The 144,179-nt window shown below is 28.6% G+C and overlaps 2 protein-coding genes and 1 long non-coding RNA gene across 15 annotated transcripts; all 3 read left to right on the top strand.

Moving 5' to 3' along the window:
• Nucleotides 1-24,402: 24,402 nt before the first annotated feature.
• Nucleotides 24,403-55,228, top strand: LOC147817079 (uncharacterized). The gene is made up of 4 exons (XR_015430226.1): nucleotides 24,403-26,987; nucleotides 41,339-41,393; nucleotides 49,947-50,023; nucleotides 54,911-55,228. It is a non-coding gene; the product is annotated as an uncharacterized LOC147817079 (long non-coding RNA).
• A 23,810-nt stretch (nucleotides 55,229-79,038) lies between these two features.
• Nucleotides 79,039-96,304, top strand: LOC147817078 (uncharacterized). Its single transcript, XM_087154622.1, has 6 exons — nucleotides 79,039-79,068; nucleotides 79,952-79,995; nucleotides 80,911-80,980; nucleotides 87,838-87,878; nucleotides 88,419-88,545; nucleotides 95,268-96,304. The coding sequence occupies exons 1-6, from the start codon at nucleotides 79,039-79,041 to the stop codon at nucleotides 96,036-96,038; spliced, it is 1,083 nt and encodes a 360-aa protein (XP_087010748.1). The 3' UTR covers nucleotides 96,039-96,304.
• Nucleotides 96,305-119,144: 22,840 nt separating this feature from the next.
• LOC147817077 (serine/threonine-protein kinase mig-15-like) lies at nucleotides 119,145-140,765 on the top strand. 13 transcript variants are annotated; one of them, XR_015430199.1, is made up of 9 exons: nucleotides 119,164-119,427; nucleotides 120,234-120,340; nucleotides 121,272-121,476; nucleotides 123,703-123,883; nucleotides 125,177-125,388; nucleotides 135,226-135,304; nucleotides 135,828-135,944; nucleotides 137,892-137,972; nucleotides 140,199-140,255. XR_015430199.1 is itself a non-coding variant. In XM_087154450.1 (8 exons), the coding sequence occupies exons 5-8, from the start codon at nucleotides 125,212-125,214 to the stop codon at nucleotides 140,262-140,264; spliced, it is 399 nt and encodes a 132-aa protein (XP_087010576.1). In that variant the 5' UTR covers nucleotides 119,164-119,361; nucleotides 120,234-120,340; nucleotides 121,272-121,476; nucleotides 123,703-123,883; nucleotides 125,177-125,211; the 3' UTR covers nucleotides 140,265-140,765. The 13 variants fall into 13 exon arrangements, 10 of the variants coding, with proteins under 10 accessions (XP_087010586.1, XP_087010594.1, XP_087010590.1 ...); XM_087154450.1 differs by lacking the exon at nucleotides 135,828-135,944 and having other exon boundaries at nucleotides 119,164-119,361; nucleotides 137,892-137,968; nucleotides 140,199-140,765; XM_087154449.1 differs by lacking the exon at nucleotides 135,828-135,944 and having other exon boundaries at nucleotides 137,892-137,968; nucleotides 140,199-140,765.
• The last annotated feature ends 3,414 nt before the right edge of the window (nucleotides 140,766-144,179 follow it).

Here is a 144,179-nt window from a genome sequence, read left to right as displayed (position 1 = left end):
TTATTATTTACTTATACATATTTTATAATCGTCGTTGAACAGTCGAACTAAATTGGAGTTTACAACTACCAATGTTCAACTCCGTTGTTTTGTAATTTTGAACACAATCCAGAAGGCAAGGGAGCTTCTGGATCAAGTATGCGGAGAAATTTTGCTTTTGTGGAGGACTTTTTGATGGATTTAATCCGCATTTCCGTTACATGGAGAGGAAAACCACGAAAATATTCCTCAGCTTGCCTGGCTGCACGTTGATTTTTAACCATGATCAGTCCACCACTGAGAATGTTTTACGTCAGCACAGTTGTCGGCTCGAGCCGGGTGTGGAAATCGTTTCGACGGGTCATCGTTAGGATTCGAATTCGGGTCGCATCATCGGGAGGTGAGCGGCGCACTATCCGTTGAGCCACCGCGACTCATATATATATAATAATAACAATAATAATAATAATCGAGAACTATATAATAATAATAAAATTACGGAATTTAAGTCCTCGCAATCATTGAGTCGAAAAACACGAACCTACAAAAACCTGTCTCTCATAGTATTATTATATTGTTAAAAGTTATTGATGAATTTTACTTTGGAAATCTTCCGATAATTTCATGCACTTAATGATAGTTAATTGGTTGTTAAAGAGCTTTTTGCAGCGGGGTCGTCCATAAATGAATAACTTTAATTTACACTTTTTCTTTCAAAATTTTTTGACACCCCATACCTTTTATCACAAAGTATCCCATTTCACAATCCCCCCTAACCTTGACGTATGTTATACGATTCTAAACAAACGAATGCTAGCAGTTCGAAAACAAAATACATGTTATAGATCACATCTAAAATTTTACTCTTTAGTTTTAAAGCGTTTTTCTTTTCATATTACATTTGTGATCTGAATATAGATGAGCCTTCATTTTGTTATACGAGATAAAAAAAAAGTATAAATATGCTAAATAATTTCAAATACATTAAATAATTTTAAATATATTAAATAATTTTAAAGCTATTAAATAGTTTTAAATAGTTTTATTTTAACCAAAATGTGTGGTGTTTTATTTGATATTACCTCTTCCTTTCTCTCCAAACATGGCTGTTTTAGAGCCTTTTTGACCCACTGATTGAAAAGTATTAAAAATTATATTTAATTTCAAATGCAGTGAATGATCTTTTAAGCCTTTTTTTATCCAGACTTTTTTTAAATATCTCTCTACCAAGAAAGTACCATCTTTCTTTTAAATTTCTTTGGCTGCATGCCAACTTTTTAAATTTGTGAAAAGGTGAGGGAATAAAGAAGTTTTTTTTTATTTTTTTTATTTTTCCTTCTCTTGTTTAAAATCAACAGATGGGATTTTTTTTTCCCCTTCAGGTTTCCATATTTATGACAGAATCTTTCTTTTTATTAGTTTGGTGAAACCAACGCTTCGAAGTAATATATTTTTTTCGCCTAAAAGCATTCAAAATCAATTTTAATGATTCTAATAGTGTTATTGTTTACAGTTCTAAACTGAAAATAAAAACAATATAAAAATAGGATTTAAAAAGGGCAGGAAAGTATGTAAATAGGGCTTCAAAAATGTTAATAATAACAATAATTGTTTTAGGGAAAGGTGTATTTCAGGATAACAAATGTTTCTTTTTTGTTTTATTTTAAAAATGAAAAATAATTATCAATCAATGTTATACTTCAATTTAAAATAATAATTTAACTCAATATTTATTAACAGCTTCTAAATAGAAGGTATTTGCAAATTACTTTTTTAATATACAGGTTGTTTATAAATTCCCGGACCCATTTTGATGTTTAATAACTCATAAAATAATGAAGATATAAACAAACTTATGGCATTTATTGATGGAATAACTCATATATTTTCCTTTCAGGTTTGAGTATCTTTACTTTTGTAAATATCGTCTGCGCGTGTGGTTAATTTCAGATAATTTCATTTTTCAGTCTAAATATCTGTACTTTTCTAAATATCGTCTGCTTATTAATTGCATTTTTCTTTCTTTTGTTTTTGGCAACTATTGCAATGTTATGTTTACTTTTGATGTGTTTGTTCTATGTAGTACTTTTCTATGTGATGTTTTATTCGAGCGGATATTAAGGAGAATTCATACACCATAAGAGAAAGCACAGATTTAATGGTGGATGCCGACATGCTTGCCGCTTCCAGGCTCGTAATTGACTATCGACTTGATATTCTCCGTGCGACGAAGGGGGCACACGTGGAAGTTCATTGACAAGGGTTATGAAAATTTTTGATTCTATCTAACCATTTAAGTTATTAATTTTAATCTATCTTTATTATTTTATAAATTATTGAACATCAAAATGGGTTCGGAACTTTATTAACACCCTGTATATTTGAAGAAATTTTTCTAAATAGGAAATAAACAAAAGTAATTGCCCATAAGGGATTGCAAATTAATATTGAAGAGAGGGAAAAAAATCTGAGAAATAGTATAAATATTTCTTTAAAAATTACGGTATAAAATTTTACGGCAAAAATTGATTTTACAGTGGGCATGGTTTTACATATAATGCACCCAAACGTTCAGTACTTTTAATCGTAATTTAATTCCAAATTTTTTACGGTGTTATAATGGTAAATTAAATTATATCTATAATTGGACAAAGTGGCATCTTCTTAATTCTTACTTAACTTTACAGAATTATTCTTTTTTTCAAGAAACATTTTTCAAACAACATAAAGGCATCAATATATATACCATATATATCGATACCAACCCTACATTCCAACCCAATTTTGAGTTTACGACTACTAATGTTCAACTCCGTAGTTTTGTAATTTTGAACTTATCCAGAAGACAGGGGAACTCCTGAATCAGTACCCCCAGAGGTTTTGATTTGTTATGGGAACATGGAGGACTTTGCGACTCCACATATTTAACGTGCATCAGTCACCATTTACTACACGGGGAGTCTTCGGCCAGCGGGTAATGATACGAACAGGCATCGATATTATAACAAATGCTCAATATGTGTGTGTGTGTTTTTTTTTGTTAAATGTTTAAGTTGTTAAAAATGTGCACCATATTTTCCCTTAAAAGTAGAACATGACTCAACAACCTGTTCTGAGCTAAAGGAGAGAGTCCATATAGATTAATGATCCTCAATTTCGTGTCCAACAACATGATTGTAGCGATGAAGTCATCAAACTAACTTTACTTTTAAGACTATAGTATTTTTTGCTTGTTTTTATATATATTTTCACATTCAAGCAGAATAAGCTTTCACTTAGTTTAGTTATCTCAGTTGTTACTCATGATAAATGTGTAATTAAATTGGTCACTAAGAAGGCAACTGTTTGAATAAAATATGAATAAATAATTAGTATTACTCCTTTTTTTTTACATTACCATGAAGTCTGGTAAATTTTCAGAATAAAATCTCAACTTGTTTGCATCTAAACTAGCTTAAGGGAAAAAATATTTTCATACGTCTTAATTACTTCTACCTTCTATAAGTAAGTTTATTTTAATACATTTGTTTAGATTTCATAATTAATCAGTCTTCGAAAGGTTTATTTAAACATAACAAAAAAACTTTTTTATTACGCTTAAATAGTTTTTGGTTAAACACTATTTTTTAAAAAAAGATTTTAGCACTTTTGTCCCTGTCACTACTACCTCTTAAAAATATGTTTTCCTTTCCTTAATTAATGTTGTTCTTGTTGTCGTCCCAGTGGCGCAATCTATGGCTAAGAATTCGACTTCTGCCACACCCATACGTCGCACCCGTTTATTTGGCAGACCCATTAATTCGTCAAAATGTAATAATTTTGACTCAAGACAGAGAACGATCCATCTCCAATTCAGTACACCCAGAGGCACCGGTTTGTTATGGGAACATGGAGGACTTTGTGACCCTACATATTTAGCGTGCACCAGTCACCATTTACTACACGGGGAGTCATCGGCCGGCTGTTTCCTTAATTAATACAAAAGTTATATACTTCTTCAAACATTTGTAATGCGGTTTACCAGAGTATGTTTCATTAGGGTGTCAATAGAGTGTGAACTAGATTTCCTATTACAATCATTATCGAAAAAAGTACTTCATTAATCATGTTTACTACTTATGAATTATCACACTTTCTCAAGATTCAGAATTGTATATTCTTGGATTGCTTATTAAAAAAAACGATAAACGTTTACAGATTCGGATTTCAGTGAATAAAGGGAAATCAAACACACTATCGATCACGATCGTGTAGGTGGGTTTGAATAAATCAAAACTTGTTTCCATTACCGGAAGAAAAAAAACATTTTTTTTTTCTTTTCCAATGCCCACCTGTGTTAACATTCGTCAATTCAGGCATATACAAGGCGATTCTGTTGGTCTCTCTTTCAGGGGCACCATATTATGTGGGCCAACGTCGCTCCCTCAGTGAGAACAGATAGTTCAGAGAGAAGGAAAGAACATCCATGCCTTGCTCGGGATTCGAACCCAGAACCTTTCGGATGCAAGGACAGTTCCCTGCCCTCTACACAGGCCGGTCGGCCCGAAAAAACAAGAGGAGAAATTTTTTTTTTATCAAATTAAGTAATTTAGTAATGACATTTCTAGTAAGAGAAAATCTTTATTCTGGTAATAAAAACCAAAATATTAGGCATTTAAACCTTTCAGTTGGTGGTAATTTTTCCGTTCATATGGTAATGATTTACCGGAAATTCTGGTTTTTAAAATTAAAGATTTTGCTACTACACATTTAGAAAAATATGCAGAGCTGAAAAGTAAATTTAACCGAATAAACGGTTTTTATGGCATTCTCTAAGTATCGTGATAAAATGATCTAACTTTACCACAGTTATCTTATTTTAGCATACATTGTAAAACCATATTTTATTGTAAATTGCCAAAATCATTCTTAGCTTCTGTAAAAATTATTGAGCTTTATGGTGTTAACATAGAGTCAGGAACATGGTAAATTTTACTATATTCTGAAAGTTTTGACCATACTTTTTTCTCATTGTCGAATGTAGTTTAAAGGTAATTATTTAAAACACCCGCGAACTTCAAGGAACAATCAAACAGGTTTTTATGTTTCTTCCTCAGTGGAGATTCGTTTTTAAAATATACCGGCACCCTTTCTTTTTACCTTGGTTTGATCCGAGAATTTTTACAGTGAAGGCTTAGACAGGGATAACAGTCCCAAGGTTCGGAACTGCTGAGAGCTATTTGCAACTTTCTTGCAAAAATATAGTGTTTTGTGTTTTAAAATAATTTTTATGACAAAAAAATTGCGGAAAATTCATTTATAAGCTGCATGAACTTAAGTTTTGAAAAAAGGGTCTTTTAAACTTTGTGACTCCGGCTGTTTTTAGCCCTCAAAAAAATTTGTCCCTGAATCCATAAGCAAGTCCCGACTTAGCCTATTTGGGGCCCGGGGTAAAAACTTCTTTGGGGGCCCCCGTCTGTTTCACTTTTTTAGTTATGAAGAACCGAACTTTATGGAGGTATCTAAATTTTTCACCTCATTATAGATAACATAATAAGAAAATTGACTGGAACCTAAAATAGCTATAAAGTCCCCCCTCCCCCCCAGTTCAATGGTCAGACGAAATATCGTTCTGTTCATTTTATTCATTGATTGACAATTCCATGTCCATCATTGCCGAATGCAGTTTTCTGATTGTCATCTAGCTTCGAAAAATTCATATCCTTGCTGACATTAGGACGGATTCAGCTAAATTTTCGTTATTACGATGGCTCAATTAAGTCAATCGAAAGCCCGTATTTTTGCAAACATATCGCATTTTGAGATACGTAACAATACAAGCTTTTAATTGGCCAAATTTATCCATCGTAATTGCGAAAATTTATCTGAATTACGTCCTTGAAAGCCATAGATTTACGAAAGATAGATTTTTTTTATGTTCATATGATAGATTAATGAAGAAGCTAACATAAAACTGACGGATTTTACACAGTACTGATATTTTGTTTTAAAAAAAATGTTTAATTAAGAAAGAAATCTAAAATAAACTCTCAATTCGTTTCGGGGACCCCCTCTGATGTGGCGCCCGGGGCAACTGCCCCGTATGCCCTTGCCTTAGTCTGGCTCTGACTCTCCTTTGTCACAATCCCCCCCCCCATCTCACCATACTGCATAAACGTACACTTGTAATTCAGTTATCACTATTTCCCCGCTTTTAAACGTCTGGAGAATAAATGGAAAGAAATGAGGCAAATTAGAATTTTGCACAATATTACTTTTCCACTTAAAAACAACTACTTTTCTACAATAAAAGTTGCATTTCGTAATGAGCTCACAAACCTGCATATGCATGTGTAACAATAAATTAATATCATTCATTTTAAAAAGAAAGAGGATTTTAATAATTCAATTAAAAATGTCATGTACTGTTTGTTGAAAATTTCGATTCTCTTTCCCGCCATTGACTTGGCGATCTGCCGTCTTTCATCTGTAAGAAATGAACTTAAAGCAACCCTAAAAAGAGTAGAAGAGTTGGGCATATGCAAAGTTTCTTTGAGCCGTTCTGCTATTTGATTGGCTATCAATAAGTAAGAAGGAGAAAATGAATTCATTTCCATCAGGGTAACAATTTATAGAATGGTAAGTGCCCTGTTTAAGCGATGGTGACTTTTCGTGATTGGCAATTGTTTTTGTGATAGAGGTAATAAAGAATTTTAATATACTTTTTATTCAAGATACATTTTGTTTGCTAAATAATTTCCTTTTACTTATATTTATATTAAAACAGTTCCTTCAAACAATTTCACCAAACAGTTCCTTCAGACAGGAGCTCTCTTTACGTTCGAAATATTTTTGAATTGTATTTTTTATTCAATATTTAAATTTAATGTGTTCAGATAATATTTTTTTTACTAATAAATAAAGGCATGACAAATGTGATTTAAAGATATGTGTTCGGTTTAATAACAGAGACTGTATAGATGTTATTTCGGGTATTGTTTTTAGTTAATTAATTAAAATGATCAAGTTGAGAATTTTAAGAATGTAATACATTATTTTTCAGCTTCATTTAACACACTAATAAAAATTTTGTTGGCTTATTATAGAAATAGTAATAAAAATTAATAATTTACTTTTTTTTCTTATAAAAACATTTAAATTATTATTAAGTAATGCCTCTTAATTTAAAATAAGCATACTTTAGTAAATATAAAATTTCAAAATCTATTTTTTTTTTTGTTTTTTTGAAAGCGATATGATAGAAATTTGTTGAGAAAACAAAATTAGCGTTTTTAATTATTTACCTAAATAAAAAAATCAATTGGAATTAACTGGAGGAAATTCTAATTTATTTTAAATGTTACATTAATTCAAAACTTACTATTTCCTACTTATTTAAAGTTCTTACCATGCATGAATACTCCATAAACAAAAAGGAAAAATCGAAAATAAACAAAAATACATGTATTAAAAGATACTTATGTCTTTTCTCAGTTGATTTAATTCATAATTTTCGTGATGAAACCTTTGATTGATCATATGCGAATATTTTATTTTTCTTATCTGAGTCTCAAACATGACATTAAAGGACATACTAAGAGTTTAAAAAATATTATAAAATTTTTTTGAAGTCGTTAGCTGTTAGACCACACAGTTAACTTTTAGTTATTGTCTTTAAAATCAAAAAAAAAAAATTTTTTTTTTTGAAAAAGTAATAATTTTAAGGACTTTCAGTACTTGATAGTATTTAATAATGCAATTTAGGGAAAAAATACGTTTAAAAAATATTTTATTTTGGAGAGAAAAAAAGATTTTTTTAAAGTTGAACTATTATGGTCAAATGTTTCATTGTGCATGTTTAATGTATTACTCTGTATACTCACAAACTGTTATCAAAGTAATGCATCGGAATCATATAAGAAAAAAAAAACTTACGGTTAACACTAGATTGCATAAGGAAGTCATTTTGACTGCTTTTAATTTCAATCAGAAAAACAAGGTTTTATATAATGACACAATTTCTTAGAATTTTGTACAACATATAATTTTTTATTGTTAATATTTACTTATAATAACTTGTTATATAACTGTAAATAATATAAAAAAATATTAAAAATTAATTTTAAGCAAATTTCTTTACACATTATTTATTCTTTTGCAATCCAGTCATTTTGATTGCTTTTGGGCAATATAGGTATGTATACTAAGTTTCAGTCTTTTTAGTGTTAAAAAGTACCGAATGTTAAACCTCTTTTATTTTTGCGTACAAATTTAACGTCCCATTCGTTTGGGATCAGTCCCGTAGTGGACTGATCGTTAAGACACGGTTCCCAGCCGATCACCGAAGTTAAGCATCACTGGCTGCATTCAATATACGGGTGGGTGACCACTTGGATTAGTCTGCATAGGGACCGAGGGTGTGCGGTATTGGTCCTCGTTTAACTGTTCTACGGTAAAGTGCTCGACTTCGGGTCGTCGGGCTACCGAAGCGGGGATGCCATTCCCTCTGCAGATTATCATCCTCAGGGATGTTTCCCAAACAGTCGCCAATAGCCCATTGTGCATCTCAAGTGCGACGTAAATGAACTACAACATCGTTTGGGATCATTGAACCCGAATTTAATAAGATTCGATTAGATTTAGGAACAATTTAAAATTAATTACTAAATTATTGTTTTAAAATTTGAAAAAAAAAAGTAAACTGTGCATGATATGAGTATTTAAAGAAGCTCTTTTATACTGCGCATGCACAGAAATTTAATTATTATAATTTTGTAGTGAATTGTAATTGGTAACTGATGAAAAAAAGTCTGACTTTTACGTTGTTAAAATTTAAAAGTTTTAAGCACTTAACTAAGTAACTTTTGTATTTATTTCGATTAAAAAAAAGACTCAAAACGCTAAAAAGTTTTCCGCAAATTTCATTTTGTATGGATTTGAATTATGATATTTGCAATACTACAAAATTGACATTTGTAGAAAACCGCTGCTAGTTTTGAGTTTTCTTTTAAAAAGTGCACAAACTACTTAGAAAAGTGCTTCAAACTTATAACATTTTTATGATTTTAGAATCGTACTTTTTTATTTATATATTTGACAAAAATGATAAAAGTAAATAGTATGATTTTTTTTAAATATTTCTCTGCTTATGCGCAGCATAAAAGAACTACTTAAAATACGCATAGCATGTGGAGTTTTTAATGATTTTTTTTCTTCCAAATTTTAAATTGCTTCAAAATTTTTCTTTAATTTTATTGAATGCTCTTTTAGATTACAGTAGGAAAAAAAAAGAAAATGTAAAACAAAAAAAAAGTTTTTTTTTTTAATAAACTGTCAATATTTCTATGTTCAAATCTAAAACTGCATTAACATTTCATATGTATAGTATAGCAAACAATTTTGATTTATCCGCAGTTATTACGATGTCATGATCAAAATTACGGTCTGAAGTTGAGTAAAAAAAAATTACGGATTTTGATAATTTCCATACTAATTTGCTAAACATAAGTTTTTTCCTCATAACTACCTAGAATTATGAAATTCTGTTCTCCCGAACTCATTTACTAATCTTTTTTTTTTACTCTTCTAACAAATGTAAAGACAATGAAAATGAAGTGTAAAGGATTTTATAGAAATATAAAATTTAAAAAAAGCCAAGAACTTTTATTTATCCTCTTTTAACGGACTATTTTGAAATTTTATCTTCACTCCTTATCAAAAAAGCAAGAAAACATAAACCAAAATCTGAAATGCTCTGAACAGATATTTTTAGTGCTTCAAATACAAAATTATAAAGAATTCTAGTACTAATTTTTCCCAAAAATTAAAGCATTGATTTCTAGAAGTCAATCTTATTTCATCATTTTACATAAATATCAAATTTCAGTGTTGTTTAATTTTTAATTTAGATATATTTAAATCCTAAATCTATATATAGGTATAGGATTAGGTTAGGATATCTTCTATATCGTTTATCTAAATATTATGTTTTTATTCAATAGTAAATTTATGCATAGTTTTATGAATGTTATATACCAATATAAAATGAAGTAGTATATACTGCTTAAAATTGAGTTAATATGAATTTTGTTAAGGTTAACTGAATATATTTCTGTGTTATTGTACTTCTGATTATTGATCTCTGGGGTTCAGGGGAAAAAGCACTTGCCTCCCAGTAAGGTAACCTGGGTTCGAATCGCAGCGATGGCGGGTCGAAATAAATTTCGCAACGACTAGAGTGCTGGAGTAAAATATCCTCAGTGTTAAACGAATCATGGGATAGAGATTCTTCGCCGTCAGCTTAACTGTGGAAGGTTTTCGGGGGGTTTTCTCCTCATGTAACGCAAATGCGTGTTAGTTCTATCAAAATGTCCACAAAAGCAAATTTCTCTCAATCCAGGAGTTTCCTTGTCTTTTGGTTTGGATTCAAAGTTACAAATCTATGGTGTTGAACGTTAGTTTCATAAACACAGAATTTGGTCTGCTGTTCAACTACGATTATAAAATAAAACAACCGCTATCAGCATTTTTATGCCTCCAAATTTTATACAATTTGATACAAGGATAGAGACTACGAAAATTAGGCGCTATATAGTGAGTAATAATCTCTTTATATTTTCACTGGTCTGTTTATGTCTCGATTAAATTTTTTGTGAACAAAAAAGTACTAAAGTAATTTTAAATAAATATTAAAATACAAAGAATGTGTAATGCTCGCAATTATGATGAAATACAAGTTTCAAAATATCAGGTCGTTACCCAACTGCCACAAAAGGAAATCAAATATACAGGATATATAATATTGATCGCCGTTTCTCAGAACCCTCAAAACTTAAGTGAAAACAGTATGAGCATTAAGGTTTGAAAATTAATAGTGAAACATTGAAAAAAAAATTAATTAAAAGTTTTACAAAAAAAAGTTATTGAAATTTAAGAAATCTAGAGAAAAAGGGACAAAGAATCAAAACCTGTTTAGTTGCCGGAGAAAAAAGGAGTTCAACTGCGATCATTGGAAAGTTATTATCAGGCTATCAAACTGGTTTTGTTATTTTTTATCCTGTCTTTTTCGATAGTGATTCAACTCTCTGCTTTTAATAATTAATTTCAATATAATATTTTTTGGTCACTTTAGCTTGCCAATTTAGAATTTATTGGGCTTATATTGACTGTTTTATGTTTTTTTTTTTTAAAAGTTACGAAGCCAGCTAATTAGACTGCTTAAAAGGAAACTGATTAGCATGTTAGTCGACTTTTATACAAAAACGTATAAAGTTGAGAAAAATGAAAGGGCTACCAGATATACTCGTATATTTAAAATCATATTAACTTGTCAATATTTATTTTTCACATCTCTCGTCATTTATTAGATTTTAATAACTCAAAATGGATAGAAAATATTTTTCTTTACTGAACATAATGAAAAAAGTTGGCTTTTGTACAAACTGATTCACTTTTTAGCTTGTCTTTAAATGCCTCTTTTCATTAGAAAATCCGAAGTATTTAAACTCGCAAAGGTAGAGATTAAATCTAAATTTTACTGTATTTATTGATTGTTTAAAAAACTCTATCTGTGGTAAATGTTTTATACTTTACACAATGGATTTATTATTTCATTAAATGTAATTTTTTTCTCTCCTTACTCTTTGTCAGTCATAGTACGAATGCACAATATTTAACCGTTTCCCTCTAATAGAGTCGAAATCGTTCATAATGAACCCAGATTTAATGAGGAGCCGGATTTAATGAAGAAAGCAAAAATACTTGGTTGGTAGACCCAATTGGAACTTAGTTCGCTTTTAAAGAGCAAACCCCGGTTTCAGCAATCAATATTTTTTGTGATTCATGAGCAGGGGTCTGTTTAGAAGAAATTACGGACCCTTCACAAAATATCTTTTCATAAAAACGAACCCTTCACAAAATAATTTCTTTTAATCGAACCCTTCACAAATTTGTTTATCTTCATTATTGTTTTATATGTTGCATTGCTAAATTAGTAGCTGTAATTGCTGTTTATTTTTTAAAATTTAATTTTTTTAATTATATATTTACAGTGTTGAGCATAATCTTGTGTGTCTTCACAATTTAAAAACTCCTTGAAAAAGTTTTGCAATAACGGACCCTATTTGCACAAATTCACAAAAGCGGACCCAGGTTGAAAGAATATGACTTAACGTTTATTTTATATTCACTTATTACGAGTAATTTTTTTACAATTTTACGAAAACGGACCTTTTACAAAATGTCTGGACAGACCTCTGATGAGAATTACATTTAATTCCAACTTTCCAGCTCAGTTAATCCCTTCTTAGAACAATTCTTTTTTGATATTGATGAATTTTTTTTAGCGTTTTTTTATTATTATTTTTTATTTTTTACTATTTGGGCCATAAAGCTTATCCGAAGAACTGTAACATTATAATAAGAATAGTTCAAATCAATTTAATTACTTTTTTCATATTCTACACAGAAATAAAAAAACAAAAGAAATAGATACTGTATTTCTAATTTAGTAAGTAACATTGAACGTTTTTGATTTTTTCACAACCGCTCGGTTAAACAGCATATATACAGTCCCTTCGTGCCGCTAGCTGATTGCTATCTCCTATAGATTATATGCTTGCTATTTTGATGTGTGAAATATTGATATTAATATTATCCAATTTCTCTTTCAAGGTCATGAAACTAAGGAAATCGGAGCTTAAGCTCGAAGAATTTTGATGAAAAAAAATGATAAGTACCGATTTTATTGCTTGATTTCAATTCTCTTTCTCTCATTTATGTATTATTCTCTCATTATATATATATATATATATATATATATATATATATATATATATATATATATATATATATATATATATATATATATATATATATATATATATATATATATATATATATATATATATATATATATAATATTTATTTTACTTCATTTATAAATATAATTGTATATAAGCACAATAAAAACAAAAAGAGAAAAAAGAGAATGCTTTTATAAATTTGGAAAAACAAAGCCTTTATTTCTCAGTTAAATATTAAATTAGTTTAGAGCATGCAACATTAAAAAAACACTATTCTGCATTTTTCTTCACAGAATTGATTTATTATTTATATACCAAGACATGTGTTTATTAAGTTTTGAAGAATTGGCATTTAAATAAACAAAACGAAATAGGGAAGGTGGATATAGTATCGAAAGGTTTATTAACTATCAAATTATTTTGCACGCAGCTTATAGAATATTAGTAAGTCTTATATTGCTTTAATTCATATTTTTTTAAGTATTTAAATTTTGAATATGGAAACGAATTTACATACAATAACTTTATCATTATTTCTCTTGATCAGAAGGTCAATCTAAATTAATTAATAATACTCTCGATATAAATTATATTATGTCCTGATTATGATTCAGAAATTATGTGTCGTTATCGGCACGGCTGCTATCGTGATAGTAAATATTTTTTTAATAACTATTCTCCTTTGTTTTTCTTTTTTTCTACTAATATTTTTATAAACGATTATGTTCCTGCCAGTTCGATATCTTTTCATTTTCTTTTGAGTCATTATGCCCCAACCAGTTCGAGTGATGAACTGGTTGATGATGGGGTATGTCTTCCAGAAAGTCCGGAATATGATTGAGTAATTCTGTATCGCTAGCGGTAAAAGAATTACTTGATCTATGTGCTTGTATTGCCGGGGCCGTATTAGAGATTTAGAAATTCATCTGCAGAGTGTAGTTGCAATGAATTTCTTAATCTAGGACCTGTCCGCCTTCCGGACACTGGAAGCTTACTTGCTGTCGAGGTAATAATGCTTACTTTTTTCTAACATTTTTCTTTGTTTTTTTTTCTTCTTTTCTATGATTTTTCTAGTTATTATGCCCCAACCAGTTCGAGTGATGAACTGGTTGATGATGGGGTATGTCTTCCATGAAGTCCGGAATATGATTGAGTAATTCTGTATCGCTAGCGGTAAAAGAATTACTTGATCTATGTGCTTGTATTGCCGGGGCCGTAGTAACGATTTAGAAATTCATCTGCAGAGTGTAGTTGCAATGAATTTCTTAATCTAGGACCTGTCCGCCTTCCGGGCACTGGATGCTTACTTGCTGTCGATGTAATAATACTTACTTTTTTCTAACATTTTGCTTTTTTTCTTTTCTATGATTTTTCTAGTTATTATGCCCCAACCAGTGCGAGTGATGCACTGGTTGATGATGGGGTATGTCTTCCAGAAAGTCCGGAATATGATTGAGTAATTCTGTATCGCTAGCGGTAAAAGAATTACTTGATCTATGTGCTTGTATTGCCGGGGCCGTAGTAACGATTTAGAAATTCATCTGCAGAGTGTAGTTGCAATGAATTTCTTAATCTAGGACCTGTCCGCCTTCCGAACACTGGAAGCTTACTTGCTGTCGAGGTAATAATGCTTCTTTTTTTCTAACATTTTTCTTTGTTTTGCTTTTTTTTTCTATGATTTTTCTAGTTATTATGCCCCAACCAGTTCGAGTGAGAGAACTGGTTGATGATGGGGTATGTCTTCCATGAAGTCCGGAATATGATTGAGTAATTCTGTATCGCTAGCGGTAAAAGAATTACTTGATCTATGTGCTTGTATTGCCGGGGCCGTAGTAACGATTTAGAAATTCATCTGCAGAGTGTAGTTGCAATGAATTTCTTAATCTAGGACCTGTCCGCCTTCCGGGCACTGGAAGCTTACTTGCTGTCGAGGTAATAATACTTACTTTTTTCTAACATTTTGCTTTTTTTCTTTTCTATGATTTTTCTAGTTATTATGCCCCAACCAGTGCGAGTGATGCACTGGTTGATGATGGGGTATGTCTTCCAGAAAGTCCGGAATATGATTGAGTAATTCTGTATCGCTAGCGGTAAAAGAATTACTTGATCTATGTGCTTGTATTGCCGGGGCCGTAGTAACGATTTAGAAATTCATCTGCAGAGTGTAGTTGCAATGAATTTCTTAATCTAGGACCTGTCCGCCTTCCGAACACTGGAAGCTTACTTGCTGTCGAGGTAATAATGCTTCTTTTTTTCTAACATTTTTCTTTGTTTTGCTTTTTTTTCTATGATTTTTCTAGTTATTATGCCCCAACCAGTTCGAGTGAGAGAACTGGTTGATGATGGGGTATGTCTTCCATGAAGTCCGGAATATGATTGAGTAATTCTGTATCGCTAGCGGTAAAAGAATTACTTGATCTATGTGCTTGTATTGCCGGGGCCGTAGTAACGATTTAGAAATTCATCTGCAGAGTGTAGTTGCAATGAATTTCTTAATCTAGGACCTGTCCGCCTTCCGGGCACTGGAAGCTTACTTGCTGTCGAGGTAATAATACTTACTTTTTTTCTAACATTTTGCTTTTTTTCTTTTCTATGATTTTTCTAGTTATTATGCCCCAACCAGTGCGAGTGATGCACTGGTTGATGATGGGGTATGTCTTCCAGAAAGTCCGGAATATGATTGAGTAATTCTGTATCGCTAGCGGTAAAAGAATTACTTGATCTATGTGCTTGTATTGCCGGGGCCGTAGTAACGATTTAGAAATTCATCTGCAGAGTGTAGTTGCAATGAATTTCTTAATCTAGGACCTGTCCGCCTTCCGAACACTGGAAGCTTACTTGCTGTCGAGGTAATAATGCTTCTTTTTTTCTAACATTTTTCTTTGTTTTGCTTTTTTTTTCTATGATTTTTCTAGTTATTATGCCCCAACCAGTTCGAGTGAGAGAACTGGTTGATGATGGGGTATGTCTTCCATGAAGTCCGGAATATGATTGAGTAATTCTGTATCGCTAGCGGTAAAAGAATTACTTGATCTATGTGCTTGTATTGCCGGGGCCGTAGTAACGATTTAGAAATTCATCTGCAGAGTGTAGTTGCAATGAATTTCTTAACTCTTTCATTCCGGTAGGGTCTGAGATTTTGAGTTCCCCTGTTACGGCAGTTTTCAGAAGGAAGGTTTTTCACTTGAACTCGACCACGGTTCCCACCCAGTGAGATAAGTAAAAGGGGTGTAAATGATTATCCTTTCTCTTCATTGAAACTCAGTCAAGTGGGGAAAAAATGCATGCAGCAACAAATTGTTGGATAAGTTTAAAACACCCCATTTACCAAAACGTTAGTTCAGCACTTTTTTGGCGACGAATAACTAGAATTGTAAAAGTTTCCTTCCTTCTTTTTTTGTTTTCTTTTTACATCTTTTCTATTGTTTTTTTTTTTTTTACTCGATTTTTTTCACAAAATCATGAAATGTAAAAAGTTTAGATAAAAATTGCTCTTCAATAAATTTTTTATTACATTGCATTATTTCAAATAATTCTTGAATAATTAATTTAGCTTTAAATAATATGTATACCATACCTCACAAATTTTTCTGTATTACCACTTCCGACATCGAATCTCGAGACTTCTTTACTCAAATTTTATTTAACTTAAAAATAGTTTGAATAATCTATTATTTTTTATTAAATGGAGATTTTTATTAAATAGTTTTTTAATAGTATATTGCATTAAATTTTTCAGAATCTTAAAGAATCTCAATTATAGTATTCAATTCAGAATCTTAATTATAAAATCTCAATTAATTATAGTATCTCTCTCTTAATTATAGTATCTCAATTATGATATTCAATTCAGAATCTTAATTATAAAATTTTGCTCACTCTTAAAGATTAAAGATTAATATTTTGCAGAATCTGAACGATTTAGTTACCTTAGTTTTATAAATGACAATACCCATGGCTCGAAATGATCAGTTGAACAGTCCCTAAAAAATACTAGATTTTATTTTTTAACCGTTTGACGAAGATGAGACACCGGTGTTCCTTTTATATATACTTTTTCTTGCACTCAAATTACCATCTATAACTTATTTCAGTATTTTTTAATTGTAAAAAACAGTATGATAGTTTCTAAAAAACTCTGTTAGATTATCAGAATTATATTTATGCTAAAATATGAAATATGAATATAATAATTTGAACAAAAAATTTATTTTCATACATGTAAAAAAGTTATCCGAAATTGATTTTCAAAATTAAAGAAATTGTAAAAATTGAAAATTAAAGAAAATTGTTTCTTTTAGATCAAAATAACTGTGTGTGAAAATAAAGGCAAACTTTAAAAATATATATATATAATGTTTGCAAGTGATCTGTGTTTGGAAGATTTTATCTAACTCAGAAAAAGATACGGGTGTTTCACGCTCTATTTCATAACCATAAATTATTAAAATGCTAAATATAATATTTTTCACTTATTTTCAACCAAATTATCTTAGTGTAAACAAATTTTATACTATTTGAGTAATACTTTTTGATCCCCATAATTAGATTCAGAGAGAGTAATAGAAAGGCATAATAGTTAAAGGTATAAGTTTCAATCTTTCTCTTTACTGATCTATGAAGGCCATATATTCCAAATTATCTTTTCCTTTCTGACAACAATATTTTGAAAAATATTTATTTTCATTCTGAGGAATCACCTGTGTATTGAATTTTTCATAGAAATCAATAGTTATATGAAATAATATGCATATTCTAAGTGGACGTCTTAAGACAAAAATATTATTTCTTTTCATTAAATAGAATCATCACTCAAAATTATTAAATTTTGAGTGATAATATTTAGAGCAGCACATCTTATATTGTTCAATAAATTAGTAATAAAACTGAATGATATCAAGACCTGCGTTTTCATCTTTAAGAACTAAGCCTTTACATAACGTGCTTGCTATCTTGTAGGCAAGAACATTCGGAGAGTGTCATCAGCTTCATTAACTTCAAATTAATTAACAATTATTTAAATTATAACGCATCTGGTGGCCACAAGTTATCACATTTTATTTGTGTGTATTATTATAGATATATGGTTAGTTTATGATTAAAGAATCAGAAAGATGGATTAGTCTGTTTAGTATCTTTTTTTTTTCAGTGAAAAGAAATCTGTGAAAAAATAGAATACTATCATCTTAACTAATTTGTATATAATTATCAGGCATAATTTACTTTTAACGGTATAAGTGTAATATTAAGCAATTTGTTGACATTAATATTTGATAATGGAGAATTTCAAAGTTGTTAGAATTCCTTAAATTCATTTTTTAATAAAAATAAAAGAATTTTCTTTTGTAGTTTGAAAGTATATTATTTAGTCTAAGTTTTAAAATACAAGTCTAGTTACAGATTCTTTTTTTTCTCCCAATAACCACTTTTGACGTCGAATCGGAATTTGTTTGCGTAAACGTTCAACAATAAATTAAAGAATGTGGTTATTTCTTCATGGTTAAATGAAGCCCAACTGTTATTTTTCTAAGAAAATGTTTCTTGCTGGTTGCAATCCTTTTCAGCAAAAATGGCCAAAGTAAAATAGATTTTAGCTTTTACTATCTTATGTCAAGAAGTGTTTTGTATAGTATATTATTATATTCTCATTACGCAGCAGGTATTCGTCTTACACGCCTCAACTCAGTACCCTTTCCAACCGGCTCAATCATTCACAACACACATCGGGAATTCTTTCCCTTTTGTATAGCGATTGACACCACTATATTCTTCGATCAAGGTGTGCTGGCCTCCTTCTCCGAAAAAATAAATAAATAAATAAAACGGAAACTGTATTTGAATCCTTCTTGCTCGTATATTTTTAGAAACATTTCGCCCTAGATAATTTTTAAAAAAAATAATTACTGTCGTAATTTTACAAATGTTATTAATTTATCTATTTAATTATCTTTTTCTTATTTATTTCTTACGTTAGAATGCTTTAATAAGTCACATAGCATTGTTTATTGTTGCAAAAACAAAAGTTTATATAAAACAGAACTAAAGTAATTCAGTTGTTTTTAAATTTTCTCTATAGAAAAAAAGCATAAACGATAAAGAAATTAATACAATTAAGGATACTATCTGATTAATTTTAATATTTTGGAAGGCTTTTTCTAAATTTTAAAAGTATTTTTTATTACACTCAGTTTTTTAAAATATTAAATAAATGAATAAAGTAAACAGCACATTGGAGCAGGAAACGGGAAGGTGATAATATCCATTCCGTTATATTAACATTTTAAATAAAGCCTGTTGATACTTGAGTTTTTTTAAAAGTAAAATGTTTCATTTATGTTCTTTTTTTCAATATTAACGTGAATAATTTTAATAAATAGAAATAGTAGTATGTTGCATGGTTAATAGCATTAAAATAACTTAAATCTTGAAAGAAAATAATAATAATAAATAAACACACTGAATAATTTTTTTTTAAAATTTAATTAATGAGGTAAAAACATTTCTAATGTCTTAAAACAAAATAAGAAGAGATACATGCAATGTCAGAAAAATCAGTGCAAGATTAAATTTGCTACAACCGCAAAGAAACATCAAGTTAAGCCATATTTTCTATTCAACTCTAGCCAAAGTATTGTGCGATTCAAAATTTGATTGACGCAAAATGAATTTCATTTATACGTTGCAAAAAAAAATTACAATTTTTTTTATAGAAATATATCACCTTTTAGTCTTAGACTTACTTTGAATAATTATTGCTAAATTATTTGAAACGTGTACCATTGTTTATTTTCGCAATAAAATGTAAAGCATAATATTTACTTCACTGATAATTTGAATATAAATTATTATATTATACTCGATATGATTGTTTTAATGCAGACATGTTTGTATATAATAATATTTTTTTTTTTTATATTTTGCTATATTGGAGACAATAGTTACAGACAGAAATCATACGTTTTGGGGAGGAAAAAAAATAAGGCACAAATCGTTAGTCTAGAAAACTTCTAGAAGTTTTTATTTTATACTTTGGTTGATTCCAGGCGAAAATCGTTTAATATTTGAACGCGTAGTTAGTGATTCTAATCAATGACATAGCAAGGTTTTTGATTTTCATTCACAGATAGGTAGCGTCTTAGGTACAAATTGTGGATTTTTATTAGATAGCTCAGTTCTTGTAAGTATTGCGGCAAAACTTTTCGTGAACATTGTATACAAATTCAAGAAAATTCAGTTGGGAGCAAAAAATAATACACTGAACTCAGCAACCACCAAAAAATAAAATAATTGGTCGAGCAAACTGGAAGATATTTGGGGAAATGATAAAACGTCTATTGGTGACGAAGGAAAATGCCCAAATGTCATTTTAATTACTCACAAAAGGTAGATAAGTACAGAATAAGATAGATAGAGGAAGCTACGAATAAGAAAGGGATGAAAAGGTTTCTTTCCTAGTTTTTCAGGAATACGAACTTATAGAATGCATGGTGTCATAAAATTATTCCCACTCGTTCTTGCAGGCTAACAGTAAATACTTTTATAAGTCGTCTAGAACAATCAAACTTTCAAAATATTTTTGAAATAGAAACGATTTTTTAGAAATTTTATCCATTTCTCATATAAGAAGAAAAATTATTGCACTTTCTCCTAAATTAGAACACATAGAAAAACGGCAGACCACATTCATTCATAACGAAAATTACTAGACTTAGTCCCCCTCGTGAAACAGTTGATTTTTATTTATTTTTTAATTTAAGCATGCATAGACAAAGAGGTTATTCAAAAGAAAATAAAAGAAAAATTATGACTGACTAGGACTAAAGTCTTTTTCAAATTGTATTCAAATGATTAATTTATTGACAAAATTTGAAATTTATTAAAATTGCTAAAATCGAAACAGAACAAAAAACTTGGGTAACTGTTTCCAATTGCGTTATTAGAAAAAAAAAGAAGATTTAAAAAGGAGAAAAAAAAGCTGAAAAGACAGCAAAACAACTATTGTTTTCTTTTTAAGAATTTTCTTTAAGAAAAAAAAAGAAGATTTGATTACATAAAATATGATAGAGTTTTCTTATGTCTACCAATATTAATCATCAGATTTTGAATAAATTGTTTTGAATTAATTTCAATTGAATGGTACCATTGAAATAAATTTATTTTATGAATATGCTTACATTTATTTAATGGTTGATTTTGTGAAGTGATTTAAAATTTAAATATCACTATACAATGTAATTTCTTATATCATTGAAATCTTTAAAGTTTTAAATTATAATTTCTGCGCAATTAGATTTTTTTGAACAAGTATTTTAAATTCCTTAAAAGTTCTGTTTTCAAAATCTTTATTAAATATTCTAAATATTGTTAAATCTGTTTTAAGATTGGCTGCCAGCAAAAAAAAAAAAAAATGCCCACAATATTTAAAATCTTTTAATTTTTAAGTATTAGTTTTCAGACATTAAATTTCATTATTTCTAATAAAAATCACATTTCTTATTTTGAAAAAAAAAAATTTAAAAAGAGAAAAAAATAACTAAGTAGAGGAAGTTTATTTCTTATAATTTTCTGTTTCTACTTTGCATTAGTAACAATATATGTCTCTTCTTAATTATTTACTTACTTAATTAAATTTTTTTTTATGTGTGGATAAAAAATTTTTCTATTTTTTTTCTTAAATCTATGGGAAACACCATAAACTAGGGTACGTAGTCGATCAGAGAAGGTATATATGAAATTGAAAATGCATGAAAAATTTGCACTTAATAAATTAAAGTATATATTATTTTCCCCTAATTAAAACAATTAAAATTTAATTAACTCATGTTATTGTTTAAAGAGAGAGTGACTAACAGTTGAATTATTAGACATTATTTACTAAAAGAAACTAATTAAATACAATAGAAAAAGTGTAATAGAAAAAAGGCTAGATATCTTTAATTTTATCACCATAGAAAAACCAACAGTACTTAGTTAATATTATATTTATAAATCTGATGAAAATTGCACGCCCTTTTGGTGTGACAATGTTTGAATATGAATTTCTCTAACTTTTTTTCCTCCAATATCAGTTTTATCTATATCTTTTTCTTAAGGTGTTCCGTGTTTTTTCCTTATTTTTTACGATGATCGTTAATCTCTCTCTCCCAGAAAAAAAAAAAAATATAGTATAATTTTTTCTTGAATTTAAAAAGAAAAAACAACAGAAAATGAAGTGTTTGAATTTTGTGTATTTTTCTTTGGTGACGTTTACTGTGTGCAATACCTTACAACGCCTTTCCGCAGCTATTGTAATTCCACAAGTAACAATGAAGAAGGAATAGACAAGTATTGAAAGAATTTCTGCCTCTGGTAACTGTGGGTTAGTAGGATAGTTTAGATGCCCCTGTGGTGAAGAGGAGTCAAAAAGCTTTGTGAAATTTTTCTATGTAAAGCAAATAGTGGACAACCGTATTGTGTAAATCCTTACTCAGAATACTTACAAACATTAGTCTTTCCCTTGCCGCGAAAAAAAGAAATATTCCTAAGGGAGTACTACCACAGTAATATAAATTTGAAATAGAACACTGAATGATTTTTATGAAGAAAAAAAAATTATTACGCATAATTAAGAAAAAAAGAAAATATTTATTATTTAAAGTTAGTAAAATATTAACACTAATCATTAGCATTTTGAATAACATTAAAACGGTTTGATATCAATGAGATTGAGAATCAATGAGAAATTAAAGTAGTATTTTGATCGATAAAAACTTGATTTTTGTATGACAAATGAAAGGCTTTCAAACATTTTCGAAAATTCGTTAGGTCGTCTATTTCTAAACATTTTCTGAGCAAAAATAAACGAAAAAGATATTGAAAGAAGTAGAAATACTGAAAATTCCTTAGAATAAATTCGTATCTTTTCTTACATTGAAATAAATTTGTAGACATTAATGTATTGTATTTTCAATATTTTTATGCACCATAAAATATTAAAAGATAATGTCTAAGTTTCTTTATTCACGATCAATATCGAGTAACATAACGACGCATATCATAATGAAAAATATAAGTTTTAATGTTGTTATACATTTTTAAATTTAAAAAAGTAACTAAAACAAGAAATCCGTCCTTTTTCAATTTCAATCTTTTTTTTTTTCCTTTATCGATTTATGCGGCGTATTATTATTTAACAATAAAGCATTGATCTTTATCATTCGAAGACTATTCGAAAGTTTTATGTAAGTGTTCCTGAGGTTTCCTTGTGTACCTGCTCAAAAGCACATTAATTCGTATATGTACGTATAAAACACTACATTTCCTCTGTGTACTAGATATATTGTTTTGAAAGAAAATTCCGCGAAAAACTATGTAATTAAAATTTGATTCCACTTTTTAATAAGAAAAATTAAGTATAAGGTAATTGCTCAAGCATCATAACCTGCAAAGACTTTAGAATAACAATTGTATTAGGTAATTAAGTTGAAATATCAAACAAATTTCTGTATGCGCTAATTACAAATGCTTTTTTTTTTCTAATACAAAGGTGTTTTTTTTCCTTCTTTCTTTTATTTATTCATTTTTTTTAACCACGGATGTATTTTAACAAGTGTAAAAGAAATGTTAATCAATGTTTGACAGAATTAGTTAAACAACTTTCTTATTCCTATGAATAGCGAATATTTAATGTGGTTAGAGTGAAGTACAGTTTCGTCAGTTTAGGCTATTTTGTCAGTAAACTCGACATGGAAATCCAATATGGCAACAGTTTATTTTACATTTCAGTTAAAAGAAAAAATTTTAAATTCATATATACTTATATTTAGCACGATTTTAACAAGTCAAATTGCCACAAATGAACATAACCGTTGATTAAATGTTTCTTTTTTTTTGCTTCAAAAATAAAATTTCATAATGTGATATGAAAAAAATTATAATTTCGTTTTGAAATTTAAAGTGTTAATGCAAAGAAAAATTATTAAACCGAAGAAATTAATATATGTTCCATAATTATTCGAAGTTTGCTTAACGGTTTCACTATGACAAACTCTTGTGGCTAAGAGAAAAGAATTATTAAAGTATAGCAGCTCTTAGGAATTCCCGCGAAGAATAAAAAAACGCTATGTTTTAGTTTTAATTGTAATTTGACACAATTATAAATTCTTATTGATTAAATAATTGTAAATACTTTAACATCAATTCTGAAAAACATTTATTTATTTATTTATTTTTTATAAAAAAGGGCTGTGAAGCATTTCGTTATAACACAGGATACGTCCATTTGTTGATTTAAAACAGTGTCTTTCCGTGAAGTTTGCATTAGAAGATAAAATTTGGTGTTTGGCGCTTTCTCTAAGAGCTATGCCTGCAATTTTTAAAGTTAAGAATAGCAACCTTAGGAGAAAACTTTTCAACAATGCATAGGGAGGGAACTAATTGATGTTAACTGACAATCCTATTTTCTCCCCTCCCCCAATGCACCCCAACAACCGCGAAGCTACCTTCCCCACCTTATATACCTGGAGAGTCACGAAACAACACCTATCCGGAGTTTGCATGTAGATGTTTTTTCGTGACGCTTCGGAAATAAGGGGTTAATCTAGGACCTGTCCGCCTTCCGGGCACTGGAAGCTTACTTGCTGTCGAGGTAATAATACTTACTTTTTTCTAACATTTTGCTTTTTTTCTTTTCTATGATTTTTCTAGTTATTATGCCCCAACCAGTGCGAGTGATGCACTGGTTGATGATGGGGTATGTCTTCCAGAAAGTCCGGAATATGATTGAGTAATTCTGTATCGCTAGCGGTAAAAGAATTACTTGATCTATGTGCTTGTATTGCCGGGGCCGTAGTAACGATTTAGAAATTCATCTGCAGAGTGTAGTTGCAATGAATTTCTTAATCTAGGACCTGTCCGCCTTCCGGGCACTGGAAGCTTACTTGCTGTCGAGGTAATAATGCTTACTTTTTTCTAACATTTTTCTTTGTTTTGCTTTTTTTCTTTTCTATGATTTTTCTAGTTATTATGCCCCAACCAGTGCGAGTGATGCACTGGTTGATGATGGGGTATGTCTTCCAGAAAGTCCGGAATATGATTGAGTAATTCTGTATCGCTAGCGGTAAAAGAATTACTTGATCTATGTGCTTGTATTGCCGGGGCCGTAGTAACGATTTAGAAATTCATCTGCAGAGTGTAGTTGCAATGAATTTCTTAATCTAGGACCTGTCCGCCTTCCGGGCACTGGAAGTTTACCTGCTGTCGAGGCAATAATATTTGTTTTTCTTTAAACTTTTGTTTTTGTGTCTTATTTCTTGCACAATAAAAAAATTTCCATTTAAATAATGAGGCGGAAATGCTTTTTTAAAAATAAAAAATAAAATCGATTATTTTTTGTGCAATTACATTCCCAAATTTTTTTAATAAGATAAAAGTTTGACTTTTGAGCAGTTAATTTGTGTTTTCTCGATATATTTTTTTTCTTTTTTTTTGTACTCAACACACTATTGATGATATAAGGAAAGTAAATTTATTGAAGAATAAAAATTATTGTAAAATATTACAAGAATTGTCGCACTGGCATTATAAAGAAAAGGACATTCTAATATACTGGAACCTGATTCTGAAACATTCATTTATGATAGTGCAAAAAAATGGTCAAAGAATATTAACATCTACAGAAATCATGGCATCTCGAAATTTGCTAATTACCCCAAATTTGGCGACAGGTTAAAAGTAAAAATGATAATGAAAATATAATCTTTAATGGCCAAAAATAAATATAACGATAATTAAAACATAGGTTAATTTTTGTTAAACTAAAAGAGTTTAAATATTATTCGAGACAGGTTTTGTAAATTATATCACTCCAAATTATTTTTATTTAAGTAATAAGATTTTTTTTGTTATTTCTTTAGTCCTTTGGTTTGTTTTAAACATTATTTATTTAATTGTAAATAGTATGTTGTGATGTTTTGTACAATTTAGTCTTATTTTCTTATTCATATGTATGATTTACTTTGAAAAAAAAAGGAAAATATGAACTCATTAAGAGATTAGTTTACTATTGAAGTTTGTGAAATTTAACCAGCCAAAAGTAAGTTTAAAAGGATTATACTTAATGAAACAGGTGTTAAACGAGTTTGATTTTAGAGAAAAGTGTTACTCTGTTCTTAAACTATGCTATTTTTTTAATTATGTATCTAAATATTTATAAGATTGAGTTTCGATCGAATTATGTGAAGTTAAAAAGAGTTAAATATATTGTTTGGATTTCAAACTGGTGGCATCAAGCTTAAAAAAGCATTTTGATAAAAATAAAAAAAGATCTAGGTTAGCTTCAGTCTTTAGATATTGAATATGTAAATTGTTATATTTCTTTGTATTTATTTTGTGTGAAGTTAAATTATAGTATTCATTTACATTTTAATTTTATTTTGAATATTTTAGTTTGATATCTCAATTGAGTTACAAGTGAATTGTCTACTAATGTTTACTGCGAAAAAGAGTCTAAAAATAATTTAGAAATTTTAAGTTTCAAAGTTAAATATTGTACATCACTTCTAATGTAAAAATTGAATGATGCATTTTATTTGACAATTAGAAAATTTAGTTTTGAAAGGGAATTGTTTTGATTATTACGTAATACATTGGTTTCAACCTAAAGTTTAAAGAACACAAATAAGTTCATAAATGACTTTTCCTTTGCTTTCTATGGAAAAGTTTTTCCAAATGGAAAGGAGTTATAAATATTATAAAATATCTGGATAACAAAAGCATGAATAAAAGAAACAAAACATTTAACGCGATAAATTAAAATTGAAAGCACGAGATTTTAATGGAGCAATAGAGAGCAGTTGATTTTTTAGAGAATAGTTTTTGATTTTGAGGTTTTTATTAAAAAAATTTTTAAAAAAATAATTGTTTCTTTATATAACTTGATACGTTACAAAATACTATTTAGTCTACTATAATTTGTTTTTGAGGATACTATTTCTGCTGCTATTTTTAGTTACTATTTTTTACAGTTAGCCACAGTGCCCTGAATAAATTTTTATTTTAATATATTTGAAATTTTGAATATCCTTTTTTTTTGTATTTTACAGGATTATGTATGATTTTGTATTTTACAGGACAGGATTATTTTACAGGTTTTTTGTATTTTACAGGATATTTTTGTATTTTTTGTATTAACTGCAGCCTCTATGTCTCTATGAAGGAGAAGAATTTGTGTACAACACCACTTTTCTGGTAAGAATTTTATTTTCATGCTTTAACCATCTTAAAATCTCTTTAAATTGAATTAAATGTTTTAATGTTTCCTAGGTTATTTATGAAATTCTAATCACTTTATTAGAAACAAATTTTATTATCCAGTTTAATAATTTTTAAACAGTAAGTGAAAATAAAAGTACAAAAGCAATCATATTGTAAAAAAACGATTAACAATCATCATTTTCATTATTATGTGTGAAACCATTTTTCAGTTACTCTTATTTAACTCTTTTCCCCAAAGCATATGACCATAAAACACTATTATCATAAAACACTATATTCGAAGTTTACTTTCCAGTTTTGATTTAATAAGATCGAAATATTCTTTTAATTGAAACTGAGTTGCACGGACTAGAATGTAGATATGTTAAAACATACTAAATAACCTGTTTATATGTACAGGGTTATTCATAATTCCCTCCGGGGTTTCGAAGCGTTATTTTAAAAAAAAGAAGATGATTATGGCAAAAAAGAACATATGAAATTATTCCGAAAGTATTCAAGTTTTAATTTAAGCAGTTGCTGGTAGATGGCAGTAATATGTACCACTGAAGCCAGTTGTAGTAAAGAAAAATGGCGTTTACAGGCGGTGGGAATTATGAATAACCCTGTATTTTATTCTAAATAACGAATATAATTTAATTGAACATTTGAATTAAGTGGTAGCATTTTTAACGAATATTTATGTTTTTACGAAATTTAAACAAATATTTGTTTTTTGTAAACTATAATTAATTAACTTATCAAGGAATATATTATATTCATAATTTATGGTAATGTTCAGGTACAAAAGAAGAAAAAATAAATAAATACTCATAGTGCTATTAGATTTCACTCGGCTATTGAACGCTGTCATAAATTTAGTTATACGCATGTTTTTGACCATATTATTTTTAAATGTTAAGTAAAATTTCTGATCGTCTTATTACGATCACTGGTAACCTATTCGCCATGGTAACGCTGTTTACTCTTGAACACAGTTGAAAAGTGTGTGGACGCCATCAAACTCAAAACAAGACCCATTTTGCCAATGGGTGAAAATGGATGTGATTTCCTTTCTTATATGATCGGATTTCCAAGTACTAGTGACAATAATTACTAAGGGTGACCTCAAATATACTACGTATTAAGTAAGTTACGAAATGGGACACAAAATCGTACTTTCTCTGAATATATATTTTTTTTTTCATATTTGGATTTAAAATATGGGAGATACCTGTAAATTGTGACCTTAATAGTTCAGACAGGAGAGCGGATGAAAGTTTTGACCCTTTAATGTTAATTTCACTTTTTGAGTTTTTAGTCATATCTTTAAAACTAATTAAGCATTTTTTTTTTGTTTAAAAATGCACCCATTTATGAAACGTAATCTCTTAATTACCTGCCCGTGCGTGTTTTAGCCACTAACTGTTTTACTAACTATTTAATTGTATTTTTACATTTTCAAAATCTTATTCTCTACACTACTGCATATATAATATACCAATAAATTGTTTTAGTAATTTAATTTACGTTTTTCTTTAAATCAGTGGTTCCTGAACTTTTTTGTCTCTTAGACCCCTTGCCATGTTTTTCGGTTTTGGGCGGACCCCCTGCTTACCTGATATTGATCTTTTGTAAATTCATCAACTTCAAATGTATTTTTGACAGCTGGTATAGTGAGTGTTACTCACTGTGAAAGATTTCTAACTGTAGTGAAGTGTACTGTGAAACACCTAGGGAAAAAACACATGTTAATTTTATACATTTATTAATTAAATTCAAGCTAATTTAATTTAATTAATTTGTAAATGGAATAAAATAGTGCTCTATAAAACCCGTACCCCGTTACTAATATTATAATAGCGGAAATAAGTTTGTATACAAAACCATAGTAGTGTATTGTCTGTCTGTATATTACGTTTTTTACGTAAAAGCTAAGCAACAAATCTCCGCGATCTTGTACACAGATAAAATTGGAGATCTAGCTAGCTAAAGAGTTGATACACTTGCTAGGCTACAATTTACAGCAAAAAAATATTTTTTTGTTACAAAATAAAACCTAACACGCAAAGAAAATAAAAACATACGCTGGCGGAGCTGCAGGCATTTGCTAGTTTGTAATAAATCAGTTTGTTGATTGTTGATTATTGCATTCATGAAATGCCAAAATTAAAAGTCTCGACCTGCTTATATGAGACCCCCAATTTTTTTTCACATTACATGGACCCCTTGCAATTTGTTGTCGACCGATAGAGGTAGATGTAGACCATTTTGGGAATCACTGCTTTAAATTAAACTTTGGTTTTTAAATTTTTTTATTTTATAACTGTCATTGAACAACCGACCCGATTTTCAGCTTTACGACTACCAGCGCTCAACTCCGTAGAGTTGAAATTTTGAACCCAATCCAGAAGACCAGGGAACTCCTTTATCAAGTATCTAGCGAAATTTTGTCTTCGTGGAGGGCTTTTTGGTGGAACTAATCAAACCGCATTTACTTAACATGGAGAGGAAAACCATGAATTTTTTAAAAAAATTATTGTCAAGTTTTTAATAAAAGAAGCTTAGAATTATTGCCAGTTAGTTGAAAATTAAACCTTATTAAGAAATTAAAAAAATTCTGCTGCTTTATAATTACTCGATCTAAATAAGCTGACTATATTTTCGAAAAATGAATGTAAACAATTTGATTTCTTTTTTATTTGTTTTTTTGTTATTTGAGTAATAAAAAGTAAATGCATATATGGGTTCTTTGGAAACATGGGTTCTCGTCAAATTTAAGTCTTCAAAATAATCTAAATTTTTTTTGTATGCTTATTTACTTACATTTATTAATATCTTACAGACAGTTTATTGACATTTGCTCAAGAAAAAATAAAATAAAATAGAAATTCACCAAATCTTGAATGCCAGGAAAATGACATATTAGTTTAGAAGTTAAAAAAAGTCATTTTAAGTTAATAGTATGTAACTCAACTTAAGCCTTTATGTTAGATGGACCATAAATTGCTTAAATTAATTCCTTTTATCCAATGTTGAAAGAATCAGAAATGTTTTTGTTGCTGATATGTACAGTCCGCAAAAAAAAAACGAATCACCCTGAATAACTTTCGTTCTAATGATCGGATTTTCACGAACTAAGTGTCAATCTTAATGGTTCCTGGGGGTGACCTCAAATATGCTAATTAATTAGTGCTAACTATTAATTAAGTTACGAAATCAGACACAAAAACGCACTTTCTCTGAATAAACATACATTTTTTTTCACATATTTGGATTCTTAACCTTCAAAATATAGGGGGTAGCCGCAATCTGGGAAAAATGGTCCCCATAGTTTGGTCAGGAGAGCGATCCAAAGTTCGTACCCCTTAATGTTAATTTAGCTTTTTACGTTTTTTGTCATATTTTCAAAACTAATAAAGCAATTTAAATAAAATTGCACCCACTCATAAAACTCATTTACCCAAAGATAATTTCATGAAAAAAATAATTTTTAATGATTATTAATTATTTTTTATTATTTAATTAAAGAGAGGATGAAAAAAATTTGAATTATAAGGTATGAATTTTTTTTAACCACATTAATCTACATATTTTTCAATTGAAAAATCTAAAGTTTCAACTGTTTTTATTTATTAGAAACTGAGAAAAATTAAAATTAATTATTTTTAAAAAAATAATTTGGCGACAATAAAGAAATGATTAAATGGGGCGATTAATATTAAAATGTGATAAACTTGCGAGGAACTTGACTTCGCGCGCGTAGTGTAAAATTTCATTCATATTTTTTTCGCTAATAATCGTTTGCTAATCTTTCAATTTTTATTGATTTCTAACTATAAAATACAATGTTTCCTTTTCGCTTAATAATTTATTTGCAATTTAGTAAAGAAATTTGAATAAAACATTTTGAATAAAAAACACTTTATTCAAGGAATGTCTAGTTTTATAAAAAAGGATATGATATGATCTTCTGATAGAATATGATTATACACCAGATTGTGCTTATTTAATGTGATTATTTCTTATTTTTTGATTTTGTTTTTCAATGACTGATACAATTTCAATAATATACATACGTATGCATAGATTTGGAATAATATGTTTATCAATTTCTTGAATATATATTTTATAAATATTAATAAAAATACGTAGTCAACTTTCTTAAGTAACTCTCACAACATCGCAAATTTCTCAACATCTTATAGAGTAAATTAACGAATGAAAGAACACTTAAGCTTAGCTTGCCTTTAAGAAAAAATCATAAAATGATGGTGTCGACATATTTGTTATTAAATACAAATTATGTAAAACAAAATTAGATAATTTACATAATATTGTTTTAAGCTTTTGGTGGTTTAAATAATAAGTAGTAAGATAACCAATAAGTAGTGAGATAACCAAGTGAAGGAACAGTTCTTACCAGTGAATAAACACTAAATTTTCTAGTGAATGAACACTTAATTTAGAAAATGTTTGATGCTCGTTAGGAATCCATTGGCCACACAAATGTCTAAAAACAAGATTTTTCTCGGAATTACAACATATAACCACAGTTAACGCAGAAAATGTTACTTTTTTTTCCGTCATGGAATGGAAAGTAAAATATGTTTGAAAACATAATTTTAAAAAAAAAATGTTTTTCATTTTTTTTCTCACAGTTTAATAGTCCGTTCTAAATTATAAATGTTTATCATTGCGTAATCCGATGATGCTTTTATTATTATTATAATTAGATCACTTTTTTGTTTACTCTTTTGGTGGGTTTGGTGGTTACATTTTTTAAGCTATTTTTTTTAATCTTTTTAAGTATTTTTTTTCTCTTCGTCATATTTTCTGCTATAACTTTTTTTTCAGCTCTTTCAATCTCTTTAAATTTTCGTTCTTTGTCTGAAGTTAATGCTAAAAAGTAATTTTTTTCTTTTGATTTAACCTTCCTCTTTTTTCCATATTTTTGGCCAATGTAAATGTATCTTCGAAATTTCTTTTGAATTTCCAATACCATTTCTAGAATTCCTCACTGGATAATAAATGAGAAAAAGGAGTTTCGAAGTTTGAGTCAAATCCATCTCTCATTGATCTAGTGGGTCCTCAGCAGTACTTACCATTTACTTATGGAACCAATTTTTTTTTTGCAACTAACAATACCTCAAGAGGACTTATATCAAAATCAGTTTTCAAGATACTTTCATTATCAATGTTAGTTGTATCAGCTTCAGTGCCAAAATTTGATTTTGATTAACCAAATGTTCTTTTTGAAATAAATTCTTCAATATTGAGAAAAGCACAGGCTATTGGATATTTGGGAGATTAAACTTTTCTGTCGTCAATGTTCCTTTAAAAATTTGCAACATAACTTGTGAGATTTCCCTCTCAAGCTTCTGAAGAAATAGTGCATCGTAACTCTCGAAGCGTGTATTTTGTTGATAAGTTGTCTTGCTCATTAACTCTTGGTGTCTGTTTTGCATGCATTTGTTAAAGTCAACGTTTTTTACATCGAATGGAAAAATATCGCATTTCATGAAAGCATTTTAATTTCATCAGTTGATGCCTCAAAATCTTATTTAAAAATGGATGTGAAATTTTCTCGACATATTGCTTTACAATTCTTTTAAGATCTAACGGGAGATTTCCCTGAATTGGGTAGAAAACTAAACTAGAAAATTTGTTTTGATGAACATAACTTGCTCAGTTTCAAATTAATATGAGATTTATACGTATCCAAAACGAGCAAAATAGGGAATTTGATAGCATTTTTAATTAGGCATGGGCAGAAACATTTGCAATATATTTGTAAAATGTTGCTGCGGTCATTGTTTCATTTCATGAATCGCTTTTTCGAATGAAATATATAGCAGGGACTGATTCTGTAATATCTCAAAGAATTCTTCAGTAAGGAAAAACTACCAATCGAGGTACTTTTTCTTTCCTAGGTACTTAAGAATATAAATCCTTATAATTTTTAGAGCCAAGGATTTTTCCCGTTTAAGGGTAGTATTCAACTCTTGTTTCGTTCGCATTGTAAATGCAATCACTTTCTAAAAGGATGCCAGGGCTACTTCATCTATAGTTCTTAAAACCAGTATTTCGAACATTATTCTCTAAGGGAAGTTTTGCCTTCAGAAATTATCTTCGCATTGCACTGAGTTATCGGTGGATATCGCCTTAAAAAAAACTTCACCCATTTTTCACCTGGATGATTGCCTTTAAATGGATTTTTCCTACCAGTTCCTGTCTGGAAAGACCGCAATAAGATAATAACTTAGCTAATTATTAGCACAAAGGCCTGCAAAGAAATTATCTATTCAAGCTTTTATTATTATATTTAGTCAGTGAACATAGCTTATTAAGGTGTCTAAGGTATGATGTAATAACTAATCACAACATTTATAACGATAAATAATTAACAAATTATTATTATAATTCTTTAAATAAATTTAGCAATTAAATTTGCATTTTGAAATGAAATTGTTATAGGAACTATTCATACAGCATTTAACTGAATTTAAGGTGTCCTCTTTATCACAGAACTACTAATTATCCTTGTAAAATCATATTTCGCACATACTGTTCATTCACTAGGAAATCTATTCCTTCACTGACCTGTTCTAATAACTTCTAACCAGTGAAGGAACATGCCTGTTCCTTCACTGGTTAGAAGTTATTTTTTGTACTTTTAACATAATTTTGATGTATAATATGACTAAAAGTACAAGAAAATTAAAACTTTTATTTTATTTTCATTAACTTGAAAAAATCCCAATAAAGGAACACTTGTTTATTCATTGGTTTTTCATCGTTTGGTAATCCAGTTAATAAGCCCCCCCTAAATACAATTGAAATAAATACAATGTAACTTCAATAACCATATTTTGAATTCTATTTTTCACAATGAGAAAAAAAGCATTATTATACGCAATTAATTGTACTTTAAACGGATAACTACCACCACTGACCTTATAATTGTGTCAAAGAAACAAGGCGTTGACCAGATACTAACAAATTCAAAACTTTTTCCAGAGAAGACTCTAAGACCAGGTAACTCAATGCATTGTTAGATGACTTCCTATTGTTAGGTAGTAAGCTACTGTTACCAATCAATCTAAATTAAAACGTTTAAAATCTTATTTCTAAAAAATATCTGTGAAATGTTCCTTCACTGGGGTGTGTTCCATCACTGGTTGGTTTACCCTATATCGTCTTAATCTAAAGAAATTTTCGGAAGTGTTTCACAAGTGTTTCGCAGAACTATTTCACCTATTATTTAAGTAAATTTTGACATTTTTATGAATCTTATTCTTTACCCTTTTACGTTTATTATTTCTTCATTAATATACTAATCAATTTTTTCAGTTCTTTAATTTAGGTTTTCTTTAAAGTAAAGTTCCTTTCTAAATTATAGTCTAGTTTTCTTGAAAAGAATTATTGTCTGCTAGCTAAGAATAAAATCTTGTAAAGAAATTAAAAACATTCCGCTGTTTAAAGTTATTTAATGCAAAACAGCTGATTATTTACTAAGCATACTATTTTTTTTTTGAAAAAAGAGTATAAATTATTGATTGGCTTTCTTTTGTTTCTCGTGACTTCAACATAGATTATCTAAAATAGCGTTGATGTATTTTAAGTCACTACAAAGAGTATAAAGATACCAAACATAAAAAGCTGTCGAATTCGTAGCCAAAATTTTTAAGTGTCTTAAAATATCTCAGTATCTTAAATGTCGTTCTAACATCTTAGTTGTGAAATTAAATTTTTAATTATCTGACCACGAGTGATTCACTTATTATTTCATTATATATTTTACTCTTTCTTTATGATACCAAGTAGATTTTTTTCCTGATAATATACTAAATTATTTTGTTTAATTTTTTACTTTAGCACGATTCCCAATATATTATTGTAGTATAATTTGTTATCAGGAAAATGCCTTATTTTGTTAAGCAGGAAATACTGAAAATTGAAATTTGTAAGAAGATTCCGAAGCCGTGCCAATTTTAGAGTCATCTGATTTTTAAAAAATGCTATAAGAAATACGCAATTTCCGAACTCATTTTAATAAAAATAAATAAAAAAACGTGGCAAGAAGGCGAACATACTTTTTACAGAAACTGTGAAAACTAATTTTTCCCATATTTCGTCAAAAGAGGATAAGAATGATATTGCTCCAAGGGACCTACTCAATAATTTCGCTATTTCCAGAATGAAATCTGTTTGATCGAAACATATTATTCCTTGAAAATTAAAACGAGGAAAAAATTAGCTTTTATTATTTATCTAAGCTTATTCCATTTATTTAATGATAGCGGTATTAAGATTAAGAATATGCGATGGAAGCCCCGTTTACTATTATATTATAAATGCATTAAATCATGTAGCTTGAATAATTTATTTTAAGCAAATTATTTAATAATTTAAGCAAATAAGGGCGTAAAAATAAACTCGATCAAAATACTCCGAAAGTATACCCTAAAATATATGTAGAATAAACTTTGGCATCGATATATATAAAAAATACCTTTTCAAAACTTATTTTAATATCGAGTGAAATAATTTAATATGTTGTGTAACTAAATGGATAATCCCAAGAAACTGAATCGAAAGTATAAAAATTTCATTGATTTAAAAAAAATAATAGATGATAATAAAAGTAGACATGTTTTGAGCGTCCAATAATGAAAGTCACAACTTATTCAAGCCTGACAAGTCTTGAGAATGGGCGATTATGTTTGAACGTTCAAAACATGTCGACTTTTACTTCCCTCTTCATACGTTTCGAAGTCAGTTGAGTTTTTATCGTCAATTATACTGTTTTACATTTGGGTCTTGATCATTATTTTGATAAGGATTTTACACTCGTTAAAGTAAACATATGCATTTTAATATTTAACAGGATTCATGTGGTCTTTAAAAACGTAAGAGCATCAATATTGTAAAAGTTATGTTTAACTTAAAAATTAAAATTTTGAGTTAATAAAAATAAATATTTTATCTTTTAAGTTTTTCAGTGTCTTAAGGATCTTACTAGCTCTGTTTAAAACGAGAGTATGAGATATATATAAGAAAACATAAATAATCATAGTAGCAGTATTTGGTGGTAAATGTAGCTTATCGTAATTGAAGAATATGCTGTGCGACATTGTATGGTGAATTTGCGAACGTAAGTTTCAGAATGCATCGAAACACGAGGATGCAATTTGCTAATCATCTTTATCCAAAGAAAACCATGTAACCTAAATATCTAGCAGAATGAAGCGATTTTATAAACAACGAATCATACAATATGCAACATATTATTTCAATATCTTATTCATAAACATAACATATTTCAATGTCTTTAAATTGCCACTAAACATTCAGCAATTCCTTGAGTTATAGAAAAAAGAAATATCGTAAATTACAGAAAACCTTGTGAATGTGCATTAGAATTACTATATAATCTACATTTTATTTTTCAAGTACTTTTTTTCATCTTCAAACTTTCTTGCCTAGAAGACTCGATTAACCCTTTCGCGCTGACTGTCACAAATACGTGACAGCATAAAACAGTATCTACCAGGGTAAAAAGATAAAACTGGTAAACAAAGTAATTCTTTAGCAGTTTATTTGTGGGCGGGGTTATAATTGTTTGATTTATTTAATTCACCATTACTTAGTTCAAAATAAAATTATGTAGTTATACATTGAACTAGCATTGATTATATATGTGATTAAACTAACAATAATTAAATTCAAGGCAGCGTAAGTCCGTGAAATTAGCAACGCCTGCATTTAAGCTACCGTTTTTTATTTATTTACATCCTGATTCTGATTTTGTACGAATGCTTTCATGAATCACTGTCCCCAAGGTGTTAAAGCTGTAAAAATGATTATCCCTAAAATTTTGTATATAGCTGTAATAAGTTATGTCAATTTGATTTTAGTTTGAAATACTCGAAAAAATTTAGCAAAAACAGCATAATCTAAACAATATCAGATAAAAAGTTCATGTATTTAAATTTTAACAACTTAGAAAATCATAAATAATTTATAAATCGATTCAAATTTTCTTTTCAAAGGACATTAAAATAATTTTTTTTTGCTTTTTAGACAGAAATCAGCTTAAAAATTGTCTATTGCCTAGAAACTTCGAGATATTTTCTATTAACAATGAATTCAACCTCTCTGAGCAATCACAAAACATTATTTCAATTTTTCTACAGTCATAGTATGGTTGCCTAGCAACCTAGTAAAATTAAGCATTCTTCTTTTGAATTAGTCAATGGGTTATCTTAAAATATTCATTTGCGCAGGCGACTTTTTTTGGCGGTTGTCTGGACTATCGCCAAATATATAAACCTTTATTGCTACCCAATTTACCACCCAATTTTTTTGAAATTTCGTCTACCCCCCCTAATTCAAGTGTCTAGATTCCAAATATGTAAAAAAAAATATATGTTTATTCAGAGAAAGTACGTTTTTGTGTCTGAATTCGTAACTTAATTAATAGTTAGCACTAATTAATTAGCATATTTGAGGTCACCCTCAAGAACCATTAAGATTGACACTTAGTTCGTGAAAATCCGATCATTAGAACGAAAGTTATTCAGGGTGATTCGTTTTTTTTTTGCGGACTGTACAGAATAAAATTGTGTATAATAATCAATCATTAAATAAATAAACAACTTTGATTACATTCAAGCATATTAAAATCATACATACACTTGGTATTAGGTTAATATTTGCTTTTTCTCCTTACTGTATACTGTTTAAAAAAAATTTCTGGTAGCACTTCAATGTCATAAGATAGGAAAATGACAGCCAGGATAATGACAATTTGCCATTTTGTAGCATTTAACTTTAATTTAATATTTCGGCCTAAGACATTTACATCCCGCAGAAAACAACAGGATTTCTTGAAGTAACTCAGATAAATCTATGTAGTTTATGTTATTAATGATTTCAAGAAGACAGGAAAATGACAACATAAAAACTAAATAAAAGTAGCCAGGAAAATAACAGATTTTCATGTGACAAAGAAATTGTTGACAGAAAAAATTATTTTAAACGACGTTTTTGTAAATAATACCCTCTGCTTATATTCTAGAAACGGGGGAGATAAAAAAAATTAGATATTGAAAAATTTATGCGAAGTTTTGAAACTAGTTATTATTGGAAATATTGTTTGTGACATACCAGAAGCATGATATTTTGAAATTCAGTTAAATTCGATAAATATACAAAACAGTCAATGCTAGTACAAGGTCATTTTAAAATGCTAACAGCAATGCTATTTATTAAAATTGAAAGAAGTTCTTTTCGTAGTATAGTATTAGATCTTGGAGTAAGAGACTGTAAATTTTCATATTTCGTGAGAATCACCCATATGCACAACGCAAAATGTGTATCCAGAAGGTTGCTTTGTTTTTTAAATGGACAAAAAATTACAGAGCTACAACTTTTTTTTCACGTTCAAACTTATTTTTGCCCGTTAACTTTAAAGAAGGTTGACTTTTTTTAAAAAGATAATGATGGTAATAACTACCCGCGTGTCATCAGCTCATTTTGATACTCAGGAATCTTATTTTATTCATACGAATGCTAATTTCCCTTGTAGTTTCTCACCATTTCTCCACAGCACGTCAAAATGCATTTTGCCCTGATACACCACCACTCTCGGCCACTGCGGTTTTTCTGGTGGTTTTTTTTTTGTTTTGTTTTGTTGACTCTGTCATTCTCGGGTACTGTGATTTTCCCAGTTTTTTTTTTCTTTTACATATTTTGCTGGCAACTTCACGTTTATTGTTTAAAATCACTTTGGTTTTCTTCACTCACGTATGGCAATTCTTAAGAATGGGCTTCTATTTCTGAGTGCTCCAAACATGTCCACTTTTATTACCATTTTCATATTTTTAAAGGCAATGAAGTTTTTACCATTAGTATACAATGTTCGAGTCTCAATCGTTATTTTGAATGGAATCTTAAGCTGACTAAAACAAACATCTGTATATTATTATTTTAGCAGATGCGCTCCTTAAAAAATTAAGAAAACCTTTGCTTCTACATTAAAATTAAGAAGTTATCTTAATTTTAAGTTATTTTTTACGTTATCTCAAGTTATCTTTTGTTTTAAATTAAATTTTCAAAATTTTGTATTCAGATATTTCGAATTATTGAAATTGATAATTGAATGCTGTGGTGAATATTAATGTAATAAAATGCATTTATCGTATTAAATACATTTGCTGCCTCTATAGAGTTTCTTAAAGACCTTACGAACTCAAGTTTAAAGGGAGACTATCTTATCAGATGTAAGAATCATAATGTCAGTAAAAAGAACTAAGCAAAGAAATTATAGTAGCAATATTTGGTCGGCGATAAATACAGCTGATCGTAATTAAAGATCATGTTGAGCAACATTTCATGGAAAATTTAAGAAAATTCGTTTTAGAATGTATAGAAACATTAGGATGCCATTTACAAATTTTCTTGAACGAAAAAAAAAAGACAATTTAGACAAAAAAGACAAAGACGTAGCTCATATATTTGGCAAAATAAAACTATTTTTAAAAAAATGAATCATGCAATGTTCTTAAACATTCGTATTTCAATGCTTTTAAAATGCCATGTATAATTAACTAATTTTTTCAATAATAGAAAAAAGAAATATCGTAAACTATATATATAAAACCTTATTAATGTGCATTATAATCTCTTCCAGATGCTTTATATTTTTACAGAATTTTTTTTGCCTTACAACTCTGTAAATAATCTAAGTAATTAATGCACATTTGGTTCCAGTAAAAAATTTAAGAAAGTTGAAAACAACTTTAAAAAAAACAAATGGTGCTATGTAAAAAAATCAGGTGTTCAAATACTAAAATCTTGAAAAATTATAAAAAATGTATTTATTGACTCAATTTTTTTAAAAAAGGAAAGCAATCTTGTCTTCTGGATTGGGTTCAAAATTACGAGGCTACGGAGTTGAGCATTAGTAATCGTAAACCCATAAAATTGGGTGGGGCTGTTCAACGACGGTTATAAAATACAAAATATCGTGAATATGAGCCATGATGGCTCAGGGGATAGATGTCCAATGAGGTGAATCGGGTTGGAACCCCAGCAATGGCTGGTCCATACGAATTCTGCATCTGGCTTGCACCGACCACAGTGCTGACGTAAAAATATCCTCAGTGGTAGACGGATCATGGGTCCTTGCCGCCAGTCTAATCGTGGGAGGTTTAACGCCCCATGTAACGCAAATGCGTGTTAGTTTCATGAAAAAGTCTTCCTCGAAGGAAAAACTTTCTCTCAATACTTGATCCAGGAGTTTCCTTGTCTTCTGGATTGGGTTCAAAATTACGAGGCTACGGAGTTGAACAATAGTAGTCGTAAAGCCAATAATTGGATCGACTGCTCAACGAGATTTAAAAAATAAAATATCGTGAATATTATACAGAGCGATAATTATTGAATACCATACTATTGTCAATGTTGCTATTTGGGTAACATAAATATTGACACCAATGTAGAAATAGGATTATTATAGAAAATATCGCATTATATATTTGACAATGCATATTGATATTAAAATTTGTTCCCCTTTGACATGAGTGGCTATGTTTATGTTTGTAACTACTCTAAAAAGCAATTGTTAGCATATGATCTGCATAACCGATAAGTGGAAGATGAAAAGTTGGGTACCAAAAGTGCCCGAAACGTACAAAAATTATGTATTTGAGTTTACATATATATGACTTAGATAATTTTGGATCTCGATATTAAGACAAGTTTATAATAGCGAAAATATTTCATCTAAGCTTAAGAAAATTAAATAAAACTTGTTGGCAAGTTTAAGTCCATTTTAATTACCAATTGGATGCTTGCAGTTCGAAAAGACCTCCCATACCCACACTATGACGTCAGCTAATCTTTATCAGCGAAATGGCTTATTAAAGTTGAGCTTCTCTACATAAGTTAGAATGTTAATTAACAATAAATTAATAAAATGCAGAGCCCTATCGAATTATTTGAAATATAATTCTTTTATTTAACTTAGATTTATTAATTGTTTGTGTACTTTATTGTAACCTGCTTGATATATTTTTGTTTTTTTGTCAACTTCGATGCATTATTAGATTATTTATGTTCCACGCGGCTTAGTGCCTGTCTTTGTGTTAAGTCTCTATGTAAATATATAGTGAGAGATTCTTTGTAACAGAATTTAGAACGCGTTCTTTCATTATTGTAGGGTAGTGTGTATATACTTTTTATCTAATTTTTCCTATGTGTGTGTTCTCGTATTACTGAGACAGATTTTATGTTTCATGTTGGATTTTGAAAGTTTTTTTTTTTCTTTTCTCTTTTAGTTCGATTACATGACAGTATTCAAAAAGAAGGTTACCATTACTTAATATTCGATTTGTGAGTATTTATTTCATATCTATTTTGAAACAAACATCACTACTTACTGTGCTAATTATTGTGTCCTTCAGCGATGTTTCGTCTGGTCGAAATGTTTTGGGCACAAGATGGTGTCTATAGTTCATCTAATGTAAGAACTCCCTTAGCCATTCGTTCGAACCCTTGGCGGTAACTATGGTAACGAAATATAACTATTTTAAGTAGGGATTAGCCCTAGAGTGAAGAGAAACTACCCTCCCTGAAATGCGCTATTCTTGTTTCCATAGCTGCAAACGGCCTCAGATTTTGTGGCGGGGGAGTTCTTACCGTAGACAAACTATACTATGTATGACTTGTTGGTGTGATTCTCGTATTTCCTTAATTTCCTCTGTGGACGTCTTATTTTTTTCTCCCTCCCCTGAGAAATTTTTTTCAGCAAGATTGGATTGTTTTTCCGCTTGCCCTTTTTGAGATGGATGGCCTGTTGTGGGTCGAATTGGGTACTGATTCGATGAATTGATTCGGTGATTCGAATCAGCAATGTGAATGATTCGAATCACTTAGCTGATTCGTTTTGCCCAACTCTAGCTGTAGATGGAGCCTCTGAACTATTTCGTTTTCTCTGTAAATATTTGCCTCAACTGAGGTCGAAACCAGGAAAGATATTTCAACCGACCATCGAGGTCTTCTTGTTTCTTTGTGAGCGAGAGATGTTTCAGAACCAGTATGTATTTAGATTTGAAGCATAGTTGCTTCAAATATTTACGTTTTTGGCTTTCAAATCAGATTAACAGTCAGCTACCATCGAGGCCCCAAAAATACTTTCTAGTTAAAAAGATACTTCTTTACTTATTTAAAGTATCAAATTTCCGGGAATCGAGGGAGCATCTAGTTCATAGTGAACTTCATCACGTCACCGAATGAAAAGATGACTAGTTGTCCAGTCTCTTTGTTGGATAAAAACAAGATTTGCTGTTTCTTAAGAACGCAACTTCCGTTACGTCACTATTGTCCTGTCAGATTTGGAATTATTCTGAATCTACAGTATAATTTAAAAATCTAGTGGTGATCGCTGGTGGCCAATCGCAGAAAAGAAACGGAAGTCTCCCGTTGCCAGAGGAATTTTTTCTGTGATTTTAGAAATTTCAATGCACATCAACCAATTTTCATCGTCAGTGACCAAATCCAAGCATTTTTTTTACAATCAGTCCCTGTGGCAGAATTCGAGCTATCTGCAACAAAACTCTCTAGCAGTAATATCTTTCTGCAAGATACTTTTAATAATAACAAATACATATGTGACTAATTTAAAATAACAAAAGTGCTATGTTTACAAAAAAAACTGTATATATACAGTCAAACCCCGCTATAGTGAACACGGTTTATAGTGAACTCCCCGATATAGTGAACGAAATGTTAGGTCCCGTGCCTTGCTATACACGTATAATGTTATTTTTTGTGGATATAGTGAACCAAAAAAGTGAGGAAGTTGGATATAATGAACTTTTTTCTGTCTTCAACTGATTTTTTTTTGTAATAATTTTGAAATTTTTATTTTAAAATAAATACATATATACCGATTTTTAAACCCATCTATAGAGGGCAATTTAGCGATAAGCTTCTTTTATCTCACTTTCCCATCCCTAAACAAACCAAGCAGATATTTCCCTCCCTGGCAGATAATGCACCTGTAAGGTGTCAGTGGGATCAATATGCATTTTCTGTCAGAATTGCTCATCAGCTAAAGATTACAAATTTTTTTATTTAATTTTTTTTTTTTGTAAGCAAGACAAAGAGTAATGAAAAATAACAATTTTTTCGCTACTAAGTAATATTTTACAGTCATTTATTTAAATAATGTGTAATAAAAGGGAGGAGTTTGGGAACCATTAGTTAAATTGCCTGCGTAACGGATATAGTGAACTCCCGGTTACAGTGAACCAAAATTTTGGTCCCTTGAAGGTTCACTATAGCGGGGTTTGACTGTATTTATTTTAAAAACAGCTAAAATGTGACTATTTTCAGAAATATTGGAACAAATTTCAAAAAGGGACAACTATTTATTGAAAAAAAATACTGTTAACAAACAGGCGGGTAGCATGAAAACTAATGAGAATATATGAATTTGAAAAATCATTTGGAAATGATCCCCTCCGTCGAAGAAAAAAAAAAGATAACTGTGGAACCTCGGTGGCTCAGGGGATCTCGTGTTGGCTGGTCGATTCGAGTTCTGCTCCCTCCCGGCTTGCGCTGATAAAATATCCTTAGTGGTAGACGGATCATGGGTTAGAATCTACTTACCGTCAGTCTAACCGTAGGAATATGCAATAATAAAGAATAAATTAATGAAAATATAACATTAATAATAAATTAATAAAATAGTAACTCTTAAAAATTTTTGTATTTTGATTTTATAAATTAATACTTATTTCGTTTTACATCATTTTACGAAATTAATAATCTTGTGCAACACAATTCATCCAGAATTAGACATCGTGGATCAAATACCGATAGACGCATTCTTATAGCTTATTTATGGATGGCTTAAGTATAGACTTCTTATGGAAAACTATAGTTCAGATGTAATGCTTGATGAAACACTCTTTGGACCTGAGTAGACGTCTATGAGACAACTATGATAAAACGGATTGTTTCTTGTAGTCGAAAATTAGACGTAGGATTGAAACGAATGAATAGCTTAATGAATAAACATATTTAATAAATACTATTTACCTTTATTTACAATTTATACATAATGTGTTTTAGTTAAGTTTGGCATTAACAGGGTGGCCACCCACCTGGAAAACCTTGAAAACCTGGAATTATCAGGGAATTTTTTTTATACTGGAAAAAACCTGGAAAAATCAGGGAAATATGGATAAAAACCTGGAAAACCTGGAAATTTCAAAGAAAAGCTGGAAATTTTTTCTTATATATTTTTTTAATTTCACTAATTTAAATTATTTGCTAATTTTCTTAATTTAAATTGTTTCATCCATTGCACCCACATTTTTTAGACAGAAATGTATCTCCAAACAGTTATAATATCATCTACTTACTTTGCTTTCTTCAAAATTTGCTCCATTATAGCCCTGTTAAACTAGAATACAACATAAAATTCTCCCATGCAAATGTAGTATGCAGACTATGGGACTGTGCAATTTAGGAAAACCAAAGATTATGGTGGATTCGGTTTTTAAATTCTGTCCGTGGGTTTGTTCACACAATGATTCAAGTTTATTCGCAATTGAGAGTGGTAATTTTTTTCTATTTTGACAAAATGAGAAAATGTTTTTGTATTTTTAACTTTATTAAATTCTCTAAAAGTTAGTTGGTTATAATTTAATAATAATATTGCACTATTTTTCTGAAAGCTTTTGAACTCCCATTCAAAGAAATCTGTAAATTATTTTTTCTCAGCAAGCCAACCAATCACGCATTTCCCCCCATCACTAACAGCAATGTTTCTCGACAAATTGTTACAATTCTTGCATTAATGCTAATTTTTTCTATTTCATTTTAACCTTTTATAGTATATTTTTATTTTAAAAAAAGATTTTTTTAGAACTAACTGTATATTGATATCAAATTTTACGGTTTTGTTGGTAAATATTAGTTTTTTGATTAAAAATTCGAATTGTATAGTTATCACAATATCGAAAGTTCGTAAATGTTGCTTGCATTCCAGAGATGATATTTTAAAACTATTCCTCTTTTTACCTCAAAAAGCTGACAATGAATAAGGAATATATAGGAAACATATTAAATGATATATATACATAAAATATATTTTTTTTTATTCATATGTGTTTAGTCAGGAGAAGGAAAACGAAACTTAGTGTTTTAGTTCTGCACTGTACAAGATTCCAGTTGTTCAAACAAAAACAATTAATTATGCTAAACTAAAAAACTGTGTGTTTAGATTGGAATTCTTTAAATGTTTTAATTTCAAATAAGAAAAAAAATCAAAAAAGTATAAATTTTAAGGAATTTTATCTATTTTTTTTCTATAGAGTATAGAACTAAAAATTAGACAATTTTACATTTCTGACATTTATCTTTTTATACTGAGTCTTTTAAAATAAAAATGCTATTTCAAAATACCGTTATTTAAAAATTTGACTTGAGATATTGGTTTAAGGAAAATATGATCAGTGAATTTTATAAAAAGCACTGGTAAGATGAAATACAATATAATGCAGTATATAGTACAGCTTTATATTGAAATGTAATTACAGTGATTCACAAAACTGTTGATACACTTTATGACTTTCAATGAAATAAGACTATCCATTAATTAAAATGAATGTTTCAGAATGTATATTTAATGATAAAAAATGTGTTCGAGTCGTAACAAAACTGAAATATTTTAAATGACAGTATGAAATGTTTTAAAAACAAAGGAAAAGTTTATTTTTAAGAATCAATCATCAAAAAGTGACAAAAACTTTATCCCACAAAAGTCATCATACACTTTTAAAGAAAAAACTTAGTCTATTAGTAAATCTAATTTTTCGTTAAATTAACATTTAGTGGAGTTTCCTTTAGCATCTACAATAGCTTTTAAAGGTTGAAAATATGTGTAACTAGTTATTTTTTTTTGTCAGGTGAAATTCGTGCAGAATATTTTTTTAAAATTTTTACAGAAACTTTTACAACACTCAATTGCAAATTTATTAATTTTTCCACAAAATTTATAATTTTAATCTCTGATATGAAGTCCTTCATTTAAGCATTTTATCACATATTGCACAGTTCAATTGAATACAGTAAACTAATTTAACATATTCATCACTGATTTACCTTTTATGAAGACGAATAATCAAATTTGGTCTATTTTATTACGACCACAAGTCATTTTTAAATGATAAAATAAAATATTACGGAGTTAGCAAGCAAAAGTTAAAATATAATTTTGCTATTATAGGTTTGATACTAAATTGCTAATAAAGAAATAAGAAATTAAGTGAAAAATAATTAAATAAAAAAAGCAATTGACGATAATTTTAATTCTGAGATCCAAAACATTTAAATGTACGATGACTTTCGTGGGGTAGAATTTTTGTTACTATTTGATTAAAAAATTAACTTTTGCTTTGTTTTTAAAATATTCTGTGCAGTTTTGCTAAGAATAGATTATACATCTTATTATCAAATACCCATTGTGAAATGTTCATTTTAATTATTGAATTTTTATTTCCTATTTCAATATAAGTTATAAGTGAGTGAGCACTTTTGGGAGTCACTGTAATTATTAAAAATTATTGATATATAATCACCTGAAACGGTTTTCTTTTCCTTAATGAAAATATATTAAACAATACTTGTCCAAGGTTTTATTGGTTATTCTGATTTTGTCATTTTGTAGGTACACTTTGAGCAAATACTACTTAAAGTATCACATTAAATTCAATAAAAGCAATTAAAATTATTCAATAAAAACAATATATTCTGCAAGCTAAGCATATTTTCTCCACGTCTTAATTTTTTAAAAATTAATGTTGTACCAGAGCATTAAAAAATAATAAAAAAATATCTTGTAAAAAAATAGATTTTTTTCAAGATATGTTTAAAAAAATGACATTTTGAATAAGATATTTTATAATACAGACACTTTTCTTGTACACATCCTACACTTTATAAGAAAAAAGTTAAAAAACCAAACCTGGAAATTTTAAGATTTTTACCTGGAAAACCTGGAAAAATCAGGGAAATTTGAAATCTGTTTTGAGTGGCCACCCTGATTAAATATTTATGATTTTAGCTCAGAAGCAAAATAAAAAGAACAAGAAAAGCAATCCCAAAATTAGGAATGAAAGTTGGTGTTAGAACTTACGACAATTTTTTTTTTCTAGGTACACATAAAATACATATGTTTAGTTTTTTTTTTTCTTCATAAGTTCAAATTATTTTGTTTTTGAAATTGTTTTTGGAGTTCTAAAAGCTTCAATGTTGAGAGTAGGTTATTATACTATTGAGTCCAAATATTTTCTGAGTTTAACAAGATAAATGTTGTTAAGCCTTTATTGCCTACTAGTCACTGTTTGTCTATATTCTTAATCTAAGCTCGACTATCGAACACTATCGAACATTATTTTCTAAAGCTTGCAATGATTTTGACAGCTACTTGTGCTTTGATAACTATTTTAAAAAAAATTGATAATGATCCTAATTTGGATACTCCATGATTAGTTTTCGTATCTATTACGAGCCGTAATGAAATTAAGTATTGCTCAGTAGTTGATTAAAAGGTTTCTTCCGTGTAGAGTTGAAATGCGTGTATGAAAAAAACTTAGTCATCATAAAAATTAGATTTGGAAGAGAGGAGCGTTAGATTCAAGTTTATGTAAGAGATCTCTAGTCCTTCAAAAAAATTACATGCGTTGGAGACCTTAGGCGTAACCACAGATAACCATGTTGTTCGCCATGATAATGAGTAAACAAAATCTGTGAAAGTTCATGTCAATAATGTGTATTTTTTATAGTGAAATATTTTATGGTTGTGTAAAGTTTTACTGCTTTGTAGTTTTAAAATCCGGAATTTTTGTAGGCTGGTAATTCGTAATTTAATTTTAAAATAGGTTACTTCTAAAAGTATAATCACATTAAGTTAATTATATTCACTAATTCTATTAAATTTAGTTTAGATAATTAGTGAAAGGTTGAAAATTTTTATCCGATTATGTAATTATTCATTAAGCCAAATTGTCAATAAATAAACAAATAGTCAATATCATCATATAAGCTATTTTTAATGTTTTAACTCAAACCGTAAATAATTCTTTTCGTGCTCATGTTATTAACTAAAATAGAACTTACTTTAAAAAATGTAAATGCTAATTGCATTTAGGATTTAAAAACACATTTTGATCTCAAAAATCAAGTAATTTATACGAGTTTTTTTTCATTAATTGAGTAGTTAGGTGATTGAAGAATTTTATAAATTATCTTAAACATTCGATTTCCTTAAAATTTTATATAATAAAATATAAATATAATTTTATATTGTATAATATTTTTCTGCATGCGCATTTCACCGAAACTGGCGCTTTCGCACTTAAAACCTTACGTACGAGAACGTTTGGAACCTAACTTAAAATTTGCGAAATCTCCCATTGAGTCATATTTCAAAGTAGATCTCTAAACATAGTTTTGGTCTCAAAACATTGAAATAATTTTCTTCAGCTGTTTTTATAAAGAACTGTTCTAAAAGAAAAAAAATTTTCTCGTAAAATCTGTGATATGTCGACATTCATTGGTCCATTTCACTCGAAATAAGCTCATGCGTTTTTTTTTTTTTTTTACTCTTTCAAAATGTGAAAATATTGCCCATAATATTAAAATATGAAATATTTTTATATGTAAATGAAAAAAAAATATCACATTTTCTATTAAATATTAAATAATTTTAAAATAATGATTAGAAATACAATTACGGTTGACATTCAGTTTTTTCCTGTGCGTACAGGCGTTGTTGTAAACACGAAGCTCGTCTGTTAGTTTAAATAGGTAATGTATGTATTTGTTACTATTAAAAATATCTTGAGGTTTGTCGCAGACAAAAATTCTGCCTGGAGGGTCACTATAACGATGAAAAAAGAATATAATTTCTAAGCTTTTTTTCTTAGACTTCGAAGTCGGTGCACAAAAAATCAGTGATTACTCAAATGCAAAATTTCAAACTCGAAAAATGACTTCGAAATTGCTAAGAATTAAAATATAATAACGAGATAAATGGCAAAAGAAGCAAAAAAAAAAAAAAAAAGCATTTGAGGTTTATAAAGAATCCTGTCTTATGCAGAGTGTTCCGAAAAGTCTGCTCTTAATATGTATTTTTTTAAATCCTTTTAAAGAAATGAAAATAAAAAGTATACACATGAGGAGTCCTAAATTAATATTCAAGAGAAAAAATAATGAATAAGAGGAATGTAGTAATCATCAAAACAGATTTAATTGGACGTCGAAACTTTAACATGTTTTCAACAATCTTTCAACTTATATTTGTTTCCACACGCAATCAAACTTGCCTTGTTATTTATTATATACACCCTCCTGTGCTGTGATTTGTCAGTTTTCGATAGTGTTTTCGCCCCCCCCCCCCTGGTTAAGTAATAATTGCGATCCCCAATTTGTTTTCATTTATGATCCTCAATAGAAAAACTAGTAACAATATAAATTATAATATAGTAATAATAATAATAATATAGTAATAATATAAATATTAATGTAGTTATGGTTATTTTTATTTTTCTACCTCCTGTTCAATTAATTTCACTTAAGAATTTGAATTTACGTTTGAACCTCAATAGAAAAAATAATGTGTTAATGTCTGCCTTTATCAAACATTCAGTCTCTACTTTTCTAAAGTTTTTTTTCAACCAGTGTTCTACTTTTATTATCAGAGGATACAATTTATTCAGCTATTTTCGGCTACTATTTTTTTACAGTTAGTCACTTGTGACATATTCAATATGTTGTATATCAGTGTCCTGAATAAATTTTTTATTTTGATGTGTTATTTGAAATTTTGAGTATTTCATCTAAAAATTTCTTTTTTTTCTTTGCATTTTACAGGATTAACTGCAGCCTTTATATCTATGAAGGGGAATTGTAGGTTTTGCGTGTTACATCATTTTTCTTAAATGGTTCTGGTAAGAATTTCATTTAATGTTTTAACCATTTTAAAATCTCTTTAAAGTGAATAAAATGCTTTTTGTTTTTATATTTCCTATGTGTCTGATAGCTTTTTTGGGCAATTAAGTGAAAATTTAATGATTTTGTTTAAAGACTGCTCCACAATCTTGAACATGCCCAATTCAATCTGGAAAACAGTCTTTTTACAGAAGCTATTGTTCTCTGCTGTATTAAACTTGGGCAGATAACTTTATCAGTTTTGGAAATTTGTCCCAATTGGTGCTCTTCCTTTCCTAAGTTTTAAATCCTTTAAATAAGAATGACGATGTCGTGATTTTTAAATCGCGTGAATACGAATCGAAATATGATTTTTAAAACGCGTAAGTACGAATAGTGATATATGATTTTTAAATCATGTGACTATAAATAACTTGATTTGAGACAAAATCGTCACAAATAAACCACGTCATAATTGATTATCTAAATGAGCGATTTGTAATAATATCGCTCTAAAACAGTTGTTTCCAACTGGCGGCCCGCTAAGCCATTTTTTGTGGCTCGCGAACTAAAATATATTAGTTGTCGTTCTTAGCGGACAATTTTTGTAAAAAATCTACATGGGTTTAAAATACTTTTCTTCCGTTGAAAAAAACCTAATTTCTGCGTTTCTGTGAAATTTAACGTACCAACGGTGCAAAAAAAATTATTTCTTAGGTTTTGCATCCAAGAAAATATTTATTTAAACACAAAAATAATCGTGTATGTTGCTCTTTTTTTATTTCGTTTGTTTTCCTTGTATTTTGTGAAGATAATTTAGCATGTGCGTACCAGAAATTTTCTCGAAGAAATTCTCCCATTTAGCTTTTTGAAACCATTTATTTTGGATGAAATTACTTACATTTGTAAATTTTAAAACGCATGAAACAGGGAATGAATATCAAATTTTATTTAACTTCCCTGAATTGAATATCGCATGAACGGAAAAGGAAAAAAAATTTATTTCATATGATCGAGAATTTTTTGTTGTTGCCATAATTCCTAATAAGTCGAAAATTTTTTAATTTATCACAGAATTAAATTTAAAAGAAAAAAAAATCTTGTCACTAAGTTTCTGATTAAGAGAAGATTCAAAATGATGCGTAACAAGTATTCGTAATGCTAGTATACGTAACAAGTATTTGCAATGCTTGTTATTTTGCTTTTTAATATTAAAAAAACTTTGATAAAAATCTGACTGTAATATTCAATGTTCCTTCAACCATAAAAGAGTCCTGTATAAAATTTTGATTAAGTTGTGGCCCGATGTTTGACTGGTGATTTTGATTGCGGCTCCCGGCCACATGTAAGTTGGAAACCTCTGCTCTAAAAATATCAAAATTTTAAATATCTCGTGGAAATGCGTAGCAATAGTCATTTAAATTTGCGATAAAGTTTGGGGAAATAAAATTCGTCAAAAACGAATTTATCTAAATGCCCCATTCCAAACTTTCAAGACGTAAAATATCTTTAAAAAAAATCGTGATTTCAGAAACTACGTGAAAATGGGTAGCATTGAATTTATGATAAATTCGGCACACATGGCGAATGACGAAAGTGATAACTAGAATTCAAAATTCGTTCGTGTATTGTAATAATGTCGTGTTAAAAATATATGATATTTTCAAGACTATGCGTAAATTCTCAGTGTTAACCATCGAAAAAACAATCGAAAACCTACATTGGGTGTGTCAAAAACTTGAACGAGCAATCTCAGACTTTTTTTTTTATTTTTCAAAAAAAAAAAAATTAAGATTCATTTTATTTTTTTAAAATTACTTACGGTTGCTGCTCAGGGCGCATGTGCCGCTAGGTGTGTACCCCTATATTTATGAAACTTAATCTCATAATTGCGTGTTTTCGTAGTTAAATATTCTGCAAATTATCAAATTATATGTTTCGCATTTTTCAAAATCTTCTTCTCAACGCAATCAAGTAGATTATATTTTCAATAATATCCTAATCAATTGTTTTAGTAATTAAATTGAAGTTTTTCTTTTAAAAAAAACGTTCGTTTTTTAATTATTATATTTTATAACCGTCGCTTAACAGCCGACCCAATATTTGGGTTTACGACTACTAATGTTCAACCCCGTTTGAAATTTTGTACCAAATCCAGAAGACAGGGGAACTCCTGGATCGAGTATTGGGAGAAACATGCCTTCGTGGAGGACTTTTTGATGGAGCTAACCTGCATTTGTGTTACATGGAGAGGAAAACCATGAAAACTCCCCCGCCCCCATTGTTTAGCCTGACGGCACAGGGACTCGTCAGTACTGTGGCCATTGTATGCAAATTTCGAGATGTTACTCTCGCTTTTGGACTCTTACACTTCCCTACAGCACTGAGCTTCTTATAGGAAAAGTTAAAACAATTATTGTTTTTTTATTATTACTATTACTTTTTATTCTAACTATTATAACTAAAACACGTTTTTCAGATAAAATGTATTAATTTTACAATATATTTCTCACTTGAACCCAATCCAGAAGACAAGGGAACTCCTGGATCAAGTATCGGGCTAGATTTCGCTTTAGTGGAGGGTTTTCTGGGGGAACTAAGCTGCATTTGCGTTACATGGAGAGGAAAACCATGAAAAATTATCTCGATTCGCTCGACGGCACAGGGACTCGACGAATTATAAGTTATTATTTTTTCAAATTAAGAGTCAAAACCATTATCTTACGTAAAACTTACGTGTAAACTTATTTCAATTCAATATACTTTGTTACTAAATGAATAATACCAAGACTCTAAAGTGAACAAATGAAGAATGACATTTAACTTCAAAAAATATGAAGATGTCAATAAAAGTCGAAATGTTTTGGGACCTCGAAAATTCACGTCACTAGTCATTTACGTTAAGCAAGTTCTGAGATTGCCAGTGCTTAAAGCAAATGTTTAACGTTCTCAAATATATGCACCCATTTTCAAGACTCGCCAGATGTGAATGAGGAGAACAGGAGTGATTTGAAACAAAAAATGTTTGGTTGCGAATGGAGGGCTTTTTGGTTGAACTAACCTGCATTTGCGTTACATGGAGAGGAAAGCCACTAATTTTTTAGTTTTTATTAAAAGAAAGCTTAGAATTATTTCCAGTTAGTTGAAAATTAAACCTTATTAAGGAATTAAATACATTCTGCTGCTTTACGATTGATGCAAAACAGCTGACTATTTAGTAAGCATTACTATTTATTCGAAGAAATGATTATAAATTATTAATTATCTTTTTTATTGTTTCCTATTAGAATAATGAAAAATAAATGCATATATGCGCAATGCAAAAAAAAAAAAATACAACATGTTACTTTTCTTTTTAAATGGAGAAAAAATTAATGTGTTAAAATTTTATTTTGACGTTCAAACTTATTCTCGCCCGCTATCTTTAAGAAAGTTGCCTTTTTTTAAAAAAAATGATGAATTTTTTTTTTTAAAGAATCTTGTAATATTATTTTTAAACTTTAGCACAACTCACAAAGTATTGTTATAGCAGGAAAATGGTCGGTAGGTCTTATTTTGTTTAACAGCAAGCACTAAAAATGGAAAATTGTAAAAAAAATTCCAAAATTTTGCTAATTTTAGAATCGTCATATCAAAAATTCTTTCTTTTTCTAACCTCAGGTTTTTCTTAATACTCAAATAAAGTATAGAATACATTTTTGAATTTTAAATTATTTTGTAGCTGTAATTATCATGTTCAGAAAATAGTTTCAATATACGTTTTTCTTTTCCATAAGTTTTAAATAGAAATTGTTCTTATTTCGCAGTAAAGAGTTAATTCATTAATGTTCATCGTGTTTTCTTAATGCTCATCGTGTTATCATTTATGTTTAATTAATTTTTTAACCCCAGAATTGAAATAATTTTGGAGGAATTAATTTACTGCTAGAAACAATTTAACTTATTAAAATTATTGGAAATCAAATTTATTTCTTTACTTTATTAAGACGGCAGGAAAGATAAGGAAAAGCAGTGATGAGAATTGCATATAATCATATAACTTGCGTAATTTTAAGTGAGAAATATTTAAAAAAATTAATGGGAGTATAATATAAACTCTATCATAATATGTCCTTAAGTATATCTTAAAACATATCTAAATTAGATTTTGGATCGAAGAATAAAAAATATATTTTCAAAATTTTCGAATAGGGCGAAGATGTTAAGTTGTTCGAAATAATTGACCTTTTAACTATTTAACTTTGAATCAAGGGAAGATTTATTTCATTGTTTCATTCGACTTTTCAGATATCAATTGTTGACGGAATTGTTTAACTTGCCAGCTGTTAAATAAAAACAGTAAAAAATAAATAAGTAAATTACACTATTTTGACTTTTTAGAAAGTTGTGACGAATTACAAGTTATTAATTTTTCAAATTAGAACCCAAAACCATTATCTTACGTAAAACTTATTTTAATTCAATATACTTTGTTACGAAGTGTATAATGCCAAGACCCTGAAGTAAATTTTTTGATTTGTATTGTATTAAGTTTTGTATTATTGCAATTAATTTTAGTAAAATATTAGTTTAATTTTTTTTATTCATTTTTTAATTTAGTTATAATGTTTTTCTAATTTATTTTATTTCATTTAAATATTTTATTTGTTTATTTATTTCTGTTTATAGATTTATTAATTTTGCTTAAATGATAGAATTTGATTTTCTTTCTTTTTTTATATTACTATTTATTTTTTATTTTTGTGACTTTTGGAAATTTATAAAATTTTTCTTAGTTTATTATTAAATTGTTGCTATTATTTAATAGCTCTATCACACGAAACCAAGAAGCGAAGGCCTTTGTTATCATTCTATTATTGTAAAAAATGTGTTATAAAGAGGTAATAATAATGTACTTTTTATTACAGTGTCTACAACAAGGGATGGGGTTGCCCCCAGACTTGTCAGCCGAATTAAACAACGCTCTTCAACCTCATTTCCGAGGATTTCAAAATGGACAAAATGGACTAAATATGTTCAAAAAGAACAAACTTTTCCGTATCAGTTTAAGAATCGACTATCTGTTAAAATGATGTATTTCAAGAGAATTGATTATTCCCTGTACCGAATATCTTGGTTCTAATTCTGCAGTTTTAAAAAAAAGCAGCGTGATGTTCTTTATAGTAATTAATATTACTGCAGGTTATTCATATACTGGTGGATGTAAGTAAAATAATATTTGGTGTTGGTGTCTTTATTTACTTTCGAAACATAAATTTTAAAATCGAATCCTCGTAGATACACTTTAAATGTAAGGAAAGTTATTACGTGTTTTCTTAGCATTTCTACACATGTCAAAAAAGTTATTTTCAATTTACCCATATAGTTTTATAAAGAATATGTTCATATTATAGACTTTTAATTTGCTTGATATGAGCTATCACGTGATATTATCGATCAGGGTAGGTAATTACAAAAATATTTAATTACAATAATATTAATAAGGAAACTTTATTTTAAACTTTTTTGGGAAAGAGGGTTCAAAAATAATATTGATTGCATATGATATGGTTGCAAAACAAGCGACTCACCGGTTTGCGAATTGACAAAACATACCGTAGATTATAAACTAGGCGATTTCAAGTGGAATTGGCGACGCGTAAATGTGGTGTTAGAACGAAATTACATTAACCTAAACAGTGAAATTCGATATTTTTTTTCTCCTCTTCGACTAGCCATGATGAATAAAAATAGCTCATTAATTCATTTTAGTAGAGAATTAAAAAAGAAAATAACCTTTTTATTCTTAGGATCACGTTACAAATAAACTGTATTTATATTTTATTAAGCGCAATAATTTGTATTTTATAAAACGATCTAGTTTTTTGATATAACAGATTTAATTTTTTTTTTACAAGAATTGTGTTTGTGAAGAAATAAAAATAATTTATTAATGAACCAATCACAAAAAATAACGTAACATTTTAATACCATGTTTTATTGGAATGCTATTTTGAAGAATTAATTCTATTTAACTTTTATTGTAAGAAAACATAACCTGTTTTATTTTAGTGATTTTCTCTGTTAAATCAATCCTGATAAAAGAATAATGTAAACTTTTTTATGAACATTTTTTTTTTAGAAATTAACAAAGACATATTATTTATAAGAAAAAAAATTGGAGTATTCATGAATGTTATCTATCACGCTTTAAAGTAAAAATTTCTTGCAAATGAAAAAATCGATATTTTTAAAGTAATCGGAAATTCGCTAGTGAAAAAAGAAATATGTGAATACAAGAAGGGAAAAATGTACAAATGAAGGGATTTTTCTTCAATGACCTATATCGCGTTTGTTTTATTACTAGAAGCATTTATTGTAAAAAAATATTTATTAAATAACTTTTTTTTCAATGGGATGAGATCTTAAACTTCGTGAAAAATTGATTCAATTCCTTAATATATATAAAAGTCCGTAAATACTTCATTTATTATGGAGGTCATAGATACCTTGATACTCTTTCAGTATAAGAATAATAAATGCAATTAATAGAAAATGCACAATTTTAAAAATACATTTTATTTACATATATTGGGTGCAGGTTATTCTGCAACGATCATACGTAGCATAAATTTATAGATTCCTAAATACTGTTATATGAATTAGGTAATTAAAAACATAATTAAAAAAATAACAGAATTAAAAAAATTTTCAGCCATTAATTAAAAACTTCCTGTTGTCAAGTATTAATAATAATTATAATTTTTAACAACTTTTTTAAACAAACATTTTTAATTCTCAAACTTAATACTATCCTACATATGAAATATCCGAAAGTTTGTAAAAGAAAAACTATATTTTAAAATTGAGCCATTGGCGACAACAGAGGTCAGATGTTTATACTGCGTTTAAATAAATTATATATTATAGAACTCACATTTAGGACTTAGATCAATTTATTATCAGTTCATAAGAGTGTTCATTAATAAATAAATGTAGTGATTGTTTGATTTATAATTGTAAGTCCTGAGTGTTTAATGTTAAGTTATGTTTCCTTTGAAATAATTTTTGAACTATGCAAAGCAGGGCGACATTCATTTCAACTTAAAATATATCAACTTAACTTTCAATAACTATAGATAAATAAGAAACAAAAATTAGATAAAAACTTTAAATGAAATACTTTTAGAAAAATACCTTCGAAATAAGATTTAAATAAAATGCAATCACTTCGCCTGAGTGATTTTGTAAAGAATTCTAAACTTTTTAATTTTACAAGTTAGGTGAAAAGTAAACCCTTATGAAAAAATCGAGGTATAAATGAGGTATAAACGAGGTATATTTTAAAGGTATAAAGGAGGTTGTTGTTTAAATACGTCGTAAAGGTTGAAAAGGGTGCAAATGAATACCTCAAAATCAACCTCAAATATACCTTAAATATACCTCCAGAGGTATATATGTTTCAGCCTGAAGTATATTTTTTTACACTTGTGGAAGTATTTATTCAACAACCTAAGGTGTGTCATTTTACACTTCAGGTTATTATAAATCAACCTCAGGTGTATTTTGTTCGACTTCAGGTAATTATTTTTCAACCTCAGGTATCTAATTTTATGCTTGTAGAGGTAGATATTTTTCAACCTATGGTGTGTCATTTTACACTTCAGCTTATTATAAATCTACCTCAGGTGTATTTTGTTCGACATCAGGTAATTGTTTTTCAACCTCAGGTACATAATTTTATGCTTGTAGAGGTATATATTTATCAACCTGTGGTGTGTCGTTTTACACTTCTGGTTGTTATAAATCAAAATCAAATGTATTTTGTTCTACCTCAGGTAATTATTCTTCAACCTCAGGTATATAATTTTATGCTTGTAGAGGTATATATTTTTCAACCTAAGGTGGGCCATTTTACACTTCTGGTTGTTATAAATCAACCTGAAGTGTATTTTCAACAATTGGAAAGGTAATTTTTAATTAGCGCCATGTGTTCCATGTTCTACCTTAAGTTATTATTTCGTAACCTCAAGTATATATTTTTGTATTTTTAAAAGTATTAATTTATCAACCAAAGATGTTTTTTTTAGCACTTACGAAGGTGAGGTGTTATACGGACCACCTAGTTTATTAATTTTTAGACTCACTATATAAAAAATATAATATATATATAAAGATATTATATATATTATATGAAGAATAATGTACATTACATTTTTTTCACTAGTAGAGATCATTTATCAACCTGAAATTTTTAATATTAAACCTTCGGCAGTAATTGCTTATTCTTTTGTTAAGCTATAAAAGAAAGTTTCAAATGCATAATTCTTCTATAATTTTAATAGATTGATTTAAATCATCTTAAAATAACACTTATCCAAATTCTACAGTTAGTAAAAATTATTTATGGGAACTCATACTCGTATTTTTAGAAGATAGTTGTCTAAGGTGCTTGAATTTTTAAATCTATAAAACTAAAAATTTAAATAATTAGTCAGCTGAAATTCAAAGTACTTTTATTTGAAACTAAAATTTCACTTTCTTTGCAAGCCAATAAAATTATTTTAAATACTGTTTCCGTCTACATGTTGGAACTTGTAATTATTGGAACCTAAAAGGAAAAAAGGTATAAATTAGTAAGAAAGTCATATTTACAATAATGGTGGCAGGTCTTAAAATATTAGAAAGTATTTTTTTTTATCATTTAAATTAACTGGATGAAATTAATTTTCCTTTTCAGATAAATATCTTCTGCCATTTCTATTCAATCCTCGTAGCTAAAAAGCATGACATGTATCACAGCCACAAAATAAAATACACTGAAGACAGTATTACCATTAACAACATTTACAGAAATTCAAATATACAGGGTGTTTATAAAGTCTCGGACCTATTTTGATGTTTAATAACTCATAAAATAACAAAGATAGATTAAAATTAATAACATAAATGGTTAGATAGACTCAAAAACTTTCATGAACCTTGTCAATGAACTTCCACGTGTGCCCCCTTCGTCGCACGGAGAATATCAAGTCGATAGTCAATTTCACGCCAGGTAGCGTCACGCATGTCGGCATCCACAGAGGCTATTGCGGTTGTAATTCTGGCTTTTAGGCCATCAATGTTCGACACGATCCTCCTGTAATCATTGTCCTTTATAAATCCCCAAAGAAAAAGTCCAGCGGCGTTATATCAGGTGATCTGGGTGGCCAAGTAATTGGACCTCCTCGCCCAATCCATCTTCCTGTAAAATGGTCATTCAAAGAACTACGAACGATGATACCCCAATGAGGTGGTGCACCATCTTGTTGCAAAAAGACATGTGGCTGAAGCTCTTCTAGTTGTGGAAATACGAAGTTTTCCAACATGTCTAAGTATACGACTGATGAGATTGTCTTTTCTGTAAAAAAGAAAGCTACCTCTCGTAAAATTGACTATCGACTTGATATTCTCAGTGCGACGAAGGGGGCACACGTGGAAGTTCATTGACAAGGATCATGAAACTTTTTGAGTTTATCTAACCATTAATGTTATTAATTTTAATCTATCTTTATTATTTTATGAGTTATTAAACATAAAAATGGGTCCGGGACTTTATAAACACCCTGTATAATTCCAATCTTATTATGTAATTTTAACACTTTTTATTTTTCTATACATCTGTAACATTCTGGTACTTCTAAGTTTAATAATTAAATTTCCTTCCCTTTCTTTTTTAAAAATCTTTAAACTCAATAAACCTAGTCTATATTTTTCAACTTTTTGTCAGACTTCATGAAACTAGCAGCTTTTTTTTAAATTTTTGACGCTGATTCTGAAAAGGACTTATGTTATTGTCAATCACATCAGAGTTTCTTAAAAAATAGTTATTTTAATAATTTTTAATCAATGTAATCAAGAATCTACAATCGTTTAATAAATTAAAATTTTAAAGTTATGTACCAATTTTTATTCTTTTTTTACACTCAATCGAATAGAACAAATTACAAGCTGATAAGGAGCATTTATTTTAAAGTTGTGAGTAATTTTATGTGAGGAAAATGTCTAGGAGAGAATGATTTGAAATAATACTTTTAAAATAAGTTGAGTATAATATCTCCCATATAACTTATAATACCGAACAGAATAAAACTAATAGTTAGTTGTTACAAACACTTGTTTAAATATAAATACACATCCCATAGGATGAAACTCAAAATAATGCATGTTACTTTCAACAATAAATGTTTTTATTTTCAATTGATTTTATTCAATTCAGGATTAAAAGTGCATACTATACTAACTTATTTCTAAAATATTTAAGATTTCCGAAATTCGCACATTTTTGAAGTAGTGAACCATAAACAGCTGCATGAAAAAGCTCATAACCTTGAAACAAATTGTCATATAAACTTGAAATCGGATTTAATTTCATTCTGCCCAATATTCTAATAAGCAATAACAATCTGCTTAGTAAATAATTAACGTGGGTAAAATGCGAGAAAATAACATGTAGTGAAAATAGCAGTTTTGTGATCAAACATGAAGAAGTGAGCTAGTACAGTTACTAGTTTTCAATTATCAAATATCTAGCAAACTATTGTTATCAACAATTACATAAATTCTGTAGTTTATTAGGAGAGATTACTTTTTCTTTTAGGTATAAATTCAGAACTATATCCTAGGAGAAGGCTGAGCCGTAGCTTGCTTGTCTCTTCTTCTGCGCCGCCGCGCATGTGCTATTTACAGCCTAGGCCATCTCAGTAATATCAGGGAACTGTGGATAAGCTCTGCAAATATATATATATATATATATATATATATATATATATGTATATAAACAATAATATAAACTTTGCAACAAATATCCAAACGATAAGCATACAGCTATAGTAGAATTTCAAAGCAAAATTGCTATTTTGAAAATCTTTCAATTTTCAATGATTTATTTATAAGAGAAATTGTGAACATTTTTCTCAATTAATCAGCGTGCATACTGCTACGTTAAAACATATACATTTAAGCAAAATAAAAAGAATAGTTCTATTTGACTGAACTGCAAACAATAAAATATACTGTGCATAACCTGCTGTAACGATTCACCAGTAATGTTACCCATAACAGTGACGAGAAATATTTCGGTTATTCTCTCTTATTGCTAAGCCTACATCGATAGCCTCTAAGAATATCCTCCAACTTAAATTATTTAAGATCAGGACGCGTCGTTAAAACAAAAATAATAAAATTTAAGTTTCAAAATTGAAGCATATTTGATTAAAAGTGATGAAACTAAATTAATAAATGTCAAGCACACTTACCGAATTTCGAATAGACTTTCGATTGTCAACACACACGCCATTTGCCGGCTCGCTTGGAACTCTGGGAAGTGAGTTAGTTAATATGAAGTGTACTTTAAGCAACCTTAAAACAAGCTTAGGTATAAATAAAATGACTTCAACACCTCAATAAATACCTCACTCTCTTTAGTTGAAATAAGGTATATTTTTTTATACCTCGTAATTACCTCACTCTCGTTAGTTGAAATAAGGTTGATTTTTTTATACCTCATAAATACCTCTTTTGTTGCAAGTGTAAGAGAAACAACCTCGTATACTTTAAAAATCATCTTATCAGTCTGGATGATTTGAAGTGAATTTAAAACAACCTCAAAATAAGCTTAGGTATAAATAAAATGACTTCATATACCTCAATAAATACCTTTTTATCGTTAGTTGAAATAAGGTAAAAATTTTTATACCTCAAAAATACCTCTTTTGTTACAAGTGTAAGAAAATAAACCTGGTATACCTTAAAAATCTCCTTATCAGTCTGGTTGATTTGAAGTGAATTTTAAACAACCTCAAAACAAGCTGAAGTATATATAAATCAACCTCGTACACCTTAATTACAACCTTTACGAGGTATAATTTTTATTGCTGTTTTCTCTGCAACCTTAAATATACCTCAAATATACCTCAAAACAACCTTAATACCTCAAAAATACCTCAAATCAACCTTAAATATACCTTAAATTTTCATAAGGGAATATCTTACAATAGTGGTAGGGAATTAAGGAAATTCTAAATTAAATGAACATTAAAACATTGAGTGTAAAAAATTTTCAATTCACTTGAAAGTTCCCAAGATATGGTGAAATGCGCAAAAAGTAAAGTTAACACTAAGGGGTCCTAACATTGCATTGCTTTCCTGACCAAACTATTGGGATAATATTTACAGATTGCGGCAACCCCTATATACTGGGGATCAAAAATCCGAATACGCAGGAAAAAAATTTCTCAAAGTAGGCTCGTTTTAGTGTCTGATTTCTGAACTTAAAATATATTGTCTGCTATAATTAAGCGGCATATTTGAATTCACCCTCTCGATCCATTAAGATTGATTCCTAAAACGTAAACATCTGATCATTAGATCAAAAGTTAGTTTTAGATTTTTTGTTTACTGCTAAACGTGATTTTACACTAAAATGTGATTTTTTTTCTTTTGAAATTTCGATTTTAATGCCATTACTTCAATCTCCTTCAGGTTGTGTTTACTTTATAAATTTAATCTCAACTATATTTTTCTCTTCGCTTTTAAACTGTAAAGACTTTTTCTCCATTTGTAAATTTTGAAAAAAATTATTAATCTGATTGCGTAAACAGTTGATTGATTAAAATTGGACATTCTTAATTAATTCCTTTCAATAGTCATTTATATTATTAATAATAATTATTTACACAAAATTATAATGAAGGAAAGTTTGATTAGAAATTTAAAAGTTTTTGCTGCTATAATTAGGGAATTTCTATCGATAAAATTCAAGTAATTTTTTTTTCCGGAGCAAAATTAATTTTTATTTAAAAGGGAACAGTTCTGACTTAATATTTATACGATAAAAGACTCTCTAATCGCTAACACCGATGACAGTAGAAATTTTTTCCACAAAAAGTTTTAAACTTAAATTGTTGTTCTTTCATTATAAAGCAATCGTATAATATTCTCGTATCATGTAAAACTTTATAACGAAGTTACTTATCTACCGTTTTGCAGTTATAAAATGAAATAATTATTAAATTATACTGGCATTTTAAAATGTAATACTCAATTGTTCAATGAATTTTACGATTATTATTATAAAACTGCGTATAATGAACATTTCAATTAAAATAATTAGTACAAAATAGCTGCTAAAAATTCTCTTAAACATTTATAAATTTCAGCTTTTCGCATTATTGCTAAATAATCTCTACGACGAAAAATATTTGAAGAATTTCATAATAACAGAAAATTAAATAAAATTTAAAAAAAATTGTAAATGGTTATTGAGCAGAACTATTAAGTTTAATTAATGAATATAGAATTGGAAACTAAGTCTCTGCTAAACAATAAAAAAAAAAAAAATTTAAAAATTAAGCAAACTTTATTATAATAATTATTTCGAAGCGAGTACTTTTGATGTGCTATCGTGTCAATTTTATTGTAAATCCAAGTTAATATTTTTATTTTTTTTAATCCTATTTTGTATTCTGTACTCAAATGTGCGACTTTATTTTTGCTAACATTACAGCAAATCTAAAAGGTTTATTCTTTTAACAGATATTGTTATTCTTTTCCCCGGGGCTTCGAAAAACGTGATATTTTTAATCCGTATAATAACGATTCGCAATTTTCTAACCAGGCAATCTAATCATCACTTTTGACATTTGGTTTATTTTTTGCCGATTTAATCATCAATCCATGTTTTTTCTTATTTATTTAATAGCCCTTTTGATTACTGTACTCATTCGCTTGAACGAGAAAAAATTAAAAGGACACAGTATTTCACTTACATGCATAGCAATATAAATTGTGCGTAATAAGTGCAAGCACAAAATTTTAATTCTTAACTTTTAGTTTGATCGTCTCGGGATTGGTTTTGAATACAGATAGTATATATATATATATACAAGAAATCCATAACTTCCAGTGAAGGAACGTAAATGTTTTTCTTTTTTTTACATATTTACTAGACTAACATTTAAATAATTGAATGAATTTCAATATTGAGTCTTCGGGTATCAACCGTTCTAGATGGCACAATCAAAATTTTAATGAAAATTTTCCGTTAACAAATATTTTTTTTAATTTGGTATTTAACATCAGTAGAATCTGATTATTAAAATACTATCAACTATAGAGCGAAAAAAATCAATATTAAGGACAAGCAATTGTATTAAATAGAGTAAAAAATAATTGTTTTTAAAGAGGAGAAAAACGTTTCGCTAATTCACTTTTTCAAAGTGAAAATTTAAAACATTTCACTGTGCAGACTTCATAATATGTAAAAGAAGCTATCAAATTATCTTTAAAAATAGCTAATCTTATTAGTAAACATACAATAAATTCGAAATAGCTTGTACATGTTATATGCATAAAATTGTTTTTTTTTTAATTGAAGGGTTGTTAGCTATGTTTTTTCAAGCCAGAATAATAGCAAATATTAAAACAATTGTAAAAGCTTCCTTATCAATTTACGATTAATTTAGAAACAACCTATTCTATCAATTATGGTGGCGCTATCTGTCAATCTTTGTAGCAGAACTCCCAAACGGCTTTATAATTTTTTTTAGCATGAACTTTATATAAGGATTTCTTTATTATCCTTATTGATTTCCTTATTATAGGAATGAAATTTAGGCTAAAAATATCTAGAGAATGCAAATTTTAGAATGTTGTTGGAAAAATAATTAATTTAAAGTAGTCATTCTTTTACTTATACTACTCATTTACATTTACTAATGATAATTGAAGTATAATCATTGAAATAAAATCAAATACTCGAGTATTTATGAAATGTTGCTGTGCAGTCACATAACAGTTATTCATCTAAAATAATAATTCATTTAAAATTGTCCCTTTAAAATTCACTATCTGATTGTAATTAATATAATTTTCTTTTGTTTCAATTATTTTATACTTTAAATCACAGATAGTTACGCCGTTAAGAGGCCAGATAAATCCCATTTTGCTTTAAGAAACTATGTTAACATAATTTAAGTAAATATGGTGTCTTGTTAATACATTTTAGTATGGGAACGTACTTCTTGCAGGCCTCTTTTACTACTTGCCTCCATATCAGTGTCTTGCATAGACGCGCCCTTGAATGATTTGTAAAACCAGACACAATTTTTCTTTAAAATAATAATATGAGAAAAATGACATTCTGGTACTTAAAATCATTCATTGTATTTTAGTTTATTTAAAATTATTTTAATATCAATTTAATTAATAATTGCGACGGAAAGGTGGAATTTAGAAACAGTGCGACTTACTCTTACCACTTTGAAATAAAATTTTTCTTATAGATATGAGAAAAGAGAACTTTTTTTTTTTGACTGATGGCAATTATGGTTATTTTAAATTTAACAACCATGTTTCAGATACATTACTTTTTATCAGTCAACTAAAGTAACATGTTTGCTGCTTAAACTTAAAATTCTTTAAAAAAAATGTATTTCAAAGCCGAAGAATACCAAAATCTTACTTTGAAAAGGTGAGGTAAGTATTAAATCAAAAAATAGATTTGAAAAAATATAAATATTGGGGAAACGTGATGACTTTTTTTAATCACATTACGTAATACAAAAGTGCATATTTAAATTAATTAATTAAAATGCTCTTGAATTGAAGTAAAAAATAGATGATTGTTTTATTGGGCAACATAAATGCCAATCAAATATTTTATTTCAAGAAATTAAATTGCTCGTGGGGGGCGCGTTTTGTTTTTAAAGGAGTTTCTTTCATTTAATAACAAAAATTTTATCACATGTATAAGAAAAAAAAAAGGTATTTGTCTAGCGAAAATAAAGTTTCAAAGTGGGAGAAAAAAAAATTTTTTTTTTGGAATTACCAATTTAACTTTATTTTTATGAATGTCTTTATTTCAGAAGTAACGAAGCCTATTATTCGCCCGCTTACTTTAATTTCAGAAGAAAGTCAAGTTATATCACTTCTAAGTGGAAAATTCTTTTCTTCTCTAGTAAGTTTGTTAATTAAACCTGACACATTATTTGTTTTAATGTCTAAATTTCAAAAAGAGCAAAATACTTCGTTCGCCCTTAAACTAAATTTCAGAAGAAAGATTTCTTGTCGAAAAATAGCTTCTAAATTGAAGTAAAAAAGTTCTTTTTAAAAAAAAAATAACCAATTTAATTTTGCTTTATTTTCACAAATGTGCAAAGTTCAGAAGGAGCTAATCCAATTATTCGCCCTCTCATTCAAAGTTCCGAGTGAAATAAAGTTTAAAATTTTAAAAATAACTTCAAAGTTGAATTTTTTTTTTGAAATTATCTATTTAACTTAACATTATTTTAATGAATATCTAAATTTCAGAAGCGGCGAAGCACGTTATTCACTTCCTTACTTAAATTTCAGAGGAAAATGAAGTTTTTTACATAAAAGGTCGCTTTGAAGTTGGAAAAAAAAGGCTTTTTTTTCTCTATTTCTAATTTCAGAAGGGGCCAGACTTATTATTGACCCTTTAATTAAGTTTCAAAAGAAAATAAGGATATTCTTTTGAAAATAACTTCAAAATAGAAAAAAAAAGTTTTTTTTTTCGCAGCTAATGTTCAAATTTCAGGAGGGGCGATATATGTTCTTCATCCCCTCACTTAATTTTCAGACTGTTCCCTCTGCCCCACCCCCCATGTTGTCACGCCAGGAACTAGGAGCGATGAGTATTAAAAAGGAAATAAATTAAAATAATGATAAAAAGTTAGCGAATGTAGAAATAGAAAATTTAGACGAAACCAATCGTTCAGATGATGAATTATGTAAAACAAATTAAAATTAAGCGAAGATCTGTCAGCCAGATTCTCTCAGAACAAAGAATTTTCTTGAATGCCGATCTCTGACGAAAATTCATGATTCAACTGAAAGCACAAAGAATTCATTGTTAAGTTAATAGAGTTTTCAAATTTTAATTATCAACGCATTCAATTAAAATAAATATATGCATATCTTCTTAAAAAAATTAATATATAGAAAATAGAGCTAAGGAAGATGGCAGTTGATATTTAGAGGGAGGGAGGCGATAGGCCAAAAAAATGTAGGCGTTATTTGGAAACTATATTTTGGGCTAAGATATCTGCCATAGTGAAAAAATGGAAATGCTCTGTGTCGACATTTTGAACGTTGTGTAATTTCACAAACCTTTATCAGAAAGTAGGTTTTTATAAAATGTTAATTATTTTTATTATTTAAAAATTTGAGCAAAATGGGTCAAATAATTTACAAAATATCAAATTTTAGAAAAATTCGTATTTTTAAAATTTGAAGAATTATTCGATACATTTCGTTCAAAAAGATTCCAAACTTTAGACTTCCCTCCTGACCAATATATTCGGACCATAATTCCTGGATTGAAGCTACTCCGTATATTTGAACGACATTAATCCGAATGCGAAGAAGTGGAATGTTTATTCTGAGAAAACACGTTTTCTTGTCTAATTTCGTAACTTAAGAAAATTGCTGAGAGTCCATTAATATTATAAGAAAAAGCTTTTCATGCGGCTTTTCATCACGGAAACCGCCGTATTTTAAAGAGTATATGGAGCCCAATAAAAATTCCAAGCATAAATTTAAAAATATATATATGTTACTATGAATGACAGAAATCTGGAGAATATTGACTTTCACCGGTGAATGTCAACAATCACATAGTCGCTTTGGTGAATGTCCGAAATATTTGTTATATCCAATTTTATATTAATTTATGCGTTGATATTATAATATTTATTTAATATAATTACATTTATTCGATATTTTAATACATACTGACGATAGTTTAGAAAAAACATAAGTGTTTGGAGTATCGGGCAATGGAACTTGACCTTAAAGAGTATCAGTGTAGGGTATACCGGGAAGTGGCACTTAACAAGACCTAGTATATATATTTCGGACATTTACCAAAAGTCTAGTATTACTAGATCTAGTTAAGTGGCACTCCCCGGTATATCCTACACTGATGTTTTTTTTTAAGGTTCAGTGCCACTGGCCGATATACCCTACATGATACTTTTTTAACGTCAAGTACCATTGCCCGGTATACATATGCCCGAAACTCCAAACACTGATGTTTCTTCTAATCTATCGTCAGTAAGTATTAAACTATCGAATAAATGTAATTATATCAAATAATATCAGCGAATAAATTATTATAAAATTGGATATAACAAATATTTTAGACATTCATCAAAGTGACTATGTGATTGTTGACATTCACCGGTGAAAGTAGACAACCACCGATTTCGGTCATTCACAGTAACCAGGGGTCTGTCCAGGCCGAATTTACTACCGTTTAGCGGTACCTTCACAAATTCAACTTTAGGAAAAACGGTAGTTTCACAAATTCAATTTTGGAAAAACGATAGCTTCACAAAATACTTTTTCTTAAAATTTCATTTTTGTATCCCTTAAGAAACGATAAATCCATATTTTTGTGTTGATTTCTTAATATAATTTTTAATTTTTCACAAATTACGTCTAAATTTTCACAAAATAGGTACCTGTCAGAAAAACCTAGACAGACCCCTGGTAACATACAGAATGAACAAAAATTTTTTTGATCTAAAGATTGTCACACGGTGCCATCTTTTAATAGTTTAAGTGAATTATAAATATTTTATTAAACGCTGCATAAGAAAACATATTCTCCATTACGAGCTGCGTTTTCCAATTTTTTCCGGAACTCTAAGTGATTGATGTGGGGGAACACCGATTTAATAAACAAAAATATAATTTTTAATTAATATTTGTTATCGTTCAAACAATTTTAAAATTAGGTGTTGAGTCAGATGGTTGAATTCTTCTGGTCTATTATATTTAGTTTATGCATAAACTGAATTTGAAACAAAAGAGGATTCGATATAATATTAGGTTTCTAAAATTGTTACTACTTTAATTGAATTTTATTTTATAACCGTCGTTGAATAGCCGACCCATTTGTACCTCACTTCTAATGTTCCGTAGCCTTGTCATTTTGAACCCAATCCAGAAGACAAGTGAACTCCTGGATCAAGTATTGGAAGAAATTTGCCTTCATGGAGGACTTTTCTATGGAACTAACCCGCGTTTGCGTTACATGGAGAAGAAAATCTCCCACAGTTAGCCTAACCGCAAGGGGAGTCTAACCCATGATCCGTTTACCATTGTGGATATTCTACGTCAGCAAGCAGCATGTGAAATTCGTATCGACCAGCCATCGAGGGGATTCGAACCCGGTTCACCTCATTGAAAGGCTCTATCCCCTGACCTATTACGGCTCAATTTAATTGAATTGTCTTAACTCTCGGCCTTCCACGGAACACGTTTTGGGAATCGGTGAGATCGTCATTAACGACGAATTTTTGACTTAAATTATAAGGAATAACCCCAATTTTGTTCATTTGAGTGCTTGAGCCGCTAATTGTTAATTTTATTCTTTCCATCCCTTTTTCATTGCATTGAATCAGAATATATTTTCAAAGAAAGTAGTTTTAGTTATTTACTAAATTTAACATTAATTTAAACATTTTTGTCTTGTAGGATAAAATAAAATTATATTTCAATTTTCACGTATCGTTTTATATTGGAAGATGATTCTTTCTCTGTTCCTGTTTTTAAATAATTTCAGAAAAATATTTTACTATTTATCAATTACTTTTGAAATTTTAAGCAAGTTCGAATTGGATTTTTTTTCATCACCTTGTGTGGAAAATGTTATTTTTTCCGCATCTACATTGCTTAAAACTACCGATAGCTCAATATTAATAGTTTCTCAGTTTTTTTTTTAATTTTACGCGATGTACAATATTTTAAATGCATCGTTCAATTAAAATTTTAGTGGTGGGAGTGATGGTCAAGTATAAAGTTTCCGCAACAGCCCGTAGTGGGCCATGGGTGATAAGACTGCACAATTTCGTGACTGACGGCATAATTGCGGCAATGTGATAAGCACAGGCCCCCCTTACTTTACGCACCAACTGATGCCCATCGATCTAATTGAGTGGGCTTCAAACCGCCTCTGGGAATCGAGCCTTAGCTCTTCTGAATGACAGTTTATTGCCTTAGCCACTGAGCCATTACGACTCAAAACAGTGTTAAGAGAATTCCGATACTTTACACCTATTTTTGATCTGTTATGAACCAATTCACTCCAAATTTAAAGCTCAAACGTTAGAAGACACTCCTACCGGACCTAACTGTCAACTTCAAAATTACCCCCCACCAGGACCGATTGGGAAGCTTTCCATAGTAATAGTAGATACATATTATACAAGGCCGGGATAGCTGGGCATGTAGGGCGCTGGACTCACGTTTTTGAAAACGGGAGTTCGAATCCAGCCGGCCGGTGAAGTAAAATGGTGACGTTAAATCTGTTGGATCACGAAGTACTCCATGTTCTCATAAAAAAATCAATACGTCTGGGGGTATTCAATTGTAGATTGACCGTTCTCCGGTTCTGTTCAAAATTATGATCTGTAGGTGAATGAATGGGTCCGCCCTATAAGCAGGTGTGGCAGAAGTCAAATTCTTGGCCATAGATGGCGCCACTGGAATTTAGGAACAATCTTACCCCCTCTGCCTATATGGCCGAGTACAACAACTATACATATTACATAAAATATTTATCTATCAATTCTAATAGATAAATATTTTTATAATAGTTGCATTGAGATAAAGTTGACGACCTTTCCCAGATCGAACTCCATTCTTTTTCTATAGAAGTATTTTAAATGAAACTCTCTAGCGGAAAAGATTAGGTAGCTTTTGTCATGTGGAAATCCATGCAGAAGAAACAAGTTGCTGTGCACTTGCTTGTTACGTTTTTCAGTTTTACACGTTTTCACTGTTATTTTTGAACATCTTGTGATAGATTATATTAAAACTAAAGTAATGAACAGTGCGCAAAAAAATAAATAAGCAAAACACCTTGAATAACTTTTAATTTAATGACAGCATTTTTAACTTCTTGTACTTAACAGTTCAAGGGGTGGAGTGATCTTAAATCTGTTAATTAGTTAGTGCAGATGATACTTTAAGTTACGAAATCAGATACAAAAGCGTATTTTTCTACCAATTATGATTCTTGACTCCCAAAATAAAGGGGATTGCTGCAATCTGGAAAATAGGGTCCCAAAGTTTAATCCTTTTATTCTTAATTTTACTTTTTGCGTATTTCGTCCTAAAACGTTTTAAGAAAATAACATAAAATTTAATTAATAGTATGAAAAAAAAGATAAGTGCACATCGAATGTTCTTCAACCAACTGTAAATGGCGACAAATGATTTCAGTCGGCACTGATGGATGTTTATCTGGCACACGTGATGAAAACAATCGATTTTATAGCAAAAAGCATTTTCATTTATCGTCGTTCCTGTTGTCGTAGGCAATTAAGGCAAAGGGTGCGATTGTTCTTGTTTTTCAGTAGTGCCGTCTATGGACAAGAATTCGACTTCTGCCACACCCATACGTCCCAATTGCTTACAGGGTGGACCCATTCATTCTTCCACAGATCGTAATTTTCACCTGAGCCAGAGAACGATCCATCTCCAATTCAGTACCCCCAGAGGTATAATTTGTTATGGGAACAAGGAGGACTTTGGGACTCGATAGATTTAACGTGCACACGTCACCATTTACTACACAGGGAGTCTTCGGATGGCTAAATTCGAACTCCCGTTCTCATGAACGTGGATCCAGCGTCCTGCCAACCAGGTTCATTCATCGTTACAACACCGTTACTGTAAAAAAAATGCATGGAAATTTTCTGCACAAATTACAGCAATTTTTTACGATGCGTTAGTTGCAAACTCGAAAAAACTTTTTGAAACACTTAATACATTAAATAATTCATTGAATTCCATAAATAAGAAACACACTTTCATCAAGTTTTAATATTCTTACTATTTTTACGAAAGAACCTATAAAGTTGTTAAAATCCGTGTTTCCTAACTTAAAAAGAAGCTCATTTGAGAATATATTTGGAATTTATTCACGCTTATAATTAAACTGAATGTAATAAGTAAGTATAAATTGAAAATATGTTTTTTTTTTACTCTTAAGTTTCATAAATTCAATTTTCAACCAGTCATTTCCTAAATCGTTGGTTTAACTGAGAAAGTTTTCTTCTCTTTGTCACAAGGTGGTTTTATTGAAATAGTTTCTCATTAATAAGAAATTGCAACATCAGAAAGGTTCCTAATTTTACACTAAAATCGAAATAACGAATTTATCATTAAAATCTTCTTTTTAGTTTCCTATTCAACGTTGGTATTACAAAAAAAAAATTAATTCTACTTTTTAATATTTAGAATATCGTTTTAAATGACAATTTATTTTATTTCATGTTAAATTTATTTCATGTTAGATTTAAAAAGTCTTTAACTCCAGATTTTTAGCTTATCCGGTGATTCTTTTAAAAGTTTCATTTTAGTGCCTTATTTTTTTTTAAAAAAAGATAAAATTGATGAAACCCAAAAATGTTCCTTATTTTTATTTCTTTACTTTTTGCGTTAGCAGAATATTTTTTTAGGAGAAATAAAACTTTATTCACAAATTTCAATCTTTATTGTATTTAAAATTTATTTTCAGCAGTAAATTATTCTAGATTTATAGTTTCTTCCTAACCAAGGAGTAGAATTATATCTAATGTTCGACTACAAAATTCTTTATCATTCCAAATGTTGTAGGATTATGAAATCGGGCGAACCATAGAGGGTTTCTTTGGTTTTCTTCATTGTTGTGCTGATTACTGCCATCGCAAGTCTTGCCATGCAGGTTGTGACAGTAACTTTTCTTTTCTTATTTGCGATCAAAATTAGAAAGTGTTAAACATTGGTTTTATCATCGCCGATGATAAAATAAACGAGACATAGCATTTTTACATACAGTTCAGTTAAATTCTAACAATAATATGCATTGCAATGTTCCATATTTTAATTTAAAAAAACTTTATTATTATTTTTTTCCATTAAAAGTGTAAGTTTAATTGAAACCAGGGGGGGGGGAAATAAACAGAATTCTATCACCGTTGTTACGTGTAAATTTACATCAAAATCTATGCATTGTTTTTTTTAATATTAAGTAAGAGTGAAACTTGCTCTGGCGCTAATTTTTCTGAAATTGGCGTAATTTTTTAAGTTTTTGGTAACCCTTTAAGATGACGTTGAATCTCGTTCAAAACAAACTAATTCAAGTTTGAATACGAAGTAAGTGTCTTTAGAATTCAAATTAATTTTTATATTTTATCCTATATATTTAATAGGTTCCTATTTTACTTAGTTTAAAAAATTTCACATAGAATCAACGAAAAGGATAATATTCGTCTAAAATATTCAATTACTAAGCATTATATATTAATATTCTGACATTACGTAATATTCAAACTTCATATCCTCATTTTTGAGAATGTAGATTTCTCAAATCTCACAATCCGCGAATAAATCTTGCATAAAATTATATTCTTTAATAGGTGTTTACATTTAATTTTATTTTATGAAGCTTACATTATTTCCTCTAAAATTTTAGTTTGTTTGTAGAAATTGGGATTTTTTTTATCAAATATACAATAATCTGATGAAAGCAGATACATTTAGAAAAATCTTTTTTATAGTCCTGAATATTTTTAATGTAAAGATAAAAGTATTTGAATTATGAAATTGTTCATGGAGTATGAATATACTGAAGTGTAGTAAAATTATGAGTGCAAAGGAAAAATAATTGTTCTAACAGCTTAGAATAGTTCTAATAGAAACATAATTTACATCCTTGCATTTGGGAATTTTATTTTATTTTAGAATTTGATGAAAGATACTTATAAATGCATACATATATTTTTATTTACTTTAATCATTATATTATGATTGATTTTTTTAAAATTTTTATTTATATAATCAATAGATTTTTACATAACTTATTTCCTATAAACTTCCGAAGTATTAAATAAATTATTAATTATTAATTGAATATAAATATAGCTGGATAAAAATTGTTAACATTATCTCTCAGAACCTTATAGGACATTTTTTAAGTACTGCTGACCTAAAAAATACTTCGCCCAAATGAAGTAACTTAGCAAAATGTGGGTCAGAAGTTATGTTTTTGATACACACTTTTATTAAACATATTTTTCATACTTTTTTTTATTAATTATGTGTTAATATAGGTCAAAATAAGTGACAAATATATTTACCGGTGTCTTTTTCCGTGTTAATGTTAAAATCTTCCAAACACAGCTCACTTCCATTTTTTTTTTTTAAATTTGCAGTTATTTAGAGATCTAAGAGAAACAGTTATTCATCTTAGAAATTTCTCTAATTTACAAAATCAGTTATTGATTACTTTTTGAATATGAATGGAAAAAAATTGGATTTGGATTTTATACTTTAATGCAATTTTGGATTTCATCACACGAAAAAAATTGTCGTGTCATTTTGGATTTTATACTTTAATCCAAATATAATTTGATATTTTAACATATTTTTAGGACATATTAAACTATTTTTTTATAAGTAAAAAATATCAAACTATATGCACCTGAAAAAAATCTATATAAGGGAGATCCCATGTTTGCCAAAAGGTTCATGACAATGAAATTTATTAACATTCTTTTTTTTTTAATCGAGAGAAAATGTTAATTATTTTCTAATACGATTAAGAAAAAGGAAACAACTTGAATAACCCTTGATAGAATGATTGGGTTTTCGCTTTACTGGAAGTAAATATTTGAGAGTCTAATCTTAAATATATTAATTAATTAGGGCAGACTTTATTTTACGCTACGAAGGAAGACACAAAAATGCTTTTCAATAAACGTATTTTGTACCGACTTTTGAACCCTCCATATATGGGAGGATCTGGAAAATAAGATTCCACTATGAAACAGATGAGTGTTAATTCTTAATGCTAAATTCACTTTTTTGCGTTTTTTACAAGATTTGGTTGAGTAGTTTTTTTCTTAATAATTGGTCTTTATTTCGCATTTTATTAAATTATGGTCACAAGGTTTTTCAATTGAAATGCATATTAATTTTTTATATACCTTTTTATACTTTGTAAGTAAAAATGCCAAAGTTCCAAATTTGAGCGTAAGGAGTCGAATAGTTTTCAAAAAAGAAAAGTTTATAAGTACTATATCATATTTGAAATGTTTCGTTCGATTTCGTTCAAATTTTGCATTTTGTGTCGGGGTTTGATTACGCAGGTTTTCTGATTTTGCATCTAAAAATATAAACTGCGAAAATCAAATTTTCATTTAGGGTTATGCTTTCGAATCATTAAGCTTGTGATGAAGTAGATGAAACTCGGATTATCGAATCAAAAGCAGAGATGCCAACTTGCTCCGGACAGCAAATACATATTTTAAAGTGGTAGTTTATCAACTGTGATTCTTGGTTTAATAAATTCAATTTAGTAGATTTTTACCCACCACTATTTCTAAATAATTTGTAGGCTTATATAATTCACCACTTTATAATACTTATCTAATGCTATGCCTTTTGACAAGCAAGCAAAAATAGTCAAATATTTACAAAATTTACTTTGTAGTTATTTACCGTTTCTTTAATTAATTTGGCGGAGCAGTTGGCGGCATCTCTGCAAAGTTATTGAAAGTGTGCCTTTCGCAATTTCGAAAGAGCAATTTTGTGTTAATTTTTTTACGTGTGATAGTTTTTTTTTACTGCCGTTGTAAACGTTGAAAGCTAAATTATTCAAAAACAAAAGTAAAACAACTAAAATTAAGAAAAGCAAAGATAACAGACATTATTTAAATAATGTAATTTTAGAAACTAGAAAATATGATTCATTGACAGATTTATGCCAAACAAAGGAAATCATAATTAAAAATTTGAACATAAAATATTCAGATAAAAAGGTGAAATTATTGATGACAATTTTTCCCCAAAAATTATGCAACAGCTAAACAAGATATTACACATGTATACAAGTGTTATAGAATATTTCGATTTTTTTTATGAACTAAGAATTTCAAATACATTTAATATGAACTGAAAAATATTGAATTAAAAACAAATTATTGTGATGAATTTGTAAAGCATTGGGTTTTTAGCTGTGCACATTGATCAAAATTTTCTTAATTCATTTTTTTTTTTATATGTACATCACTTAGGCCTTGGTAAAAGCTAAAATTCAATATTTAAACTTTTAAGGAAAAGAGAAGAAAAAAAAACTACCGCCGTTTTTCTGTGGCACTGCCCAAATAGTATATTGCCGCGATGACTCAGAGGATAGAGCGTTCGCCTTCCAATGAACCGGGGTTCGATCCCGATTATGGCTTTTGGATACGAATTCCGCATCCGGCTTGCATCGACCACAGTGCTGACGTGAAATATCCTCTGTGGTAGACAGCTCATGGGGTAGAGTCCCCTTGCCGTCAGGCGAACCGTGAAAGGTTCTCGTGGTCTTCCTCTCCATGTAACGCTAATGTGAAATAGTTCCATCAGAAGGTCCTCCACGAAGGCAAATTTCTCCCAATACTTGATCCAGGAGTTCCCTTGTCTTCGGGATTGGGTTCAAACTTACGAGGCTACGGAATTGAACATTCGTAGTCATAAACACAAAATTGAGCCATCAAGGATAACAGTTCTTTGTTTGCCAAGGCAAAATTTGTTCCCACTCAATCAACGATTTCAACAGGATTAATTTTCACCATCGACTAAGTTATGGCAAAATTACATAACTACTGTGACTAACTAATTCACCAGGTTTTACTCCAAATGAAAATTTAATGAAAAAACTACAGGAAGTTGCTCTTATAAAGTAAGCTGAGCTTGTGGAAAACTCGACATAGGCTAGTATGGAAAAAAAAATTCAGCAAAAACTTGTTTATTCAATACAAGATCGCTAATCTGCAGTGTGATTCTCAAAGACGATGCTTCGAAATATTTTCTCCATTTATAAATGAATTTTAGAGTTTATAACGAAATATTACAATATTTTACGTCACATAAAATTCTAATCTAATATTTAATTTTTCTTATAAAAATAAATTGCGCAATAATTTACGCTTTATTTTAAAAAAATTTTAAAATATTGTAAAGTGTGTAAGTTTGCCTTTCTAAATTTGAAGTTTAATTAAGTATAAAACAATATAAGAATCAATCTAACCGCCAAAGTTTTCAATTATTCTAATATATTTAAACAGAGTTGTTGTTAGCTTGAGTGTAGTGTCAGAGTATCTCCCAAAGACTTTCAAAAAACTGTTTCTTCAAATTATTTCCTTAACCTCAAGGAATATATTATAGTATAATACAACATTAATAATTTTAGACAGCTCATATATAATTTGTCGAAGCAATTCTATGATTGTCACTTTTATGTAATCTTAAAAACCATTTAATAAATTTTATTTAAAAAAATTGTTGAACAAAATTTATATACTGTTACTTTATAATTGCAGTTAATGATTATTTAGTCTAATTTATGCCCAATGCAACTCTTTTTAATTATAATGATTTTTGTAAACATATGTTTAATACTTTTTATTTTTTAAATATTTTTTTTCTTTGTTTCATAGCAAAATAGCACGTTTTAAAATCGCGATCTACATCCTGATTTGTTAAAAGCATAAATTTTACGGTAAAATTTGATGGATACCTGTTATGTTGAATATCATATTTTTTAACCAATATACTCCATTTTATGAAAAATGTCCTTTTTTACATTAATAATTATTTTTATATACAGAGTAAGATTTTTTTAACCTGTTTCAGCATTCTAAACTGTTTCATTTAAGTTTTAAAAAAAATTTCAAAATTAAGATCCGGACTTCGAAGATCGCACCAAACGCATAAAAATATTAAGGAGGACACATTTTTACGAATGGGATTCCTTAAGATTTTAAGAGCATCTCAACGCTTAAAATTTGATGGATTAATTATGTTATGTATTACATTACATAATAATGTTATGATGGATCTGATTTCTTTTCGGATAAAAGTTAAAACGAAATAAATATATAAAAACTGTTTTTATGATTTCGGTACTCTGAACAAAGTGATCATATCTCGAATACAAGCCTAAACTAATTTATTCTATTACTTTTTTCATTGTCAATGCATTTTATGACCATTATAATTAAATAAGATTTCCCACTATTTTTCCACTACAGGAACAATTCTAAAAGGTAAAGTTAAATAAAATTTAACTAAAAATAATGTCTAATTAATTAAAATTATGGAATTAAAAATATTTCAGGTTGAAGCAATTATAAATGATGATTCAGAAGAAATCTAAATTTGAAAGATAAAACTTAAAAAATATCTACGCAGTTGTAATTTTATAGTATTTTTGTCAATTTTCTAATAATAAAATAAATTCTTATTATGCTTAATACTGTAGTATTTCTCTACAGCGGAAAATTAGTGGTTAGATTTAAAGACGTTCTTAAAGAATCAAATTTACTGTATTTTGCGAACATTCCTTTAAAAGCCTTTGGAACCAAGTTGCAATTTCTTTCTTTTTTTTCTTTAATATTCTATTATTGTTATAAACTTGAGTCCTTCTAAATGAGAGACTATACATTGACTATAAATACTGACATTTTAAGCGAAAGTGAAGTATTTTAAGTGAAATGAAATTGAATTTCTGAAAAGTCTAATAAAACTGAAATGACATTTAAATATGAAAACGTCGATAACTATTATGGCTCACTCCTATAAAAACGACTTGGTACGCCTATGGATGCTGCAGTTATGCTTGTGATGATCTGGAAATGATTGAAAACTGATCCTCTGTTGAGATTTTAATACTCTTGCTAGTCAGAAAGCAGTTAGGATTCCGATTGCATTATTCCATCCTCAAGAGCAAGAAAGTAATTTAATGGAAACGCGTTGAAAATCAAATTATGCTGCAAACGCTCTTTATAAGCTGCCCATTTATTGCAACATTTAAAATAATATTGCGAACTTTAGAGCTATCCGTAAAAACTGTAACCATTTATGAGTTTAAAAATTGTATGACTATTTTATAAAAGGTGCAATAGGAATAAAATTTGATTTGAATGTTTTTTTCTTCCTTTTACAGAAAAAAATTATTATGGCAAATGTTGGTGATAAACGTAGAAGGGTAAGTTTTGGTACAATTTTATCTTTGTCATAATATTAAATTCTATGTTTTCTTTTCTTTCTAAAAACTGAATTTTACTCAATATTCAAATCGTTTATCTTCAGATTTTAATTGCTTTTAATGATTTTTAAAATAACGCAGAAAGATTGAAACAATAAAGGTGTCTGTTAGAAAAAAAATAGTCTTTTTTCTTAATACAATTTGTAAAGAACCTAATGAATGTTGTGAAATTATGGATTAAATTAAATCCGTGTGCAAAATTTAAAAGTCTCGTGCAAAATATCGCTTAAGAAACGCCCAAATAACGCAGAATAAACAAAAGTAAAATAAGGGGACCGAACTCCTCAACTTTTGAGACCCTATTTTTCCAGAACTCTCTTTCCGTGTTTTGATAATTTATCCAAAAAGTAGTCTGTTTAATTGTATCGGAATCCTTAACACAAATAACACAATAAATTAATAAAAATAAATAAACAAAAATTCATTGGCATATTTGAGGTCAATCCTTTAAACCACTAAGTTCGGTTTTTTATTTGTTGAAAATACGATTAAGTTGCTCATAATAAAATATTTTTTTCAAACTTTTTTGCATGGATTACTAAATTCTTGCATATTAATGCAAGAATTTAGTAATTAGCGAAAAGTACTTCATTTTGAATTTATGAGGTTGTCATGAACAACTTGCTTCCCTGAAAGAACATTTTTGGGGCCTTTTTGAAAGAAATCTTAAATCAAACAAATTTCAACCAGTTGACATACCCTAATATATGAGGTTCTAAGTTTGATAGATAATCTGTTTGACTATAAAACGTTTTTTTTATTTTTTATAACTCTAAAAATTTATTTTTCGTGCTTATGTTAATTTATTACTTTCTACTAACAGGATGAAGAAGGGGAGGAAAGTTCTGGTGGAAGCGGCGGATCCAAGTAAGTAAACTTTTTCTCGACTTAATTCACTGTCTCGACACTAAATGTAGTCCTTCATTACATGCACCAATGCACAAAAATTATTGTTCTTTAATTTCAAATGAAAAACTTTTCTACGAAGGTGAATTGCGGCATAAAATCTTTATTTTTTCTGCAATTTTTTTGATGGATCTAATATCATAGTTTAAATGGTCCTTAATTCGCCTTTCTGCTTTGGATATATTTGGGTTTTCGCTAGTCATAGTTTATAAAGTGGTCGAAAGTTTGGGTTTCTTAATGTTCCAACGTATTTCCCCATATTTTCAAACTTTTTGAAGTAAATCAAAGCAGTTGTGCACACAATAATTAACTTCATTTTTCCAAAGATAATCCCATGTAATAAATTCTTCTTCTTATTTTTTTTTTACATAATGGTTGAAAGATTTTTGAGCTTTGAGGCATTAAAGTTTTTGCACTGTTTTAAACTGTGTAATGTAAATTTAAAAATAATCAAATAGTATTTTTGCGAAATGAACATTTAAAAACTTTATTTTTCATATTTCATGACTTAGAAACTATTCGACCCATTGTGTTTAAAATTCATCATTTAAAATCGCAGTATTTACAATGATTTTTATCAATTTAATATTCCTAAATTCCTTAATATATCATTTTAATACCTTCCCTCATTTAGTTTTTAAATTGATTTTATACCAAATAGTATAAAGAGTCTAAGATGTTTAGATAATTTAACAGGCTTAGTCTTTACCAGCAATGTCTATGCATATAATGCATGCATGAGTACAAATAACTACACAATGTTTATTTTATTGAAAACTAAAAACTGAAATTATGTGTGCTTTGTAATATCATGGGTATTGACACGAGCTATTCTACTGATATACGATTCTTATGTTAGTATTTTTATTGTTTCAGTGTCCGCGCCGTGGGCAAGGCCATTCGTGTACTCCATTCTTCTAGCGAGGAAGAAACGCCCTCCCAAACGGTGAGTTCATTTTTCTATATCATAATCTATTATTTTCTGTTCTGCAAACAAAGTTCTTTTTTTTTTATTTACGTATTTGCAATCCCTCGAACAGTAGTAACTAACTGATTTTAAGTCATTTTTATTGTTTTTTTATTCCTATAACCAAAAAACATAATTTATATTTAATAACTATTCAGATTTTGATTATTTTTTAAAGCGTTTCAATAATTAAACTATAAAATGTTTAATGTACCAGTTCTTTCATAGTTCATTATTTAATTAACAAACTTATTAATTAAACTAAGTAAACTAATATTAATTATTAAAAAAATGCAAGTATCGCAAAGCTGTGAAAAGTATGTCATTTTTTATTTAATAGAAAGTTTTGCTGTAACTAACTCTTGGGTACTTGTCTTTTTAAACAAAAAAAATCTAAATAAATATTACATTAGATGCTTTTTATGAGTTCAAAAGAAAGCATAGCCTAAATTCCTTAATGATATTTGATGAAAATTTTAATTAAGTAAATTTAATATTATTAAGTAAAATAATTATAAGTAAAATAATTATACTTAAAAAATATTTAAAAAAAATATTTCTTTTTAAATTATTATAATTCCCATTTTTACTTAATAAGATCATACTTGGCTATAATTTTCATTACCAAAGCCTAGCTGGTCATAAAACAACCCCGAAATGCTTTAGGATTGTTTCATAATTCAAGTCCGCCCATTGGATATTCGTGCGCCTAGCTTTTTATGTTTGCTCTTTTTAAAGAAGTTCTTAAAATAGGGACATAAACTCATGCTTTTGGTTTATTATTAATTAATTCAATTGACATATATTTTGTAATTATATTTATGCATATTGATTCCTTGCAAAAAAAATAATTCTTATTAACTATTATAAGTCAATAGCTTAAAAAAAATTAACACATTTTTACATAAAAATTCTTTGCATTTATTAAGAGGTTAATTATTTTTGATTTTTGTTTCTTTTCCATTCTATTGAGCTTACAACATAACATAAGATACAATGCCTCATTTTCTTAAGTAGCAATATCAGATGCTTAATAAGAGCAAAATTGTACTTTTCGTAATAAAAAAAATTTTGAACGAAACTTTCGTTCAAAAATTTCGTAAAATCAGTACGAGGGTTATACTTGGATAGTTTTCGTAGTTGAGATATTTTTAGAGATATGTTTATTTTAAAACACTTTATTCATCATATTATCTATTATTTATTATTATTACATTCACTCTCTGCATCATAAAGATAATTAATTATCTTAATTAGAAGTTCCTTCAGGTCCCAGATTATCCAGGATGCAATTTTATTTTTTTTTAAATCAATAATCTAGGATAGATTAAACCAAAGGATGACTAGGCTTGAGGCCTCTCAATTTATGGGTCCTTAAAGTACTTAAAATCGTGAAAATTAAGGCACAACGTTAAAAATATTTTTCAACCTTTAATATTTTTAAATTTAATAAATGTATGAAAGAATAAAGTGCTAATAATCATAAGTTAATTTTTTTTTTACATTTTTCTGCGCCTAATTTTTTAAACGAATATTGTACATAATTTTCTTGCAAATCCGAAACGAAAACTTATTTATCGGAAGTTTACATTTTTGCTAAAATTTTTATAAATAAACTCTGTGCATACTTTAAAAGTGTTCAAAAATATAGAATACACCTAATTGCTTTATAAATGGCATTATATTTTTTTCACTTCTTTTTCTGTGTAATATTCTTAACAATTTAATTATCAACTTCAATTATTAAATTATATTTAATTTTAGTAATAAAAATGTAGCTTTAAATAAACCAAAAGCTTATCATAAAATAAAAAAGGAAGCACACACAGAGTTTGAAAAGTGAGTCCCAAATTATAGTTATTTCTATTACTCGGTCCTTTAAATGCAATCAAGTTAGACATAAAGACAACAAATTGGGATTAAATCTTGGAAAAATTACAATATGTAACTACTCCCGATTCGCACCGAGCACAGAGCTGACGAAAAAGATCATCAGTGGTTGACGAATCACGGGCTAGAGTCCCCTTGCACTAAGACAAACCGTGAGACGCTTCCGTGGTCTTCTTCTTATCCTTTGCTTTCGCATTAGGTTCAAAATTACGATGCTGCGGAGTTGAACATAGGTAGCCGTAAACTCAAAATTGGGTTGGCTGTTCAACTACGGTAATAAAATGAAATAAAACATGAAACTACAATTCAAAAAAAATGTGTAGTTCTTATTTCTCACATTCACCAGTTTTGTTTCGATTACAACTCAGGCAAATATTCTTTTACAAAAAAAGGTTTGAGGGATGAAAGAAGACTTTTAATTATCTTTTATGAAGATCAAGTGGGAAGAATGATATCTACTCATTTTTTTTACAAAAATAACGCTTGGAACGCCATCTGTTACATTTCAAGGATTGAAAAGTTTTATCAAATCTATAACGTGGAAAATCGGCTCTCTCCGAGAGTTATTACTCCGATAATTGCCGTGCTAAGGTTTGGTTCATCTTTTACTTTCCTCATCAACTTTCATGTATTCAACTCAGTAACAAATTTTGTGTGTTGTCTTAGAAAATTACGCATTTCAAAATTATGTAACAAATCACAATTCAAAATTTTTTCGACTATTATTTAAAATAATAAAAATAATAAATATTTACTAAACTTAATTTTTTAGATAAATGAGCTTCATGTGCAAAGATTTCTCAATTCATTTAAAAAGTTTTCGAGATAAACATAAAATTAACAATAAGGGGTCAAAACTTTGGATCGGTCTCCTGACCAAACTATGGGAAATATATTTCTCAGATTGCCTATATTTTGGGAGTCAGAAATACAAATTCATCGAAAGAAAGACATGTTTATTTAGAGGAATTTTGTTTCTGTGTCGGATTTTCGTAATTTTAAATATTGTCTACGCTTATTAATTAGCATGTTAGAGGTTCCTTCTTCGACCCATTAAGAATGAGTCCCAGAGCGTGAAAATCCAATCAATAGATCAAAAATTATTCTGAGTTGTTAGTTTTTTTTTTTTTTTTTTGGAAAAATTTTATCGAAATTTAGGGTTCTAGGAAGTTTTATACAATTGGAAGAAGAGGCATTAACTTATCTCCATATTAGAAATTTAATATAACTATACTCTAGCGGCGTAAATGACAAGAGAGAAATAGTACGTTGCTAAGCAACCAAGCTTTGAGGATAAAAAGGAATGAAATGAAAATTGAAGCCATTCTTCGTTTTTGTGTTAGCTCCGGTCAGAAAGGCTCTTTTTTAAAAAATTGTTAAAATGAAAATATCTGGAAGTTTCTTGGCAATTGTTTTGTTTTTAGTTGCCCAAAGCCAAAGATTGATTTCGTTTATATTTTCTTTAAAAATAAAATTTGAATCGATTTATAAATTATTTATAATTTTACTGATTTTATTCTGTATAGGCACAAAAGCTTTTTATGAGACATTTTTATTTAAGTTGTTTTTAACTTCTTTAAACATGAAGATTTTATACAAAAACCAAATTTTTCGATACTTCTTTTATTTCTTTATACGGCAATATTTCTTTTTTTTACAATTGAAGGAATTAGTGAATGTCACGTGACATTTTAAAAAGATTGAAAAATTTATGTTTAAAAATATTGTAAAATTCATTTTTTAAAAATCATTTCATTCTATTGAATACATGATTTACGTAGCTTTCTTTACATAAAGATAATTTGCAAATAGCATCTTGATGTTTTTATGCATTCTGAAACGGATCTTCATAAAATGTCGCTCAACATGTTCAATAGTTACAATCATTAAATATTGTTAATATGGTTTCTTCGCTTAATTCCTTTATTAACTATTCAAAACTTATTTAACGATTCTTACCGTCATTACATACATATATATCTGATACGATAGCCTCTATTTAAACAGAATTCGTGAGGTAACTTAAGAAACTGTAATAGTGGTAGCAAAACTAAGAAGATAAATTTATTTTATTACGGTTATATTCTCCACAGTATTAAATAATCAATTTGAATATATAACTTCACAGACTGGTAACAAAATCTTAAGTTTTGAAATTTTAAATTAAAAATAACTTCTTTATTTCAATATAGGTGCCACAGTTTTTTAAATTTTTTAAGGACCGAATGAACCTTATTGAAATAGTAATATACAAACATTTACTTTTTTCAATATAATATTCTGATCAAAATAATGATTTATAATTTATAATTTATGGTAAAAATTTCACTTCCGGGAAAAGCAAATCAGGGCGAAATGTATTTTCACGTTCCATGGATAGATGGTGTGAAACTAATAGAGTTTACAAGAGAATCTGCATTCATATGAACAAAATGAGATTCCCCGTTATCAAGTTGAGCACATCAGCTCAGCTTGATACTCGAGAATGGTTAGGGAAGTTAGAATTTGGTTTAGAATGGCTGGAGTGGTTAGAATTTTAACATTATCGAGATTAAATTTATTCGAATTTGTGGCAATTGATTTATCGTATTTCTTGTGAATGGACTTATCTAATGTGTTCCTTTACTCTAAATGACTCCTTTAGACCTAGTTAGAGCGCGCTAAACATTTGCTTCAAACGTTACCATTCTCAGAGCTCGGTGGAAAATAATGACTGTCCTCATGAATGTTCAAAACATGTCGACTTTTATTTATATTTTTTTACGATAATGCAATTTCTCACTTTATTTTTGGGGATTATTCATTTATGTCCCCCTGAAATATTTTATGTGATATTAAAATTAGTTTTAGGTAAGATAATGGCTATGGCTCATTTGGAACCTCCTAAAAACATATGTAATTTATCAAACTTCCTGAAAAATTCTAAGCAATACCTTTTTATTTGTTAATTTTTTTAAAAAATATTTTTATTTTGTTTCAATTATTTATTCATTTATTTATTTTTTTACTGCTTCTCTGAAAAACATTTTTTAGGATGTTAAACAATTCCGCCTACAAGTAAAATTTAAAAAGTCTAATGAATTAATGGAATGATCCCTCTCCCCTGGAATCTAAGTTAAGTAGTTACAAATCAATTATTTCGAACAAGTTATCGTCTTCCTGCTAATTCGAAGTTTTTGGAAAATATATATTTTTATTCATCGATTCTTAAATCTATCGTACAAATGTTTTAGTGCATGCTTAAGGACATATTTCAGTAGAATTTATATTTTACCCTTTATTTTATTTTTTTGCTTAAACAACTCAAGTTATATTAAATGTATGAATAGAAAGGTAAACCAGGCTATTTTTCCTCGTTTTTCCTGCAGCTCTCAACAAAATAATAAAATAAGTTTAATTTCCAATAATTTAATAAATTTAATTGTTTCTAACTGTTTCAAGCAATTAAATGTAAGGTTCCAACAGATTTCAATTATGGGGTTAATTAAATCATTGTCACGTTTCAATTGAGCCTAAAAAAAACTTTAACATGTTTATCTTTTTACGGTGAAATAAAAAAACAATTTCTATTTTTAATACATCTTTTTAATATTCTTAATATATCATATTGTATCATTAAGGAAATTCTAAAGTTGGAAAAAGAATAATTTTTTGAGATGATGATTCTAAAAATAGCATGGTTTTGGAATCTTTTAATATTTTCTTATTTTTTGTATTTTCTGTTTAACAAAATAAGACAAATCAAGCATTTTTCAGATATGAAAATATTTTTTTGAATTTTGCTTAAATTGAGAAATAATAGAAGCAACTTTTTAGACAAATTTATTGAACATTTGAAAAGTGCAACTATCTTAAAGTTAGTGAGCGAGAATAAGTTTAAACTACAAAATATAATTGTATGTCCATAATTTTTTGAAAAACAAAACGAAAAATAAATGCTGTGCATACACAAGCATTTATTTTTCGTTTTACTTATTACTCGAATTATTACTTAACTAACAACATAAACAATAAAAAAGTCAATCTATTAATCTTCATTTTTCAAAAAAGTAGTATGCATGGTAAATAGTCAGCTGTTTTAAATAGAATAAATTTGATCAGCGGAATATTTTTTAACTTTTTAACAAGATTTAATTCTCGGCTAGATGACAATAATTTTAAGTTTTCTTTCAATAAAAATTTGACAATAACTTGAAAAGGAATTTTACTTAAAAGGAGAATTAGTAATTAAAGTACTAAAACAATTGATAAGTATATGAATGGAAAATTAGCGTAGCGTAGAAAATTATGAGAAATGTTAAAATTTAATTCAAAATTTTTTCATTTCCAATTAAATTATATTATAAAAAATAAAAAACAATTATTATAAATTATTTTTGTATGAAAATATCTTTGTGTAAACTGGTTTTATGCAATTTTTTAATTGTTTAATTAGATTTAAGAACTTAAAATACAGCAAAAGAAATTAACATTAAGGTGTCCGAATCTTGGATTGCCCTCTTCACCAAAATAAGGGGAACATAATTCCCAGACAACCCCCTATACTTTGAAGATCCAAATATGTAAAAAAAAAAAATGTTTATTTAGAGAAAGTACGTTTTGTTCCCAATGTTCGTCACTTAATTAATAGTTAGCACTGCAGTATATTAAAGGACACCCCTAGGAACCAATAAGTTCGTAAAAATTTGATCATTAGAACAAAAGCTATACAGGGCGATATCTTTTTTTTTTTTTTGCTTACATTACATGAACCGTCCTCAATCATCATGTACATTTATAATTCCTATTTAATTAACTAATTCTAACAAAAATAATTTTATAACTTGTTGCAACAACTGAATAAAATGTACTTAAGAGTTTAATTTTCTTTTTCCCTTTTTAGTAGTAAAAAAATAAACCATTAAAGGATTTGCATAATTATCTAATAAATTTAAATTATATTTCAGGAGAGGCGCGTCAAACGCTTTAAGAAGAATGTTGTGTACAAGTAAGTAATCATCTGATTTATTATTAATATTATGTCTGATTTATTATCAATTATTATTAATATTATATCTGATTTATTATTAATATAATATCTGATTTATTATTAATATAATATCTGATTTATTATTAATTTAATATCTGATTTATTATTAATGTTGGAAACATTGAAACTCTTAAAAATCTTTTTAGCAAACATTAACTTTTATGTTTTTAATGCCGATTCGCATGGTATATTCCAAAATTATTATAAACTTCAAAGTTTATATTTTCTGAGCATTTTTATATTTTAATTTCAAGTTTTAATTTAATATATTTTAATTGAACTTAGAAGTAACCTTCCTATTGGAAGATTTTGAAAATTTCGTATAAATAGAGACTCTGCATGCTATAACCTTAAAATTTTCACAATTACTGAGGGTTCGTTTAATTTTACCAAGCTCATAATCCAGCATCGTTAAGCATGAATTTTTCTTATGTTATTAATAATTGAATTGTCACAATCCTGACCATGTATTTTAACAGAATGTAATTTTTTTTTCAGAGGTCAGCCCCCCAGTTCAGAATCCTCTTCGGATTCCAATGTTGATGTGCAGTTGCTGGCTGCACAAACAGCAACAATTGACCGCGCCTGTGTCCAGCGCATCACAGCGGAGCGGAGACCACAAGCAGTAAGTTTTTTTTAGAACTTTATCTCTAGGACAATGGACAATTACAGTCAATTTTTTTAAAAATTTTAATGCATTCAGAATATCTCAATACTCCCAGAAAACAGTTTATTACTCTCCTAAGAAGGCTATTTATATAGTTATTTTAAATCAAAAAACGCTTACTTTCGCTCTCACTTGAAACTGGGAGTCACGTGATTATTCACGAACTGACGTCACACGTGTCCATCTGCCGTTCACTTACAATCGCTTTGCTGTAAGAGCCAATGCGTTCTTGCTTTCGTTTGAATTTTCGTAATTAAATCCAACTATGTCAGATGGTCAAAAACTATGCGTATAAAAAATTGCTCCCTAATATCACTTAATAAAAATGGGGGTTTAATACAGGCCCGGACTGGGATCTAAAATCAGCCCGCGGAATTTACAGATATTGGCCCTCTACTTCACATAAACACCGCGTGCGCGAAGTGTACGCGGCTCCTAATGTATCACTTTTAGGCATTTTTTACTTATAAATTCTCATGAACGTAAGTTCATTTATCGAAGTAAGAAAGTAGACAAAAATTGCTTAATAATCCTTCATAGAATATATTTCAGTTTAAAATATATGGTTCTTATGAGGAAACATAGATTAATAAAATCAAAAAGAAGGTGAAAGATGAAGAGTAAATAAAAATATTTATTATACTACACATGCATGAATGCTTTATATAAATTTTTTTTTAAAAATAGATTTAATGCTTCTTCGAAAGTCATTAAATTAAAATTTAATTTAATGACTTTTGAAGAAGCTCACTATTTTTTTCCAATTTATTTATTATGTCGTCGCTATCTAATGGCATTAATCGATCTTTTTCTATTGCCATTACCATGAGAGCATTCAAATTATCCGAAGAAAAAGTACTCCTCATTTGATTTTTAATTACTTTAAATGGGGAGAATGATCTTTTACAAGCCACCTGACTTATTGACAATGTTAGTAAAAATTTTGATGCTAGACCAATTAAATTATAAGAATTGGTCAATAAATTGAATCTCTGTAATATCTTGTAGCAACAAATAACACAATTTTTGCACGCACTGCGTGTCTCACATTTTAGACTTACTTCTTCTGTTTCCAAAGTAAAGTCGTTATCATCTTCATTTGAATGATCTTCTCTGATTATTTTATAATCTTCTAAGTCTGAATTTTTCAGTTTTTCCCAATGTGAAGCTAAATTTCTTAGTTCAATCCGCAAATTTTCACCTATAGCTGCTTCGTCAAATTTTAGCAAGAGTTTGCTTAACTCATTTAGTTCGCCAGATTGAAGCTTGTTAAAACGTATTTCAGGGAAATGTTTCGGAACTAGATTGGACCATTTTCCATTTTCGGGAAACCGGCGTTCCATTGACGCTACAACTGTACTGAAAATAATGTTATGGACGTTTATCTTAAATACAGTGGTTTCCTCATCAAAAACTGTTTCATTCGACGCTGTCTCACCCGGCATCAATTTTCTTTTCTTCAATCTTTTTTGTGGAAACTTCAGTTTCTTCAAATTCCTTATTTGCGCGAATAATAAAATCATGTGTAACTTTTTGTACACCTTCAAAATCTCTCACTATTTTTTTTTAGTTCTGAACACGTTTGTGATACCATTCCAAAAGCTTTTAAGATTTCTAAACCGGAGGTTTGCAAATATTGGGAGAGCGGTGTAGTTAATTAAAATATTCTTGAGAATATTTTGGCGGTGATTACTGTTTCATATTTGCAAAATGATTCTAAAAATATTTTTGCCTTTGCAAGGATATCTGGTTTGAAATTTAAATTTTGTTGTATAGTTTCTAAACTTGTAATCAATGTGACATATAACGGCTTTATAGTTGAATCTCAGTTTGAAAATGAACCAAAAATTTTCTTTAATGCAGAATCTTTGGACCACCAACGTGTTTCTTCAATAGTTGCAAGACTTTTTTTATTTCCGTGATTGTTACTTTGTTCCTAGATGTTCATACGTTGGTAGGATTAACAGAAAAATACTGCGACGCAATTTAGTAAACTGAGAAACGATGCACTTTCAATTAGTGCCTTCGTGGTATCTCCTAAAACTAAATTTAAGACATGTGCATAACACCAAACATGAATTTGACCAGGGGACTCTTTTGAAAGCCATGAAGAAAATCCTTTATATTCACCTTGCATATTTGCAGCCCCGTCAGTTGAATTACCGATGCACTTTGTTATATCTGTATTACAAGACTTTAAAACTTAATCCACTAAAGAAAACCTATTCTGTCCTGTTGAAGATTTACACTCTACAACAGCGAGAAGTCTTTCATATACATGATCGTCTTTCACATATCGTACTATAATTGAGCATTGATCTTTGCATGAAATATCCTGTGTTGTATCTGCTTGTAAAGAAAACAAACCAGCTGCTTGTACTTCCATATTAATATTCCGTGTTATAAGTTGTCCTATTAATTGAATAATTTTATTAATGGTGAATTTGGACAGAAACGTTAACAAAGAAACTCCGTTTTTACTCTTTTGTGACTCGTGAAGGTCTTTACTGCTCTCAATACAATCTTTCAAATGGGCTTTTAAAGTAATATCATATTTGCTAAGATGAACAACAAATTCCAAAAAGTTTCCATGATCAACGGACATGTCTTCCAGAGTATAGGCAGGCAGCTTCTAGCTTATCGCCTCTGTAACTTAATCCTCATTTCCCAATAAATTTAATAATATCTGTTATTCGTTGCAAGATTTCGCTTCTTTTCCGTACTTGTGCTCAATGTAAAGACATTTGATTGCAGAATAGCAAATTATCAAGATTTTCTTTATCTCTTAAAAAATATGCTTCAGCACAATTATGGTGTGAAACACTTCGCTCATGTTCATCGACTATGTCATGAACATGCCTTCTATCTTCCATGCCTCGTAAAAACGGAAATGAACCAACCCAAGGTGAAGCAAACACTAAACATACTGAACAAAACAAAGCATTTTGTTTGTCGCTATATGTCAACCATTTCCTATAAGAATCATCTTTCCGATACATTGCCTTTTTTAACACAGGGTCACTGACGTCTTGTTTCGGATGATACTTAAAAAATAAATCGAGTTGATTCTTTTCAGTATGTACAAAATAATTAAACGAGGGAATTAAATTGCTGTCTTGCTCAGTTTGTAGTTCGATTATAGCAAGATCAGAGGCGTTACTCTTAATGTGCTTTTGGTCAATTTCTGATCATCCACCTGTTGCTCAATTTCTGATTTATGATCATTTTCCTGTTGTTCAATTTCTGATCATTTTCCTGTTGTTCTTGATCTCGATATGAACTATATTAGCAACTTCTTCAGCTGCCGCCACTGTTTCCTCCACTGCATCATTTGATGTAGAGGAGTGCGATTGCGGACATGCAAAGATCAGTTTAACACATTTTTGGACTTCTAAAAGATTCTGCTTCTCCAATCTTTCTGCGCCTCCTTTTACTTTGCGCTTCTTGTTTTTATCCATTACTCGGTCACCAAACTCAAGACCAAAGTGAACTTTGATTTAAAAGCCGCTCCTCAGAGTGTTGATCAAATTTGACGCCTTCTTTTGTTATGTAGGAACTGAAATCCAAAAGGCTAAAAAAGTTACATAAATTCTTAAGATCATTTCGGTAAGAATGTTTGATAAAGATATTTAGAAAATTTAAAATGTCCGCAACTGAGGAATTCACATTCCCAACTTTATTTTGATTTAGACTAGAGATCCCTATTTAAATACTTGTGATGTTCATGTCCCTCTCAACGTCGCAGGAAAATTTTAAAGAAAGTACAATTTAAGAATATGATTTTTATGTATTTTAATACAGAATTCTAACAAAATTGAAAAGACTTTTATATTTCTCTTGTATAAAATAACAGACATTTATCTTTAGCAGTTTACAAGATTAAGAGCCCATTAAGAATAGCTGTTTCATAAAAATTCCTTAATTTTCCAATCAAAATATGAAAAAATATTGTATAAATAAATACAATATGTATTAGTCAATTTGCTATGCAAACAAATATCAACTTTATTACTATTTTTACTAGAAGACAATGAAGTGTTTAGTATATTCAAATATTATTCAAATAGGTATGCTATTGAATTATGAGGTTAAACCAGTTTTTACTTTTAATGTTTTAGTAGGGTACAAATTCGACAATAGGCCCCCATAACCCCTTCGTCATTATAGAGCCCCTTTAAAAGTCCTTAGACCTATTGGGGATCGATACCGATCCTGTAGGAAACCCCTGGAACTTAATACCTATATAATATAGAAATAAAAATTAAAAATAGGTACTTACCAAATGGAATTTAAGAAACACACAAAAGCAAATAATACATTATATCAAAATTCTAGTGAAGAGTCACACACTGTAGAAAATTCTACTGGATAAAATAAAAGTTCACGTTTGTGCAGCACAAAAAATAATAAAGAGAATCTTACACAGCACTAAAGACTCACAGTCGGGTATTTATTTATTCGATTTTATCATGTGTCAACAACGACATCTAACAGGATCTCCAGGAACTAATTTAATATTAAGTTATAAAATACAGTGTGATTCAGACCATGCGTGCCACCCATTTTTTTCGAGAATGGAGCGAATAATCGATTTGAAATAAGAAATCTAATAACTAAATCGACCCCAAGGAATTCAATAGTGACATTGTTAATTCCCGCAAGTAGCCAGAAGTACCGGAATTCGAACACAACTTTGATTTTTTAAATAGAAACCTAAATCTTATTCGGCATTATTGGAGAGAGTTTTTGAAAAGTAATAACTTTTACTTAAAATATTTATTAATATCTCTTACTATTTTCCAAGATAATAGATAAGGAAAAATACATATTAAATAGATTTTGACATATTCACTAAAAAAAAATTTTTTTCGTCATAATGTCTAATAGCTTCATTAAAACACATTTGTGCTTTTCTTCCCATGTTTTATAAAAATTGAAGCGATTTTGACAATTCAAGTTAATTATTTTTGTTTAAAAATTATGAATTGAAGTAAATAATCCGAATTTTTTCGTATCTATTATCTTGAGAACAGTAAGAGATATAAAAAAAAATTTCAAGTAAAAGTTACTTTTTTTCAAAAACCCTCTCCAATGATGCCAAATAAGATATAGGTTTCCAATTAAAAAATCAAAATTGTGTTCAAATTCCGGTACTTCCGGCTACTTCCGGGAATTAACAATATCACTATTGAATTCCAATTTGTCGATTTAGTTATTAGATTTTTTATTTCAAATCGATTATTTGCTCCATTCTCGAAAAAATGGGTGGCACGCATGGTCTGAATCACACTGTATATTAAAACAATATTATTACTACATATATATGTTATTTAATATTATTATTATTTGCGCAATATTATTTGAAATTCATGCAATGTATAAATTTTTTCTTCGCTCTGGTGGCTCGGCCCAACCTGCCCACAGGGTATTTGCCAGATCTGCCTATTGGAAAGTCCGGGCCTGGTTTAATATAACGTATTTTTATAATGTTAAATTTCAATGGTACCCACTGAAACATTGTTAATAGTTTACGAAATTTTCTAGCTCTGAATATTTAAGATTTTTTAGTTCAATAAAAAAAGTGTGTGCTATTGCTTATTAAATAATGCGTTATAAATACAAAATTACTTCGTTTTTTTTTATTTAACCATATTAATCTTAATTTTAATGTATACTTCAAATTCATTTCGAAGACTTATTTTCATCTTAAGTGAAAGAAATGTTGGATCAATTTTTTATGTAGAATAATAAGTAGTTTTAGATTTTAAAATGTAGGAAAGCTTAAGTTATTGATAACTTTTATTTATTTATTCTAGCGTGAATTCAAAGCATGTAATTGTCTTCAGCCTTTTAAAAAAACTTGTGATCCCAGCAAAACTTTCAATTCATTCTTTCAACAACAAAAAATTTGAAGTTAAAAGAAAAAAATTTATTAACTAGATTTTATTAACTTTATTTTAATTGCCTTAATCTATGCTGTAAGAGTATTTGAAATCAAGCATATGCATTCACTTAGTTCTTTATTACAGAAACAGAAATTAAATTTTACAAATGCATATAAGAATAATTTTTCGCCATACCAAAGTTCCTATTTACTCAAAGAATAAAAATATTGAGAAAAAATTTCAACACATCAACAAAATTATCAACATTTTAATTATTTTAATTATGATAAAGAATGTGATATATATAGAATGTAAGATAATATAGATGTAAAGAGCTGCATAATCATTTCTTCAGATATTTTAGTGATAAATAACAACGTTTGAAATTTTAAAACCTTTCTTTCATTTTGCACACACTCTCAAAACCGTAAATTTAATTCACAAACTTTTCACTTATAATTTACAACATTACTTACAAATTTAAATTTTCATACGATATACGTTATACGTGATATCAAAACTAAAAGAGCGTTGAAATAGCCTTAGCGGATGGAGACGACACGTTTCCATTCGGCACATGTGACGTCATAACCAATCAGGGATCGTTTTTGATTGCATCACTCACGGAGGCCTTCTGGGGCAATTTAAATGTTTAATAACTAAATAAATTAACATTTGCCGGAAAAAAAAATCAGATTTTCGGTTTTAGGAGAGAATTTCCAATAAGTTAGGTATGAAAATAAAATAAAAATATGATGTGCTGTAATTGTTATTTATGATTGGTTTCTTTTTCAGGCGGCATTCTACGCCTCATTGGCTGGCCCCTCGGGAGCTGGCTCTTCTGGAGCTGGCCCTTCAGGGGGCCCGGTACACATGAGGGATATTTCGACGCAGAGAAGCTCCGTCACTCCCGCTCATGGCGGTGGACAAAGGTCATCTCTCTTGCGGACGCCGCAGAGGTTGTCTCTGCCTCTTGCAGACAGGGGGAATCTTTGTGATGCCTGCAGAGTGGACCTTTCCGTCATACGGGAGCTTGATGAGAGTCTTTCTCCTGGACGACATGCATCTCTCGATGACCTGCGCGAGAGGCTAAACACCTCTCGTCGTAACGAGGCAGCTGCCCTTGAACGAGCTGAAAGGGCAGAGCGGGAAGTTGAGTATTTGAGAAACCAGCTGGCTCTGGGTGTGGGAGGAGTCGGGGTTGACGATGGTGCGGTAAGTGATGGACCTGGTGGGAGAAGTGGTCAAGATGAAGTGAGGCAGGTGAGCGAGCCAGATTCAGTTCGTGGCTCAAATCCCAGCCCTTCGTCTTCTCCATCTTCACCTGCCAGCAGTTCACCTTCTGCACCTGTCCCTCGAACTCCAACACCACCTCCCCGCAGACGTCCTAGGAATCCTAGGAGTACCCAGCTTGCCATGCTGTTATCCGATTTCTCGTACTCGGCCCCGCCGTCTCAAGGTCAGTTGGACGATGCACGTCCGGTGTCTGCCAGACTGCGACGTCCAAATCCCTCTGTGGTTTACCGTGAGCCAAGGCTGCGCCCACTCCGCCGCCGGAACAGGTGAGTCTTTTTTTTTTCCATTTTAAAAACTCCAAATAGTAAAATTAAACTTTTTTTAATGAGGGTGCTGAATCATAAATTACTTACATTTTAATTACTTAAATTAACTATTTTTTTTTTCATTTTCATTTTTACCTTTGTCAAAATTCTAAGCAAACATTTTTTTTTTAATCAAATGAACATTTTTTAATTGTTTAGTAAAAAACCTGACTGATTTAAAATGCAATATAAGTTTTTTAGGAAATATTCTTGTTTACTAGGTATTTGATTTCTCGCTTATACAAAAAATATTCTTAGAAATCAAAATTTAATTTTTTGAGTGATTAAAATGTAAGTAAATTTATGTAAATTATTTTTCTCACATTTAATTCAAAATTAATATTATGATTAACTTATAAATTTAACGATTCTTTATTGTGTCAATCAGGAGGAAACCATCAGACAGTATGATAAGGAGCTTAATTTTTACATGCAGTTTAGTCAGTGGTAGTAATAAAAAATTTTTGCATTTAAATTTTTACATTTTTTAGCTTAAGAATTACTATGAAAAAATGTTTGATTAAAAAAAAATTTAAAGTTTATTGATTTTCTTTTAAAAGACCTAGATTCAGCACCTTCAATAGTGAACTTTTTAGGCATTTATTGGTTTCCGTTTTTTTTAAGAAAAGGAAATATTAGAAACAGTTTTATAAGTTTTTTCTATAATTGTCTCCATTTAGTATTTAGCATCAGATATATGAGCAGCGAATTTATTTGTATTAAACAAAAGTGTTTTAAAGAATCCTTACAAATGCCCTCAAAAGAAATTGAATTATTGAAATTATTGACCATTTTCAGATGTCACGTAATTTATTTCACTCACACAAGATCCCTATTTAGCTTTTTTGAAGTATGTTGAACAGTCTTACTTTCCTTAAGTTTATTCCTTCATGGAATTTTTTACTACGAAGCATTGTTTTATATTTATTATGTTCTCGTTTGTTTACATTGTTTTATGTTAATCTATCTTTTTAAAGTATTCATCTCGTGAACATTTTAAGAAAAAATATAACGTAAAAAATAAGTTAATATCAGATTTTTCTGAATTAGAAATCTAATATTTTAAAACAGAAAACGACTAAATACACAAGTGTAGAATCAGTAAATGTAAATTTTTTTTGTCCAAAACTAAAATCAAGATTTAAGAAAAATTGATTTAGACAGTTGTTCACTACTACTGTTATTTATTTCACTTTTGGTACTTTATGTAAAAAAAAGAAGAAAAAAAAACATGTTTCCAACATTGTTTATTCTCACAAAGAATATTTCATGAAATAATGAATTTTGGAAAAATGTGGTCTCCAGATGGAAACGAAGCTTTGCACGAAGTTTTTGTTTTATTCCAGTTCCTTACAACTATGTAAAAAAGCAAAGAAAAACTTATGAAAATGAAAAAAAAATTTTTGGCTCATTAAATATAAAACCTAATTTTTACAAGCTCTTGCTAAAGAGAGAGGGGAAAAATAAGTTGATAACGTAACACATTCAAAATGGCTGGTATTGAACATACGCTTAAAATAATAGATTCAGATTATTATTAAAATCGAGGGGCTTAATAAAACAGGATTGCATTAACTGAATGAAATCTCTTGATCAAATATTGGCATTCACTATTTCTATATAAATTTTTTTGTCAACATTTACCGATTTTTAATTGCAATAAATTTTTTTATTCTAAATTCGCTTTTACAAATTACATGCTTTTTCTGGATAATACTTATTCTCACGGATTTAAAAAGAACTTCATAAATGAAAAATTTTTTTATTACTTTTGATATCCATTTAATATTTTTAAATGTATTTCAGCCAGTCAAATTGTTTTAAAACAATCTTGTTTTAAGGAGATAAAGGGCAAGGAAATGTTATTTTAATTTTTTTTAAAAAAAAAATAATTCTAAGAAAGAATAGATTTTTGAATTTAACATTATTTTTCAGTTGCTTCAATCTTTTAAAATGGTAACAGAAACTATGTAAAGGTTAAGTACCGTTATACTTTACAGTTAGATAAATATTCTAAAATATATTTTCCTTATTACCAGATGTTGAATTGTAATGAAAAACTGATTCAAGGACAACCATAAAACTTTAAATGCTATTTTATATATTTCAATATAATATATTTAATTAAATTGAAATATATTTAATTAAATTGAAATATATTTAATTAAATTGAAATATATTTCAGTACACTTAATATTCCTTTCAGAAGCAGTCATGTAAATTAACACATTCATTTAGCTTGTTAAAAAAATGCATAGCATTAAAAAGAAAAATGCTCTGAGTGAAACAAAAAAAAAATTTCACTCAACAAAAAAGAAAAGAAAAAAATTAACAAAATTATTTTTGTCATAATATAATTTTCTCCTTTTTTTGAAAAAGAAAAAAAATATTTGGAGGACTCTAGTCCTTTAAATAATGTAACTCTTTTTCAGTTTTGTTACAAAAATTGTTAGACGAAATAAAACGTCTGTATTGATGAATGTGATAATTTCTTCCGTAGACTCTAGAATTTTTTTTAAATTTTCTCTTTCTATAATTTTAATTTTTCTTCAGAATATTTTTAAATGGTTTGCATTTAGCTTCAGAAAGAAAGTTTTTCTAAACATTGCACAATTTTGCAACAAAAATTATTTACTTATTTCATTATTTTTTTTAATACATGACTTGCAAACAATGTCATTTTAATAAATGGCTTTTGACTGCTGTATAATGTACATATGTTATATGAGAACAAAATGTTAATTGTTAATTGTGTTTATTGAGCTATCAAGTTTTTAAAATATTGTATTTGCCATAGCCTTTTTTGCTATCTCTAAGAATGGCTTCTCTAACTTAATTTCAAGAATTTTGTCTTATTTTGTTAATATTTATTGTTCGATAGAAAAATTAAAAGTTTCCATTTTTATCTAAATGTTCACTGGAGGAGGTCAGAAGATAACAGGGATTGAATTTGGTTCGAGATCAGGTAATGTTGGTGGTTCGCCTGGATCTCTTTCATAACTTATATATGAACATTTCATATAAGCTGCCCAGTTGATTGATGAACTGTTGATTGAATGATAAATATCAATTTATCATTGTCATTTGGTCTTTGAAAGAAACATTTTAGGCGAAGTTTGTGGCCCTGGAAAGGAAAGTAGCGTATGGCAAAATTTTTTTAACAGTTATCTCTACAAAACTTTTAAAGAGCCCTGCATCGCTCAAATCATTAAAGCATGCCATATGAGATGGCTTGGAAACCTGAAAAGATTAGATGACTCCAACATTGCAAAGAGGCTACTTGTCAACCCTTTGGCACCAGGAAAAGAGCCAGCCAGGAGGTGGCTGAGTTACAAAGAAAAACACACTTGGTGTGCTAGCTGACAGAAACTAGACAGAACTGGCAGAAATAGTGTTAACTGACAGAAACTGTGTTAACTGACAGAAACTGTGTTAACTGACAGAAACAGTGGTCTCAGATGGAAAGTGATGACGGAGCTGACCAGGATGGCCCTGGTCTCTTCTGGGCTGTAGTGGCGATGAAGAAAAATTGATCGATTCTTCAATTACCATGAGATTGCACAGGTTCATTCCTGTAAAATAAAGCATGAGACATTACCATCGAGTGAATTACGATTCATGATGTAAAAAACAGGAAGATAAGACTTGCCAAGGTGGAAGATAAGACCTACCAGGTGGTGGCTGAGTTTTAAAGAAAAACCCACATGGTGTGCTAGCTCACAGAAACTAGACAGAAACAGTGTTAACTGACAGAAACAGTGGTCTCAGATGGAGAGTGATGACGGAGCTAACCAGGACGGCCCTGGTTTCTTCTAGGCTGCAGTGCCGATGAAGAAAAATTGATCGATTCTTCAATTACCATGAGATTGCACAGGTTCATTCATGTAAAATAAAGCATGAGACATTGCCATGGAGTGAATTACGATTCATGATGTAAAAAACAGGAAGATAAGACTTGCCAAGGATCTTATTAATGTGAGCCTCCTCTGCCTAATAAAAACAGCAGCAAATGAATGGTGAACTGAACCATTACTTTTTAAGAATACTTTTTTCTCATGACAAATCTGTGGCTGTTAACTTTTTTTTTACTTTAACGATTCCTCCTCATCTCAATTCTGGATAGATTTGATTGAACTATTAATGATAGCTAAAATTTTATAGTACTCTTAAAATCTACTCAATATTACATTTTGTGTGATGCATTTTTTATTGAAATCTCTGTGTATAGAATTACCAGTTTGCAAAAAAAAGAATTATGAAAAAAAAAAGAAAAAAAAAGGATTGAATGAAATAAAATAAATTGAAAAAAAAAAGAAAAAAAAAGAAAAACTTTAAAAAAATTATATATATATGTATATATATATATATATTAAAAAAAAATAATATATATACTTAAAAAAAATGAAAAAAAAATGCAAAAAAAAAAAAAAAAATGCAAAAAAAAAAAAAAAAAAAAAAAAAAAAATGAAAAAAAGAAAAAAATAATGCAAACTGGATATAATTGTTTTTCTTTTCAAATTATGTTACAATTAATTTTATATTGTCTTACCTTCAAGCTTCTAACTCTATAGTTTGAAGCTTCGAATTGTCTAAGCTTCTAATTGTTTGCAAATAACTTCAAATGTATATTCTTGTTCTCATAAAAAAATGTGATGTTTGCAAGTCATTGAGAGTTTCAGAATTTTTTTTAACTCTCAATTCATTAATAATGCATTAATTTAAGTTGAATTAATGGTTTGCAAATTGCAGAACAACAGTTTTAAAGATTTTTTTTTCATGAAGATTCATAAATTTATTTCATTGAATCATAAATATTAAATTTCCTTTTTCCTTTCTCTATAAAAAAATTTTTTTTCTTCATTTTTTTTTAAAAATCAATTAATTTTACTCAAATATGTATTATATAAGAAAAAATGCTCTTAGAAAATAATCAAAGTAGGAATAAGCAACATGTTACTTTATTTTTCATCACCATTAAAATATAAATTTTTAATTTCTGTAAACATTTAATTTCTAATAAAAAAAATTATGAATTATAATATATATTTTGAATTTCAATTTCAAATACTGCTTATATAGACTGGATAAAACTGAATATTAACCCTTAACTGTCCAAAAATATTTCAAGCTTACTCTTCTCCACCAATTGCGGAGATAAAAATTTTATTGTTAAAATTTGTTTTTAATTATTATTGTAAAGATAAATTGTAATATTAATTATGCAAATTCTTATACTTATAAAAATATTTAAAAGTAATAAGGAGTTGTAAAGATTTTGAAGTAATTTTTACCACCAAATTAGTATCTTTGTCCCAGTTGCCATTCCACTTAGAGAGCTGTCCGTTAAGGGTTAATTGGTTTCACATCTAAAATTTAATTATTTAATTCTTTATTATTTTGTAAATTTTGTTATCTAATTTTAAAATATTAATTGCAATTATTTATAATTTTTTTACAGAATTATGAGTTTCAGGTTTATCATTTTAAATCATTAATACTTGTACTGAAATATATTTCGTAAAAAGAATATTATAAAACATGAAATCAAGACATTTGAATACTAAAAAAATGTCTGCGAATATTATATGGTCTATGAATAAAAAAATGCATAAGAATTATTAGAATCTTTGAATCAGTTTAATTTTTCAACATTTGTTGTTAGTTAATCAGATAGAATATTTTTAGTTAGCTGGTGAAAATGCAGCTGAATGGTTAGTAAAAGTAAATACTAGTTAAACTGTTAGGAAAGTTTCAACTTTCATAGTTGAGTTTTTTCTTAAAAATTATAAGTGCTTAACCTTTTAAAAGTGGACGTTATCTTTCTTTTTTTCAAAAGTTTTAAGGTTCGAAAGTTCGAATGACAATTTATCATTTTAACTTATTAGTGAGATTCAGCAACTAAATTATGTTAAATTTTAGTAATTTTTATTTTTCTAAGACTTTAAAATGCTCGTCATGTGTTTTTGTTTTATAGATTTTATAAATATATTTGAATATATTTATAAAATCTGAAGGCATCTTATTAACTTTTATTTGTTTGAAAAATTTGATTTTTGTTATTATGGTTATGGTTGAAATACACAAGTATATAAAAAAATATTAAATGCTATATCTATGATTTAAATTCATAAAATCTTCATTCATTGTTATATCACTGATTTGAATCAGGCTTCAGTAAACACTGATTCCTGCAGATTGAGTCAATTTTTCCAGTGAGACTATTCAATCCACTATAAAATCAAATTCGAGATTTTAAATTACTAATCAAATTAGTTAGTGAATGTCAAAATTGACCATGAGTAATTCTCACGGCTTGAATAAAAACTTTAAGTGTGCTCCGATTCAACAACACAAGCCAGCTATGTTGAAAAATAGATATTTGCATGGCTTTTTTTTTAATAGAAGATTCTGAATTAAAGATTGACAAATTGTGTCAGAATTACTTAGAAGAAAGAGCGAGAAAGAAAGAGTTTTAAATTTTTTGTGTAACATCATATACTTTCTTGTGCAAAGCATTTATTCAGCGTGTTATTAAATTTCCCTAATCTGCACTTGAACTGATTTCTGAGATAGCTTCTATGAGACGTTTCTCTTTCGGTTCGTTTACTGAAATCCTCTTAATTATGACCATGGACTTGCTGGTATAGCTAATTAATTTCATGAATTTGGGTTATATATTTATTTACAATAAATCACAAAAATATACATGAACGGTAGAATATAATTTTCCGGAGCGCTACTGTTCCCTTCTAGTTCATACATTCTCTCTCATAGTTCAGCTAATACTAACTAAAAATCCTCTTTCTCACAAGAAAAAGTCCTTCTCTCCAACCCCAATGTAGGGGACGACACTTACCTTTCCTTCTGACCCTTACGTCAGGGGTCAATCAGGATCCTGACACCTCCCCTCATCTAGTTGGACCTACTTTCCTGGTCGTACGAGTGAAACCTAAAAACAATGCTAGCCCATCCCTGCACCAAAAAAACAATAAGACGCACACATTTCCGCGCGCAAAAGAGATTGGCCTCATCGTACATCAATAAACACCAAAATTACACTAAGTACACTTAACAAACTAATAAATACAAAATCAAAACATAGTATAAAAGCACCTAACATTTTTACAATCAAAACATTAAAATCACTTTTATCGGGCCAAAAATAAAATATCCATGACAAAATCTCTTTAAGGATTTTATTTTTATGGAATGTGATAAAGTCATTTCCAAAATCCCTACCAAAAAAAAAAAAAATAGTAATTAGCATACAAAATTAAACGTCCAAACTGCCCAAACGTCCACTCTTTCATGTGCATCGACCTAATCCCCTCGAACAAATCACTTTCCGTAATACTCCCTCTATGATTTCATAAGTGGCTAGCTAACTCTTTTGCTCTATTTTTCCTTTCAGAACCTTCTCACTCCACCCTTCACCTCCTTTCCTTCAAATCCAAAATCAAACTTTCGGGACTCCAGCCTCTCCGCTGATTCTCCGGCGCCTAAACATCCCACCGATTCATTTAAATTGACAAAAGGTTTAAAATCCTGGGTTTAACTTTCCTCATCCTGTTAACCGCTCAATCCCCAGTATAGTACATCTTATCCACTCTTGATCATATTCCCGTTCTCGTTTTAACCATTCCAGTTCACGTATCCTTCTATGCAACTCCCGTTTCCTACCTTCTCTTAATTCTCGTTCCTGCTCTTTTTTCCTCTTTATTCTATCCTCGCTTTCCCTATCTTCTTTTAATTTTTGTTTCTCACTTTCCCTATCTTCCGTTAATTTTCTTGTTCCCCGTTTCCTATCGTCTATTAATTTTTGTAATTCCTTCATACTAACCTCATGCTCCCGTTTCTGTTTCCGTTTCCACTCCTCTTTAATTCCCCTCAAAACCTCTTTAGTATATTGCTCATCGTAATCCGAACTCCCGGTGATCACTGCTTTTAACTCAACAAGCTTGACGTTCTCGGGACCCGTTAGCCCCAGCTCCTCAGCTAGAGCTATCAGATCTTCCTTTTTCTAATACTAACCAAAAATTCTTTTTCTAATACTAACTAATACTAACTAAAAATCCTTTTTCTAATACTAGCTAATACTAACTAAAAATCCTTTTTCTAATACTAGCTAATACTAACTAAAAATCCTCTTTCTCACAAGTCCTTCGTTCCACCCCCAATGTAGGGGACGACACTGTCCCCTTCCTTCTGACCCTCAGGTCTGGGGTCAATCAAATGCGTGGGAGAGGAATCAGGATCCTGACAGCTTCTAATATAGAAAATAGAAAAAACAATTCAGAAACATGTTTTTTTTTCGTAAAAAAAATATTTATGAAGCAGCATTTGTGCATCCGAAGTGAGTCAGTAATGTTTTTACTTAAACGCAAAAGATATCAATTTAGTATTGAACGATTATTTCTTTCAAAAGAAATATCTTCTTAAAGTAAATAAAAAACAATATTTTTTTAACTGAATACTGAAAAATACTTCTGTAACTAGCAAAGCTTTTAATACAAAGATCAGTTGTAGATATTTCTATGAATAAAAATTGTGATAACTTTCAGTTCTCGAACTTTCACAAATATAATTTCATAATTTCAAATTAAAGTGAAAATGTTTGAAAATTGATGTAATTTTATCTAGCAAAACACGTAGTTTAGATCATCACACGGAGAGATACTTTCATATAAATTGTCGAATAAGCCACTTCAAAACTAGAGAGTTTACCTTTATACAGAATAAAAAGGAATTTCAGAACCAAGTATTGAAATCCCAAACTTTAGTTAATTGATCGTATTGCACGCGTTACCTACGCTGACATAAAATGAATCGAAATGAAGGCTGTTCAACCTTTGCTTGATTTGAATGTAAAAATCCGAGTTTGTTTTTTTTTATCTTCAGTTTGTAATAAAAAAGAAAAGCATTGTACTTTCAACGATTTTACATGTTTTAAATGCAAAGTTGAAACAAAATTATAAAAAAAGTGAATTGCGTTTTTAAATTACAAATTCTTTGATTTATTTAAGAAACTAACTTAATTTAAAGAATTTATTAATTATGTTTTATATAAATTTTTTTTAAAAAAAACCTTTAAAATACCAATATTTCTTTCATATAAAGAAGTGTAAACCAATCTACAAATATTTAATTATTTTTTTTAATAATTAATATTTCTATGTAAATTGTCCAGGTGTATTTTTTACAGTTTATAGACCTCAACAATTTTAAAATAATATTAAATCTTCATATTAAATGCTTAGAAAATTGAAAATCCGCGTACTTAATATTTAAAATAAATTATTTATATTCAATATAAGTTAGAACTATTGAACTCAATATTTATAATGAATTTAATGTTTTTTGAATTAGCTTTTTCTTAATGGAGACAATTATATATTTTATTTTTGAAATTATATTAGATATTTTGTTGTGTGAGAAGTAATTCTAAAAATTACTTATTAAATTTATATTTAAATTTTAGTTTATGTTCCTAACTGTCTCACTTGCTACACGTCTTGAGGATTTCCTTTAGAAATATTTAGGTTTTGGAAACTTAAAAAAAAGATTGTATTTTTCAATCTCATAACGAAAGTGCCAACTTGTATTTATTTTTGAATTTTCATATACCCACTGAATTTTTTATATTCAATCAAATAGTATATATAAAAAAAATTCTTTTCAAGAAAGACTGAAACCAGAGGGGCCAACTATTGCATTTATCCTTAATAATTATAATTTCACAGTCAAAATTTCGATTTAATGGTTGAATAATAAAAATTTACTTTTTTAGAATCTCAGTAATAATCAGTGTAAAATACGTTTTTTTCAATATAATAATTATAGTCTAATAGTAAATTAATATAATTATAGTGTATAATAATAATTATAGTGTCTTGTAGAATAGTAAATTAATGTAAATTTTTATTATTTAAAGAGTTAACTATAATATAGACTTTAAAATTGCGCAAATTTGCATTCCTTAAACGCTAACTACATACTTTATTGAATTATCATACTTCTGATTGAATGTTGGCACTTCTGGTATTTTTTTAAGAATTGAATTAATTGGTATTTTTTTAAGAAAGAATTGAGCTATTTGGAGTTTTTAAAATTTCTACATTTGTTATTTATTTATGTTTATAGTTAATAATTTGACTTGAAAGCATACAGAAAAAGTAAATTGCTGAAAAATTGAAATGTCAAAAAAAAAATATGGTAACCAGCAATTTAAGAAAAAAATAAATAAAATAAAAAAAAATAAAAAAAAATAAAATAAAATAAAATGAAAAAAAAAATTTAAAAAAAAAATAATAAAAAAAAAATTTCTTAGAATTTTAGTTTTGCAATTATTTTGGTGAAAATACCGATAAAGGAAATTTCACAAATTATAATTCAATATTTCGAACAGGCTAGTTCATGGCCAGTTAATCCATCCTAAAAATTCCTTGGCTCAACCTTGAAATGTTTGATTCCAAAAATTTTATTTTTATATAATTTTTAGAAGAAGATAAATCTCTTCTAGACCATCTAAGAAAATCTCAATTTTCCCCTTTACCATTAGTGACTACTTTATTATTTCCACAAAAGATTTTTTTTTCTCGCATGTTAATTCCCGGAGCTGGGAATGAAAGCTAAGGCATGCGTTGCAAATTAAAATTATCTTCATATTCTCCACACAAGCCGTTTGGTTTTACCCTCGAAAAGTTGCATTTTCTTAGAATTTGCTTCTTTTCATTGTTTTCGTCCCAGAATCCATAGTGAGAATTGTTTATTTGCTTAAAATCTCGTTTTTTTTTTTTTTTTTTTTTTTTTTTTGGCCTACATTGAAAATTTTTTCTTAAACTTAATTTAAAATCTTTTTCTTTAAATTAATATCATAAAAATGGATTTTACATTTTGTGTAAACTAACGAAAATATAATTTTGCAATGAATAAATAATGAAACTATCAATATGATATGTAATCTTATTTTTTCTCCAATAATGTATCTTCCAAAAAAATTTAATTTGAAGAAATTTACTTTAAAAGGAGAGGTACTGAATTTAAAACCTGGATTTATTCTTTTATAAATTAGAGAGCACAAAGTCCTGCTCGCTACCAGTCATCAATCTCGGTACTGCTTTCGAAGTCCCTTTTAGCTTGCTTTCCTTTGTTAAGTGCCTTAAGAATTTATTCTTCCATATTTTGATATAATTACGAAGCTACTACCGATAACGAAACTAAAAGTCAGGATGCTAGATTGAATAGTTATGAGTTCACAAATATGCATTCTGGTATAGTTAATATTAAAATATCTGGTCTCCTACAAAGGCTGTAAAAACATGTTCAAAAATTGTTAATTTAAAACAAAAGCAATAATTTAACAAATTAATACCTCTGGGGGCACTGGATGGGACATCGATCGCTCTGTGATTCAGGTCAAAATTACAATCTGTGGATATACGAATGGGTCCGCCTAATAAACGGGTGTGACGTATGGGTGTGGCAGAAGACGAATTCTAGGCCACTGGAAAACAAGAACAATCGCAATCATCTGCCTAAACAGGCAAACCAGAGAGAGATGGCACTATAAAGAAAATGAAACGCATTTTCAAAAATAGGAAATAAAATAGAAATCATATCGGTTTACGTTGTGAATGCATTATTTTCCTGAGAAAACACTTGATACCAAGAGACTGTCGAAGATTATATTTTAGGACGGTTTCCAATATTTGTAAGCTAAGGAATCCTAACTGATTGAGCTTATTGTGGCAATTTTATTTTTTTAAGTTTCAGTTCGGGAGTTTAATAATAATAATAATAATAAATATTTTTCCGCGAATCTACTAACCGAAAAAAAGACTATTATTTCGAAAAGATTTAATGTGTAGAATAAGACATTTTGAGTTGTTAATTTGTTCTGAAAATAAATAATTAAAATCATGAATTAAAGTTTATACTGGAAAATGGTTAACAGAAATATCCTGATAAAACGTCTTGGGGTCGGCGTCTATACATTAGCATTTGAGTTTTAAATTATTGAAAATTAGCATTATTACTATCTTAAATAGATACCAAGTTTGACCAAATAAGCCAATTGACACCAAATCAGGGTTTTAAGTTGCAGCCTTCGTATTCTTATAAAAGCTGACTCTTATCAGAGAGAAAATGGTCACTAAACTTTACAATTTACAAATGCATAAAATGTCCCTTTTTGCAGGGGCGTAAGCGATAAGCTTTCCTAAAATTTAAGAAGCTTAAAAAATTATGTGACAAACATTAATTATCGAAGCAATAAAAAATAAGAACTCTCTTGAATAAAAATTCTCTTGAATTCTCAATTGTGCGTGGGTTCGAACCCCGCCTGCCGAAGACTCCCCGTGTAGTAAATGGTGACTGATGCACGTTAAATCTGTCGAGTCACAAAGTCCTCCATGTTCCTATAACAAATCAATACCTCTGGGGGTACTGAATCGGAGATGGATCGTTCTCTGATTCAGATCAAAATTACGATCTGTGGATGAATGAATGGGTCCGCCCTATAAACGGGTGTGACGTATGGGTGTGACAGAAGTCGAATTCTTGGCCATTGAGGGCGTCACTGGAAAACAAGACCCCTCTGCCTTAACAGGCATACGAGAGAGAGAAATACTTTACTTACTTGTTCTATTCAATACTCAAGAAAACTTCTCTTTTCTACAAATGTAAGTTTTCTTCCTTCTCCATTCGCTAAGGAAAAATAGGAAATAAAATTTCAATTATTTCACAGAGTTCAATATTCATATCTTTTTGCTTAATTTTTCTATTCTAGAAAAAAAAATTAAAATAACATGTTTTTGATATTTTTTTTAACGATACTTTATTATTTTTCAGAGAAATTCACTTTTTTATGATAATTTTTTCTCTCAAATCGATGAAGATAGTTTTGTTTTAATTTGATCAAACAAAGAGTTCTGAATTTTCTGGAATTGAGAATTTTATAAATTTCTGAAGATATTTAACCTCTATATAATAAACGTCGTAGAGTTGTACAAAACTAATGCTTTATGGAGAATTCATTATAAGTCTAACTCTTTAATATTTATAATCATCACTAAATACCAGTGTTAAAGCTATTAGCTAAATAAACTAAATAACGAATAAGTTAATGAAGTTATATCTAGTAACTAAAAAAATACAATAAAAATGCAGTAAATCAAATTTCCATTTAAGTAACTACTATTAAGTACTACTAAAATTGTTTTTACAAAAGAAATTTTTAAAAAAATCGATTAATTCAAGCAATAAGTAATATTAAAAAATAATGATAAATAAGAATTCATAATATTGTAGACAGAAAAAATAATTATTGAATGGATAAACCAGAAGAAAAAAAAGAATTATAGTGAAAATCTTCTTGAATTAAACTCATTGTTTCGTTGATAAGTAAGTAATATACCGCTAGGAAGCAGTATCATTAACGATGATTTTACTACTATTCAAATTGTGCCTTCAATTCACAAAATTGGTTTTTATTATTTTAAGGGAAAAACATTCTTAAGGTGTACTTCTAATATATAAGTAGCCTTGCACTATTGAACCCAATCCAGAAAGAAAGGAAACTCCTGGATCCTTCGTGGGGGACATTTTGTTGAAATTAACTCACATTTGAGTTACAGAGTGGAAAACCACGAAAACCTCTCACGATTAGCCTAACTGCTAGGGGACTCTAACCCATGATCCGTCTACCGCTGAGGGTATTTCACTTCAGCGCTGTGGTTTGTGTGAGCCGGATGCGTATCGACTAGCCCTCGCTGGTATTCGAATCACCTCATTTTGAGTCGAGCACTCTATCCTCTTATGTGCGGCAATTTTGTTTTATAATCATCGTTGAAAAGCCGACCCAATTTTGATTTACGAGTACTAATTTTCAACTTCATAGACTTGTAATTTTATACCTAGTCTCGAAGACACGGGAACTGCGGGATAAAATATTGGGAAGAATTTGCTTTAATGTAGGACTCATCGATGGAACTAATCCCAAATTTACTTTACATGAGGAGAAAAACTACCACGGTTAGCCCGATGGCAAAGGGACTTTAACCCATGAACTGAAGATACTCTAAGTTAGCACTGTGGTCGGTGCCAGCTGGGTGAGGAATTCGTATCAATCCGATATCGCTTGGATTCGAACTCGTTTTACTTCATTGGAAAGCGACGACGCATCGGGTCCATGAGGCAGCAATTGATGATTTCTCATATTCCTGATAATGTCTGTCGAGTACTTTCAATCAAGTTTTAAAGCGTTTGTACAGCAAGGAATGTGCCTTCAACTTATTATCAAAACTGATAGAGTGTTTTAGAGACCTATCAAACCTCAAAATGAACCAAAACTGGAGAGGATCGAAGCAATTTTATAATAAACTGTAAAAAAAATGGCGTTGTAAATTCTGTAAAGTAACAAACTTCGTAGGGTTAAGTCACAAGCCTTGAAAATTGAAGCTTATTTTTGAAACATGTCGACTGTTATTTTCAGTCTGTATATTTTCTGAAGAGAATGAAGTTTTTTTAATCAAATATATTTCCGTTTTAGTTTATTTAATCATAATAAAGTTGTATTTATAGTTATTATAATGCATTTTCTATAATATTTGTAGAAATGAATTTCATGAATAAGGTGGCTGGTTCCTGTCTGACAGGGTTCACGTAAATGTTCGATTATAAATTTATTTATTTACTATTCATTCAATTCTTCAATAAATGTATTTATACAAATAGAATGCAGTAAAAGAAAGTAGCTCTACGAAGGAGGATTTAGAAGGGAAGAAATTTAATTTCTGCAAACCTTTATGAAGATTTAAAGAAGCTAGTATATTATTTTTCAGATAAGAAAATATATTTTTCATAGATGATAACAAAGGACGATTCTTTCTGTGTGTTATACATAAAATAATATGAGGCAATTTGCGGCATCACGATAAGGATAAAGTAAAATTTCTTGTAAAAAGAGTTGTAAAAATATATTAAAATTAATTTTTTTTAATGTGATGACGTTTTGCTGAATAATTTTTAAAATCATTTTCCTTTCAATGTCGGTTTATGTTCTTGGTTATGTTATGTATATAAGGGGCATTCAAATAAAACCTGGTGACTAGTGTAAAGTAGCGATTTTATTATCTCACAAATGTAGTTATGCACAGTACACATACTCAAAAATAGTCGCCAAAACTGGCACACATTTATCCCATTGCGACACTAGCTGGTCTATTCCATCTTTGAAGAAGCTAGTAGGCTGCTGTCGGATCCAGGCCTGGACCCAGTCACACACGTCGTCGTCCGTTGTGAATTGATATCCTTGAATAGCTTGTTTTAGAGGTCCGAAAACATGAAAGACACACGGTGAAAGGTCTGGCCAGTACGGTGGATGTTCCAGCGTTTCCCACCGAAACTCGTTGTTCCTGCTTACTCGCCTGCATGTTCCGTCGCGCACGATAACTTGTTATAATATTGATTTTAGATAAATAATAAGCAGCCAATGTGTAAGCATCTAATAATTTGTTTCTAACAATTAAAATTTTTGAGTAAAAGCTGAACACACTTAAAAACAATATTGAGTCTTCCCGATGAAATTATGAATCATATGAAAAACTATGAAGGTAAAATTGGTTATTTAAATTCAATAAATAAAAAAAAACTATAGAATATAAACTATTGATTTCATTTTATTTCTGGAGTGTTTTTTTAATGGAGACAGTTGTGTAGATGTTTTAATGCTAGATATTTTGTTTTCTGAGCAATTTTAAAATATTTCTTATTTTTGCTATTTCAAATTTGTATCAAAACAGTGAAAAACTTGCTACGTATTTTTAAATTCCAGTTTTTATCCTATTATTGATTTTTCATCTCATTTGCTTTGTGATCTAAAAATCTTCTTTCTAAATAATAAGGAAAAGAGGAAGAAAAATTCTTTCGAAAATGTCATTTAAAGCATTTCAAACAGTTGAAGTATTTTAAAAAGTTATATATATTAAAAAGATGATCTGGAATTACAAACATCTCGATAAATTACGACTGCTTTTTTTACGATATTTCTTCAATGCTTTATTTATTGTACAATTTCACAACTGTCTTCCCCTTTAGTAATAAATTTCTTGAAACTGGTAACTTAGTGTAATATTATATTATTCCATTGTAAAAGGTAAAGCTAGGAGCGAAAGAATATTAATACTATTCCAGTAGTTTTACAACAGAATTCTTTCATTTAATGAGCACAATTTGATTGTTCAGATATAAAGCTATTTTAATTTATTTTACTAAAATCTCTGACAGTTCTATGAACTACTTTTAAATGAAACTATTTCTGAGAAGCTTCGCCAACAAACCTACGTTTTTTTCTCTCTCTAAAAACGATTAGTGTTTAAACAAAAAGACTATATAATTACAAAATAGGAGATAGTCGTCTGTTACTTAGAAGACTATTTCATTTTAAGAGTTAATTTTTTCTGCTTTTTTGACTTTTTGTTAGAATAATTTTTTTGCTCAAGTCTTACACTTCTATAATGTTTTAATTGCAATCAAAATTAAATCCTTTTCCAGCTTTATGCTGCTGAAATCCTTTTATAGCTTGCTCATAGCTTTACCTTACTCTTGAATTTAATTAGTTTTATACATAAAGTTCATGACAAACCGGATCATAAATAATTATTATTCATTTAAATTTAAGTTTAGAATCCTGGGCTATTTTCAATTTCTTTTTATTTAGAAAATAAACTTTTTTTGTTCAGCTGTTTTTGTACACGATTGTATGATAAATTCTTACTGCTGATTGCACATGCTGGTGATTGTATGAACTGGTGATTGTATACAAGTGATATACTCAGAAGTGTCAAACATTTCGAGTTTTCCATGATTATTATTGTTTTATATTGAAAATTTAGTAACAAAAATTGCAGTTTTTGACAATTTCGTAACAATCTCTTTCTGTATGACAGCACTTAATGCTTTGCTAACTTACTATTATTTTTAATTAAGTAATACTTTAATGATTTATAAAACCTTCAAAAGGATGATTTCATTCACTAATGTTGTAAATTGTTTCGTAATTTGGCATCTTTACATAAGTGTTACTTATTTTATTCAATAGTAAATTAATGCATAATTTAATTTATTTTATATATCTATATCGAATTAAAGAATAAATACACTTTAAATGTGAGTAAATTTAAATTTCATAAAGGCTGACATGTATATATTTCTGTTATGGTTTTTCTGATAAATGATAGCGAGATTGGAAAGTTCATAAGTCTGTATACTGATGGTAACTGATTTTATAATGGAATTTAGATTAAAAACTGTATTTTTGACTTGTAAATAACAAAAAAATTTTAATTTTCACTTTAGGCTACAGTAGACTCCCAATTGAAAATTATTCTTAGTTGATTCTGACTCATTTTAAATAAATATTAAATAAATATAAAATTAATGATTTAAAATGGTTTAATTAATATATCCGTAAATACATCCATAGAGTTCCTTTTATATAAATAATATATTGCACAAATAAATTTCTTGATAAAACTTTAAAAAACAATGCATTTAAAAAAAAATTGTAAAAATTGAAAATTTTAATTACAGAAACATTTATTAGGATATTTTAAGAGAAATGCTGACAACCTATTATGATTATGTTCAAATGTTTCAATTTTTATATTTAGTTCATAGTTAAAGATAATTATTTTGGATTGCCTGCTGTAGCCTGAATTTGTATGTTTTTCTAATATGTTTTTATACTTTAAAATTTGAAAATATCGAATAATTTTAATTTGTGTCAAAAGTTTTGTCATTGTCCATTTAATAAAATGATATTGTTTGATTAAAAAAATGATTCCTTCTTGTTTGTTTATATTGCGATGTCTTTATTTTCGAAGCTCAGTGGATTCATACTCAGAAACTATAGTAGACACTAGCCCGATTCAGAAATTAATGTAATGCCTAATTTAAATAACGACGTAAAATAACAATTGAGGAAACTTTAAGAAAATAACCGGAATATGCGTTACACGCAAAGGGAAACCACTAAGACGATGTGCTCTATGACTTTCAACTTTTGTTGGATGAAATACTCAATTAGACTCAATTTTTGAAATAAGGTAAAAAAAATACTTTTTTAATGGCTACACGAGTAATTAAAAGTAGAAGAATAACAAAAAGAGTCAAATAATGGGACAACTTTATGAAACCAATTGTGAGTTATCTACGTTAACCAAAGTCTTTTTAAACAATGGACTGTTCCGTCATATCAGTTTTAGAATATTTGTAAAAGATGATAAGAATAAAAGTGACAATCAATGGGAAAAATCTTTTGTGCCGAATCATTATCGAGAACAATTAAAGCAAAGGTGCCTTGAAATCAATAAAAAGCAATCGGATTTGCAGCTGAAATACAATTACTCACACTGGGCATCGCGTTTCAGTCTTATTTGACAAAAGAGTTTTCGATGATTTATTCATACCTTTTGCTCTAATCAATCTTCATAACGTTTTCCTCAGTTGTCATTTTGTATGTAAGTTCTAATATCCTGAACGCGTGCGATTTCCCAAAAAGTAAATCTTAGAAATTTCATTTTAAATCAATGTAAAAGCAAAGTATTTTCTTGATATAGCATAGTGAAAGATATTAAGGACAAACTAATATCTCATTTATAAATACATCAACGTTACAATTGATAATAAATAAGTTGTTTTATGTAATACTAATTCTCACAGAACAGAATTACATCCCTAGTGACGATTTTCCCCCTGCTCCATGAAACCCAACTGCAGTTAGGTTAAATACTGGCTTAACTTGTGATCCCATGAAAACATGCAATATAGGTCCAAGAATGGCCTATATAGAACCTATATTGTCTGTTGTTGCCTTTAATTCAAGGGGTGGGATTGTTCTTGTTTTCCAGTTGACCCATTTATGGCCAAGAATTCGACTTCTGCAACACTCATACGTCACACCCATTTATAAGGTGGAACCATTCTTCCATCCATCCAATCATTCATTGACTGATCGTAATTTTGACCTGAATCAGAGAACGATCAATCCCCAATTAAGTACCACCAGAGATATAATTTGTTATGGTAGAATGAAGGATTTTGTAAAACGAAAGATTTAATGTGCACCAGTTACCATTTATTACACAGGGAGTCTTCGGCCGGTAGGATTCGAATTCCCGTTCCCACGAACGGAAGTCCAGCGCTCTGCCAACCAAGCTATCCCGGCCTGATGCCTATATTAGCTAAATAATGCATGCAAAATATTAGGTGAATCTGACAATTCTATGTAGGCCGATATTCGTAGCAAGGTGACTGAAAAAAAAATCGAGTCAATCGGAGCCAAGATAATATTGGTCCAATAATTTCCAAGTTATTTTACTACTAGGGATGGTCCAGTTAAAGTGTACCATTTTTATTTTGATAAGGAGTATTTTAGCACTGGTAGATAATTTTTAAAAATCTGCTACATGAACATTTAAAATATGCTTATGAAAGAATAAGACAATAATTACAATTACAGTAATCTCCCTAAAAATTAAAAAGGGTAGTGTGACAAAAAAAGAGCACCTTCAAAGGGCATTAATCTTGCAAATTATCATTTCAATCATATTTAGCTAGCAATAACAATTATATTTATCTGCACATTAACTTCTAGTTGAAAATAATTTGCAGTAAGTTATTGTATTCTGAAGCTACTTCAATCTCTTTTCTTATAATATACAGTTCCTGGCCAAACTATTAGACGCACTCTAAGATTCTATGTAAAATATTAATCATCAGATGATACTAAACAGCTTTATTGTTTTTACGGGACTAAAACCCGTTTGCACTTGTTTACGTCAGTGTATCCATTGGTTAAATTAGGCGATATATAGCTCAAATTGAACGATTGGATAAATTAGACGATATATTAGATAAATATAGAATATTTATTACATCAGGTATTATATAAGTATATTATAATAAATATACGAAATTATGTAGTATAAGTATACTATAATAAATATATTATAAGTATATTATAATAAATATACGCACTGTAGTTTTTTAATAATTACATATTTTCCACGAGTTTATAGGCAATATTTTTGTATTTAAACATTCATGTAATGGGTTTTTATTCAGGAGATTTTCTATAAACTTCCTATTTATATTTATTTTTTAACGTATTACAACATTAACCAATTGATACACGAACATAAACAAATGCAAATCGGCTTTAGTCACATAAAAACAATAAAGCTGTATAGTATCACTTGATAATTAAGATTTTACATAGAACCTTATAGTGAGTTTAATAATTTGTGAGACAAATCACATAAAAGTATCAATGTGACTTTAGTAACACAACGATGTGAAAGGGATCCCATGTGACTTTAAAGGTAACAAATTTGCGACAACGTTTCTCATTGACTTTAGTCCTAGTTATGTATGGTTGTGACTGCAAAGTGTCAGTAATTAAGTAGCCACTGAGGTCTCTTATGAGATGTCGCAAAATAAAGTAACACCAAAGTCACATTAAGACCTATTAGGAGTAGTATAAAGCGGTTATTTAGTGTGACTTTGACTACTGTAACAGTTTTTGACTTTATTGTGACGTCACTCTGACAGTCTGTGCTATCTGGGCACTCACATAAGCATATATATATATATATATATATATATATATATATATATATAATATTTTAGTATCATAATTTGGAATTAAAATGCGGCTTGGACGAACAAGAATAGTTATGTTTAAAATTACCAGTGACGGGGATATACTTTATTCCTTCAATAACTTACGTAAGCCTGCATTTATCACTCTTTACTTCTGTACTTAAACAATAAGGGCAGAGAGCTTTAAGAATTTTTAATTTCTTCGTGTGGTTTTGCGTAGATTATCTTAAATACCTCGTGAAAGTGATGACTCTATGCTAGCAAACGTATTAATCAATAACAATGTTTTTCATAAATGAAATAGTATCGTATTTTCGATATTCTGCCCGAGCCACATAACGCAGAAATGCGGTGATTGTACACTGTGTCACCACACTATCCGCATGTCTTACTTTCCCTTACCCCCATAATTATAATAATATACAGTTATGAGTTATAGATACTCCTTAATTGCGGCTTGAATAAAAATAGTGGAATTGTTGCCAGTAGCATTTTTACCATAACGACGAAGGAAGTAAATGTGACCTTGAATCCCCAATTTTAACTACAAGAGAGGACCCAAAATCGGATATAAAATAAAATTACAAGAGAGGACTAGGATGGCCTAGTTCGTAGTGTAGTAAATAGTGACTGATGAACGATAAATCTGTCAGATCACAAAGTCCTCCATGTTCCCATAACAAATCAATACCTCTAGGGGTACTGATCCAGGAGCTCTCTTGTGTTCTGGATTGTGATCAAAATTACAAGGATAAAGAATTGAACATTGGTAATCGAAACCCAGAATTAGGTCGGCTGTTCAAAGACGATCATAAAATAAAAATGATAGTATTGAGCAGTGGTGGGTCAGGGGATAGAGAGCTCGCCTCCCGATCACGTAAACCTGGTAGGATACAATGGCTGGTCGATACGAATTCCGCACCCGGCTCTCACCAACCACAGTGCTGATATCCTCAGTAAAATATCCTCAGTGGTAGATGGATCATGGGTTAAAGTCCCATTGCCGTCAGACTAACCGAGATAGGTTTTCGTGGTTTTCCACTCCAATGTTACGCAAATGTGGGATAGCTGCACCAAAGAGTTCTCTACGAAAGCACATTTCTCTCAAAACCTGATCCAGGAAGTTTCCTTGTTTTCTAGATTATGTCCAAAATCCCTAATTTGGATTAACCCTAAATTGGATCGACTGTTCAAGTGAAGGTTATAAAGGGAATTTACAAGGATTATAGATGAGAGATAATTATGAATTCTTAGAGCAGATAACTAAGGCTGATAATTCCAGAACACTTAGAGCAGATAACTAAAAAAATGGTTTTTAGTATTAGATTAGCAATTTTTATTATCAATTGAATACTGATAACGTTTCAAAAACGATAATCAAAGGTGATATCTTAGCAACTAATATTTTTCTGGGAATCGGCGAAAATTTTATTTCAGTCAAAATTGTTTACGAGTTGTTTGGGAAAATTGGAGTTATATTCGAACATTTGAACTATCAACTCCACTGCAATTTAGGCAGGGAAAGATTTCTGTACAGTGATCTGTAGCCGAATAATTGCCAAGTCTTGGCAGCTTCCGGGCAGAGGGCAGCGAGAAACCAAAAGAAATGTCCCAGAAATAAACCTACTCGAAATTTAAATCTTGCAGCCAATTCCGGGAAAACATCTACATGTTTTTTTTTTATTTTTTTGAAATTTTCCTGTTGAAAATCAATTTGGTGCCACTGCAATTGTAGTTGGCGTGTCAGATCACATTACGGTAGTATCGCTTTTAACAGAGAAGGACGTCACTTAATAATATCCAGGGTTTTCGTGTTCACTGTATAATAAAAAATATATACCAGGTTGTTGTTGTAGTTCATTTTACGTCGCACAATGGGCTATTGGCGACTGTCTGGGAAACATCCCTGAGGATGACCCGAAGACATACCATCACAATTTCGATCCTCTGCAGAGGGCATGGCACCCCCGCTACGGTAGCCCGATGACCTGCACTCAAAGTCGAGCACTTTACGGTGGAACAGTTTAACGAGAGGACCAATACCGCACACCTTCGGTCCCTACGCAGACTGATCCAAGTGGTCACCCACCCGCACACTGACCGCAACCAGTGATGCTTGATTTCGGCTATCTGCTGGGAACCGTGTCTTTACGATCCGTTCATTGTGGGACTTATATATACCAGGAAATAGGAATATTTGGAATAAAATCCAGGGTAAAAGTGGGATTCGACAAGCTACCTCTTCGCTTAGAATGGAATAAAGCGATTTATTCTTATTTCTGCTCCCTTTCAAGATGTTTACTTAATAGTTTGCTGCGCGCTTTTATTTTACCCCTTATAAAATTTGAGTTCCAAGGAAAACTAAAAACGTCATAGAAAACAAGTAAGCTAAAAGCGTAAAAATATTTTCGCACAATCTTTGGAAATTGGTTTTAAACCAATACTTTATTTTTACCTTTTAAATTTGCTATTAGTTTGGATTTTTAAATTAAAGAATTCAATTAAAATAGAAATGCATTTTTTTTAATAGTATCCCCTACCTATTTCAGGGTGCACAATCTTTTTTAAATTCACGGCTACTTGTATTTCTGGTTAACTAATGAAAGTTCGCATGCTCGAGTATTTAGGCATGTTGACGACATTTATTGTAATTTTTATATAAATAATATTGTTTTTGACACTAAATTCTTCACGTGAGTTGACTTAGTTACATATTTGCATATTATTTGGCTGCTTCTTTTGCTTGATCTGTTGAATGTGCCTTGTGAATGAATAAATTTAACTGAATTGTAATTGCCCTGTTAATGTTAATTTGTGTGGAAGTTCTGCTGTTTGTTCTGTTGAATGTGCCTTTTGAATGAATCGTAACTGATGTGAAAGCCCTTGTGCCTGTTCTGCTCGATGTTCCTTGTAGATGAATTGTTGAAGTTGAATTATTATCATTCAATTAAACAAAAAATCCATTTATATAACATTCTAGAAAAAGTAAATTTTAGAGATTTTATAATCATTTAGAAGAAACTGGTATTACAATAGAAAAAAAAGATCAATGTTTATTTAAATATTATTAATCCCATCGTCTTAAAAGTAGTCGGCGTACCCCCAAAATATGACTGATGGATCCCTAAGGGGTCCATGAACCACAGGTTAAGAAACCCTGTTCTAGACCTCAAAACTACTCTAGTTTGTTTTCCGTCTGGGGTCCACATGACAGCAACAGTTCTTTTGTCTCCAGTCATTATTTCTAAAATAATAAATACAAGTAGTATTCAAATTAATTTAAAGACAACTGCTAACTAAAAGCAGTGCAGCAAATTTGAAATACCAGTTTCTTCTAAATGATTATAAAATCTCTAAAATTTCCTTTTTCTAGAATGTTATATAAATGACTTGAGAATTGGTATGAAATTTACATTTTTAAAAAATCCTCGGATTGTTATTTTCATGTTGGTAACTGTGCCTATTTATGCACTTAATTTAAAATGTTTTTTCTTTCCAGATGACAAAAATATTGAACATCTTTTTGGAGGTTGAGATTACAAATATAAAAAAATTGATGGTGGTATCACTGGTAGTCAAAAACAAAACAGATTATCTGATTTGATGGTTAGTTATTATTTTAACTACCTTTCTATTTTTAAAATTTTCTATCTTTGCATTGCATTTAAAAAAATTATTTTTTCTTCAAAATACACAAACTTAAATGATTTAATATAATGTCTACTTTATTACACATTGCTAACCTTTTTACATTTCTTTTTTGATGGAATAATGTATCATTTTATTTAATATTAATTTTATGCATTGTTTATCATTTTAATGCAGTATTGTTTCGTGTACTAAGTATTTATTGTTATTTAAAGTATTTATCCAGAGAATGATATATAAGTTTCAAGTTTATTTGTGAAAATTAAAAATAATATTATCCTCAGAACTATAAGTAAGACAAATCTTGTTTAATAGAGTAGCACTTAAATAGAGTAGCAGATAGCTCTTAGGGAACAGTTTTAGTAGTCATTTTTGTTATTGTCAGTTGTTTTAAGGATCTCAAATTTTTGTGGCATGGTTTGTTACTCTAATTCATGTATTAACAATTTTAAAAAAACTACATAATATTACTTGTATTCCTAGCTGAAAAAAATGCTATTTGTTTGCAATAAAGAGTGTTCTAAAAGTCACCCAATCTTTGAGTTTTATGTCATTTGATTAATAAAATGCGGATATTGAAAATAAAATGCCAGTGTTTAGACTATTAAAATTTCAAATGCGCTATCACACATGCAATTCTAGGTTGGTTTTTTTTAAAATCACAATTTTTGATTTAAAACTTGTGTTTTCAATCAAAATTATTTCCTGCTTGTATTATGGAACACACTGTAGTAAAACAGTATTACTCTTGTAATAGCAATAAAATCTGCATAAACGTGTAGCTGACTAGAAGCATATTTGCTATACTTTAAATTCCAGAGATTTTAAATTTTCTCTCCTTTTTAATTGTGTTTAGTTCTGAAAACTAAAGCTCTTTTGTTATTTGCAGTGATAGGGAGCCAACGGATCAGAGTTCATCAAGCGGTGGCTGTGATCGAGGTCCTGGACTCAAAGCTCTCCTGGTAATATAGGGATGACCGCTAGCACGTTCTATGGGTGTTGTACCTGACCTCTTGCAGCAGCGTGCTTCGAACACATCTGATCATCAGTCTTCACCACAGCATAGGCTTCAAGACTCAACAATATCAGATGAGGTATTACTTGTGATTTTTATAACTGTTGTGTTACTAGAATTGTAGTAAGACTTAATTATTGTGAACGAGTTGTTTTTTTTTTTTTTTTTTTTTTTGCACTTTTAGCTTTTTTAAGATTACTGTGTGGAAACCATCACAATGAAAGCTATCAAAAACCTTAAGAATTGCTTTTATGTATTGGTATAACATTAATATTGATATTTTAAATAGCTAAACTTATGAGAAAAAGTGTATTAAAAAATTCCTCTTTTGTTACAGTTAAGAATTCAAATTATATAAAACAAAATTTTCACCATTATTATGCACTATTATCTAAAATAACCAGTGTATATAAATAAACTTTAAGTATTGACCATAGTATAATAAACAAAAGTTCTTCTGAAAACTCTTTTTATAAAATTACTGACTAAAATTTATATTTTAACACAGATTTTTTAAATTAAAGTAAGAGTTAATTTTGAACTATAATCTCAATTTAAACATAATTGTTAACTATATTACTATATTTAAGTGTGTATATATTTCAAACTTTAAAATGCATGCATGAGTTAATATTTAATATAATATATATATGGTAACTAATAAAGTTCTTGCTGTCTTTGCTTTGCTATTGAGAGAAAAGTAAATTTGTGTGTAAAGTGGACAAAAATCCTGTCGGTTCAGAGTAGGAATATTAGTTGTTATAAAAGCAGGTACACCATACACTGCTTATCACTAGCTGCATGAAAACTCCGAATATGTCAAGTGTCAGGGGGTAGTGCTGTGAATAAGCATACTGTATGGCATTGGTTTCAAAAATTAAGGTCTATTTAGAAGAAATTTGGGTCCATTAACAAACCCTTAACAAAATATTTTAACTTAAAAGTGGACCCTTCACAGATTTGTTTATCTTCATTATTGTTTTGCTAATCGAATGAACCTTTCCCAGGAAGCGGGAGGGGGGGGGAGAAAGACAAATGCAAAGGAACTAAGTATAGACTAAATACCAAATATTTGTGTGTTGCATTTCTAATTTAGTAGCAGCAATAGCTGTTTATTTTTGAAAATTTAATTTGTTTTTATTATTATTTTACAGTGTTGAGCATAATCTTGTATCCATTTACAATTTAAAAACTCATTGTAAAGAATTTTTGCAGTAACAGGACCCTATTTGCACAAATTCACAAAAGCAGGACCCTGGTTGAAAGAATGTGACTTAACGTTTATTTTTTATTCACAAATTACGATTAATTTTTTCACAATTTTACAAAAACGGACCTTTCACAAAATGTCTGGACAGACCCCTGGAAACATCCAGTTGATTTGTTACTTGATACATTTATTGCACTTAAAATATTCTTATTTGTTTTTAAAGCATAATATTTTTTTTTCCTTCTGTTTCCCCATTTCTTTAATGTCACCCCTGCAAAATATTAGTTAGAATTAAGAAATTCCTTTTTTCCTATTGTGACTTGTATAGCTGGTTCATTCAATATGTATTTTAAGTAAGATATTCTGGTGACTGAAGCATTAATGATTTTTAAAGTTAATTATCAGAAAATATACCCACATGTGCTATTAATATGTGATTTTTTTTTTAATAAAATATTCGCTTAAATTTTATGTGTTTCTATTTGAGAGAGTTATGCTTTTTAAGTAGGAATTGTGATAATTTTTTTTGTTTGTTTTTAGAATTTATAAATAACATATTTTAAATGGAACAACATAATATAATATTCCAGTTTTAAGTCTCATTAAAATTTTTGTGTATGGTTATCTTTTTTAATAGTAATTAGTTAGGTTATTGGAAAGAGAAATTACCAAGTTTTTAGCATTCACTATAACATATGTAACTACATATACATTCATTACATAACTTTTGCTGAAAATATTTAGTTTTTATTTTAACTGAAATGAAAAGTAATATTACTTATGTATAAATTTGACTTTCGCTTTAAATATTCTAAAGAAATCAGTATAATAAAAGTATCTTAATTTTCATTGCAGATATATCAGGAAGTATGTGTTAAAAAAATTTTTATATGCTATTGCAATTGCACTAAATGTTAAAATAAAATCACCACTTTTTTTAAAATAAGTATTGGCTTTGTTTTTGTGCTAATTTTAAATAATACAGCATAAATTAATATTTATAGTTTCTTGATGCTTGCTTTTTATATTGCTTTATTGTCTGTTTACCTCTTAGTTTTATTTTTCTGATTGAATAACTTTATTCTTTTATGTAAGAGTATAGGCAAGCTGTTGGAAAGGCCCCTCCTCAACTACAACACAAACAGCGCTCTTTTCTCACATTTGGGTTTGGTGATGGTACTGGTCCCTTTCCATCTCCAAGGAGAGAGAGCCATGTTAGTGTCAATGTTACACCAACATTGCACGAGTCATCTGATGACACTCCAGAAATAAGAAAGTACGATTCAACTCTGATATTCTATGTGCTGCCTTATGGAGTGAGAATCGAGCACTTTTTTAAAAATATTTTCTCCGTCTCTTTTTTTATACACGATTATTTAGCAAAGTAAATTATGTAAATATTATTCCTGAAACCTAAATTCTGTTACTTATTAGTTCTTATTTTACTCCTCATAATGTGTTCATTTCCTTTTGAAAACAAAATCCTTTTTCTCAAACATCAAAAGTTTATATCCAAATTACCTGATTTAGTTTTAGTGCTAGATTAGTGATAAAATTAGGTGTGAGTTTTTTTAAAAAAAAACGTGATACATTTAGAACAAGACTGAATACATTATAGCCCTTTATATTGACTTACGTTTGTATGTACTTGCATATTTTAACTGCTGGCTTTTTTACAAAGAAAAAGACTATAATTGTTTTAAAAATTTTTGGATGGCATTGTTTTGTATATTTTAAAAACTAGGCTTTTAACCATTGATATTTTTCATATAGATTTTATGAGTTTAACTTCATTAATAATTTCATTATTATTTTCATTAATAGTTATCAAATTAAATTGTTTTATTTTAAAATATGATTGTTATTTCAACCTTCTTAAATAAATGAGTTCACTTACAACTAAATAATTTCACTTCAAGCAGCGGATCTTGCCTTTTCAAGGTAATTTACCAGGCGATGATCGTTTCTGCTGCTCGCAAAGGAAATCAAAATGAATAAATAAAAAACTGTAAAAACATGCCATTTGTTTGAGAGTCAAGCATTCAATAGTGAAATATTTTTTTTAATAATTTTTAAGTCTTTGATGGTGTTTATTTTTAGTGTGAAAAGTAAACAGTAAACCTTACGTTATTAATTTATTAATAAATTATCACTCATTATTATTGCAACACGATGTTTAAATGTTTTATTGTGTATCCTTCTAAGTTTTCTCGTGGGTAACGAACAAGGACATTAAATTTTTAATATGGCATAATAAAATTATAAATTATTTTGTAGAAAAAAATTAATCAGTAATTTGCTGATATTAATTGGAATTAAAGCAGGTTAACATTTATTAAAATAGATTAAAAGCTGGTTTAAACTCATTGCATTGTGTAATTTACTTATTTATTTGTTTGTGCTACTAACTGTGACTTAAGCATTAGGTGGAATTTTTACATTGCTGATAGCAATATTTTATCACACTGTTGCTTGGAATTATCATTTTTTGTATTAATTTCTTTTTGAACTTAATTTTGTAGCTAAAATTTATTTTATTGTTTTTTTAATATAAACTGTTGTTACTTAGGAGTAAATCTACTGATTGGTACAGAGAATGGACTCATGCTTCTTGACCGTAGTGGTCAAGGTAAAGTGTATCAGTTAATATCGAGGAGAAAATTTCGGCAAATGGAAGTCCTAGATGGCCAAAATATTCTTGTCACAGTGTCTGGCGAAAAATGTAGAGTACGCGTATATTACCTCTCTTGGCTGAGGAGCAAAATATTAAGAACTGATGGAGTGAGTATTAGCTAGTGTATTATCAGTTTAACACATATTCAAGTTCAGGATTGTTTTTTATATATTCCTTACAGTTATATTTTAGTTATTAATGAATTATTTTTTATTAGCTTATAGGGAAACTGAAATAGCTTTTAATGCATGTTTTATGATTCAGCTTTTGATTTTAATCAATGTAATTAATTTTTATTTGATTTCATTTATTTTTTATTATTAACGGTAACCAAATATACTTTTAAGCTTATTATGAGTAAATCATTAAATTTCAGATTTCAATATTAAATACAAATTCGTTTTCATCTCTCCCAAACTTTTTTTTTGTCCTAGTTAGAGAAGAAGTTATAAAAGTTTTAAAAAACCATTTTCTTATAGGGAGCTGCAGCAAGACTTGTCTTTTAATAATATACAGTGCCTGTCACTTAATAAAGCATCATTCGTTCTTAGGAAGTTTGATTGTATTAAGTGGCTAATTTTATTAACTGGTATTCTACATTTAAATAAGAAAAAAAAGGGTTTCAATATTAAACTTTACAAATACTACAGTGGCTAAATTAATTTCTGTATTTTTGTTTATTTGTATTCTGTTTATTTGTATTAATTTCTGTATTTTTGTTTCTGTATTTTTGTTGGCCAAAGAAAATTGACCGAATAGCAACACTTTTTTTTTAATTAAAAAACATGAATAAATATTTTTTATATTGGAATAAGTTTAGTCATTATTGAAAAATAATCGAAACTTAGCTGTATAATTGATATGGGGTAAAGGGGAAAAAGTTTTAATAGAAGTGTTTAAGTTAATAAAGATAATTAGATACTAAAATAATTAGAAATATTTAAGATTAAAAAAAAAAACTAACTGCTATTGAAAAAAAAAGCTAAAGTTGTAAAGGTGAATAAAAAAGAATATTCTCTTAATTCTTAAAACAAAACTTTAATGCTAAAAATAATATTTTCTGCAAAAAAAATTATGCATAAAACATTAAAAGAGGTAATGTCTATCTGAAACTTTTTAAAGAATGCAGCGCTATTATAAAAACACATATAAAAAACAAAGATTATACACAAAAGCAGAATAGAAAAACTGAAAATTGATCGTAATTTTTGAAAGAAAATTTTAATGCTTAACATTTCAGTTTTCCAAATACTGTATTTTCAAGAAAAGTGAAGATTAAAGTCTAGTATAAACCCTCCTAATTGCCTTGTCATAATAAAAGCGTCTGTAAAACTAGTTTTTTGTAGTAAAAAAAGCTTTTTGTTATATCCCCATTATAAATATGTAAGTTAATATATATTTGATTTCATATTTATTTATGTGTGAAACATATAATTATAATTGTACTATAATATATATCTAGTTTTTATTTCCGCTTTATATTAAATAATTTCTTTAAATCTCATAATAAATACAACCAATTACTTCAAAAAATAGAATAAAGTTATAAAGGAAGCTAAAAATATTTTAGTTCAGATGAATTTAATTAAAAAATGTTCTTACTTCTGGTGCTCTATCTTTTTTTTTTTAAATCTGTTGAAGCAAATAAAAGATTACTAATGCTACTGGCTGTTTAGCAAATAGGTAAAATTAGAAGAATGTTTCTCACCTGTGCACTATTCTCCTATCTATTAGCATGGAAAAAACCCGTTTTGCTATGTGGAGAAGACTGCAGGTTCAAAGCCAACTTTTTTTGTGCAGAGCCATCAGTGGGTTAAAAGTAACTATTTAAGAAAAATTTATTCATTGCACAAATTAGAGAGGATTACTAACAAGATAATTGGTAATATCTTGTTTTGGTTTCTTATTGGCACACGCTTTCCAAAAGTCCTCTAACTTATAAACTGTATCCAAAAAAATTATTCAAGCTTTCATTTTTCATTACAAAAAAAAAAATGAAAGTATTCGTTATGAACTGAAAGTATTCGTTAGTGAAATTTAAGAAAAATCTTAGCTCCACACATATTTATCTCTAGAAATGCAGTTCAGTAATATCAATTTCTTGGTATGAGAGTGGTGGAGAAATAACTATTCGTAATGAACAAAGGATCAATATGGGTTTTTCAAGAAAGCATGCCTCTTTACTTTCACACTCATGAGGTAGAAGAAAACTCTTTTCACATTAGAGTACAAAAGGCTTGTTTCCTGTAATTCTCAACAACAATGCTCTCTCAACAGATTTAATTCATACAACTCATTAATTTAATTGCTGTAATTAATAACTCGATAACAAAGCATTTAAAAAACTCTTATAGATGTAGAACTGTGAATGATTAGTTTTCTTACCTGTTCAAGGGGAACTGAATTTTTTGTTCACATTTAAAGTACATTTTTATCCAAGGGCAATGAAATTCAAGTACACCTTAAAAGATGTTTCATGTTAAAAATACTTTAAAGTATTATGTGCGTATTCAATTGTGCGGAGAATAAAAAATTAGTTCATATTAAACAGGGTGCGTAGCATTTTTAAAAAGTGCTTAAAGTTGCTTATTTTTTTGTTTGCGTTTTTTAAACGCCCTTAAAGGTAGTTTTTTTTTTTTACTTCGGGTTTGTAAAAAGTGCATAATTTTCTATATTTTAAAATGGGATTTTTCTTTTCTTTGCCTTGTCGATTCTTGTTCTAAATTACAAAAAAGGGCACGATTTTTAAATTTTTTAAATTAATTTTGATTCTTTTGAATTTTATTATGTATTTAAAGTAAGAACTTTAAACAATAGAAAGAAAAAAATTTTATTACTGCAAAGATCCTAATTAGAGTGCTTAAAAAGTATATAAAAGGTACTTATTTTTTGTTGAAAAATCTGGCTAAACACCCTGTTAAAAAAGTTATGTTAAGCATGTTCACGTTAACGAGGTACCACTGTGTATTTATAAGTGTGTTTTTTCTTTTAAAAAAACAGCTTGCAGTGTTTATATTTAGATTATTCATTTTAATGACTCAAACAGTGATGAATTCTTGTAAAGTGTCTACTTTTGACAAAAGTATGATTTCTTTGTTTAGTGATGTTAATATTTAAAATTTCATTTTGAATTTTATATTTACATCAATTCTAATATGTATAACCTTAAACCTAAATCCATTTCAAAGCATAACAAATATTATTTATAAACCTGTTTGTAGGTTTTTCATTAGACTACTTATCACAGCATTGTAATGATGATTAATTCTAATTAAGAGTCCAGTTCTTACCAGAATTTGATTTCTTTATTTTATAATTTTAAGAACTTTATGAGTAATATATCACTACTATACCAAAGTGTGACTGTTTTTATAATTTTTTCCCAGTCGAATTTGAATGAATAAAGTTCCTTGTTATCACCTTGAAAGAAAGCATAGAAATTTATTAATGGGTACCAATACCGTATCACAAATTCATGGCCTTCAAGTCTTTTGCAGACTAAGCTCACTGGCCTACTCTAATAGATATGACGATTGAAGAGGGTGTATGGCTCAAAGTAGTGTAAGGTTCTACTGAAGGTTTTCATGCTCTAGATTTGGATTCTGGTGCTGTCTACGATATTTATATACCCGCTCATGTGAGTAAATTATTTTGATATCTTTCTGAGTTTTAATGAATTTTTTTGTAACTGATGTTTGAGTTTTCTGTGGGTCTCTAAACTATGATCTGGTGACAGATCTTCATATCAGACTCGCTACCGTTTAATATGATTCTATGGTATTTATTTGAATTGAAGCTGTACTCCAAATTTTGAACACAGATTTGTGAAAAATAAAAAGTAGCGTAAAAAGGTTTATTGATAACAGATATTTATCAAATTAATAATAGGAAGTAATAATAAGTCAATGATTGATTAAATTAATTGTTCACTTCTTAAATTTTTACAATTAAAAACTTTTAAATAGATTAAATACACACATGAAACTATAATTGTTCTAACTGTATCATGCTCCGAAAATGATTGGTCACTGTCACAACTGACTTTGGAATTGGTGCTGGTGTCGCTGTTTTCCTACAAAGAGTTGTCTATTATGAAATCCTATGCATTTGTTATGCAGACAATCATGTTCAGGATCGATTGAACACTAAAGATATACCTATGGAACGTGACTAGTGCAGTGACCAGAATGGATCGTTACATTTTTCCATTTGAAAGGGGTAAAAACTAAATTTCTCCCATTCAACAAATTTTTACACCTTCGACTCTAAGCTGCATTTGATTTTCAGTAACATTGAAAAGGAAAGGGTGGCTTATATTGCAATAAATATGGTATTTTAAAAATTGCAACTTTAGTAAACTTAAGAAAATAATAATCCAAAGAAACACAATGACTGATATGTTGGTTAAATAAAAAGAAGTTTTTTTTTCTGAGTTAATAACATATAATAGATTTAAAAGTAACAAAAGTTTTCTCTTTGCTTTATTTAGGACTTGTTTTATTGATGTTAAATTTAGTTCTCAAGCATGTAGTTATCAAGACATCATTGAATTATGTGTTTTTTGTCTTTGTTTTCTTAGTAGTTTACCTTATTCTTTTTCTGATATAACTAGAGTAAAAGTATAGTTAAGTGAGTAAAGTTTGTACTCTTTTTGTTAGAGTACTAGACTACATGCTATTTTTACTAGACTAATAGTTTTAATATAATATTTAGCCACAGGAATCTGTTTCTGTGTTCTTGAAGATCACTTTAGTTCATATCTTGACATTTTGTGGCTGATTGTCATGATGTACATAATAACGTGGAAGATATTTATTATAAATTATACGAAATTAGTCTTAAAATCTTACAATAAGTGGCATACTGCAACGCAAATATCCCTCACTCCATGGTTTGTTTGAAAATTTGCATAGTTTAAAATTACAGGGTTTTAAGAGATAAGTTGACACACATGCTCTACAACTTTAATGCTTAGCAAAATATCAGTACCAGACTTTCAAATGAGTTTGAAAACTTTATTGCCTGTAATATAATAACAAATTTTCAAAGTAAAGACCTTTGCATTTAATGCAGAGTTGTATGCAGGTCACTGAATTTTATATGTATGCATGGCGCAGTTGACCTAATATTTTGTCCCATTCCTTATGCAAGGATCTTTTTAGACATGCCAAAATTTTGAGGTGTCACACAAATTCTTATCACCAAGATAAATCATAGGAAAAATTCATTGGAGTTAATTTCGTGGGATTTGATGACAATTTTCAATCTGTAAGAGATTCAAGGAAATGTAAATTTTATGCATAAAGTTTTGTATTTTATTTTTGCTGATAGTTTGCACTTCAATAACTAAATTTTTATTTTACATAAAATTAAATTTTTTAAAATCTTTTATTTAGTTTACTTCAAAGCTCTTTTCTTTAAATTAAATGATAGTTTTACATTTTAAAGGCCTTATAATCACTGTTAAACATTTTCTGCATATATTTCCACTTCATTAAGCACCTTGATGATTTCTTAATTGAATAATAATATTTTTGTTGATCTTTTTCTTGCGCTCCTTTTGGATAGTTTCGCAATTGGGTATGTTTTAAATATGAATACATTATTTAGCTTTTAGTAGGCTTCATGCGCTCTAATCCTAATTTTTGATGCAGATAAAAATATCATTGCTGCTTGCTTTTAATATATTTCTTCTCACGTTCCTGAACTGGCCACCGCATTCTCCACATTTGACATGCTTGTATTTCTTCATGTGGGGTCAAATATAAAACAAGTAACCTGTACAATCAATAGTCTTGAAGCATCTAAAGATCTGGTTGCCACTGAAAATGTGCTGACTGTTTTTGCTCATGTACACCAATTCATGCGCCACTTCTTTGAATCTTGTTGATACTCGCTCTATCAAGTAATTCTATAATTTGATTGTAAACTGGTGGCAAGCTAATAGGGACTGTTAATAAATCTGTTAATATTAGGAACTGTTAATAAGTCTGTTAATATTAGGAACTGTTAATAAATCTGTTAATATTAGGAACTGTTAATAAATCTGTTAATATTAGGAACTGTTAATAAATCTTTTGTATAACTGGCTTTTCAATTATTGGGAGTAATACTGCATTACATGCTAGCACTTTTAACACTGCATTTGAGCATATATTCTACATTCCTATACAAAATCAGTTTATTTAGGTCACCTCTAGCTGCCTTCACATTTTTGACGTATAGTTTTGAACCACCCTGTAATCTTATAACTTCCCCTAAATAAACTGATAATTTTCTGATCAAATGCTAGTTTTATTACCAAAAAGTTATTCTTGATAGAAAACTTTGCGAATTAGCTAAAAATAAACTTTAATTTTTATATTTAACGAGCTGACTCAGTTATTCAATAATTTAAGCAACTTGGGGTGTAAATATGTATCCTTTGACTAAAAAGTAATGAAATGTGGATTTTTAAGCAGAATAAGAATGGAAACTTCATTAAGTGTTGCAATTTATTTTGCCACATTTTTCTACTACAACCCTAATCTATACAATTGTGAAGCTATTTGTTGTAAAACTCTTTAAGTATAAACCTCTAATATAGATAGTTCAGCTTTAACCTTTTTCTGGGGGAAGGGGTGGCTGTGGGATGTGTTTTATTGTTTTATGCAACACTTTCTCATAAGGGTAGAAAATGTTTTCTGCATTTCCCACTTACTTTCAAATATCAATTATAAGTTTGGGTATACATCTACTGTTTTCTTTCCTGTTTTTTTTTTGTAGTTAATTTAAATTTTGTACATTTTTTTGTTTAAAAATATATTTTAAAGTTATTTTTCAAAGATAATTTCTTTATTGCTATTTTAATTTAACAAATAGCAATTTTGATTATACATAAAAATATCAAGTAATCATAGCCGTCAAAGTAAATTATCTTAAATTGAAATAAATATCGAAGTAAAATATTTTAAATAAACTCAAATAAATAATATTTTTTAGGTTTCTATTCTATTTTTGGTATAAATGTGGTGCTTATCGGTTTTTTTAAAATTTTGATTGTAATTGTTGCAGACAAGAAGAAAATATTTTTCTATGAATTTTAATAAAAATATTTATTTTGTTGGAAAAATTTATATATATATTTACATTTTTTAGCTGTAACTTCATCCATGATTTTGGCTATATAAGGATTTCAAAGATTGCAGATTTTGAAAGTGTAATTTATAATACTGTATTTTTTATGCTTTATTTGTAATGAAATCATAAATTGTATTTTTTTTTCTTCCTAATCTTTTTTCTTTTGACAATTTTCGTGTTCCTCACCTCTCATTACGCTAGATACAATTTAATTTTAAGTTAGTTTTTATGAAGTCTAATAATATCTCGTTGGTTTATCTTCATAAGATCGAACTAAATTTTTGAGAACATTAAAATTTCATAAATCTATTACCTGAATTTTAAAAAAAAAAAAAATTCTATTATAGTTTCTACATAGTTTCTGTAAGATGCATTCATTTATGAAATTTGGTACAAAAAGAAAATGACATGATGTTTTGAATATGAATATTTTATATGAATCATTTGCAACTGAAGCACAATAATTGAAATATTCATGTAGTTCTTGTTGGGGATCTATTTTAAAAGAAAATTCTTTGGAAACCAAAGCACATATTTGATTCGAACTGAGAGATTAGAGGAATAAGGATCTGAGTGATTTGTTATAAATAAATTTAGAAACTGGCTAAAGCATTTTTTTTTAGAGTTAGTGATTTAAATTACGATATATGCTATTTAGAAAATTAAATTAAATTAAAAATGTTGTATTAATTTTTGTCAATGATTAACCAAGTTATTGTAATAATAGTTTTTTTATGTATCACACAATTTATTTAATATAATATTGTAAATAAGATTAAGGGAATTTTATTTGATTAAATAATTTTCAATAGTTACGATCATTCTTACTGAGAAGAACAGATCAATCAAATTAGCCAGGAAATATAGTAGAATTATCTTCGTTTCCCCCTCTTGTTTTTATTGTTGTTATCATTAATAGTGAAAACATAAAACCGGCAAATAAAGTGGTAAAAACTATTTAACATTGATTGAAGTGACGTATTTTCATAAGTTGAAGAGATTTAACAATTCTAAAGATAAAAATTACATTCAAATAGTTATATTTGTAGTTAAATTGTCTTTTCGTGCATCAGAAATTATTTAAATTTCTTCTATTTTTACTCAGACTTATTGTAGAACAGAGACAAATTGTTTAAAATTTGTTTTAATATAAATATGTTAAAAAACAGCTTGTAAAATTTTTTTGATAGAAATTAAACGTGAAATGCTTAATAAACGTACTAAAATTACAAATATTAATTGTAATGTATTAAATAGTTATTATTATAGGTACTGATAATTATAGCTATTAAAACTTTTGTATGTTATTGTAAACTAAGACTTGATTCTTTAAATTTTGCTTTTGCAGAAATTGTTGCGAATGAGGGATTGATATAACAGCAAAAAAGAAAAGGCTGTTTCTATTATTTTTTCCATTCATTAATTTTTTTAAACATAAATGTACGTATAGACATTGAAATATTATTTATTGAGATTCTGCATTGATAAACTTCAAAACAAAAAGATTGACAAAGTGTTACATGGTGCAAATGAATGAATGCTTGAAGGTGCATAAGTTATAATAACATAGGACAGGCTGATAATTTATTATAGAAAACGATATGTGAAATATTATTTGTTTAATTTTTTATGCTGAATCTAATAAAACCACTGAAAAAGGATTTCTGCACTTATAAAGTGATACAAAAGCACAAGAGTCCCTCTCTGGTGGCCCTTGTATTATCCCTAAATACGATAGTCAAAGAAGTAGTGAAGGGTGTTTAAGAAAAACAGTGGGAGTATAAAGTTGTTTCATTCTCCTCACCATTTTTTTACGAACAGAAACTTTCTTTTACAATTTCCACCCCCAGTCGCAAAAAGATACCCCTACAGACCTAGCTGTCTTGTCGATCCTTCTTGAAAAGGTTAATAAATAAGTATGATATGATAAGCAGTTAATGTTGTAGTAAACAATACACAAAAATCATAAGGAAGTTTGGAATTGAAGTAGCTCCCTGATTAAGTGTTTTCATGATTTGTATTTCATTGCAATTATGTTAAATAATCTGAAATGTTTGCTAGTGTGCATGTATGCATAGAGAATAATAAATGTCAGTTAATATATACTTTTTAAAATTCTGGTTTTAATATACGAAGTTCCTATGTTTAATCCCTGTATTCTTGGGTTATTTAAGGTTTTATCAAACTTTATAAAATATTATTAAAATCTGTTTTATAATCAAAAATTGCATTCATAATGTTTTTTCTTCAAAAATTGTCTTTAAAAGCCTTAAAATACTAACATTAAACACTAAATTTTAAAGCATCTGCTGCAGTGGTAACAAAGAACTTTTTTTAACAGGAAATTTAAACTAATTTGGAATACATGTGATTTTTCATATGAAATATATATTAAAATGAACTAATTTGGTTTTTTAAATGTGTGTGACAACTAAAAAGAATTGTTAGTATCATTGAAACATTTATTGGGTCCTAAATTAGAAAGGCATTTATACAAGTATTTTTTTTTTATTATTATTATTCTATTTTTACATACTTGCTGCATCTTACACATTGGTATTGTATTATTGTTTTATTTTATATTTATTTATTTTTTGCTGATGGGCCTTTTTTTACACAATATATTTTCTGCTAGATTGTGCAGAATCTTTTTTTTTATGTGTATGATTTTTTATAGATATAATTAATTGTTTTGTAATTTTGTGTCAGAAACAAAGGAGCAGAATATATATATATAATATAGTCTGCTCCTTTGTTTAGTTTATTTTAATCATTGTCCAAAGCATTTCAAAAGTTTTTAATGTTCATGTTTATATTTCTTTTAGTCTCAGGGCTTCATTACACCTCACACTATAGTCACTCTTCCCAATTCCAAAGGCTTGCAACTTCTTCTTTGTTATGATAGTGAGTATAATTTCAATGCTTAAAATTTATGACTGAACATAAATTGTTTTACATTTGATTCCAGCTATTTACTGCTCATTTTAAGAATTTATCAAATTTTTTTAAGAAAAAAGTATTTTCTAACTGTATAAACTGTTATTGTTAGAGATTTAAAATTACTGATTATAGTTTTATTGTAATTATTGCTAATCATATGTTGCATTATCAGTTTAAAAATGTCCCCGAGCAACTAGTTCTCCATTATTAAGAAGACTTTCTGTTTTCTATAATTTTTGTGTAGGTTAATTTGGTTAAAAATGATGGTTTTCTTAATTTTCATAATTTTTCACACAATGCGACAAAATGTGCTATGTTGAGCAGATACTAAAAAGTAACTGAATTATTAATATGTGTTTGAGTTTAATTTGTGTATTTTACAGCACACATATAAAAGTTTAGTATTTATTTAAAATATTTCATTGTACATTAAATTGTTCTGTGGTGTCTTCATTATTATAAAATCAGAACGTTTTGAAATTTGCAGTTTCATTTCTTTGAATGTATTGAACCTGCTGTCAGCACAGTTTCAGCTGAAACTGAAGAAATGCAAGGCACTGCATTCCTTAAGGAAAACTTGGGAAAGATCCCACCATTAAATTCTGTATGCATGCCACATTTGTTGTATTTCCGACAACCTGTATAGAATAAGTTGTTTGTGATGAATTATGAAAGTTTTTACTTTTTTTAAAAATTTTGTATATATCTATACGTATAGTGAGCCATTAATATTAACATTAAATGTACTTATACAAATGTACTTATTACAAATATATGTAAATGTTCTTATTCTTGTTTTTTATAAAGAGACAATTTTTATGTTCAGACTATTTTTTAAAAAAGGTCAATTTTTATTAAAAGATATTTATTAACATACTCTTTCTTAAATATTTAATTAAAATAATGAATTTCATGAAAAATTAAATAAACTGATAAAATTAAAATAAAACTTTTTTAATCTGCAATTTATTAAAAAGATTAAATTGTTGAGCTGTTTGTTTTGGATACAGCTAAAAAACATATATAAGAAAATGAACATAATTTGATGGACATGTTTTACAAAATTGGATATTGCTCAAAATAAGTGTTAAACATTTTACAAAATAGGTGTTTAAGCACAATGATTCTTTTCAATATTAAAGATGGAACCGAAAATTCTGGCATAAAACTAAACCAATTTGGATTACACTCAATTAATTTTAAACATTAACAGTGATGGAACATGTGCCAAAAAATTTAAAAAGTAGTGTTCAGTAAGAAAGGAAAAAAGAAACTTAAAGGGAATAAAAATTATTTTTATTTATTTCTTTTAATTTATTATTTACTTTTAATGTTTATTAGTTTTTCATTTTAAATATATATCATTGATAATGTTAATATATTGTAGTAGTTATAAATGAAAAGTTAAATTGAGAATTTGTTTAATGCTTTAAGCTTCCATCATATTTTGGTATTATAGGCACATGTCTTATCACTGCACTAGGAATAATCCTTATGGATTAAGATTTTGAACTGCTAGGTTAGGTTGACTAGGATCGTTTGAAAAGTTGCAAATGTAACTTTTCAGATGATCTCAGTGAGTTAAAAAATAAAATCAAATATATTTATTGAAAACCTTTTAATTTCTCGAAGTTTGAAGTCTGAGGTTCGGAAAATCACTCAACTATTTTGAGAATTTGTAAAAGTCTGTTGAATAATTACTTACAATTAAAATTACATATGCAGAGATTTATGCATTGTGAAATTATTTTAGTTCCAGATAATTCTTTTGAAAAATAATCATAACAGTAGTATAAAAATCTGAATTAAATGCTTGTTTTCTTTGACACTCACATTAAGTTGTTTAAATACCTATTTTCTTTGAAATATGTTGGCCATTTTTTTTTTTTTTTAAATATCCATTTCGAGCTTTTTCTTCTTTGCTAGCAAAATTCCACCTAACAGTTGATCAGAAAAATTTAGATTTCTCAAGATCCTTCTCTTTATTTCTATTTAAGAATTACAACTTTTTTAAGAGTTGAACAGAAAAAAAGCTTTCTGTTCCAAACATCCTTAAAAATGTTAGTAGTTTATAATTAAACATCTTCTTTGCTTTCTAGCAATAAAAACATACAAATACAAAGTATTACATAAATTAGTTTGATTCTTAAATGTTTTAAGATGTTTAAAAAATTGTTGGAATGGAAAATTTACTCAGAACATTCAAGAAGGTGTTGATAGTTTTTATTGTTTTACAAAAGTTTTTAAATAATTATATTTTAAAGTGGTATTAACTATATTTAGTAATTGTACCGAGATCAGTGCTTGTTTTCACTTTAACTTTTTTGTTATATTTAAAGACCTCAACATACTTATCTTTCAAAACTTAAGGCATCTCCATTTTTTTTTAAATTTGCTATGTATTTTTCTTTCTCTTATCTTTTACTGTATTTTGAAATAACTTTTAAGATAATGATTTTTAGCAGAATTTTTTCCATCCTATTTTTTGAGTAGTTTAGGTACTGAAATTATTTATTATGAGTAAAAATAATTTGTTTATTTTTATTTCTAGATAAAGGAGTTTATGTAAATTCTTGTCCGAAAGTTAATAAAAATGTTGTTCTTCAGTGGGGAGAGATGCCAACATCTGTAGGTAAGAAATATTTTTTTCTTTTTGATTTTACCTTCATTTATCTATTCTGTTTGAAATAATTATCAAGTTTGAAATGTATAACAGAATATTTGTTTATTTAAAATACATGTTATTATTGTAAATTAAAAGAATAATGGATTTAAATGTAACATTTTATTCAGTTATGATAGGAACAGTTACATATTATCCTGTGTAATTATATTTCCAAATTTCAATCTTGAAAGCTATTTTAAAAATATTTTTTCAATTGTATTGTATTATCTGCAGAACAGTTTAAGCAGTGGGAAGTTAATGGCTATTTTATAAAGGTAAAAACATTGTAATAAAACTTGAACTGTTCTTGAATTTTATGTTAATGTTTTAGGCAATTGTAGACAAATAATCTATTTAAATAATTTGATTTCTTCACAAATGCCAAAGTTATTTTAAAAAAAACATATCATTGATTTATAAAGAGCTGGATTAAATGAATTCTTAATCAATTGAAGGAAATATTTTTGTATGATAATGCAAACGAAAAAGGAATGAAGCTATTATAATCAAAGATATGCTTGCTTTTTATTTAGATTATGCTTTTACAATGTTGTTAACTACCAAACAAGACTAGTAGCTACAGTTTCTGAGTGTGAAATTTAAAAAATTGCTTTTTATTAGATTATACTTAAAATATACAGCTCCTCAGAGCTTTAACTAAATTTAGTTGAAAAATTTACAGATCAAGTCAATTGATTCCTCCTAGTTTTATTATTTCCTCATAGTTCATGATTATTTCCTCATAGTTATTAAAACTCCAATATTATTACGACATGCAAAATTTAAATCACGCATTCAAGTAATAACTTTTTGATATGTTTGATTTATGTGAATACTATCATAAGTACTGTGATACTATAACATCCATGCGGTACTTCAATCATTTTATTGGCTATTAATGCTGCAAATTTTCTCAATGCTTTTTTTTTTTTTAATTCCCTTTATTGTTTATACATTGTTATGATATGCAAAATTCTATTGGTGCATTTATTAGTCCCTTATACAATTTTTTCTAATGACTTTGTCATAGTTATTGCTACTGATTTCCATGTGTTTTTTTAATTCATATTATTAAATTTATATACAATACCATATAATTTTACACACAATATTATTTAGAACGTGCATTTGAGTAATTACTTTCAAACGCATTTGATTATCACTAAATCCTTTTAATATTTTCTTTCTTTTAATATTTTCTTTCTTTTAATATTTTCTTTTTAATGTTATTTGCAAACTATTTTTAATGTATTTTAAGATATTTTAATTGAACTCCAGCCAACTGAATCCATGAATTGTATCATTAAGAATGAGCCATAATTACGTGATTAAATAATATTAATTAATTAAAATAACTTTCATCTTTAATCGAAACAAAGGTATCTCACTTGTACAATAGCCATCCTTGTACATGAAAATATTCATTTTTATTTTATTTTATTTATTTCAAATGATTGACTGTGAACAATTTTGGTTATGGATAACTTGAGCTGAGATCCTAAAGTATTTGCACTCAGTTAAAACTTTTCATAGTACTGCCCTGATATCTTGTGTCCGGTCATTCTAGACTAGCTCTCTGTCAATTTACATAAAGGAAAGTCTGGCATTTCAATATTGAACAAAATTAGTCATGAAATGTCATGATTTTAACTATTTAAAAGAAAAAAAATCATGGAAAGTTCATAAATTTAGGTGGCCAAAAAATCGTATTTTTTAAAACGGTATCCCCCTTCCCCAATTTCACAGATTTCCTATGCTTCGAATACCCACTCACAGTCAGATTTCAATAAGATATAAAATGTTTTTTTTTCCTTTCCTGTTCTTTATTAAATTATGGTGTTCTTTCAAAAAATGAAAGAAAGAACAACATTTCTAGAAGGAATTATCTTTTAAACTCCAGTGATTCAGAAGGGCTTAAGGATTTTGAACTATAATTTCTTTTTAATAAAAAATAATTAGGAAAGAATAAAATTATTACTTGAGAGTGGTTATAAATGAAATATTTTTCGACTCTTGCGTAGTGATACTGAGATTTTTTGGTGTAGGTATTGTTACAGAAATCTACCTATTAAATTTTAGACCTATTAAAATTTTTTTTAAATGATTTAAGTCTTAAAGAAATATTCAATGCTAATAATTTTAAATTTAGTGTTTTCAATGTAAAGTTTAACTTCTTCTCTCTTATAATTTTAGCTTCGTCTGGGCTGCTGGATAATGCAAATGGAAAATGACATTCTGGTAGAATACGAGGGCCCGTAAGTTCAATCCTGACAGAAAACAAAACAACTGATGTGTATATGCTGTTAGATTCTCTTTAAATCTGCCGGAGCTGAAAGTCCTCTTGTTGTTGTGCAGAAGTTTGAAGAAAGGCGTATCTCTGTGTGATTCATCCCTGCTGTTTATTTGTTTGGTTGCTGACAATTTTATAAAATCTTTCAATAAAGCAGATTCATCAGTTTATTGTTTTGATATATAGTTGCACATAAACAAAAAATTGCAATTGAAGGGGAAAGAACTGCATGAAATAAATTACTGTAAAGTTTTGGAATTCTTTTTATTAGAAAATAATAATAAAAATGATAACACATAGTCCAACTGTTGCTTTTTGCAATAAAAATTATTTTATTAAATGACAAGTATGTGTTCTTAAGGATTATATGTTTATATTAAACAATGACGGTAAGAATATATTGCTTTTATAGTTGAGTGAAGTTTATATTGTGTTTTGTTTTAAAATAAAATAATTAAATTGTGAAATAATGTTTGTCATGATTTGGTTTGATTAATTTTTTTTTTCTTAACTACTGCATTCGGTAATTTATACAGCAACTTTATAATAAATCTTCAAAATTTTAGAAAATGGGGTAGGCAGATATGAGTTCATTAATAAAACTTAATAAGATATAATGTTGGAAATTTTTTTATAGTCATGATAGTAATGTTTAAGTATTTTGAAGTTATATGAAGTTAAAATTCGGTTTCTTTAAAATTTGCAACATATCGGAAACAATTTAATTTTAACATCATTGTTAAACATTAACTCCAGCTTATGAGCATTCATACTACTAGCATTGTATTTTTCACTTAATTTTGAATTATTTTGTTCAAATTTAAGATAAGAAGTGAATATTTTTATGATGTTAAAATAATGATAATAGTAAAAATTTCTTTGGCTTAATATTTAAAATTTAGCTGAACATTTATTTACATTATTGTTAAAGCAAAAAATTTAAACCAACGTAGAGTAGAATCTTGTTTGTTTAAGTTTTCATCAGTAAGGCTCTTTGCAAAGCAAGTTTTTACATGCATAATATAGTTTTTTTTTTATGGCTAATTGATCAATACCAGAAAATTGACTCTAGCATCTGCTTAATTTTTTAAAATTTATTTTCTGAAAAACTCTGTTTAAAATGTTTACATATTACACCTGCTTTTTTCTAAACCTATTTATGTCCTAACGCATAATCTATAATCAGCGAAATAAAAGCAATGGAATTGTTTCAAACAAAAATCTGAATTTTTTTTAATTTGAATTTTCAAACAAAAATCTGAATTTTTTTATAGCAACGTTCTCAAAAGAGTAATGGATTGTAGTCAAATTTTGATCATTCATGCTGAAAGCAACTTTTAAAAAATAATGTAAAAAATTTTATTATATTTTCGTCTCATTCTTGTATGCAAGTATATGTTAGTGCAAATTTAATTTAGATAAAACATAATATTTACTGACAGTTTTGAAATTAAATTGTTATGTAAATTTTTTGCAAAGATTGTTGGTTTAGTACACAACACCTTTAAATAATTATCAAATTGATGAAAATTTCTGAAGTGCCCATAAAAGTTATTTTTACATTATAAAAAAATATTTACAATTTTCATAGTATTAGTTGCTTTCCTGGTTTCTCTCCGTGGAAAAATTTCTAGGTTGCGTTTGGATTTTGTTTCAGGTGTTTTGTTAAATAAAATTTCAGATACTGAAAGAATAAAGCTACGTAAGTATTTCTACATTTAATTTCTGTAAAAGAAGAAGGGACAGAAAATGTGTAAATTTATTGAAGTAAGTAATTTGAATATTTTTAAATTTTATTCTTTATTGTGTCAATTATTACAAGAAATGACCACTTAAAAATTTAACAATTTTATTTTAATATTATAAGAAGAAAAAAATTTTAAGTTTAAATTTCCACTCAGTTCAAATGTAAATATATAACTTTATAATTATGTAGTGTGGTTTTTATTACATAATTTCAGAATATAAATAATTAATGTTAATTGTGAGATTAAAAATGGCTTAAGTTACAGCTTTTATAAACAAGTTTTACAAACTAACAAATTCAATTAAAATTTTGATAAGAAAGGCTCATTCCTAAAAAAAAAATTAAGAATACATTTTTAAATTAATGATTTTAAAATTATTAATGATACAAAATTCATCAAAAGACCCATTGTATGAAGAAAAGGAAAAAAATAGCAATAAAAGTTGCAATATAGTATTTCTTAATTAAATTTGAAATATTTAAAAAAATCAGCTGAACATAAGATATACTTTGGAGTAAGAAGGAGGAAAATGGATGGTTAGCAGAATTCGCTACAATTATTTTATTTATTATTTCTGTATCGCTAAGAAAATAATTCATGGAATGACATTATAAAACTATTGTTCTATGCTTTACTGCTTCACAGCAATACAGAAAATTAAGTATAAAATTACATCTCCCAATTATTCTACTACCCAAGGGCAGCGGGGTGCGAGAGGGTGTGCTTGAACCCCCTAGCTTTTTTTTTTTTTTTAAACACTTAAAGAGATACAGAAAAACAATTTTGTTATAAAAATGTTTTATTAAAAATATTTTTATTGAAAAGCAAATAATTAAGTAATTATTGATACGTAACAGTTAAAAATTTTTTTAATCAAACAAGAATTGAAATCGTCTTGTTTGCTGTCCAAACCTGTTTATAACTTTTTCAATGAATTCTGAGTCATCTTTGATTCTTTTCTTATGCACACTGAACATGCACAAACTTGGCAGATATCTAAGCTATAATTTTAAATTTCATTTAATGAAATATAAATAATATTATATTTTCTATTAGTTATTTAGTTTAACAAAGGTGTATAACACAAACTGACTTATCACAACTGTAAAACTTCATCAACACAATAAATAAGCGTTAAGCGTGCACAAACAAACACGTTAGTATACGAAACTACTGTTTGTAGTTATTTGTGTTTCAAACTCAGTAGCTAAGCCAGCGCCATCAATACAGTTTTTCGCGGCAAAATTTGCAAGTACAAGAAATTCGTACTTTTATTTTAAATATCTTGTTAACAATGAAGAAATGTATCGTGAAAAAAATTAACAGATTAAAGTATATGTAATAACAAAACAAAATGTAATAACAGAATATTTTAATTTTTTTTTTTGGGGGGGGGATAGTTTGTTAGAGGGTTGCATCCCCTTTTATATTATTCTGCCGGATCCCTTGCTACTACCTCTTACTTACTCCAAAAAATAAAAAGCAACGCAAGATAATATCAGAAAATATATATTCTAATATTATATAGCATCAAAACTAATGAAAAATAATATTATGGCGAACGCTAGATAATATTAGTTCGCATAGAATCTAATATTATAAGGCAGAGCAAACAGCGACATCTTGTATCTTTCTAATATTAGAAGTTGTACAAGATAGCGTTAGATTTTACCGATTTTTCTGATAATATCTAATATTAGGTGCTACTTGGGTTGTGATGTCAAACTTTTATCGTTGGCTTCAATTCTAGAAGTCACAGTTTTTCGCGATAAGCTTACAGCCTCAAAATTATTTTTCATATCTGGACATAAAACATCACTAACTTGGAGCATACATTGTTTAACAAACTCCCCATCACCTAGAGATTTATTATTTTTAGCAACATTGTATGTTACAATACAACTTGCATGCGTAGCTGCTTCTTGGACAGAGTTTATCATCGAAAAAATTTTGTCCGCCTGATAATTCTCTAAGAATACGGAAGTATTTTGTCGTCTTTCTTATTCAGATATTGCTTCGTAAATGGCAGTCTTCCGCTTGACTGTAATATGCCGGTCAATGTTGTATTCGTTAAAAACTGCTACATCTTCCTTGCAGACAAGAGATACTGGTTTATCTTTTGCAACTGTAGAAAAA

This window comes from Parasteatoda tepidariorum, chromosome 1, assembly GCF_982258835.1.
Source record: "Parasteatoda tepidariorum strain Cologne lab strain chromosome 1, Ptep-v5.0, whole genome shotgun sequence".
NCBI lineage: Eukaryota > Metazoa > Arthropoda > Arachnida > Araneae > Theridiidae > Parasteatoda > Parasteatoda tepidariorum.
The sequence above is the reverse complement of the archived record's forward strand: the minus strand, read 5'-3'. Positions and strand labels throughout refer to the sequence as shown.

Coding starts and splice junctions, on each gene's coding strand:
- LOC147817078 (XM_087154622.1), top strand. CDS start 79,039: ATGGCAAATGTTGGTGATAAACGTAGAAGG. Junction 79,069..79,951: donor TTGGTGATAAACGTAGAAGG/GTAAGTTTTGGT, acceptor TTCTACTAACAG/GATGAAGAAGGGGAGGAAAG. Junction 88,546..95,267: donor CGGAGCGGAGACCACAAGCA/GTAAGTTTTTTT, acceptor TTTCTTTTTCAG/GCGGCATTCTACGCCTCATT.
- LOC147817077 (XM_087154455.1), top strand. CDS start 125,212: ATGCTTCTTGACCGTAGTGGTCAAGGTAAAGTGTATCAGTTAATATCG. Junction 125,389..135,225: donor AAATATTAAGAACTGATGGA/GTGAGTATTAGC, acceptor TATTTCTTTTAG/TCTCAGGGCTTCATTACACC. Junction 135,305..137,891: donor ACTTCTTCTTTGTTATGATA/GTGAGTATAATT, acceptor TTTTATTTCTAG/ATAAAGGAGTTTATGTAAAT.